Raw genomic sequence first — 144179 nt, 5'->3', positions numbered from 1 at the left:
TGAACGGTCCAGGTATCGGAAGCGCATCTTGAGAAGACCGATGTCTCTCTCTATCACAGCCCTTGAGGAGGCATGGCCCCTATTATGCTACTGCAGCACCTCTGACAGTATGGTGCTCCCTCGGTTTTGCACCAAGTGCTATCCTGGATTATGTGCTCAAGTCTCTGGGAGTGAGACTTAAAAACAAGGTGCTTAGATGCTGGATTCTCTCTTAGACAGTCCTTTAGGATGGAGGATGATTTGCGTTCACTCTAGTTTGATGGTTTCTGAGGTAGCTGACAAGTCCAACGCGCCATCTGCAGACTTTGCCACGTGAGAAGTGGGTGCTTAAAGGGTCAGGCAATGAGATGTTTGGAGATTTGTGTGCTCCCTCTGACGCCTTGACTTAGCCTCTGCGTGCTCCCAATGAAGTCTCTCGTGCCTCCCTGAACAAAGCTTCTCCATTTTGCTTGGTCACAGGCTATGACTCCCATGAGCCAGTATGTCTGCCCTCTTCAGGGATGCTTTGAGAACACCCCTAAAATGTTTCCATTGTCCTCCTGTGAATCTCCTGCCTTGCCTGAGTTCCAAGTAGAACAGTTGCTTCATTCATCTAGCCTCAGGAATATAAATGATATACCCTGCCCAGCGGAGCAGGTTAGCACTTTGATGTTGGGCAAGTTGGCTTGGGAGAGGACATTGATGTTGGACCTCCTTTCTTGCCATCAGATTTCAAGGATCTTGTGAAGGCACTGCTGGTGGTACTTCTCGAATGCTTTGAGGTGCCTGCTGCAGGTTGTCCAAGTCTCCAAAGCATATAGGAGTGCAGGGAAAACAGCCACCTGCTAAATCATCACTTTAATCCTGGATTTAAGATCCTGGTCCTCAAATATGCTTTTCCTCAACTCTTTGCCTTAGAGGCTGGATTGCTAAACATTGAACCAAGGCTGACATCTAAGCCTATAATTACTGTAAATCTATTGTTTGTTTTTGCTATCATTTATTTATCTTCTTACTGTTCAATAAATCTCTGAGAGTTAATGGCATAATCCATTGCCTGACAGATTGTCTGTCAACCTTCCTCCTTTCAGTGTCAAGGAAAACACAAAACTGATCTATCCAGCAAACTGAACACACTGTTCAATTCCTTGATTCTCTTCATTGGCCTCAATATTAATTAAAGGCATACTCCACTTCATAGGGAATGGGGCCTGACTTATAGAAGTTGCTTGTGATGCTGAACTCCCACTGTGTAAAAAAGCATAGCCATTAAGCTATTTTCATGTGAGAAAATGTTAGGCCACATTTACTGATGAATCTGTTTTACTCTATCCCTATCCCTGAGAACAGTGAGTACATGAAAGCAAGAACTTAAATGCATAAAGCACTTTTCACATCGTGGGGACACTTCAAAGTTATTCATAGCCAATGAAGGACTTTTTGAAGTGTGGTCACTATTATAATGCTGGAAAAGCAGCAGCCAATTTGCACAGTGAGATCCCATGATCATCTATGAGAGAATGATCAGATAATCTGCTTCAGTGATACTGGTTGAGGGATAAATCTTGGTCAGGTCACAGGGGAGAACTGCCCTGTTCCTTTAATAGTGCTATGGGATCTTTTAAGTTCACCTAAGGCAAGAGACAGGGTCTCAATTTAATATCTCATCCAAAATATGCCACCTCATGCAATACTTCACTGGGGACTCAGCCTAGGTTATATGTACAATCCTGTAGTTAAAGAACATAAAATTCAACAGAAATAATGGCCTGAATTTTTGTTCCCAACTTGGGTAAATTCCCGACTCCATAAACCCGACTGGGGAGAAAAGGCACCAACTGGTCTTGATTCTCACTCCCAGGAGGTGGGGGACGGGTGTTAATGGGAATCGGGCCCACCAATGGCCCTTCATAACCCCCATACCAACTTAGAGCCAACTCAGGTCAACCCATGCCCCCCACACACCACCCTTTGCCCTTACACCCTTCATGGAAATGCCTGCAGTATCCAGCATGGATAGACCTCAGGTCTGAGATGAAAAGAAAATCCAAGTGCTTATTGAAGACCACTATTTTTTTAAAAAATTCTCGCTGATAAAAGCAAATTCATTACAGTTAAATTCCTTCAACTACTTAATCCTATAGAAAAACAAGCATTTGCATTCAAAGCCCTACATCAAAGGTTTTATAACCACTTGGAGTTGTCAATTAAACTGCGAACTGTCAGGCACCTCACTGTGATAATGATAGGCTGTGGAATCAGTCCTGCAGCACAAATCGCATAATGCAAGCCCTCCAACTTATGTCAACAGACATAGTGAAATAGTAAGCACTCTTTTTTTAAACTACAGACTTTAAAAAAGTTCTAAAGGTCAGGAGATTTAAATGCCTCGACAGCTTGACAGTTTCAATGAGTTTATCCACATTTTATGCACATTCATGTCAAATGTTAACAATCCTATAGGGCAACTGACCTCTTCCAAAGTTGTCCCTGGACCCAGACCTATCCAAAAGTGTACTCTACTTCTCCAAAGAACTCTGGTAAGTTTGGACCTTCTCCTAAAAAGTGTAAAGCCCACAAGTAATGTTTTGGCTATCTCACTAGCGAAAATCGGGTCTGTCTGAAGGCTGTTGCATTTTTACATGTGCAACTGCATCTTTGAACCATGGGTGTGCAAACTACAACTCACCCCTATTTCGCACCCGGCGAAAATGCTGGGTGCTGGGTTTGGGGGTGGGACTTGTAGAATTGGGATGCCAGCACCGTTTTGGCTAAGCAGGAGACCCTCTCCATCCCCACAGAAATTCAGGCCTATATCACTGTTACAGGCATAGAACAAATTGACCCATCTAGTAGTAATGCCAGGCTTGGTTCAGTCAGCCCCAATTTCTCGCCTTTGAGTCAGAAGGGTTGTTGAAGTCCTACCCCAGTGACTTGAGTACATAATTCAGGTTGATGCTCCCAGTGCAGTACTGAGGGAGTGCTGCATTTTCAGAGGGACCACCTTTCAGATGAAATGATAAAATAACATATATGCTCTCTCAGATATATATACATAATATATATAAAATATAAGGTTTTATTCCCACCCCCACCCCCACCACCAAAAAACTTTTCCACTTTGCTTGTGAAAATAATTTCCCTTTTCTGCATTGTTGATCAAGTCCTTTTTTTTAAATCAAGGGCTGGAAACATAGTTGCATTACTCAGGGGATTAAAGGTTAGCAATGATTAAATGCATTCATTACTCCTGGGAACATTGAAATTTGATCTGTAGAATTCAAGGCTAGGTAATTTAATTTTCTCTAATTTTGCATGCAGAGGTCCCTCAATACCAGTTGTTCAAGGAACACTGTCGTGCCACACCAATGAAGCACATTTATATTGCACAGCAGGACACCCAGAGCCAGGGCAGGCTCGAGTATTTCACCTCCTCACCTAAACAGGAACAGATACAGTCAAAACTGAAAGCAGACACATTGCTTTATCTGTTAAGGGTAAGAATATGGTAATTATATGAGACAGACGATCATTTAAATCTTGAAGGAAGGAAGGATTAAAAAATACTTGCTCTTTATCAGGGTTCTCAGACATTTCACATGCAATAATTACTTTGGATTTGCAGCAACGCTGCTATAAAGACAGACTGCACACCATGTCTAATGGCCTGTCATAGACTCTATCTGATGCACTTAATCTTCTCAGAGAGATGACTGGCAGAGACATTAACAAATGGTTAAAGCCCTATGAATTTTCTCCATGACTTCCCACCTCCACCCATGCCATCCCCCAACAAGATAATTAAGCCAATCTGCAAGAGATTGAGGTACATGTATTGTTCAACAACACTGAACCATCATGACCTCCAGTAATGCAACCCTCAAAGATCTTTGCTTTCCTCCAATTCCAACCCTTTTTTGTGAATTTTCGCTCTGCTATTGGGGGCCGTGTCTTCAGCTGCCTGACTAAGCTTTATTTTTTATTCATTCACAGGATGTGGGTGTCGCTGGCTGGGCCAGCATTTACTGCCCATCCCTAGTTGCCCTTGAGAAGGTGGTGGTGAGCTGCTGTTAGGGAGGGAGGTCCAGGATTTGGACCCAATGACAGTGAAGCTCTGGAATTCCCTACTTGAACATTTTTACCTCTTTCTTCTCTTCTTTAAGACACTTCTGAACACTTACCTCTGACCAAGCTGTTGGTCTCCTGGCCCCTGTATCTCACGTGGTTCTGTTCTTAACGTTTGACCTTATATCTATGTTACATGTTTCTGAAACCCTCAATCACTAGAAACAGATTGTTACTCTCTACCCCATTCCATCCCTTCTTAATTTTAAACACCACTATCTAATCACCCCTTAATATTCCCAGCTCCAATTTTTCAATTTTTTTCCCCCATATTTTCTGTTTCTTCATATTAGGCACTATCTGTGTGAATCTGTGCTGTAATCACCCCATTGCCTCAGCATCTGTCCTACTGTGCGGAGCCTGAGATTGCGCCTGTTCTCCAGCTGTGGTCTTTTGCATAGATTCACCACAATATCCTGCTTTCCAAAGACCTTCTAGTTCGTCTCTTGCCCATCTTCAGAATTGCTTACTGCCAGAAACTAAAAGCCAGAATCAGAACAGCAGATATTTCTCCATTGGAACTGGTGCACTGCTCATGCTCCCTGTCTCTTTCACAGCACATGGTGGGATTGCATCAAGTACGATGAAGAGAACGCAAGATACACAGGATTTGTAGGCGCCAGACAGACAGATCAGTTCCTTCTAACCTTTCACAAGTACAGGAGCCGAGACTGAGACACAGCACAAGCCATATGGTGTCAGGCTGGAGAGAATTACGCCCGGCATGTAGCAGGTGCATACATGAAGACACAGTGGTTATTAACACCAGAGAATTATTCTAGGGCTAGATCCAACAACCAAACCTTTGAGGCTCAGGAACAAACCCTGTTTGCATTTAAGTGTTCGTTGGTTCAGTCTTCAGTATAAAAGGGCTTATTTTTTGAAAGTGCTGTTGCATCACCAGTGGATTCATTCTAAAACAGAACACCAAGATCTGGTACAATTAGCAACATTTTTTAATTTGTTCATGGGATGTGAGCATTGCTGGCAAAGTCAGCATTTGTTACCCATTCCTAATTGCCCTTGAAAAGGTGGTGGTGAGTCAGCCTTGAATGCTACAGTTCATGTGGTGATGTACATACACCCACAGTGATTTTAGGATGGAGGTTGCAGGTCTTTTGATCCTCCTACCAAATTGGACAACCTCACACTTTCCACATTATACTCCATCTGCCATTTTTCTGCCCACTCATTAAGTCTGTCCAAATCCTCTTGAAGCCACTTTGCATCTTCCTCACAACACACATTCTCACCTAGCTTTGTGTCTTCTGTGGAATGGATGATTGAATGGTTTCCATCACATGATTTTCCCCCACCCTGTAGTCAGCCAAACATCCTTCCCTGTGATAAGACCATAAGACATAGGAGCAGAAATTAGGCCATTCACCCCATCGAGTCTGCACCACCATTCAATCATGGCTGATAAATTTCTCAACCCCATTCTCCTGCCTTCTCCCCGTAACCTTTGATCCCCTTACCGATCAAGAACCTATTTATCTCAGTCTTAAATACACTCAATGACCTGGCCTCCACAGCCTTCTGTGGCAATGAATTCCATAGATTCACCACTCTCTGGCTTAAGAAGTTTCTCCTCATCTCTGTTCTAAAAGGTCTTCCCCTTACTCTGAGGCTGTGCCCTCGGGTCCTAGTCTCTCCTACTAATGGAAACATCTTCCCCATGTCCACTCTATCCAGGCCTTTCAGTACTCTGTAAGTTTCAATCAGATCCCCCCTCATCCTTCTAAACTCCATCAAGTATAGACCCAGAGTCCTCAAACGTTTCTCATATGTTAAGCCTTTCATTCCGGGGATCGTTCTCGTGAACCTCCTCTGGACCCTCTCCAGGGCCAGCACATACTTCCTGAGATACGGGGCCCAAAATTGCTCACAATATTCTAAATGAGATCTGACCAGAGCCTTATAAAGCCTCAGCAGCACATCCCTGCTTTTATATTCTAGTCCTCTCGAAATAAATGCCAACATTGCATTTGCCTTCCCAACTACCGACTCAACCTGCAAGTTAACCTTAAGAGAATTCTGGACTAGGACTCCCAAGTCCCTTTGCACTCCAGATTTCTGAATTCTCTCCCCATTTAGAAAATAGCCTATGCCTCTATTCTTCCTACCAAAGTGCATGACCTCACAATTCCCCACGTTGTATTCCATCTGCCACTTCTTTGCCCATTCTCCTAACCTGTCCAAATCCTTCTGCAGCCTCCCCGCCTCCTCAATACTACCTGTCCCTCCACCTGTCTTTGTATCATCTGCAAACTTAGCCAGGATGCCCTCAGTTCCTTCATCTAGATTATTAATGTATAAAGTGAAAAGCTGTGGTCCCAACACTGACCCCTGTGGAACACCACTAGTCACCGGTCGCCATCCTGAGAAGGGCCCCCTTATCCCCACTCTCTGCCTCCTGCCAGACAGCCAATCTTCTATCCATGCTAGTACCTTGCCTCTAACACCATGGGCTCTTATCTTACTGAGCAGCCTCCTGTGCGGCACCTTGTCAAACGCCTTCTGGAAGTCGAAGTAGATAACATCCATTGGCTCTCCTTTGTCTAACCTACTCGTTACCTCCTCAAAGAATTCTAACAGATTTTTCAGGCATGACTTCCCCTTGATGAAACCATACTGACTTTGCCCGATTTTACCATGCACTTCCAAGTATTCTGAAATCTCATCCTTAATAATGGACTCTAAAATCTTACCAATGACCGAGGTCAGGCTAATCGGCCTGTAATTTCCCATTTTTTGTCTCACTCCCTTCTTAAACAGGAGGGTTACATTAGTGATTTTCTGGGACTCTCCCTGACTCCAGTGATTCCTGAAAGATCGCCACTAACGCCTCCACTATCTCTTCAGCCAATTCCTTCAGAACTCTGGGGTGTAATCCATCTGGTCCAGGTGATTTATCCACCTTCAGACCTTTTAGTTTTCCTAGCACCTTCTCCTTGGTAATGCCCACCGTACTCACCTCTGCCCCTCGACTCTCTTGAACTTTGGGGATGTTACTCGTGTCTTCCACTGTGAAGACTGATGCAAAGTACCTATTCAGTTCCTCCGCCATTTCTTTGTTCCCCACTACTACTTCTCCAGCGTCATTTTCCAGCGGCCCAATGTCCTGCCTCCCTACACCATTTGGGAAGCAAAAAGACTCGTTACTTAATTGGGCGATGCCTGTCAGCCAAACAGCCTTTTTACCCCATTTTATACATTGTTATATCTGATAAAGAGAAAAGTTTAAAGAACATGACAAAAAGAGGATTTTTTTTAATGTTCCAATGATTTTTTTCTCCAGGGTTGCACATACAGTATTGACCTTGAGATTGATCTTCAATGTTGGGAGACCCCAGTCCAACCCTGGAGCATTGGAAACCCTAGGAACAGGCTCACGAGCAGATAATATTGATTCATTAAAATTTGATCAATTTGTTTCAGAAAATAGTATTTTTGGCTTCAGTATGTGAGTAATTTGAGACATGATATGTGGTGAGCGTAACATGCTAAGGAGTAACAGGGGAGTTTGGACCCATTGTTCCCAAAGCTCTCTCTCTGTCGTAGAATCATTGACAGAGGTTGATCACTGTAATTGGTCAACAATTCCATTATCATTGTTATCATATAACTAATGGAATAATAAGAAATGAATAATGCGAAAGGGCTTACATTTCCTTTGCTTCTTCTGCAACCTTAGTCCTAAAACACATCACGGCCACAATTAAGTAGCTTGGCTCTGGAGGTCTTGTAGTGCAGTGGGTAGTGTCCCTGTCTCTCAGCCACCAGCTGGAGGTTCACGTCCTATCCCAGGACTTAATGATCACAGGAGGTGTGTTTGTGCTGTGGCCAAGCAGTGTGATTGCCACCCTGTGAATCTTATTGATTACGGTAGGTGGTAAGAGTGGGAGAGTTTTCCTGGCCAGTCAGAACTCTGTGGTAGCTACAGGGTAACAGGCTCCCATTGTTAAAATACTCCACATGCTTCTGTGGCAGCTAGGCATCCTCCACACCTTGAGGGACTACTAGCAAGAGAGTTCGTTTTTTTAAAATCACCGTTGTAGTGTTGGGAAACGCAGCACAATTTATGCACAAGGTCCCTCAAACGGCAACAAGACAAGGACAGGATCATTTTTAGTGATGTCGGTTAAAGGATAAATATTGCAAAGGGCAATTGGGAGAACAGCCCTGACGTTCTTCCAAAAAGCGCCATGGGATCTGAGTGGACAGGCGAGGCCTCGATTTAATGCCTTATCAAAAAGATAGCAGCTCTGATAGTGAAGCATTCCCACAGGGTTGCACTGCGAAGGTCAGCCTAGATTATGTGCTCAAGACCCTGGTGTGGGGCATGAAGAAACAACCTTCTGACTTTTTTTTATTCCTTCATGGGATGCGGGCATCACTGGCAAGGCCAGCGTTTGTTGCCCATTCCTAATTGCTGTTGATCTGAGTGGCTTGCTAGGTCATTTCAGAGGACAGTTAAGAGTCAACCACATTGCTGCATATCTGGAGGCACATATAAGCCAGACCAGGCAAGGATGACAGATTTCCTTCCCTTAAGGATTTTAGTGAACCAGATGGGTTTTTGCAACAATCAATGATGGTTTCATGCTTACAATTACTGAGACTAGCTTTCAATTCCAGATTTTATTACTCCACCAGCTGCCATGATGGGATTTGAACCTATATTCCAAAAAGCATTAGCTTTGGTCTCTTGATTACCAATGCAGTGACATTACTACCATACACCATCGCCCCTATCAGACATTTTAGGACAAAGATGAAAGTGCTACTCAGTGAACCACAGTTGTAGGAGTTGTCAGTGAAATATGTGCAAGCCACAGAGTTCCATAATTGAAGAAAATGGGAAGTTTTTGCCCAGTACATACGATGAGTTCTTTGGCAAATATAAACTCAAACAAAATTGAAGTGAATCTTTGTGTGTCTAGAGACTAGGCAAAGATCAAATTTAATGCAATTGTAACATATTGCATTAAAGAACCGACTGAACCCCAAATTAACTCAAAATTCTTAACTGAAAATTTCCCTTAGAATTTTGCAACACAATTACTGGCCCATGAATAAATATCACAGCTGAATTTTGAGAGACTAGTTCGAACTTCTAAGTTAATAAAGTTGCCTGAGAGAATGGGAGAAAAAAATTTCAAAAGCAAATTGGAAATGAAGTGAATTAATCCCAACCCAGAGGACTGGAGTTGCTCCGATTCAAGAACCTTTTTGTCATTTATTAAGTTACGCATTTAAGGAATTGTTCAAAGCAATTCAAATTGAAAGGCTTCTTTGTAATAGTTTATTGCCTGCTGCAAATATTCATGCACAAGATAAATGTAGGAGGAAACAATTATTAAAAATCTAATGTTTTTGCCCCTCTGGGAGTGATCACAAGGCTATAAGCTTATTGTATAGTTCATACGGTGGTCTTAAGATACAACACAGTTCATCGAGCACTTTATAAACTGTCCCTTCATCTCAATCCCTGCATTATGGGCTTAAAATTGCGACAAGGTAGTAATTTTTTTTCCCGTCGCCCTATGCCATCAAGAGTTTCAGGGAAATGTGTTTCCTGAGCTGACTTGTTTTGATTGGTCTAATCAGCTCACAAATAATTATGCAAAATTATACAAGAACACTGCAGGCATGTTTGCACTTTTATCTCCCAATTGTAGCCAGATTATCTCCAGTAATGGTTTCTCTTCCCACCCTGCGTCGTTACCTCTGAAGCCATCAAGCATCTAATCTTGGCTCCTTCCACTTTCCCATCTACCTGTTCCTTCTTGGTGATATCATGCAAAGTCATGAGATCACTTCCACATGAAGACTGATGAAACCCAGCCTGATTTCTTCACTCAATGCCTCAGCCTCTCCAGTTATCCCTGTTACAGACTGCAATTTTGACAAGCAGTTTTCCCCTTTTTAAATTTTGGAAACTTAAGACTATGGTCCTTAGCCCCACCAAAAACCATACTCTTGCCATTGATTCCATTCCTGTCCTTGAACTATGCCTCATGTTCAACAATCTCAGCTTCCTATTTGATTTTAAGCTGTGCTTCCAATCCCAAATTGTCTCCATCACAAAGAATGCCTACTTCCACCTCCATAATTTCACCTCATCATCTCCAGACTCGACATTTCCAATGCTGTCATCACTGACCTTCCGTCCTTCTTAAATTGCAGCTTATTCAAAACTGCGCTGTCTGCTTCTTATGCTGCACCATGTTCTGCTGGCCCATCAGCCTTGCTCTTGCTGGCCTGTGCTGGTACCCACTTCCTCAGCACGTGAAACTTAACATTCTCATTCCCATGTTTAAATCCCTTCATTACCTATGTTCTTCCTCAGCCCTGTGACTGAGCTCTACTATTCTGCCCTGATCCTAGAATTCTGTCTTCCTCCAATTCTGCCCTCATGGATCTCCCAGTCCTTTAGCTTCACCTTCAGCCGACTTGGTTCTAGGCTTAGAATTCCCCTCCCTCCATGTCTCCACCACCATTTCTTCATTTAAAGTTTTTCTTAAAACCTCCCTCTTTGACCATGCCCTTATTTATCACTTTTAATATCTCTTTCTTTGTTTCAGTGACCATTTTTAAACGGTTATGCTTTTGGTAAACAGTTTCTTTTCTACATCAATGATGTTGCATGAATATAACTTGTTAAGTTGTATTAAAACTCATCAAAAATTATGAATCATTTAGTCACAGAAAGTTCAGCCTTAGTTCACCTGGTGTTCTGGCCAATACTTGCCCATCAATCATCAGCAAAAACTAAATTATGGAAGAAATATTTAATTTAATGCTTATCTGATCTTGCTAACCCCAAGGTGATGATTACCCTCTCTTTCCTATACACCAACAGCATCTCAACTCAACGAGACACAAAAAGAATAACTGCTTTGATTCTGCTTGCTCCCCTTTTCTCTTTTACCCCACTCCAAAGAACATAAGAAATAGCAACAGAAATATAACAGAATGGCAAAGAAATAAGCCATTTAGCCCTTTCAGTCAGCTCTGCCATTCAATAAAATAACGATTGATCTTCTACCCCAATTCCACTAGCCCACTCCGACTCCATATCTTCTGATTCCCTTAGCGTCTAAAAAAAAATTCAATATCTCTCTCTCTCTCTCTGTCTTTTTTCCCATTCAAGCATTCACTTTCTGTTCTTTCCGGCTCAGGCACTCTGTTCCGCATTTTGTTTTCTCTATACCTTATTTTAAAATGATTTATATCCAAGCTAATTGGCCCTTTTTAACCATATTTCCCTTAAAAATAAATGTAAAACCTTCTTCAAACTTGTCTGTTTCTTTCTCCCATTGCGATGAGCCCTGGGAACAAGCTTTTATTTTTTTTAAAAAAGGGTTTTCTGTGGCTGAAATTTGCCTTTAAAGTTAAGTAATCCAGCCAAGTGAAAGCCAGGACATGGAAGGCTGATCTTGTCACATCATTGGCACAATAATCTCAAAAGATGGGTGAGGGCTGCTAAATAATTGTTCTCATTAGCAGCCCCCAGAGCAATAAAATTATGAAAACATACATCATTGAAAGTGTGAGGCATTTTAAATCTCTGCTTTTGGCCCAGCTTAGCTCCTACTATAACCATACTGAATGCATTCCCTCCTGTTGGGTGCATGTGAATGATTCATGATCCTGATCCAATCATTGCATTATGGAGACATGATCTGACTTAGCCCTCCTAGAACTTAACTTCATGCAATGGGAGTGCATCATGGTCACAGTCAAAAATAAAGGCTTGCAATTTTATACATTTTGCAACCAATGAAGTCTTTTTTGAAGTGTTGAAGGCACTGTTGTACTGCAGGAAACATGATAGCCAATTTGTGCACAGCAAGCTCCCACATAGGTGAATGAAATAAGTAAGCAGATTATCTATCACTTTTATTGTCTGGTTGAGGGATAAATACTGGTCATGACACTGGGGAAGACTCCACTACTCTTCTTCAAAATAGTTCCAGTAGATCTTATATGTTCATTTGAGAGAGCAGACAGAGCCTCAGTTTAACACTTGCAACTTCCCCTCAAAGACACTCACCATCCTGACTTGGAACTATATTGCCATTTCTTCTGTGGCTGGGTCAAAATCCTGGTACTCCCTCCCTAACAGCACTGTGGGTGTACCTACACCACATGGACTGCAGTGGTTCAAGAAGGCAGCTCACCACCACCTTCTCAAGGCCAATTAGGGATGGGCAGTAAATGCTGGCCTAACCAGTGACATTCACATCCCTTGAAAGAATGGATAAAAGCACCTCATACGAAAGACACTCCCTTCAAAAGTGCAGCATTCCCTCAGTGCTTGAACATTGTTGAAAAGAGAGACATATTGCTGAAGCTTTTTATCTTTCACTCATCAGGACAAATGCAAGAATGCTACATCTCAAATGATCACAGGAGAAAAAGGGTGCTGATTGGTTGGGAAGTTGATTCTGATTGACATACATGTTGCCTATAGTTGGGGAGCTTTCGGCTTCACAAACTTCTGGGTAATTCAAAAAAGGTGCAAGGCTTGAACATATTCCTTTTGTTTGCAGAGAATGAGTCCCTGTGTATGAATGTATGTTGTTAGGAAGGAGAGATAGTTTAAGTAAGTTATAATGGTATTTGTAGGTGTTAGGAAATGAGATTTAGCTTTAATGATTAAGTTTGATTTGTATCTGTGTGTTCAGAAAAGGTCAAGTTGAGTTTTAGTTTCACTTTAAAAGGTGTCTGCATTTCTAATGAAAGTTTTATGACTGTTGCAGTTAAATTAAACTAAAGTAGGGAAACTGGGCTGTTGCCTAGAAACAAGGTTCAGAGAGGCAGAAACTAGAAACTAGAAACAGCAGTTTAATTTGGAAGCTGTTTGAGTTCAGTTAGTTTTGAAGACAGCTGCCAGTCAGAAGCAACCTAGAAGGGACAGATAGCCAGTTCCAAGCTAAAGTTGGTTGAAAGTAACAGGCAGAAACAGACTGGAGCAAAAGGGACAAATAGCCAGTCCCAAGCTAAAGAAGAAATTCCCCAAATCCAGGGGAATGGAACTGGAGAAAGTCCCAAGCAGACCTTCTGGTCAAAGGAAGGACAGGAACCTGGAAAAGGTCCTGTTAAGTGAAGTTAAGAGTGAAGGGCAGAGAAAGGCTCCAAGCTTCAAGCTTAAAGAGATAAAGACTTATGAGAAGCCAGAAGGTCCAGAGATGGCTGAAAGTCTGTAACTGGTTGCTATGGGCAGGTGATTCAGTGGTGTACTGTTGGTAGTTGAGACATTGAGAGAGAGAGTGCATAGAAGGAAGCTTGAATGCATGTGGTGACCCAGGGGAGAGGACCATCAGAAGGAAAATTCAAAAGGGTGAACCCTTGTGGAAGGCAGCTGAAAGAAAGCATTGGTTTTGGAAAAGATTCCAAAGCAAATTCTTGGAGAATGGAGATTGAAATCCCTCATTTGAAAGATGGAATTCAGTGAGACTGATCGGCTCATGGTGTGACAAGAGTCTGGTTGGGGTCAGAGGGGAAGTTGAGGAGCGATCCATAGCATCTGGTTGAGGTGGCATCTGTCACTTGGTTTCAAAGTGTGCTGTGCCTGACCACAGGTCGCCAATTGCTTTACATGGACGGTGTACTTACTGTGAACATTAAAGTATAAGATAAGTTTGTAACTTGTGTTATCCTTACAAATCTGTATATATCTGTAAAAAGTATAGCTATTGGTGAAGGACTATTGTAAGATAGCTCATCTTTTCTTGTTTATTAAATTATTCTTTTGTTAAAAGTTCATTAGCTGACCCCGATAACTCTGTTCAGTGGACACTCTCCACATACCTAAACAAACAAAAGTAAAAGTTAGAATCTAACAAGTTGGGTTCCACCCTGGGATTTGGTTTGTCCAGGAGTAACCTCAGATGGGATCATAACAACGTCACTTCTAGCAAGTGTAAATGAGCCATGTTACGAGTTTGACTGATTATCTTAAATTGGTTGTTAGTATAGCTATTAGCGCACTCAGGATTGTTCAGAGAATGCTGTCTAATCGCAACTTATCAACCAATCAGCCCCCCTTTTCTCCTATAGTCTAAATTGTTGTGATCATTTGAAATTTGGCATTGTGTTTGTCCTGATGAATGCAGAATGAAAAGTTTTGGCAACATGTCTCTCTTTTCAGCAATAATTAAATTCTTTATTACGCTCAACCTTCTTAATCTCAGGTGTGACTGCTACACACTGACTTACAGATGGCAGAAGGTGGAGAGGGCCCCAAATTGGGGCAACTGGCCTACATACACAAATTCTTACTTGAGTGAGTCTCAGCTCCAGGGTGAGCCTAGCCATAAAATGTATACCTGCAGTGCGTGTGAGTCAACAGCCATAGGAAATAAGCTAGTAAATGAAACAGAATTGTTCACAACAACAGATCAAAGGATTGAGGTGACATAATAAGCAATGAAAGTGAAGCTGCAGCAGTTAGAAACATTGCACAATATCTTCTCCTGTACAATAGCTATTTAAAAAGTATGAGTTAAAATCCTATTATGTAGTATTGGAGATGAATGCATTAATGAGTTCATTGTAAATCCCCTCATCTGTTTGCTTAGTGATGATCTATTGAGTCAACACTTCCATAAGATAGCAGGTGAAGAATTTAGGCACATTAGTGATGGATACCAGGTTTTAGTGATGTTCCATACAGTTGAACCAAAAGAACCCCAGTTTTTCTTAAGATTATTTTTCTAAACCAAGAAGAGCCAAGACCCATACTGGGATATGGAATAACCCAGGCAGATTCACAAATTCTTAAAGATAGGTAGGACAAGTTGATAAAGGCGGTTAATAAAACTTTATAAATATGGACAATGTAATAACGGCCAAAATCTGCTGAAGTAATGTTGGTTGAGGGATAAATATTGTCCAAGAGACAAATATTGTCCAAGAGGGTACCAGTGAGAACTCCCCTGCTCTGCTTCAAAATATTGCCATAGGATCTTTTAGGTCCACCTGAGATGGTAGGCAGGTCCTTGCCTTAATATGTCACCCAAAAGATGGCACCTCTACCAGTGCATTACCCCCTCAGCACTGCCCTGGAGTGTCAGCCTAGATTTCAGTGTTTGCAGCCGGGATTTTCCAGTCCTGCTTGTCCCGAGACTGGAAGTTCCTGCCCAAAGCCAACGGACCTTTGGCTGGTCCGTCAAATTTTCTGCCCTGCCCACGATGACTCCCATCCCGGCCAGGACTGGGAGATCCCAGCCCACATATCTCCAAGGGTTTTAAATCCACAGCTTGCTGACTGAGGGGCAGCTCAACCATAGCTGACCAGAGATTATTAGGATGCTGATATTATAGACAGTGAGAATATGGCTATTTCATATAAAGTTTGAAACATAGGAGGAATCTAAAAGAATAGACCTGTAATTGTGTAGCAGCTTTCATGACATCAGGGTGTTCCAAAGCTTATTATAGCCAATGAAGTATTTTTTGAAATGTAGTCACTGTTGTGACATAATTTGCTCACAAAGGTCCAACAAACAAAATCCATGACCAGATAATTTGTATGTCGGCCATTCAGCCTGTAGTCATGCAGTAGCTCTTTACTATAACAACCCAAAACTAATCGCATTTCCCACCTTCTCCCCAGAATCCTGTATCTTTCTCTTATTAACAATTTCTTCAATCTCCTGTTATAAGGATGGATCGCCTTTTGCTTCTACCATTCCATGCTCTGCAAATCTTTTTCAACAAATAAACTTTCCCTAATCTCTCTTGATGGTTATCCTTATATTAATGTCTCCTTATTGCTGACCCCACAACCAGAGGAAATGTTCACACTGCCGAAACTGCACATGGTTTGTTTAAAAAAAAACAATTGGATAATAGGTTTTTGGATGTATTAAACCATAGAATCATTTGGAAGGCACATTGTGACTAGGATGGGATAGACTTGTCATTGAAAAGCCATAAAAAACATATTTTAAAAGGAGATCATGTCTGATATGTTCAAAAATGAGAATCTTTCCAAATCGTTAGTCTGCTCTGTTGCTTTAAATACATCTTTAAATAGAAGGTATTATCCTTAAGGACTCTCGGCTATTCTATTGGAGAACCATGATCAAAACTGACTTGAGACAAGCTTGTCCTTTCAAAAAGTCACTCATTGAATCTTCTGGGTAAAGATTTGCTTTTATCTGTGTTCACTGTCTGTTGATTGGCAAGGCTGGTTGACTGGCATACTGTCCCTAATTAAAATCTTCTTTTCAATTCGATTTCATTTTAGACTTGCAAATGGCAGGTGTGGATGCCAGCTGTGTCCACAGAGTGCAGGCGGTGGTCAAGCCATCCAGGTCTCAAGGGAACCCATCCAGAACTGAGAAGTATCACTTGTGTTCCCCATGATGTTAAGCAAAGTTCCATTCGTCGCAACTTTGTCAATCACCTTCAATTAAATCAGATGGAAGACATTTAGTGGGTTTACTGTTGAGCATGTCAAGGGCTACATTGCACCCAGTCAGAGAATCTACATTGGATCCCACAACACTAAAACACAAGCCTTTTCTCGTCCTTTTCTGTTCAAATCCCACTATGGTCTCATTCTTCCCTATCTCTATAACCTACTGCAGCCCTACATCCTCCAAGACTTCTGCACTTCTTCAATCCTGGCATCCTTAGCATCGCCAATTTCAAACGCTCCACTATTGGCAGCCATTCCTTGAGCTGTTCAACCTAAGTTCTGGAATTCCTTTCCTAAGCCTCTCAGCCTCTCTCTCCTTCTTTAAACCCACCTCTTTGACTAACCTTTTGGTCATCCATCCTCAAATCTCTTGTGGCTCAGTATCAAATTTTATTTGACAATGTTGACATGAAGCATTTGGTTTCTTTGCCTGTGTAAAGGAAATTTATTTCTTTCCCCCCAATATTACTGTGGGATACTGAAACAGGGTTGTGGGGGCTGTGTGTGTGTGACTTATTTAATTAAACTGAAGACAGTCAGACTGCAAGGTTTAAATCATCAAAGAGATTAGGTGTAATAACAGGCATTTTGAAATGGAGATGGGAAGCTAAGATGAGATCTCAGTAGATACATTATGAACACGAATTTGCATTAGGAGATAAGTGAGGAGCGAATTGTTAGGTGTTTGAATTTCAAAAGTGACATAACAGGAAGTTTTACAACTGACAAAATTGTAAATAAATAAGGCAAAGTTATTAAGTTTATTTTTCCCCCAAGTGCTGGCCACAAGGACAGCATGGAAGATCTTTATATTCTCGGAAAGATAAGATCCCAAGAAAGTTTAGGACAATGAATTTAAAGAATCGAAGGGGGGAAATATATTTAAGGAATGATTGAAAGCTGTATGGTAAGTGAGTGTGGACTGTGCGAAGACAGACCTGTAAAAAGCAGCATCTGTCCATCCCAGAGATATGCTTGCTTGTTCCAGAAAGCAAGGTTTTTATTTAGCCTTGGATTTCCATTGTTGAGTGAAAAGGAGAGGGAAGCCCTGAGAAATATCCATTTATAGCCATGGTGGGTGCCTTGTGGTAATATTACAGGATGTTTTATAGATTAAGAGTCTATTTGGACTGTTGCCTGGAAACGTATATTTATTTAAGAATCTAGCTAAGTAGAAATCTTTTGGGAAATGTTGTAATACTAAATTTAACTGTGTAACTGTAATCTTGTGTGTTTAAGTTTTCTTTTCTTAATAAATATTTCAATTTAATATTCAAAATCTCCAAAAGATCCTTTACTTCTGAATTCACTGCACATACCTTCTCATAGTAAAATACAAATTGCAAATTATTGTGATAGTTTGGCCAAGTTTCCCTTTGTGATTTGGTCAGCCCGGCAATTACCACCTGCCATATCATAGCACATGAAAGGTGCTATACCAATGCAAGCTGTTGGTCAATACTATAATGTGTGTTTTACCGATCATTCAAAATCAACCTTATTCCTTGATGGTGTAAAAGCCCATCTCATATTTCCTCAACATCATCGTCCCCCACCCCTGGCTCCCCATCCCTTCCACTAACCCACTTCCCTGCCCATTTATTCCTTCTGTGGACTAGAGATGGAACAAATGGCAAAGAGGAGTGATAATGATCAGGACACTGGATATATTCAAGGAATAGGTAAAGACTGTAATGTGATAGCAATATTCTGGAGAAATGAGATGGAATGGGATGAACAGCACCCTTCACCTAAGCTGATTTTGTCATGTCGAAATAAATCATAACATTCACTTCAATTCGGGCAATTCAGTGTACACAAAGCAATTTGAGAAAATGTGAAGGGACATGATAAGCTGCTACCCAAATGGAAGACTTTCTTTTTGAGGCAAAAAGTAACCAAAATAGGAGCCAAAATATTTAAAGGGGTGCCAGAATTTTAATTTGAAATAATTTTTTTAGCGCCTGGAAGTGGTGCAGAAGTTATGGGCAAATAGTGTGCATAAATCTTAATCTTATTATCCTACCCTGGGGTGAGTATAGTTCAGTAATGCCTCCCCAATTTGGCCTGTAGTTTTCCATAAATCATCAGGCATAATAAATTCAGTATACCCTCTATTTCAGCCTAGGATCAGTGGGTAATACACGCACCTCCTCAGGTGGTGAGTTCAAGTCCCACTCCAGAAACTTGAGCACAAAAATCTAGGCTGGCACCGCAATGCAGTTCTGAGGGAGTGCTGCACTGTTGGAGGTGCTGCCTTTCTGGGGTGATGTTGGCTGGGGTTTTCTGGCCCCATCGATGGCGGGACACGCCATGGGGGATTTGACAGGCCAGCCAAAAGTCCATTGACTTTTGGGGGGATCGAATGATCCCAGCAGTGGGTGGGGACGGAAATTTCCACCTGTTAAACCAAGTGCCTGTCTGGCCACTCAGGTGGATGTGGAAGAACCTACAGCCACTGAGCATGGGGGTAATCTGTAGTGACCTGACCAATCAACATTGCTACAAGCTGATTTTTATTTTTAGTGGTTGTGCAACATGAACGATAGCAAATTTTGTCACCCCTACCCCACTATGAAAAACTAGATGGCATTGAGGCCACAAAAACAACCTGGGCACTGGCACAGAGGTATTCCTGCACTGTGGAGCTGGTCTCTCTTTCATTCCTTTCTTAATTCTCCTACCCTTTCGGACTTAGAACAAAGAACAAAGAAAAGTACAGCACAGAAACAGGCCCTTCGGCCCTCCAAGCCTGCGCCGATCATTATTGCCCACCAAACTAAAACATTTTGCACTTCTGAGATCTGTATCCCTCTATTCCCATCCTATACATGTATTTGTCAAGCTGCCTCTTAAACACCACTATCGTACCTGCTTCCACCACCTCCTCCAGCAGCAAATGCCCAGACACTTACTACCATCTGCATAAAAAACTTGCCCTGCAAATCTCCTCTATAGTTTTCTCCTCTCACCTTAAATCTATATCCCTTAGTAATTGACTCTTCCACCCTGGGACAAAGCTTCTGACTATCTACTCTGTCCATGCCACTCATAATTTTGTAAACTTCAATTAAGTCACCTCTCAATCTCTGTCGCTCTAGTGAGAACAATCCGAGTTTCTCCAAGCTCTCCTCATAGCCAATAACCTCCAGACCAGGCAGCATCCTGGTAAACCTCTTCTGCACCCTTTCTAATGCCTTCATATCCTTCTGGTAATGTGGTGACCAGAATTGCACGCAATATTCCAAGTGTGGCCTAACCAAGGTAGCAACTTAGCGAAGATTGTTTATGGGTTGAGGCAACCTTTGAAGGTTTTTACAATTTTTGTCACCCAGGACCTATCTCCAAACTTGCTGGAATAATCACATCACAGAAGAAAATCCAGGCTTTGATGTCTGATTTAGGTCAAAGAAATTGATAATAAACATATGGGATTAAATTAGACAGCACAAAACTGTCGAGAAAAGAAAGATCAGCATTTATATAGCTCTTTATATGATCACCAGAGATCTCAAAATGCTTGAAGGGTCATGAGGACTCGAAACGTCAACTCTTTTCTTCTCCACCGATGCTGCCAGAACTGCTGAGTTTTTCCAGGTAATTCTGTTTTTGTTTTGGATTTCCAGCATCCGCAGTTTTTTTGTTCTTATCTCAAAATGCTTTACAGCCAATGAAGTACCTTTGACAAAAACAGAATTACCTGGAAAAACTCAGCAGGTCTGGCAGCATCAGCGGAGAAGAAAAGAGTTGACGCTTCGAGTCCTCATGACCCTTCAGCAGAACTGGGTGAATCCAAGAAGAGGGGTGAAATATAAGCTGGTTTAAGGTGGGGGTGGGGGGGTGGGGAGAGAAGTGGAGGGAGGTGGTGTGGTTGTAGGGACAAGTAAGCAGTGGTAGGAGCAGATAATCAAAAGATGTCACAGATAAAAGAACAAAAGAACATAGAGGTGTTGAAGTTGGTGATATTATCTAAACAAATGTGCTAATTAAGAATGGATGGCAGGGCACTCAAGGTATAGCTCTAGTGGGGGTGGGGGGGCACAAAAGATTTAAAAATAATGGAAATAGGTGGGAAAAGAAAAATCTATATAAATTATTGGAAAAAAACAAAAGGAAGGGGGAAGAAACAGAAAGGGGGTGGGGATGGAGGAGGGAGTTCAAGATCTAAAGTTGTTGAATTCAATATTCAGTCCGGAAGGCTGTAAAGTGCCTAGTTGGAAGATGAGGTGCTGTTCTTCCAGTTTGCGTTGGGCTTCACTGGAACAATGCAGCAAGCCAAGGACGGACATGTGGGCAAGAGAGCAGGGTGGAGTGTTAAAATGGCAAGCGACAGGGAGGTTTGGGTCATTCTTGCGGACAGACTGCAGGTGTTCTACAAAGCGGTCGCCCAGTTTATGTTTAGTCTCTCCAATGTAGAGGAGACTGCATTGGGAGCAACGAATGCAGTAGACTAAGTTGGAGGAAATGCAAGTGAAATGCTACTTCACTTGAAAGGAGTGTTTGGGCCCTTGGGCGGTGAGGAGAGAGGAAGTGAAGGGGCAGGAGTTGCATCTTTTGCGTGGGCTTGGGGAGGTGCCATAGGTGGGGTTTGAGGAGTAGGGGGTGATGGAGGAGTGGACCAGGGTGTCCCAGAGGGAATGATCCCTACGGAATGCCGCCGGGAGGGTGAATGGAAGATGTGTTTGTTCCAGTGAAGCCCAATGCAAACTGGAGTAACAGCACCTCATCTTCCGACTAGGCACTTTACAGCCTTCCAGACTGAATATTGAAATCAACAACTTTAGAACTCCCTCCTCCATCTCCACCCCCTTTCTGTTTCTTCCCCCTTCCTTTTGTTTTTTCCAATAATTTATATAGATTTTTCTTTTCCCACCTATTTCCATTATTTTTAAACCTTTTGTGCCCCCCCACCCCCACTAGAGCTATACCTTGAGTGTCTGACCATCCATTCTTAATTAACACATTCGTTTAGATAATTTCACCAACTTCAACACCTCTGTGTTCTTTTGTTCTTTTGTCTGTGACATCTTTTGATTATCTGCTCCTATCAATGCTTGCTTGTCCCTACAACCACACCACCCTCCTCCACTTCTCTCCTCCTTTTGAAGTTTAGTCACTGTTGTAATGTAGGAAACACAGCTGCCATTTTGCACACAGCAAGCTCCCACAAACAGCAATGTGATAATGACATTTTGGGTGATGCTAATTGAGGGATAAATATTGGTCAGGACATCAGAGCTAACTCCCCCGCCCTACTTCAGAATAGTGCCATGGGGTCATTTAAATCCAACCAAAAGAGGAGACAGGGTCTCAGTTTAATGTTTCATCCAAAAGACCTTTGGCAGTGCAGCACTTCCTTAGTTCTGCACTGGAGTGTTAGCCTGGATTTTTTGCACACACCCTCATGTGGGATTTGGACCCAGAATCTTGTGGAATGTTACCAACTGAGTTACAACTGATAGAAAATGAAAAGGTGTGAAATAGGTTGTACTGGTGCTAAACCATGGACTTGTACTCCCAACAGATTTTTTTTATTCATTGGATGTGGGGGAATCACTGGCTTAGCCAACATTTATTGCCCTGATTACCCTTGTTCAGAGGGCATTTAAGAGTCAACCAACATTGCTGTGGTTTTGGAATCACATGTAGGCCAGACAAGATAAGGACAGCAGATTTCCTTCTCTAAAGGGGATTAGTGAAACAGATGGGTTTTTGTAACAACCAGCCAGCAATGGTTTCATGGTCACCATCAGTCTTTTAATTCCAGATATTTTATTGACATGGTGGGATTTGAACCCAGGTCCCCAGAGCATTGTCCTGGGTCTCTGAAATAATAGTCAGTGACAACACCACTATGCCACCATCACGTCCCTGACACTTAAAATGGAAACAGGGCGAAAGATAGGATTACAACATTCAGCCCCTAATCTCCTGCATTCACATTTCCCAGCCGGGAGGTTGGGATCACCCAATTCAGACACCCAGACCAGCATCAAGACATTTGAGTAAAAGCCAGAGAAACGATCAGGGATTTTAGTCAAAATCTAGAACCATGACAGAATGGTACAATGCTAATGAGCAGATGGAAGAATCCATCCCCTAGTCCCCATCTATGAGTATGAGATTAACATTTCCCAGTCTTATTATCCTGACTGACATTTCACAGCGTGAGTCTGAAATTGGTGCCTAATTGTGCTGTGAACCTTTTCACAGAGAACGAGATGGGAAGATTCAGTCACAAGCTCACTTCAGACCAAACCTTGAAAAGCAGCTGGTGGAAGACAATGACAGAGAAAGAGAGAAAAAGAGAGAGCGAGAGAGAGAGAAAGAGACAGAGGGGAGGGAGGGGGTTAAGCCCTTTACACATTTCCTTAAATTGAATTTGAAGCAGGTCTTTGAATTAAAAGGAGAACAAATGACTGGAATCTACAAATCCAGCTTCTTAAAAGCACTTTCGAAAATTCAACTTTTAAATTCATAGGGGACACAGGACTTAGGAGCAGGAATAGGCCATTCGATAAGGTCACAGCTGATCTGGCTGTGGTCTCAACTCCACTTCCCTGTCTGCCCCCACCCATAACCCTTGACTCCCTCGTCTGACAAAAATGTATCTAACTCAGACTTGAAATGTTCAATGATCCAGTCTCCAATGTTGTCTGTGGAAAACAAGTGCGTGGGCTAGCAGCACGCTGAAAGAAAACATTTCTCTTCATCGCCAGCAAATTACAGTTTACGAATCTTTCAGATACTCATGTTTTTTTTAGATTGACATAGAATTTATAACCACATAAATGGTTTATGAGGACCATTCATCTATGCCTGTGTCTAACCTACTCCATCTGTTACTATGTCCTTCTATTTGCTTTTCTCCTCACATAATTTACCTCGCTTTGCCTAAAATATCTCCACACCATTTGCTTCAACCACTCCATGTTCCACATTCTAACGCTTTGATCTGGAGTTTCCGTTCGTTTGTGTTGTTTTACCAGCGCAATTTGCCCGAAATCAGCCAAATCAACATAACAGGTGAAGAATTGCAAGCACAAGTTGGGTTGAGCATAAATCAAGTTTCTGGAATAGTTGGGAGAGGTTTAAAAACCTCACACTGGCAGACTTCACCCACCAAACTGGCCAGCTCTTCAGGTCAAATTAACCGCCAATAATGTCCATTTGAGGACGTGTTGAGCTCGTGCCTTTTTTGTGTGCACAGGCACTAATAGGCATGTTTTAAAAGTTTCTAAATCATACAAGAAAGTTTAATTGGCTAAAAAAAAATCTGCCTCGCGTCCACCAATTAGGCTGGGAAATGGTTCAGGTTAGTTTTTAAAGTCGTTTTCCGAGATTACCCACTTGGTGGTTGAGTAGACGCACTTTCAAAATGCTGATTATTTTTTTGTGCTGAGCCCATTATATTAATAAAACTGCATCAGGTTACTTCTCTTAAAAACATCGAGGAAGAGTATATGTTTGTGATTACGCTAAAGAACTTAGCTGAAATTGGCCTTGGCATCATTTCGGCAAACCAGCGAAATTTCAAATGCAATTTATGCCCAAATTGTCAATTGCGCCCAAAGTGGAACCTCCACTGCATTGTAGCCAACGTGTAGCAGTGATGGTTTGATGGCTCCAAACTTTAATTTTCATGCTTAAATATACGATGCGAGCTCCCGGCTTTCCCCAAGCGCCGATTGTTTAGGTCAGTTTTCACTCACTCGCACCAAATATTTGTTATTCCTCTGTAATGCTAATAAGGTTGCCGGACAGCTGCAGCGCAAGTCAATCTTGGCAAAAAAAAAAGGGCGAATGGATGGGTGCAATTCCAGGTGCAAATTCCACTCCCCAAAATTTTCTGAACGGAAATAAAGGAGACGCATTTTAAATTTGAGTTTCCATCTTCTTCAGTAAGAAATAATCATAACCCGAAACTAATAGGCTGCAAAAGTCCCAGTACTGTTCATTTATTATAATAACGATCACTCATTATGTTTCTAAGCACCACAAATTTAAAAGAATCAATAGCGTTTCGCTTTCTCTACGAACAAGCCTGTAATAGCCTAAGGAATTAAAACTCAGCACTGTAGTTTGGGCTCGATTTCTGCTTGCATTGAAACATTAACAAAAATTGTTGATAGGTTCATGTTTTCTCATTTGTTTTACATGAGTTGTTTTATCAATATTTATTTTGTTTTGAGCGAAGGTTTGTGAAGTTGTTTGGAAGTTTTATTCCGCTGTGTGTACTAAACTGCCCCAGGTCATTAATACCATCAGTGAAACATGAAGCAAAGTTCCCTCTGCACCGTCCATTCATAATTTCCAACACGGGTTTGAAATAAGGTAAAGAGCTCTCCTCACTGCCCATTCTGAAACCACAGATTGAGATGCCAGGCAGTGTTAAAAACAACTCCCGCTCCTCCATTCATGGCGCCCAACATAGGTTAAACGTAAGGTAAATTATATCAGGGCTTAAAGGGTTAAATTACAAAATTACATTTTACATGCCCCCACTGGGCATATTTTAACTGGGGGATGGGAGGGCATATAATGTAAAATGGGGCGGATGCGCCACTCCACTACCTTTCCCCCACCCCTGAGTTCACCCCCCCCCCCATAATACTGGCGGGTGGGCGGGTGCCGAAATCAGCAGCCCACCCATCATATTTAAATAGATAATTAACGATCCTTTAAGCTTGGAACCAATCCAATTGACCCTGACAATATGCTGCCCACTCCAAACCATGTTTGGCATGGGCAATCAGGTGGGAGTGGGCAGCCCCTGATTTTTTAAATGAACTTTTCAACGGGCAGGAAGGAAAGGGGTGTTCTATCTTTGGGGGATGCCCTTTGTCAATCGGGGGAGGGGAGGTGGGCCCCTCTAAGGTAGAACCCCCCTACCCTTTCTTCCTATCCACCCTCAGCCTGAAACATACAAACCCGCCAACCTTCCTCCCCCCCCTCCCTGACCCCCCCTCCCCCGCCCAAGACCCCAGAATTACCAGTCTCTGGGGATCCATGGGCCTTCTTCCTCCTCCTCTTGCAGTCCGGGCAGTGCCCTCTAACACACTTTTGGTGGTGGGTGTCTGATGGAGCTGCCGCCCAATCGGATTGGCTGGCAGCTCCTGAGGGCGGGACTCCCCCCTCCCAGTGAGAATTGCTCCACATCAACTTTGCTTCCAGTAATATTCAGCCCTTGATGAGTTTGTAAGTTTGAGGCTTGGCTTAATAAAATCCTTAAAATGATAAAGGGTTTCTTTAGGGTAGATACAGAAAAACCTTTTCCACTGGGAAGCGCAGTTCACAACAAGGGGGCATAATCTTAAAATTAGAGTCAAGAACTTTCAGGAGTGAAATTAGGGTCATGCAAAGGGTGGTGACAATCTGAAACTCTCTCAGCTAGGTGAATCAAATTTGAAGCCATTGGGATTTTGTTGAAGGGTGTCAAGGAACCTGGATAATATGTTGGGAAATGGAGTTCAGGTACAGATCACCATGATCTGTTTGAATGGTGCAACAGGTTCAGGGAGCAGCTCCTGGTTCAAAGCAAATATGCCTCTAACAGTTGAGGTTTTTTTCTGTTCGTTCTTGGGATGTGAGCATCGCTGGCAAGGCCAGCATTTGTTGCCCATCCCTAAATGCCCTGGAGAAGTTGGCGGTGAGCTGCCTTCTTGAATCACAGTAGTCCATGTGGTGCAGGTACACCCACAGTGCTGGGGGGGGTGGAATTCCAGGATTTTGATCCAGCAACAGTGAAGATACAGCATCCAAATCAGGGTGGTAAGTGATTTGAAGGCAAACATGAATGTGGTGGCTTTTCCATGCATCTGCTGTTCTTGTCCTTTAGGTGGTAGAGGTCACGGGTTTGGGAGGTGCTGTCGAAGAAGACTTGGTGAGTTGCTGCAGTGCATGTTGAAGTTGGTACATACTGCTGCTAATGCGCAGTGGTGGTGGAGGAAGTGAATGTTTAAGGTGGTGGACTGGGTGCCGATCAAGCGGACTGCTTTGTCTTGGATGGTGTCAAGCTTCTTGAGTGTTGTTGGAGATGGTGGACAGAATTCCCAAACTCTGACTTAAGTATTTCTTAATCAGGCACAGTGTGCTTTAGTTCAGAGCAAAGCTTCCTCTATACCATAACCCTACAACTGAACATCAAGCCATTGTTTCCAGGACTGTTACTGACCTCATCTCCTCTGGAGATCTTCCTTCCACAGCTTCCAACCTCACAGTCTCCCAACCTCGGACGGCCCACTTCTACCTCTTACCCAAATCCACAAACAGGATTGTCTCGGCAGACCGATCATGTCAGCCTGTTCCTGCCCCATGGAACTCATTTATTGCTATCCTGACTCCATTCTCTCTCCCCTTGTTCAGTCCCTTTCGCCCCTACATCCGTGATTCCTCTGACACCCTACATCACATCAACAATTTCCAGTTCCCTGGCCCCAACCGCCTCCTCTTCACCATGGACGTCCAATCCCTCTACACCTCCATCCCCCACCGGGATGGTCTGAGGGCTCTCAGCTTCTTCCTCGAACAGAGGCCCAAACAATCCCCATCCACCACTACTCTCCTCCGTCTGGCTGAACTTGTTCTCTCACTGAACAATTTCTCCTTAAACTCCTCTCACTTCCTCCGAATAAAAGGTATGGTTAAGGGTACCCGCATGGGCCCCAGTTATGCCTGCCTCTTTATGGGGTATGTGGAACATTCCTTGTTCAATTCCTACTCCGGCCCCCTCCCACAACTCTCTCTCCGGTACATCGATGATTGCTTCGGTGCTGTTTCATGCTCTCATTTGGACCTGGAAAAATTTATTAATTTTGCTTCCAATTTCCACCCCTCCATAATTTTCACATGGTCCATCTCTGACACTTCCCTTCCCTTCCTTGACCTCTCTGTCTCAATTTCTGGTGATAGACTGTCCACCAATATTCAATACAAGCCTACTGATTCCCACAGCTACCTTGACTATAGCTCCTCACACCCCGCTTCCTGTAAGGACTCCATCCCATTCTCTCAGTTCCTTCACCTCCGTCGCATCTTTTCTGATGATGCCATTTTCAAAAACAGTTCCTCTGACACGTCTTCCTTCTTCCTTAACCAAGGTTTTCCACCCACAGTGGTTGACAGGGCCCTCACCCATGTCCGGCCCATCTCCCACGCATCCGCCCTCACACCTACCTCTCCCTCCCAGAACCATGATAGAGTCCCCCTCGTCCTCACTTATCACCCCACCAGCCTCTGCATTCAAAGGATCATCCTCCGCCATTTCCGCCAACTCCAGCATGATGCCACCACTAAACACATCTTCCCTTCACACCCCCCCTCCCCCGGTGGCATTCCGCAGGGATCGTTCCCTCTGGAACACCCTGGTCCACTCCTCCATCACCCCCTACACCTCAGCCCCCTCCCACGGCACCTTCCCATGCAACCACAGAAGGTGCAACACCTGCCCCTTTACTTCCCCTCTCTTTACCATCCAAGGGCCCAAACACTCCTTTCAAGTGAAGCAGCATTTCACTTGCATTTCTCGCAACTTAGTCTACTGCATTCGCTGCTCCCAATGCGGTTTCCTCTACATTGGGGAGACCAAACGCAGACTGGGTGACCGCTTTGCGGAACACCTTCGGTCTGTCCGCAAGCATGACCCAGACCTCCCTGTCGCTTGCCATTTCAACACTCCACCCTGCTCTCTTGCCCACATGTCCGTCCTTGGCTTGCAGCATTGTTCCAATGAAGCTCAACGCAAACTGGAGGAACAGCACCTCATCTTCCGATTAGGCACTTTACAGCCTTCCGGACTGAATACTGAGTTCAACAATTTTAGATCATGAACTCTCTCCTCCATCCCCACCCCCTTTCCAATCACCCTTTTTTCCAATAATTTATATAGATTTTTCTTTTCCCACCTATTTCATTATTTTTAAATGTATTTCCATCCATTGTTTTATCTCTACTTTTTAGCCTATTTCGATTCCTTCACCCCACCCCACCCCCACTAGGGCTATCTGTAGCTTGCTCGTCCTGCTTTCTACCCTTAATTAGCACATTCCTTAGAAAAAATCACCACCTTCAACACCTCTTTGTCCTTTTCTCTCTGATACCTTTTGGTTATCTCCACCTATCACTGGTCCTTTATCCAGCTCTACCTGTCCTAACCACACCCCCACCCACCCACCCCCCCCCCCCCCCCCCCCCACACACACACACACACACACACACACACACTTAAACCTCTTTCCTATTTTTCCTTAGTTCTGTTGAAGAATTATATGGACTCGAAACGTTAACTGTGTTCCTCTCCGCAGATGCTGCCAGACCTGTTGAGTTTTTCCAGGTATTTTTGTTTTTCTTTTGGATTTCCAGCGTCCACAGGTTTCTTGCTTTTATCTTTCCTCTATACCACCCTGACAGCGTGCACTCACCTCACCATGGGGAAATAGTGGCTCACGTTGCATCGTCAGAACATTTCCGTTCCTCACAACATCAATTTTGTGGCCTGAGCAAAACCAAAGAAAAAAAGAACAAAAAAAGTTAGGTTGGAAAAAATTAAGAATGGGTCCTAACTGTTTAATAAATTTGATGAAAACTGATTCTGACTCTGATATTTAAATGTAAATCATTTGGCTACTTAAAGTTGCACTGCCCCAGTGTGTTCATATTTCAATCAGAGACCACTAATTATTCTGCCGCTGGTGTTCTGTTTGGAGAAAAAGTTATTACTGTTCTGTTAACTTTGGCTTTAGAATCTTTCCTTCCAGCATTTTTCACTCAGCTCATAAATAATAAAGCTCAACAGTGCACAGTTCGTAAATCAGCCTGTCTCTCGATCTAGGCCCATAAGAACATATTTTTTTAAAAAAAAATCAATAATTTCTGCAAGTTTGACAGTAACATTGCTTTGATTCTGCAAACTTTTTACCTATTTGCTCATGGGGCTTATTTGATATCGTTGCCACACATCGCACCAGCTCACACCAGGTCCCGCCACTCCGTAGCCTCGGTCCTTTTATGAATCCTTTACGTGTGAATGCAAATGGAAAGTATTGCTGTCAGAATGTGGAAGGCATCACGGGTGAGTCAGTTCCTGTTCTGACAGATATGTGCTTTCCAGCAAACACTCGTAGAAGGAAATACACCTTCCGTAGAAAGGCCTGTGTGTGGTGCACTTCTAGACACAGAGGCCTGTTACACAGCAGGCCCCCCATTGCCTTTGTGCTGGGGCACATACCTGGTTTCAATGATCAGGCAAGCCTGTGTCATTGAATCCAAGGCCTTGCTGCAACCTTTCGTCCACCTGTGCAGCCATCAGCTGATCCACTGTGGAAGGATTTTGCTTTGGTAGGACTGCCCTTGCTCTTCATGTCACAGGGTGCTGTGAAGGGGGGTTCTAAATGATAAAGAGACAACACCCTCTGACTCGCTCCTCCCTAAATATCTGCCACTGCGGTCGGCAACTGCTTATTCATCAGGAGTGGTCCTGCTTATTTTGCCCCTAACCTTCATGTCTGGAGATAGTCCTGCCTTTCCTTCACCCGCTTTGGTAGCGGCAGTTCACTCCAACAGAAAACGCCACTGGATAGTGTCAGCCTTGGCTCAGTGGGTAGCATCTCGAAAAGTTGTGGTTCGCAGCCTCACTCCAGTCTCTTCGCCACATAATTCAGACTGACAGCCCAGTGCAGTGCTGAGGGAGTGCCACACTGTCAAATGTGCTGCGTTTCAGGTTAGACATTAAACTGAGGCCCTATCCTCCCTCATGGGAAGAGCAGCAGAGGTCTTCCTGGTGCTCTTGCTAATATTTATCCTTTAACCAAAATGAGAAAGAACAGATTGGATCTTGCTGTGTAAAAATTACCTGCTGTGTTTCTTACATTATAATAGCGACTACACTTCAAATGCACTTGAACAGCTGCAAGCCACCTTGGGCTGTCCCAAGGTCATGAAAGGTGCTATATAAATGCAAAAACTTTCTATTGCAGGGTTTCAATCAGTGTCTACTCAGCATCATTGCCGCAAACCCAGACTTTGCTCTGCATGACAATTGTTTTCTTGTGGTGCCAAGAAGTTTGGGTCATTCTCCTTGGGACAGAGAAGTTTGACAGGAGATTTGGTGGAGGTGTTCAAAATCATGGCGGGGTTTGATAGGACAGGATTTTGTGTACCGCGGGTGGGCGCAGGCCTGACCCAATTGGGCATGAAATAGCGCACGATGATGTCATGCAAGTGTCCTGGCATCACCGCGTATTTGCGTGAAATTTTAGCCGGCAGGGGCACGAGAGTTGGCAGCGCGCCCGCCGACCATTAAGAGGCCTATTCAGGCCCTTAATCAAGTAATTAAATGCAATTCCTCGTGGGTGGGATGAGGTTTCCACAATTAAATAAATATAGATTTTTTTGGGCAGGGTTTTTATCCTGTTAATGTTATTGTGAGTGAGTCCCGTGTTGGGATATTTTTCTCAGATTTTAACTCTTCATTTTTGAATTTAAAATTCTTCACAGCTCCCTGAGGCAGCCCCCCCTGCCTTCAGGGAACTTTCAGTGCACCCTCCCCCCACCTCCGCACATGCGCAGGCCTCTGAGCTCGCCCTCCTCCTGCTCTCCCCACAACAGCGAGTTGTCGTGATCTGGAATGTGCTGCAGTAGAGCGCAGTGGAAGCAGATTCAACAGTTACTTTCAAAAGGCATTTGGATATTTGACTCTAGACCCAATGAAGTCTCAGGTATGTCCTGTACACAAAAAGCAGGACAAATCCAACCAGGCCAATCATTGCCCCATCAGCCTACTCTCCATCATCAGTAACGTAATGGAAGGGGTCATCAACAGTGTTATCAAGCAGCACTTGCTTAGCAATAACCTGTGCGCTGATGTCCAGGTCAAACATGGGCAAGGAAACTTCCTGCCAATTACCACATCTCGCTCCCCCTCAGCTGATGACTCAGTGATCCTCCATGTTGAATACCACTTGGAGGAAGCACTGAGGATGGCAAGGACACAAATGTACTCTGGGTGGGGGACTTCAACGTCCATCACCAAGAGTGGCTCGGTAGCACCACCACTGACTGAGCTGGCTGAGTCCTAAATGACACAGCTGCTAGACTAGGTCTGCAGAAGGTGGTGAGGGAACCAACAAGAGGGAAAAACATCTTCACCAACCTGCCTGCCGCAGATGCATCTGTCCATGACAGTGTCAGTAGGAGTGACCACCACACAGTCATTATGGAGATGAAGTCCCACCTTCACATTGAGGATACTCTCCATGGTGTTGTGTGGCACTACCACCGTGCTAAATGGAATACATTTCGAACAGATCTAGCAACTCAGGACCGGGCAACCATGAGGTGCTGTGGGCCATCAGCAGCAGCAGAATTGTACTCAAACACAATCTGTAACCTAATAGCCCAGCATATCCCACACTTTACTATTGCCATCAAGCCATGGGGTCAACCCTGGTTCAATGAAGAGTGCAGGAGGGCATACCAGGAGCAGTACCAGGCATACCTTAAAATCAGGTGTCAACCTGGTGAAGCTGTAAAACAGGACTACTTGCATGCCAGACAGCATAAGCAGAAAGTGATAGACAGAACCAAGCGATCCCACAACCAACGGATCAGATTCAAGCTCTGCAGTTCTTCCACATCCAGTCGTGAATGATGGTGGGCAAGTAAACAACTCACTGGAGGAGGAGGTTCTACAAATATTCCCATCCTCAATGATGAAGGAGTCAAGCACATCAGTGCAAAAGATAAGGCTGAAGCATTGCAACAATCTTCAGCCAGAAGTGCCATGTGGATGACCTATCTCGGCCTCCTCTGGAGGTCCCCAGTATCACAGATGGCAGTCTTCAGCCAATTTGATTCACTCTATGTGATATCAAGAAACGGCTGAAGGCACTGGATACTGCAAAGGCTATGGGCCCTGACAATATTCTGGCAAAGTACTGAAGACTTGTGATCCAGAACTTGCTGTGCCCCTGGCCAAGCTGTTCCAGTAAAGTTACAACACTGGCATCTACCCGGCTATGTGGAAAATTGCCCAGGTATGTCCTGTACACAAAAAGTAGGACAAATCCAACCCGGCCAATCATTGCCCCATTAGCCTACTCTCCATCATCAGTAAGGTAATGGAAGGGGTCGTCAACAGTGCTATCAAGCAGCACTTGCTTAGCAATAACCTGTGCGCTGATGTCCAGTTCCGCCAGGGCCATTCAGCTCCTGACCTCATTACAGCCTTTGTTGAAACATGCACAAAAGAGCTGAACTCCCGAGGTGAGGTGAGAGTGACTGCCCTTGACACCAGGGCCGCATTTGACTGAGTGTGACATCAAGGAGCCCTGGAAAAACTGGAGTCAATGGGAATCAGGGGGAAAACTCTCCACTGGTTGGTGCCATACTTAGCACAAAGGAAGATGGTTGTGGTTGTTGGAGGCCAGTCATCTCAGCTCCAGGACATCACTGCAGGAGTTCCTCAGGGTAGTGTCCTCGGCTCAACCATCTACAGCTGCTTCATTAATGACCTTCCTTCCATCATAAGGTCAGAAGTGGGGATGTTCGCTGATGATTGCACAATATTCAGCACCATTCGTGACTCCTCAGATACTGAAGCAGTCCATGTCCAAATGCAGCAAGACCTGGACAATATCCAGGCTTGGATTGACAAGCGGCAAGTAACATTTGCGTCACACAAGTGACAGGCAATGACCATCTTCAATGAGAGAGAATCCAACCATCGTCCCTTGCTGTTCAATGGCATTACCATCACTGAATCCCCCACTATCAACATCCTGGGTTGCCATTGGCCACAAACTGAACTGAATTAGCCATATGAATACTGTGGCTACAAGAGCAGGTCAGAGGCTAGGAATCATGCGACGAGTAACCCACCTCCTGACTCCCCAAAGCCTGTCCACCATCCACAAGGCACAAATCAAGAATGTGATGGAACACTCCCCACTCGCCTGGATGAGTGCAGCTCCTACAACACTCAAGAAGCTTGACACCATTCAGGATAATGCAGTCCGATTTATTGTCACCACATTCATAAACATTCACTCCCTCCACCACCGACGCACAGTAGCAGCAGTGTGTACCATCTACAAGATGCACTACAGGAATTCACCAAGGCTCCTTTGACAGCACCTTCCAAACCCACGACCACTACCACCTAGAAGTACAAGGGCAGCAGATAGATGGGAACACCACCAGCTGGAAGTTCCCCTCCAAGTCACTCACCATCCTGACTTGGAGATATATCGCTGGGTCAAAATCCTGGAACTCCCTTCCTAACAGCACTGTGGGTGTACCTACACCCCATGGACTGCAGCAGTTCAAGAAGGCAGCTCACCACCACCTTCTGAAGGGCAATAAGGGATGGGCAATAAATGGTGGCCCAGCCAGCGAAGCCCATATCCCACGAATGAATAAATAAATAAATAAATAAACAAACAAATACTTGAAGGGAAAACTTTTACAGTATTATGGGGACAGAGCAGGATTGCACAGTATTCCAGGGTGTGCAGCACAGAAATATGCTATTTGACCCAACCAGTTCATACTGGCAAAATCATGCCTAAACCTAACAATGTTCTTCTCCCCCTAATGCTTGTCTAGCCTCCCTTTAAATGCATCTATACTTTTTGCTTCAACCATCCCTGTGGTGCTGAGTTCCACATACCACTCTTTGAGTAAAAAAAGCTTCTCCTAAATTCCCTCTTTCTTGGTGACTATCTTATATCTTGGTGACTATCTTATATCTATGACTATCTTGGTGACTAACTTATATTGATGGCTCCAGTTATGCTTTTCCCCACAAGAGGAAACATTTTTTCTGTATCCACTCTATCAAAACATTTCTTGGTTCTAAAGACCTCTGTTAGGTCACCACCACCACACCCCCCCAACAACCACCCCCGCACACCACCCCCCCACCTCCCCCTCAGCCTTCTTATTTAGAAGGAAAGAGACCCAGCCTATCAATCCTTTCCTGATATGTATACCCTCACCTTTCTGGTGCCATCTTTGGAAATCTTCTCTGTAATCTCTCCCGTGCCCCTATATCTTTTTTAACAATATGGCGAGTGGGACTAATTAAATAGTTCTACCTCAGAGCCGGCATAGATGTGATGGGCCGAATGACCGCCTTCTGTGCTGTATCATTCAATGCGACTACAAATTATGAACGGTTAATTCACTGGAAATATCCGATTGCTAGTGCCTCAAGACAAAAGTCTAGCCTGAGTAAGCACTTTTGGATTAATTGCTTTTGTTCCTGGATGCCTGGTGAAATTATTCTCTAATATTCAGTATAATCGCTTATTTAGTCCTCAGATGGCTCAATGAATTTAACCAGTCAGTAACTGAGCCGGACAGACTAGAAGGTCTGAGGGATTAAATTCTCGGTTAGTGTTGAATTACCTCGATCAGAGTGGTGGTAAGAGGGGCTCTACTCGGCTAAGGAGGGCTAAGCTGATCTTGATTTGAGGATGAATTGATTTGTCATTGCGCGGTAGTTGGGGTCCGAGAGGAGAAGCTCTATCAGGTCCCTTGCGAACTAGAGAAGACCTAACTTCAATTAAGGCAGTAAAAAGCGCGAGGTAAACTGAGCTTAGAATGCAAAATCTCGAGTGCTTGTTCGTGGGGAAAGTGAACTCCCTTGGAAACAAATGATTGAGGCCGTTCAGTATGTAGGCCAGAAGAGGGACAGCGGACCGAAACAGGAATCCCTCGGAAATGGGGAAAAGCACTCTCGGCCTGGCGGGATCAATCTGCCCAAGCGGGAAGACTGCCCAGCCGGTGGGGGGTGGGGGGGGGGTGGGGGGGGGGGGGGGGGTGGGGTGCGTGGCAGAGGGCCACAACCGTGGGCAGAAATGTTCACTCATCAGGCGGGTGCGCGCGCCCAAGCCGAGCGAGTGTCAAATGATGCGCGATGACATCGGGCGAGCGTCTCAACATCATTGTGCGCTCGTGCGATATTTCAGTCGGTGGGCCTGCGCCAGAGCCGCAGCCACGCCCGCCCTTAATTAAGAGGCCGAGTTAAGGCCCCCGACAACCCAACTGACGGCCACTTGACATTGCCTGTACGATTTTTCTGCTGGTCGCACACTGGCAGGCGGGCAGCCCACAGTTTGCATCTATGGGCGGGATAGAAAGGGTCAGCAGCATTGTCGATGTGACTAGTGAGGAGTTTGGGGGATAATTTGCTGCTGGTTGTTTGTTGGTGCTCGTCAGCTTCATCTCTGACCGGGGCTTCATTCACTGATAGTGGTTGCATGCTGCGCTCTCCACAATCTGGCACTGGAAAGGGGGGATCCCACTGGAGGAAAAGGATCTTGACGCAGTCGCACAGGCCACAGAGGATGAGTCCAGCAGTGAGTCAGAAGAGGAGCACAGTGAGGAGAACACTGAGGGTGTGGAGCCAGACCTCGGTAACCTCCAGGGAGGCAGGTACACCAGGAATGCCTTGATCCAACACTCCTTCAGCTAGGCTGCCAAATAATAACTACCACCTCATGCCAGGGCTGCTGCCTCCATCCTGGATCTCAGAAATGACCCTTTCCTTTGCCCCCAAGATACACTCAGTGCCTGTGTAATAAAGTTTCGAGCCATCTACGTCCAGCACTACATAATGGTGTACCCTGCACCCACAAAACAAATGAAGCAAACTCAGGCCAATAACACAAAAGCAAATGTAATTTAATGTTGGAACTCACAGAACAATGACCGGCATTGTTGGTCACACCAATGAAAAGAAAACAAAATGGGGGAACAAAAAAATCACCCATGACCAGTCCCTCTTGTGTTTAAGGTGCTTTAAACTTACGTTAGCTGGTGCTCCCCCCTCGCTGGCACTGACGTTGGAGACAGCCTGCTGACTCTGCTGTCTTGTTGGCATTGATCGCCTTGGCGGTCGTCCTCTGGCTAGTGCGGCCTGTAATGACCGCACTTGGGAGGGAGCGGCCAGTTCCACAGCTGGCATCTCACCAGTCGCCGCAGGCTCATCAGGTGCCACGGTCACTGGCAGAGGGGCAGAGGAGCTGCTGCCGTCTTCCAGAGCGTCCTGAGAGGAGCCCGCAGAGATAACAAGCAGCTCGTGTGCCAACGTGAGGTCTCTGTGGACCTCCCTGCTCGCCATTGATGGATGGGCACCTAGCTGGAAATCTGGGTGCCTCATCTATCTCACACACGGACACTGACCACCTGAGGTCAGTGCCTGTGTGAGGGTTTGCAGGTCCGAGCGCAACCCCAGGAACCCCTCACTCTGTTCCTGAAGCTGCCTCTCCATGAGAGCCGCCAATCTCTCAATGGAGGAGGCAGTGCACTTGGCCATGAGGTCAACGCGGTGCTCACACTCCATAGGGACTCCTCCACAACAGGGACCATGGCACACATACCTTCTTGGATCTCAGGCAGATCCTCCTGCACATCCCGCTGGACATCCAGCAACTATCACCTAATGGACCATTCCAGAGGCTCATCATCAGCCTTCAACTGAGTATTGTCCTGGTCTCCAGCTATCCTCCAACTGCTGGCGTCCTGGGCACTCTCTGCCTCCATCTGCACCTCAAGCGAGTGTGAAGTGCCCTCACCAATGTGCACCGAGATACTAGCCGCTAATCTAATGCTCAGCAAGGTGCTGGCATCTGCTCTGGTACCTGCTTCAGACAGAAGGTGTGATGCAGGTGCTTCTGGAGCATGGTGGTCCATTGGTATCAGGGGTAGCTCCTGGAGGTCCTGAGATTGGCTGCTTGGTAGCAGATCTAAGGAAGAAGGAGGACATGTCTTGAGTTTAAGTCATCACACGGTCACTGTGCATACCAGGCACCCTGGTGAGACAATGGAGTTCTGCATCATCGTGCCCTCATCTTTCAATGATCAATGAGGAATCCAGTCTGGAGGCTCCCAGCAATGATGAGACTACACAAGATTGTTTGCAGCATCCAAAACTCTCACCTCTGTGCGCTGCACTGTTACCTTCATCTGACACCCCAGCCTCTCCGCGGCCAGTTGACCGAGATGCATGGCACCTCTCAAGCTCCAAGGCCGCCTGCCCATACCCGGAGAGGATGAGGAGGCGTGGGGGTCCTCCGCCAGTCCACGACCTCTCAATATTGTTATGGGATGTCTTCTCCCGAAAGGACGGAGGAGCATGGGGATTAGTCCCCTCTCTACCTGCAGCACCATTGCAGCCTGGCCAACTCCACCTGGGAGCACCTGGCAGGGCACATCCGAGTCGTGGCCCTCGAGCCGCACTCAGTCAAAGCAGCCAGGGCTCACCCCCTTGGTCAGCTCCAGTATCACTGACGGTTGGCACTCAGACTCGAGCACCCCTGATTTCCACAGGGGGGACGGCCAGCCCTTAACAATTCAACACACTGACTCATGCCAACACAGTACCCACCCTTCCTGCGCGCAGCAGGCCTTTGAAGCGCTTCCGGCACTGCACCCAGGTGTGCCGCACCATATCGTGGCTGCTCCCCCACCCCTCCCTCCCATGCCCTCTTTGTGAGGATGTCCCTCCTGGCAGCCACCTCGTCCAGGAGGGCAGCAAGGCTCTCATCGGAAAAACGGGTCTCAGAGTGCCAGCTGACCTCAGCTCCCGCCTGGCGCCATGTTGCTGCCGCAGCTCTGGTGGGGGGCGTCCCCTGGGGCAGCCTGCGCTGTTTATCAACCAGCCGCCGAGTTGCCATTGGACCCCACCCACCGCCGACAAGTTCTCGGGCGTTCTGCAGCCGGCGCTCACACTGGGCAGGCCTTAATTGGCACGAAATTGCAGTCGCAGCCCGGTCGCGGGCAGTGGTCAGCTTCTCGACCGCTCCCACTCACCCCCGCTGAGCCCGCCCGACAAGGGCAAAATCCAGCCCTGGCTGACGTTCGGGCATTAGTCTGCCAACCTAAAACACAGATAGCCTGTGAACAAAGGAAAGCATATTAAGGCCAAACCACATACAGGAAGTGGAAGAAACACATAAAAAGGAAATGACATTCCTCAGAGAAGTGCATGAAACAGAGAATAAATACTGGAGTCTTAACCTTGGAGTGCATGGACAACCCACAGAGTTTAAAATTAGAAACTGGGGCAGATGGTTCAGTCTTATCTGATGAAGTAGAGCGGCTTATGCACATTACACTGCAGCCTTCATCCGTCCAGTTACAAGTCTAGTTGGCACTATACTGAAAGTCATAGGATAACACCCGGCAGGATTAAAATACAAGCTATAGATATCATTGAACCTCTGTACATCACACAGAACCAAGTATCATTGTAATTAAGCAGGAAGGCATGCTTACAGCTGAAGCTGATCTACAAAATTGATGCTGATGAGCAGCACATTCAGGAATTAATTCCCATGATTATTTACAGGCTTGGGAAAACTGACGACTGAGAAGCATGCTACCCTGACAGCTGATGCTAAACCAATTTACCTCTTCACACCGAAAAGGTCCTTCACTTGTCAAGGGTGAAATTGAGCACATGCTACAGCAGGAGGTTACCTCCCCAGTAACCACGCCGACAATGTGGTGCTCTGGAGTGGTCATGCTCTCAAAGCCAAACGGCTCAGTTAGAATCTGTGGGGAATTGATTCACATAAACAAAACAGTGGGACGTGAGTGAGATCCACCTGATGGCATCAGTGGATGAGATTCTTGCCAAACTAGCTAAGAGTACCCTATTCATCAAATTGGATGCAAACAGCGGACTTTTGCAGTTGGCTCTGGACAAAGAATCCAGGTTACTGACCACTTTTATAATGCCATTCGGTCATTATTGCATTAATGGGTTACCATTTGGGATTGCTTCTGTGCCAGAAATATTCTGGAGAACAATGTCTTTTCGGGGACTTTGTGCTTGCCTCTGGAATAATGGCCGACCCACAGAAAACAAAAGTGATTAGAGAGTTTCCACAACCTAGGAACATTACAGAGCTACAGGGAATCCTAGGAACGGTCAACCAAGTAGGCAAATTCCTACCAAATTTGGCAGGAACCAATGAGACATCGGGACAGCTGTTGAGACAAGGTTAACAGTGGTGCTGGATTGTGGAGCAGCAAAATGTTTTTGAGAAGATCAAAAGTCTTCTCATTTTTCCTGAACTTTTAGTATACAATGGTTTAGGACTGCTAACCATGTTAGCAGTGGATGCATCGTCTACAGGGCTGGGTGCAGTTTTATTCCAAGTACAGAGAGATGGTAAATATAGACCAGTTTATTATGCCTGCAGGTCACTCATTACTGGCTACAGCAAAGAAGCTGCAGGAGAGGAACAAGCACAGCAGCAAGATGATGAATGTGTCCAGATAAAGGAATACTGTCCAGGAGAATGGGCAGGCCGTACTCCTAACAGCTGTACTTCGAACAGAGAAAGCACCTCACAATCACTGGTGATTTCCTAGTTTTTAAGGACAGAATAGGCATTCTGAGAACTCTTCAGCTTGATGTTGTCCGAAATATTCATCAAGGTCACTTAGGGATAGAAAAATGTTGAGCAAGAGCCCAGCAATCAGTCTGCTGGCCAGGCATTAATTGTTCCACTGAAGAACTCATTTCGAATTGTCTTATGTGTGCAGTGAACAGCCAAGAGCAAAGAGAGCCACTGTCACCCTCCACTTTTCCATTAAGGCTGGGGGAGAGCCTGGGAATGGAATTGTTTGATTTTAAAGGCAAGGTATTCCTTATCTTCAATGATTATTAGTTCACATGGATTGAAGTGAACAAATTGCACAACATCATGGTGGAAGCGATCATTCAATCACTGAATAGAATCTATGCAACACATGGCATTCTGGATATTGTGGTGTCAGGCAATGGTCTAAAATTTGTTAATGGTTTATTCCACAACTTTGTGAAGAAATTTGGATTCATTCACATGACTATCTCACCTCAATATCGTCAAGAGGTGGTCGAACCATCAAAAACTTGATGAAGAAGAATCAGGATCTCAACTTAGCTGTTGTTAGTTATCGAACCTCACCGAACTGTCACCTACAAAGTTGCTAATGGGAAGATGACCGAGAACACAACTTCCAGTTCTGCAACAGAAACCAGAACCAATATCACCTCAAATGACCACGCGAGAGTTAAAAAGTGTGCTGAGGAACTGAGACACAAACAGGCTCATAACTTCAACTACAGGCACAAAGTGCAAGATTTGTCAGTGCTGCAGCCTAGGGTGGGAGATTGGATACAAGACCAACAGATAAAAGGCATAATAATAGAAAGAGCTCAACAACCAATATCGCACAGGATTGAGACGGACCAGGAAAATATAAGGAGAAACTGCAGTGTCAAAATATTCTTAGAAAGAAAGCCAATGGAAACTTGGGCTTACTACTCAGATCCGGACGGAGATGAGGAGCAAGAAACAGGACAAAGCTTTACAGCCACCCAGGAAAGGACACTCATATCAAACAAAGAGAGGGTGCAGAATGTCCTCAACCTCAGGAATAGATCAGAACAAGATCAGCACAGAAGAAAAGAGTTGACGTTTTGAGTCCTCATGACCCTTCGACAGAACTTGAGTGAATCCAGGAAAGGGGTGAAATATAAGCTGGTTTAAGGTGTGTGTGTGTGTGGGGGGAGGGGGGTGTTTGGGTGGGGGGAGAGAAGTGGAGGGGGTTGGTGTGGTTGTAGGGACAAACAAGCAGTAGTAGAAGCAGATCATCAAAAGATGTCACAGACAACAGAACAAAAGAACACATAGGTGTTGAAGTTGGTGACATTATCTAAACGAATGTGCTAATTAAGAATGGATGGTAGGGCACTCAAGGTATAGCTCTAGTGGGGGTGGGGGGAGCATAAAAGATTTAAAAATATTTAAAAATAATGGAAATAGGTGGGAAAAGAAAAATCTATATAATTTATTGGAAAAAACAAGAGGAAGGGGGAAGAAACAGAAAGGAGGTGGGGATGGAGGAGGGAGCTCAAGACCTAAAGTTGTTGAATTCAATATTCAGTCCGGAAGGCTGTAAAGTGCCTAGTCAGAAGATGAGGTGTTGTTCCTCCAGTTTGCATTGGGCTTCACTGGAACAATGCAGCAAGCCAAGGACAGACGTGGGCAAGAGAGCAGGGTGGAGTGTTAAAATGGCAAGTGACAGGGAGGTTTGGGTCATTCTTGCGGACAGACCGCAGGTGTTCTGCAAAGCGGTCGCCCAGTTTATGTTTGGTCTCTGCAATGTAGAGGAGACCACATTGGGAGCAACGAATGCAGTAGACTAAGTTGGGGGAAATGCAAGTTAAATGCTGCTTCATTTGAAAGGAGTGTTTGGGCCCTTGGACGGTGAGGAGAGAGGAAGTGAAGTGGCAGGTGTTAAATCTTTTGCGTGGGCATGGGGTGGTGCCATAGGAGGGGGTTGAGGAGTAGGGGGTGATGGACGAATGGACCAGGATGTCCCGGAGGGAACGATCCCTATGGAATGCCGATAGGGGGGTTGAAGGGAAGATGTGTTTGGTGGTGGCATCATGCTGGAGTTGGCGGAAATGGCGGAGGATGATCCTTTGAATGCGGAGGCTGGTGGAGTGATAGTGAGGACAAAGGGGACCCTATCATGTTTCTGGGAGGGAGGAGAAGGCATGAGGGCGGATGTGCGGGAGATGGGCTGGACACGGTTGAGGGCCCTGTCAACGACCGTGGGTGGAAAACCTCGGTTAAGGAAGAAGGAGGATGTGTCAGAGGAACTGTTTTTGAAGGTAGCATCATCAGAACAGATGTGACGGAGGCAAAGGAACTGAGAGAATGGGATGGAGTCCTTACAGGAAGCGGGGTGTGAGGAGCTGTAGTCGAGGTAGCTGTGGGAGTCGGTAGGTTTGTAATGGATATTGTTGGACAGTCTATCATCAGAGATTGAGATAGAGAGGTCAAGGAAGGGAAGGGAAGTGTCAAAGATGGACCATGTGAAAATGATGGAGGGGTGAAGATTGGAAGCAAAATTAATAAATTTTTCCAAGTACCGACAAGAGCATGAAGCGGCACCGAAGTAATCATCGATGTATCGGCGAAAAAGTTGTGGAAGGGGGCCGGAGTAGGACTGGAACAAGGAATGTTCCACATACCCCATAAAGAGACAGGCATAGCTGGGGCCCATGCGGGTACTCATAGCCACACCTTTTATGTGGAGGAAGTGAGAGGAGTTGAAGGAGAAATTTTTCAGTGTGAGAACAAGTTCAGCCAGACGGAGGACAGTAGTGGTGGATGGGGATTGTTCGGGCCTCTGTTCGAGGAAGAAGCTAAGGGCCCTCAGACCATCCTGGTGCGGGATGGAGGTGTAGAGGGATCGGACATCCATGGTGAAGAGGAAGCAGTTGGGGCCAGGGAACTGGAAATTGTTGATGTGACATAAGGTGTCAGAGGAATCACGGATGTAGGTGGGAAGGGACTGGACAAGGGGAGACAGAAGGGAGTCAAGATAACGAGAAATGAGTTCTGTGGGGCAGCAGCAAGCTGAGACGATCGGTCTACCAGGACAGTTCTGTTTGTGGATTTTGGGTAGGAGGTAGAAGCTGGCCGTCCGAGGTTGGGCGACTATCAGGTTGGAAGCTGTGGGAGGAAGATCCCCAGAGGAGATGAGGTCAGTGATAGTCCTGGAAACAATGGCTTGATGTTCAGTGGTGGGGTCATGGTCCAGGGAGAGGTAGGAGGAAGTGTCTGCGAGTTGACGCTCAGCCTCCGCGAGGTAGAGGTCAGTGCGCCAGACAACAACAGCACCACCCTTGTCAGCGGGTTTGATGACAATGTCAGGGTTGGACCTGAGAGGATGGAGTGCAGTAAGTTCAGAGAGAGAGAAATTAGAATGGGTGAGAGGAGCAGAGAAATTGAGATGACTAATGTCGCACCGACAGTTCTCAATGAAAAGATCAAGAGAAGGTAAGAATCCAGAGGGAGGGGTCCAGGTGGAGGGAGAATATTGGAGGTGGGTGAAAGGATCCGTTGAACGGGGAGAGGACTCCTGCCCAAAGAAGTGAGCCCGGAGACGAAGACAGCAGAAGTAGAGTTCAGCATCATGCCGAGCCCGAAAGTCATTGAGGTGAGGGCGTAAGGGTATGCAACTAAGTCCTTTGCTAAGCACTGAACGTTCAGCATCGGAGAGGGGAAGGTCAGGGGGTATAGTGAATACACGGCTGGGGCTGGGATTGGAAGATGGGGTGGGGACGGAGGGACAGACAGGGGTGGAGGGTCCTAGATGGGTGTTGGTGTCGATGAGTTGTTGGAGCTTGCGTTCCTTAGCACTTGAGAGAAAGAGAAAAAGTTTCTTGTTGAGGGGTCGGATGAGGCGAGGAATAAAATGAAACTGGGGGCACGCGCAGTTTTGAAAAAGGGTACGGTGGTGCTGCTGGAGGGAGAGGTCGAGTGCGTTCATATGGCGGCGCATGGCACTGAGTGTGGATCTCAGAATGTGATGGGAACAGCAGTCAGAGAAACGTTTTATGTCCCGGAGATACCTGTAATCCTGGGTGGGCTTGAAACATGAGGGGTGGAATTTCAGTTGAAATCCACGTGGGGTAAGTCGGAGACGGAGACAGTCACTGAGAAAGGAGATATGGCTGTGAAAGCGGGTTTTAGTAAACACCTTGTCAAACGCGAGGAGAGAAATGGAAAGCAATGAAGGTGAGCAAGGCAAAAGAGAGATACGGAAATCTTGTCACAGAGACGAACAGAACCTCTTCAAGGAGGTAGGCATTTCTTGAAGAGCATTCAAGTTCACTCAAGTTCTGTCGAAGGGTCATGAGGACTCGAAATCTCAACTCTTTTCTTCTCCGCCGATGCTGCCAGACCTGCTGAGTTTTTCCAGGTAATTCTGTTTTTGTTTTGGATTTCCAGCATCCGCAGTTTTTTTGTTTTTATCTCTGTGTTTAATTGACTGCCACTGCTCTTCAAGAAATGCCAACCTCCTTGAAGAAGTTCTGTTCATCTCAGCGACAAGATTTCCATATCTCTCTTTTGCCTTGCTCACCTTCATTGCTTTCCATTTCTTTCCTGGTATTTGACAGGGTATTTACTAAAACCCGCTTTCACAGCCATATCTCCTTCCTCAGTGACTGTCTCCGTCTCCGACTTACCCCACGTGGATTTCAACTGAAATTCCACCCCTCATGTTTCGAACCCACCCAGGATTATAGGTACCTCCAGGACATAAATCGTTTCTCGGACTGCTGCTCCCGTCACATTCTGAGATCCACACTCAGTGCCATGCGCTGCCTTATGAACACATCCGACCTCTCCCTCCAGCAGCACTGCTGGACCCTTTTTCAAAGCTGTGCGTGCCCCCAGTTTCATTTTATTCTTCGTCTCATCTGACGCCTCAACAAGAAACTTTTTCTCTTTCTCTCAAGTGCTAAGGAACGCAAGCTCCAACAACTCATTGACACCAACACCCATCTAGGACCCTCCACCCCTGTCTGTCCCTCCGTCCCCACCCCTTCTTCCAATCCCAACCCCAGCCGTGTATTCACTATACCCCCTGACCTTCCCCTCTCCAATGCTGAACGTTCAATGCTTAGCAAAGGACTTAGTTTCATACCCTTACACCCTCACCTCAATGAATTTCGGGCTCGGCATGATGCTGAACTCTACTTCTGCTGTCTTCGTCTCCGGGCTCACTTCTTTGGGCAGGAGTCCTCTCCCTGTTCAACGGATCCTTTCACCCGCCTCCAAAATTCCCCCTCCACCTGGACCCCTCCCTCTGGATTCTTACCTTCTCTTGATCTTTTCATTGAGAACTGTCGGTGCGACATTAGTCGTCTCAATTTCTCTGCTCCTCTCACCCATTCTAATCTCTCTCTCTCTGAACTTACTGCACTCCATTCTCTCAGGTCCAACCCTGACATTGTCATCAAACCCGCTGACAAGGGTGGTGCTGTTGTTGTCTGGCGCACTGACCTCTACCTCGCGGAGGCTGAGCGTCAACTCGCAGACACTTCCTCCTACCTCTCCCTGGACCATGACCCCACCACTGAACATCAAGCCATTGTTTCCATGACTGTCACTGACCTCATCTCCTCTGGGGATCTTCCTCCCACAGCTTCCAACCTGATAGTCGCCCAACCTCGAACAGCCCTCCTACCCAAAATCCACAAACAGAACTGTCCTGGTAGACCGATCGTCTCAGCTTGCTCTTGCCCCACAGAACACATATCTCGTTATCTTGACTCCCTTCTCTCTCCCCTTGTCCAGTCCCTTCCCACCTACATCCGTGATTCCTCTGACACCTTACGTCACATCAACAATTTCCAGTTCCCTGGCCCCAACCGCTTCCTCTTCACCATGGACGTCCGATCCCTCTACACCTCCATCCCCCACCAGGATGGTCTGAGGGTCCTTAGCTTCTTCCTCGAACAGAGGCCCGAACAATCCCCATCCACCACTACTGTCCTCCGTCTGGCTGAACTTGTTCTCACACTGAACAATTTCTCCTTCAACTCCTCTCACTTCCTCCACATAAAAGGTGTGGCTATGGGTACCCGCATGGGCCCCAGCTATGCCTGTCTCTTTATGGGGTATGTGGAACATTCCTTGTTGCAGTCCTACTCCGGCCCCCTTCCACAACTCTTTCTCCAATATATCGATGATTACTTCGGTGCTGCTTCGTGCTCTTGTCGGTACTTGGAAAAATTTATTAATTTTGCTTCCAATCTCCACCCCTCCATCATTTTCACGTGGTTCATCTCTGACACTTCCCTTCCCTTCCTGGACCTCTCTATCTCAATCTCTGATGATAGACTATCCAACAATATCCATTACAAACCTACCGACTCCCACAGCTACCTCGACTACAGCTCCTCACACCCCGCTTCCTGTAAGGACTCCATCCCATTCTCTCAGTTCCTTCGCCTCCGTCGCATCTGTTCCGATGATGCTACCTTCAAAAACAGTTCCTCTGACATGTCCTCCTTTTTCCTTAACCGAGGTTTTCCACCCACGGTCGTTGACAGGGCCCTCAACCGTGTCCGGCCCATCTCCCGCGCATCCGCCCTCACGCCTTCTCCTCCCTCCCAGAAACATGATAGGGACCCCCTTGTCCTCACTTATCACCGCACCAGCCTCCACATTCAAAGGATTATCCTCCGCCATTTCCGCCAACTCCAGCATGATGCCACCACCAAACACATCTTCCCTTCAACCCCCCTATCGGCATTCCATAGGGATCGTTCCCTCCGGGACATCCTGGTCCACTCCTCCATCACCCCCTACTCCTCAACCCCCTCCTATGGCACCAACCCACGCAAAAGATTTAACACCTGCCCCTTCACTTCCTCTCTCCTCACCATCCAAGGGCCCAAACACTCCTTTCAAGTGAAGCAGCATTTAAATTACATTTCCCCCAACTTAGTCTACTGCATTCGTTGCTCCCAATGTGGTCTCCTCTACATTGGAGAGACTAAACGTAAACTGGGCGATCGCTTTGCAGAACACCTGTGGTCTGTCCGCAAGAATGACCCAAACCTTCCTATCGCTTGCCATTTTAACACTCCACCCTGCTCTCTTGCCCACATGTCTGTCCTTGGCTTGCTGCATTGTTCCAGTGAAGCCCAATGCAAACTGGAGGAACAACACCTCATCTTCCGACTAGGCACTTTACAGCCTTCCGGACTGAATATTGAATTCAACAACTTTAGGTCTTGAGCTCCCTCCTCCATCCCCACCTTCTTTCTATTTCTTCCCCCTTCCTCTTGTTTTTTCCAATAAATTGTATAGATTTTTCTTTTCCCACCTATTTCCATTATTTTTAAATATTTTTAAATCTTTTATGCTCCCCCCACCCCCACTAGAGCTATACCTTGAGTGCCCTACCATCCATTCTTAATTAGCACATTCGTTTAGATAATATCACCAACTTTAACACCTATGTGTTCTTTTGTTCTGTTGTCTGTGACATCTTTTGATGATCTGCTTCTACTCCTGCTTGTTTGTCCCTACAACCACACCAACCCCCTCCACTTCTCTCCCCCCACCCAAACACCCCCCTCCCCCCACACACACCTTAAACCAGCTTATATTTCACCCCTTTCCTGGATTCACTCAAGTTCTGTCGAAGGGTCATGAGGACTCGAAACGTCAACTCTTTTCTTCTCCGCCGATGCTGCCAGACCTGCTGAGTTTTTCCAGGTAATTCTGTTTTTGTTTTGGATTTCCAGCATCTGCAGTTTTTTTGTTTTTATCAGAACAAGATCAGGTAGATTGGTCAAGACACCTCAGAGAATAACCCTGTGCAACCTGAGACTTTGGGGAAGATAGAGGAGGATGCATGTGGTTGGGATAAAGACTTGGGGGGGAGACTTGTTGATGCAACTATGATGTATTGACACATGAACAAGTAACAAAGATCTGGAGTGAGGAGAAGTCCAACCTCTTGGAGAGTTCCTAAGATGTACATAGAACTGTAAATAAATGGTCCGAAGAAGATTCATATTGAACTTGAAACATTAACTTTGTTTCTCTCTCCACAGATGCTGACAGATCTCCAGCATTCACAGTATTTTACTTCTATATAAATAAATGATAATGGTTTTAACAAACTACAGTCTTTAGTAGCTTAATTAAGGAAAAGAGACAAACTCTGAAGGATCCCATCTAGCTCCTGAGCACATGATGATACAAATATGAAATCAATCTTCTCCACCCAGGCACTTAACTCACCTTCCACATTTAGGCGTTAATCTAAGCTGATTTGCTCTTGCAGAGAACCAGCAGAGCCACAATGGGCCAAATGGTCTCCTCCTTCACTGAAACCCGTTCTATGAATCTAGAATCTAAGTTTTCTTCTGCCTCTTCTGGCAGCTCTGGAGGAGGCTGAAAATCCCATGGCACCTCTGAAGATGAGCAGGGAATTGTCTGCACCCCACCCCCACCCTCCAGTCCCCTATTCAAAAAAATCACCAGACACATTAAGCATTCTGTTGGTGTTTGAGGAATCATACTGTGCAGAGAAATGGCTGCCATGTTTAGCTGTCACTTGCAGTTCAAAGTAATTCAATGTCTGTGAACCTTGTGCTCAAAGGCTCCTGAGAGATGCGATCAGGCGCTATATAAATAAAAGGCTTGTTCTTTTTCCGCTTTAAAGCTCAAATCAACCAGAGCCTACTCCAGTGGCATAAATCTCTGGAGAAAAACCATTCAGAGAAGCACAAAGAAGTGTATAATTTATCAGTCAGATTGATCTGCTGAAGCCTTTGCTCGTTTGCCTTTGGGATTCAAGGAAAAATATCAACATTTCTTGTTCTTCAAGGTGTTGTTCCTTGAAGAATTTATCTCAGTCTTTCCATTGTGATCAGATAATTAAATAAGTTGAGAGTTGTAATATTTAGCATCCTGGCAAAGCTGCTTTCAACAATGTTCTGGCATCTTTACATCCCATCTAGTTCTTCGCTTGGTAAACTTATTTTCTTTTTATTTATAACTGACAGAGTTTAAGTTAAAACCTGTTCCAGTGAGAGCAGAAAAGCAGAGATTGAAAAGTATAGGTTTAAAAACATTTTTTTTAGACTTGCCTAACCCTCGGATCTAGGAGTTTACATATATTAGCTGCCCGAAGTATGCCAGCCACCATTTTGATGTAGGCAAAAGTTTAGGTGTCCAGTGTACATCATAGGGTGGCTACAGCACAGAAGGAGGTCATCTGGCCCATTATGTCCAGGAAATCCTGCAAATCCTTTCTCTTCAGATAGAGATTAGCAAAATACTGCGGGTGCTGGTAACCAGGAATGACAACAGAAACTCAGCAGGTCTGGCAGCATCCGTGGAGAGAAAAACAGAGGTGACGTTTCAGGTCGATGAAATGTCATCGAAGCTCCTAATGAAAGGTCACAGGCCTGAAACGTTATCAGGTTTTAGTCCCTTTGCCTATGGAAATAAGGGACCAATTGTCTGTTAGAGGTACTCATGACAAAGTTGAAAACCAGATCTCCTTACAATTTCACAGATGGTCCTTAAAAGGATTCATTCGGGCCACAATTAGTAAAGTAAGGCCTCTCAACTCTATATTCAAACCACATGGGCTGCTGCAGCCTCCCATCTCCCCCCGGGTTAACAGCCCCCTCCTCAATCGCTGCTGCAATCCTCTCCAGTTAGAACGAGTTACCCTAAGGGCATTTCTGCAGGCCACTCGCTGAGTCCTTTTCTCCTGTGAGCTATCTGGGGGACAACCATTAACTCTGCAGCTCACCCATTCAAAGGCAATGAGACCTATTGCTGTATATGGCTTGGATCTATTCCTAGGCATGAGAGAATTCTGCTTGAATGCCTGCCTTTGGGAATATTAGAATCTCTAGGCTCCAGAATTCACAATTTGCAGCCACTGTATAGTTTAGTAGTAACATATTATTATATTTCTACAACGCTATCAGGACAGCTCTTTCAAATTTTAATTGGACACTGACAATTGGAATGAATTGTTCGGATGGTCTTTTCTTGTTTTCAATAGTCTTGTTCAGATCCTGCCTCCAGGAATTATCACCAATGTTCCTATACAATGTCCAAAAAATTAGAAAATATGCAATCTCAATTAAAAACCACATTGAGCTGTGAATTTCAAGTCCAGTGATTTGCTAAGGATCTGACAGTGCAATTACTAACAAAGTGTTTTTATTGCTCATGAGAAGATGACTTGTCAAACAACAAAAGGAAGAATCATTTTCGAATCTTACAGCACATTTGCCTTTAAGCAAACATAAGGCATTGCTGTCACTGAGCTGCTTTAAATAATGTGATATTTCCATGAAATGAATGGAAGTTTCAGAGAAAATGTTCCAAAGGATTTATTTGTATTCAATTTCTGTGTTAAAGTAGTCTTAACATTTGCTTCATTTTTACAGTTCGGTTGTCAAGCTGATGAATAGGAATTTTCTGTTGTAATAAATCATTAAGGCACCAAGAGACAGTGATGAATTTGCTTTAAATGTTCACATTTAATGTTGGACAAACTGAAATGATTGCAGAGGATTTTATATATCTAATATGCAAAACACATCCTCCATAAACTTGAGCTCATCCAATACTTGGCTGCTGGTGTCCTAACTGGCACCAAATCCCTTTCTCTGTCCTGTGCTGTCTGGCTTACACTGAGTTCCAGTCAGAAAATGCCTCAACTTTAAAATCCTTTTCCTTGTTTTCAGATCTTCCTGATAGCCCCTCCCTTTTTCTGTCATTTCTGGCCCCTCCCTCGAGATCTCTGCGCTCCTCCAATTTTGGCTCCTTGCACATCCCCTATTTTAATCACTCCACAATTGGCACCATTGCCTTCAGTTATGTGGGTCTTAAGCTCTTGAATTCCCTCCATTAAACCTCTCCTCCTCCCTACCTCTTTCTCCTCTGAGACACTCCTTAAAACCCACTTCTTTAACCAAACTTTGAATCCATTCTTTTTATATAACTCCTTTGTGAAGCACCTTGGGACACTTTACCATGTTAAAGTTGGTCTATAAAAGCAAGTTGTTTTTATTACCATCACATAGTCTTCAAGCTTGTGAGTTGCCCCAGTGAACAGCTAATTGCCTTGCAGTTTCTCGAAATTGATGCCTAGTAGAACATCCGAGCCTGGTCAGTTTTTAAAATGCCATCATGCCCCCTTGTTGAAGCCTTTTACACACAGTCCACTGATGGATTGAGAAAATGACGAGTGGCCTGTTAGTTACTCGAGAAGTAACCAGGAGTAACCTACAGGAGCAGACCAATAAGAGGTTTCTCTGCATTGCCCACACCCCACTGCACTGGGCGTGGGAGGGGGGGGGCGGGCAAAGGTCAGGCGTGAAGGACTGACGCGCAACCAGAAATAGAGAAGCATCCCCTTCAATCAATGCAAAGCCTCTCACACTCCAGTTATGGATGAATCGCGGGCTCACCCAAGCCCAGCATTAACAGGCATTCTAGGACTCCGGGAATTGGCTTAAAACATGCCTGATTGGACTGCTCCTCTCCATGCCAGATTCTCAAAGGTGCAAGCTGGAGTTTGGAAGCAGAAGTTGAGCTGATAAATGCCAAATGGTTTAAATAAATGATAAGGTAACTACAGTTAAGGAAGCCAACTGCAGGATCAGGCAGGATGTCTTTGAGGAGACCTAACCGCCTGTCACTCTGCTGTAGCTATGTCCATGCCAGGCTTACCCTGGAGAGGGTGCATGAGATGTTCATCAACATGCTTGAGGCTTTCTCCAACCAATGGGCATCAGAAGGACTGGAGTGTGCAGTGGATAATTGTGGTAAAGTGAAGTAGCTTGTCCCTTTAAGAGAATGCAAGTGTGCTGATCATGTGACAGCACTGACAAGTCACTGTACAGCACGGGCAACTGTGAACTGTGAGTCTAGTTCTGGAGGTTTCTGAGTGAGCACATATGATCTGGTGCTGCACCCTATGTCTCAATAAACTTTCACTGCTTATTCTTACCCATTATTGATTGCAAGCAGCAATTGATAAGAACCTAGGAAGGCGTGCAGTTAAAGTTCGGTTGGCCAACAAACTCACTTAGAAATAAAAGGTGCAACAAGGATAAAAACATTACAAGGCCCTGAGTGAGAGTCCACAAGATGGGTGAGCAAAGCATTGGAAAAAGCATCTGTACTTTCTTGTAAAATAGGTGACAGCTGACAATCGGAGCAGAAAGCAGTGCTGAGGTTTAAATTCTTTTTAAAAACACTGTACAATTGCGATTGTGCAGATCCCACCAAAACTCAAAAAGAGCACAAAATCCAGCGGAGAAAAGCCGACAGCTGCAGAGACAGAGTTAAGTAAAAAAAAGTTATTGCTCTTAAAGTGGCAATACATTTAAAAGGGTAAATACATGAAAAAATTGCTATGGATAGAAAATTATGAGAGGCCCTAGAGAGAGGGTAAGCCAAACATCTAAATCCATCATTACCTGGAAAGTCTATCGGAAACGCGGTCCCCTTGCAGTAGTTCACAATGCCGCAGTTCGGGCGTGTCGATCCGTCCGACCCCATTTCAGATGACTGGTCTCAGTGTGTCGAATGCCTAGCATTCCCTCTTACAGCTAACGACATCATGGGAGAGGAGAAGAAGAGGGTGATTCTTTTGTCCTCATGTGGGAGCAAAACGTACGGGCTGACCCGCAGCCTCACGTCACCTAGCGCTCTAGACTCGAAGACTTTTGACGAGTTAATAAAAATTGTACAGAGCCACCTGAGACCAAAGCCCTCAGTTTCTATACAGCGCTTCAAGTTCAATTCAAGGAACAGGCATCTGGGGGAGACAATAGCTGACTATGTGGCCATTTTGAAGGCATTAACTGAGCATTGTGAATTCGGAACATCTATTAGTGATAAGTTGAGAGACTGGCTGATATGTGGGATTGGAGATGATATTATCCAAAGGCGTTTGCTAGCCAAACCTAGCCCAGACTTCAATAAGGCATTAGATAGCTACTGGGATGGAGAGTGCTGTTAGAAATTCTGAAGTTATAAAAGAGACACAAAATGGCGCCATCCATCTGGTCGAGTGGGACAATCCGGCAACAAAAGGCGCAAAAACTTCAGACTCCATGGAAAGGCAGGAAACGGTCTCCAGCTCCAGATGATTGAAAAACAACAGTACTGCAGTGAAAGCCCACCAAATGAATAAGTGAAATACATCCAGGCCTCCAGTGAGCGAACGAAAACTCAAACAAGTCGAGTGCTTTTTCTGCCACCACTATGGCCCCATAATGTGGCACTGCAGAGAAAGGCTAAAACAACATTATAAAGGCAGAAGGAAAAATCGTGAAATATGCTTCATGGAAGAGCCCGAAGAAATAGAATCAGACATCCATCCATTATATAACCTTAAAGCGGGTAGAACTGAGCCAATCCAAGTAGTCATTACATTTAACAGACAACTAATTAAGATGGAAGTTGATACGGGAGCATCAATGTCTGTCATTGGAGAGCATACATTTAGATATCTGAGTAAAGGAGCCTATCCTTTGAAGTTCGGGCACAAAGCTGAGGGCATGCACGGGTGAAGAAATAAATGTGAAAGGGGTATGTCAAGTCAAGGTGCAGTACAAGGAAACGTCTGCAAAATTACCCCTATTTGTAATGTCAGGCAGGGGACTGAGTCTCCTCAGAAGGAACTGTCTGGGAGAGATGAATCGTGAGGGCCCACTAAGATCCCAATTCAAAACCAGAACTGTTGTTGCAGAAAAAATGAGTGTGTGAAGACACAACGAGAGATGCCTATAGAAGTGTTACACCAGGACAGAGTTCAAGCTGAAATCAGCATCCCTCAAAAAGAAAGGGAAAAACTATTAAAGTCCTTTTGTGCACTACTAAATTCAATCAGCTCCCAATTTGTGCCGCGATAAACACATGAAGACGAAAAGGAAGAGTTAAGCCTGTCTCTGGCCAAGTTAAGGAACAAATTAGCTGAGAAGATGTAACAATATGTGATTCTCCAGGGAACTGTTAACGAGAATAGGAAAGAATTGGTAGAGCTGAAGCAGCAGCTGTGTAAAAGCCCTGAAGTTTTAAAACTAGAAGGCCCTGAATTCTTATTAGTGCTGTTGGAAAACCCAGCTACTGAGTTCATTCACGTTCAGCTCATGCCTGAGTCTAGCCCAGCCAACAGCAAAATTAAAGAGAAAACAGAGATACAGGTCAATGCTACCAAGAAAAGGACATGCAAGAAGAAAGAGAGAAATTATTGACAGTCCTCAGAAAGAAAAACAAAAAGATATTTTTTCCCTTTTCCTCTTTCTCCTCACACATCATGTAGCTCATTGTTGTATTGCTTTATGCTTGTTGCACTTTATCTGTTTCAGCTTGGAGGGAGGGGAGGGGGCAGCAGAATGTGTCTGCACCCGGAAGATAGTGAAATCATCCACTGAAAAGGAGGTCTCGGAGACACCAGACAAGGTTGTTGGGCTACGACGCTCAACTCGTCAAAGATGGCCTCCTGAGAGACTTGACCAGTAAATAGTTTTTGTGTAAATAGCTAATGTGTTTTAAGATTGTTAGCCATATTTTTAGGTAAAGGGAGAGGGATGTGGTAAAGTGAGGTACCCTGTCCCTTTAAGAGAATGCAAGTGTACTAATCATGTGACAGCACTGACAAATCACTGTACAGAGCGGGCAACTGGGAACTGTAAGTCTAGTTCTGGAGGTTTCTGAGTGAGCACATATGATCTGGTGCTCTGCCCTATATCTCAATGAACCATCACTGTTTATTCTTACATCAGTCTCTCCCCAGTACTGATTGCAAGCAGCAATTGATGAGAACATAGGGGGGCATGCAGTTAGAGTTCGGTTGGCCAATGAACTCATTTACCCATGACATAAAAATAATCTTGGAACAACAGAATGGATACAAGATAGAAAAAAAAACATTTGGCTTGTCGAGTCCGCTCCAGCTCTCTAAAAGAGCAATTTAGCTAGTCCCACTCCCCGGTCTGTTTCATCTTGAATTTATGGTTTAGATGGGGTTTCTCTGGGGTTTTCCTGTGACCCTGAGAATGTTACCATAGACTGTTATTCATAAAAACTATTCTCATTTATTTACAGATCTATGTTCATCTCAGTACTCTACACGAGGTTGTACTTTAGTGTCTAATGTACTCTAATGTCCTTTAGGGAAGGAAATCTGCCATTCTTACCTGGTCTGGCCTACATGTGACTCCAGACCCACAACAATGTGGTTGACTCTTAACTTCCCACTGACATGACCTAGCAAGCTGGTTCAAGGGCAATTAGGGATGAGAAATAAATGCTGGTGACTGGGAAGGCAAATGAAATATTGTCATTTATTGCAAGGGGAATGGAGGGTCTCCCTATTTAAGAAAGGATATAAATGCATTAGAAATGTGACATCCACATCCCATGAAAGAATACATTTAAAAAATCTTCTGCTTCCCAGCAGATCTCTGTCTCTTAGCCATGTGGCATTTCATCATAGTTCCATCAGCATCAGGTACTCTAGATGTTAACCCTTTACTCCACATCTCCCCCCAAAATCTCAGACTTCACAGTGTCAATCTCTGTGGAGCCTTGACCAATCTCCCTGATCTGATTCTGATTTCATTTTAAGGTTGAGGACGAACTTCACTGCCTCGTCGTTCGATAGGAGTGTCTTACACCTGGGTGGCTGTAGAGTTTCTACTTGTTCCTGTTTCCTTGTCTCCATCCGGATCCAAGCTATGTCCAAGGTTCCATTGGTTTCCTTCCCAATGATATCTAAGAAACTAGAAAGTTGTGGGGGAGGGAAGGGTAAAACTCCAAGAAGTATGACTAATGGGAAACAAAGTAGCAGGTTAGAGTGTGGGGGGTTGGATTCAATTTCATGGAAAATTATGAAAAAACTGAAAAGAATGGAGAGCCCAGGAGAGGCTATTAAAGTCTCCAGAACACAAAATAGGACAGATTGTTTGGAAAGGGCTAGGAATCTAACTTCAAGCACATCTGATAAAGGGACGATAATGAGAAAGGAAATACAGGAATGAAGGTGTTGTATCTGAATGTACGCAATATACGAAATAAGGTAAATGAGCTTGTGGTGCAGATTGAAATTGGCTGGTATGATGTGGTGGGCATCACGGAGACATGGCTGCAAGGGGATCAGGACTGGGAGCTAAATATCCAAGGATGTACATCCTATCGAAAAGATAGGCAGGTTGGCAGAGGGGGTGGGGTTGCTTTGTAGTAAGAAATTAAATTAAATCGATAGCAAGAAATGATGTAGGATCAGATCATGTAGAATCTGAGTGGGTAGATTTGAGGAAGCGCAAAGGTAAAAAAACCATAATGGGAGTTATGTACAGGCCTCCGAACAGTAGTCAGGATGTGGGGTACAAGATACACCAGGAGATAGAAAAGGCGTGTAAAAAAGGCAAGGTTACAGTGATCATGGGGGATTTCAATATGCAGGTAGACTGGGAAAATCAGGTTGGTAGTGGATCCCAAGAAAAGGAATGTGTGGAATATCTACGAGATGGCTTTTTGGAGCAGCTTGTGGTGGAGCCCACTAGGGAACAGGCAATTCTAGATTTAGTGATGTGTAACGAGGCAGATTTGATAAGGAAGCTTAAGGTGAAGGAACCCTTAGGAGGAAGTGACCATAATATGATAGAATTTACCCTGCAATTTGAGAGGAAAAAGCTGGAATCAGATGTAACGGTATTACAGTTGAGTAAAGGCAACTACAGAGGCATGAGGGAGGAGCTGGCCAGAATTGACTGGGAGATGAGCCTAGCAGGAAAGACAGTGGAACAGCATTGGCAGGAGGTTCTGGGAGTAATTTGGGAGACACAGCAAAAATTCATCCCTAGGAAGAAGAAGCATACTAAAGGGAGGACGAGGCAACCATGGCTGACAAGGGAAGTCAGGGACAACATAAAAGCTAAAGAGAAAGCATACAATGCGGCGAAGAGCAGTGGGAAACCAGGGGATTGGGAAGCCTACACAGACCAACAGAGGACAACTAAAAAAGAAATAAGGAGGGAGAAGATTAAATCTGAGGGTAAACGAGCCAGAAATATAGAAGAAGATTGCAAGAGTTTTTTTTAGATATATAAAGGGTAAGAGAGAGACAAAAGTGGACATTGGGCCGCTGGATAATGACGCTGGAGAAGTAGTAGTGGGGAACAAAGAAATGACGGAGGAACTGAATAGGTGCTTTGCGCCAGTCTTCATAGTGGAAGACACAAATAACACCCCCAAAGTTCAAGAGAGTCGGGAGGGCAGAGGTGAGTATGGTGGCCATTATCAAGGAGAAGGTGCTAGGAAAACTGAAAGGACTGAAGGAGGATAAATCACCTAGACCAGATGGATTACACTCCAGAGTTCTGAAGGAGATAGCTGAAGAGATAGTGGAGGCGTTAGTGGTGATCTTTCAGGAATCATTCGAGTTAGGGAGAGTCCCAGAGGACTGGAAAATTGCTAATGTAAACCCCCCTGTTTAAGAAGGGAGTGAGTCAAAAGACGGGAAATTACAGGCCAATTAGCCTGACTTCAGTCGTTGGTAATATTTTAGAGTCCATTATTAAGGATGAGATTTCAGAATACTCGGAAGTGCATGGTAAAATAGGGCAAAGTCAGCATGGTTTCATCAAGGGGAGGTCATTCCTGACAAATCTGTTAGAATTCTTTGAGGAAGTAACAAATATGTTAGACAAAGGAGAGTTATCTATTTGGACTTCCAGAAGGCCTTTGACAAGGTGCCGCACAGGAGGCTGCTCAGTAAGATAAGAGCCCATGGTGTTAGAGGCAAGGTACTAGCATGAATAGAAGATTGGCTGTCTGGCAGGAGACAGAGAGTAGGGATAAGGGGGTCCTTCTCAGGATGACAGCTGGTGACTAGTGGAGTTCCTCAGGGGTCAGTGTTGGGACCACAACTTTTCACTTTATACATTAATGATCTAGATGAAGGAACTGAGGGCATCCTGGCTAAGTTTGCAGATGATACAAAGATAGGTGGAGGGACAGGTACTATTGAGGAGGTGGGGAAGCTGCAGAAGGATTTGGACAGGTTAGGAGAATGGGCAAAGAGGTGGCAGATGGAATACAATGTGGGGAAGTGTGAGGTCATGCACTTTGGTAGGAAGAATAGAGGCATAGGCTATTTTCTAAATGGGAAGAGAATTCAGAAATCTGGAGTGCAAAGGGACTTGGGAGTCCTAGTCCGGAATTCTCTTAAGGTTAACTTGCAGGTTGAGTCAGTAGTTAGGAAGGCAAATGCAATGTTGGCGTTTATTTCGAGAGGACTAGAATATAAAAGCAGGGATGTGCTGCTGAGACTTTATAAAGCTCTGGTCAGACCACATTTAGAATATTGTGAGCAATTTTGGGCCCCGTATCTCAGGAAAGAAGTTCTGGCTCTGGAGAGGGTCCAGAGGAGGTTCACGAGAACGATCCCAGGAATCATATGAGGAACATTTGAGGACTCTGGGTCTATAGTCGATGGAGTTTAGAAGGATGAGGGGGGATCTGATTGAAACTTACAGAATACTGAAAGGCCTGGATAGAGTGGACATGGGGAAGATGTTTCCATTAGTAAGAAAGACTAGGACCCGAGGGCACAGCCTCAGAGTAAAAGGAAGACCCTTTAGAACAGAGATGAGGAGAAACTTCTTTAGCCAGAGAGTGGTGAATCTATGGAATTCATTGCCACAGAAGGCTGTGGAGGCCAGCTCATTGAGTGTATTTAAGACCAAGATAGATAAGTTCTTGATTGGTAAGGGAATCAAAGGTTATGGGGAGAAGGCAAGAGAATGGGGTTGAGAAACTTATCAGCCATGATTGAATGGCGGAGCAAACTCAATGGGCTGAATGGCCTAATTTCTGCTCCTATGTCTTATGGTCTTATGGTCTTCAGTTTGTTCTGATATTTCCCTGCTCCTTCTCAATTCTATAAGGTCTCGGTTGTGGAGCTCTTTCTATGACAATGCCTTCTTTCTGTTGGTCTCGTATCCACACTCTCTCTCGAGCTGTAGCACTTTCCAGTCTCGTGCTCTTTGCCTGAAGTTGAAATATGAGCTTGACAGTCTCTTTATTGCTCCTCACACTTGCTAACTCTCTCATGATCAAAATTGAAGATTAAATATTTACAATTTATATCAATGGCTTGGATGAAGGTACAGACTGTGTAGCTGCTGAATTTGTTGATGACACAAGATAGGTAGGAAAGTACATTGTGAAAGAGGACATAAGGAGTCTGCAAAGGGACATGGATAGGTTAAGTGAGTGGGCAAAAATTTGGCAGATGGAGGATAATGTGGGAAAATATGAACTCGCCCACTTTTGCAGGGAGAATAGAAAAACAGCATATTATTTAAATGGAGAGATATTGCAGAACTCTGAGGTACAGAGGGACCTGGGTGTCCTGGTACATGAATCACAAAAGTTAGTATGCAGGTACAGCAAGTGATTAGGAAGGTAAATGGAATGTTGTCATTTATTGCAAGGGAAATGGAGGGTCTCCCTATTTAAGAAAGGACATAAATGCGTCAGAAATAGTTCAGAGAAGGTTCACTGGACTGAAACCTGGGGCATTCACGGGAAGTACCAGATGATAGCAGATCCATTATCAAGAGTATCAGTGGAAGGGGTCAAACTAGAAGATTTAAATTTTATTCAGGAAGTGGAAGAACATACCTTATGAGGAAAGGTTGGACTGGTTGGGTCTGCATCCACTGGAGTTTAGAAGATTGAGGTGATCTTATTGAAGCGTATAAGATCCTGGGAGGACTTGACAGAGTGGATGCTGAAAGAATGTCTCCTCTTTCAGGACAGACTAGAACTAAGGGACACAGTTTAAAAATAAGGGGTGGCCCATTTAAGACGGAGATGAGAAGAATTTTTTCTCTCTGAGAGTTGTGAATCTTTGGAACTCTCTTCTCCAGAGAGTGATAGAGGCAGGGTCAGTGAATAACTTTAAGGCAGAGATAGATAGATTCTTGACTAACAAGCGAGTTAAATGGTATCGGGGATGGGAAGAATGGGGAGTTGAGGCCACAATCATGATCACCCATGATCTTATTGAATGGAGGAGCAGACTTGAGGGGCTGAATAGTCTACTCCTGCTCCTAATTCGTATGTTCATATGTACATATTTCTGTTGTTAGGAGTATAACCCAACCATCCATTTTGCTAATACTCTTTTATTTGGATGATTTCACCATTCTGTTGTTGTGCTTGCTTAGCCTCTTGTAATCTCTTTTCTGTGGTTGGTAAGTGTTTAGTAATGAGCAAATTATGTTCTTCCACTTCCTGAATAAAATTTAAATCTTCCAGTTTGACTCCTTCCACTGATATTCTTGATAATGCATCTGCTATCATCTGGTACTTCCCGTGAATGTACTCAGGAACTGCTCAGCTCCCCCTGCTGGGAATTCTTCCCACTCGTACAGGGTTTTCTCACCACACCGAGAGCGTCTTAAGGTGGTGGTTGCCACGCTATTTCCTGATCTCGCGGGCTTTTGCTTCACTGCACTTCCTCCCTCCTGTCGGACATATTTAATGGCTTCATGCGTTGGCCAGGATTTTCTACTCTGGGCCTAAGTCCCGTGGTGGGGGTAGGAAGTCAGAGGGACGCCCGCCGCAGCGCCTGGCGGGTAAACCCACCGAATCGCGCAATGTTGGGCTCATTAATCATGCAGCTGGGAGTTTCCTGGCAAATCCTGTGGCAGGGCGGGCAGGAAGTCCTGCCACCATACGCGGGCGCCATATTTAAAATGTGCATGATGGTCGTTTCATTCATGAATAGCACAAGGGCTCTGCAAGACAGAATGGCCTCCAGGAAGCAGCAGGCACCCAGCCCCACGCTTCAGTGACGCCTCACTGGAGACTCTCCTCCAGGCTGTGGAGGGCAGGAGCGACATCATCTTTCCCAGGGATGGGAGAAGGAGGCCCACCTATCTCACCACATCTGCATGGGAGGCCAGGGTGGTCAATATCACATCTGTATAGAGGAGGACCGCCCTGCAGTGCAGGAAAAGAATGAATGACCTAATCCACACTGCCAGGACAAGCGAACCCTGTACTCCCCATACTCGCCTCACTGAATGATCCTGGGATGCGGCCATCAATGCCAAGGCCACCATTTGTGCTGCCCATGCATAAAAGCCCTTCACAAGATGCTGGGCTGCTACCTCATCACCGCACTGCAGTCCATGTAGTCTGCTGGTAGGGAGGCAACTGCGGGTTCCTTACCCAGTCACACTGAAGGCACAACCATTGCGGGAGGCCAAGGGGTGGAGGTTGGCATTGAGGGCAACTCACAGATGCTGCTGATGCCTGGCTCTGTCACTCTTGTCCTTGCAGCTGTCAGAGCTCGTGGGTCTGGAAGGCGCTGCCAAAGTGCCCTTGGGGGGCTAGCGGCAGCACATGTTTCATATGGTGCACACAGCTGCCAATGGGTCAATGCTGGAGGGAGTCAATGGTGAGGGTGCTGGATGGGGTTGTGGGGGGGGCGTGGGGCGGTGGGGGGGGGGGTGAATCCAGCTTCCGGAGCGCTTTTGGAGCTACACTTATCCCGACTAGAGGACAGTATTCCCTCAAACCCGGTTTGCGCCTCGCACATGGTGATCAGGCCTTGGGGGTTCATGAGGTCACTCATTAGCAGCATGTGACCCACGGCTGCATCGAAAGTGCTCACCATCCTCTACCTTTACGCAGGAGAAGACAGCACGCAACAGGCGTGGGGTGGATGGTGGGGCGGGGGTACTCCAGAAAGTCGCCCCCTCACGGAGTTCGAACAGCCGGCTACAGAGCTGGCAGGGGAGGACTATGGCCCTGGCATGTGCTGATGGCCTTTTCCAGCCACGCAGTGAGGGAGCATTCTTAATCTCTGCCGATTGGGACCGGCGGGTGAGGCTCTGTGCTATGCAGGAGGTAGGCTGTGCAGTCACTCATTCTCTCCTCTTTCCATTACGGGTGCCAGCAGGAAGAGGGTGAGACCAGACCCCGTGCCTGAAATCAGCCCCCGCCCGCGCAAGATCTCTGAAGAGAATGAGGACGGCAAATGTAGAGTCATCACAAGATTCACCTGCATCCTCCACCAGCCCAGAGACTCTCAGCTCAGTGGCTGATAGAGCTAGTTTAGGCTGGACCTCGCGCTCTGTCACCTCACGGAAAGGTGTCCGTAGGAGGTGGTAGTGAAAGCTAAGATCCCTGGCACTTGGGGGACTGCTGGAGAAGGGGCCTCTGGTAAGTCTAAGTCTGATGGTGAGCCTCCGGATGGGTCATGGAGAAGATGCTGGAGATGCAGAAAGACATGGGGGAACATCAGGCAGAGGCCCTCAACAGAGTAGCACGCGAGGCAGATCACTCCATCCACCTGCTCTCTAATGTGGTAGCTCCGACATGTGAGCACATTGAGGCCTCCATGAGACAGAAGGTGGACGCCATGGAGCCCCTAGTTCACCAGTTTCTGCCGGAGATGGGCTCAGACCTGCACATCATTGCTGTAGCCGAGGGTGACCTTTTGCAGAGGCTACACGAGACGGGGATGAGGCACCTCGACCTCCCTCCAGGTGTCCCTTCTCCTTAAGGATTCAGGGAGGGCCTCTTGGGCAACCAAGGGGAGCGTCAGGCAGACACTCCTGGGACCTCCACCCAGGATACTCCAAGGGTGTCCTGGCATTCCGAGTCCCCTCTGTCTGTCGCCCCATCAGCTCCAACCTCTGGGACCGCTGAGGGTGCACCTGCCCTAGAGCAGGGGTCACAAGGAAGACCGGGGCCCTCCAGGCCTCAGGCCTCCAGAGCACACCCACCAAGGTCATCGGAGACAAGAGGGCAAACTGGTCAGCAGGCCGCCTCCAACTCTGCTGCAGATGTCAGGGAAGCGTCTAGTAGTAGGGGAAGGAAAATTAAGAAGTTCTAAGTTCACTCTGATAGCGCAGGTATAGAACCATTCTAAGTACCTGCTGCACTTTTGTAAATAGATGATCCATTGCACTTTACTGAGATCTGCGGGTTTTACTTGCTGCTGCTGCTTGTGCTAGTGCATGTCTACAACCTCCCCACTACTACCCCCCTTCAATGTGCCGGCACAGGCTGGGGCTGTCCCTCTGAATCATGCGTGTTCATGAAGGTCAAAGCCCTTGATGGAGCCTCTAAAGCACATTGTCCCCTTTCCCTCCACTGTCCCTCTGATTCTATAGAAAGACGTTTTCCTCATTGGGATGGCTTGCTAAGGTCCCCCTTCAGTTGCCCCATTGAGCTGAGCTTCAGCTCCACCCACACACTTCCCCTCCCCCTGGGGAGTACAGGGTTCACTTGTCCTGGCAGTGTGGATTAGGTCATTCATTCTTTTCCTGCACTGCAGGGCGGTCCTCCTTTATACAGATGTGATGTTGACCACCCTGGCCTCCCATGCAGGTGTGGTGAGAGAGGTGGGCCTCCTCCTCCTATCCCTGGGGAAGATGATGTCGCTTCCACCCCCTCACTGTCCCCTGTTTCCCCAGGGCCCGTGCACTGTACCCACTCCCTTAACCCCCACAGCCCCCGCAAGGCTCCCTGGTTTCGAGGCCCTGCCCCAGCCTTTCCACCCCACTGTCTATCCTCTCACCCTCTTGTGTTCTAGCACAACCCTCCTCAATCGCCACACACCTTTCACCAAGCGGAGCAGCTTGCACCTTCCCGGTAAGTGAAGGCCACATTGTTTCGGACTGGTGCAGACTTCCACTGGCAGGGTGGATGACTTGCCAGTGGAAGGAGAATTCTAGTTGGATGCTCATTTAAAGGAGATTACTTCTATGCCAATCAGGTTCTCGATGGCCTATGGCAGGAATGGCGACCTGCCTTTATCTCACCATGATGATCGGGACCGTAAGTTTCCATTGGCATTTCCCATGTTGGGGACCCAATTCTTTTCATCCCGACATATGTTCCACCCATTCCCCCCAACGAACCCTGCCGCTGGGGAGGGTGGAACATTCTGGCCATTTATTTTCTAAGGGACATCATTTTTCCCACGAACAACCACTTTGTTTTGTTTCCTAATCTTGGTCTGTCATGCATTTGTGCTGCCTTTGTGAGAGTTAAGTTTTCCTTTATCTGAAAGGGTTTCATTAAAGGCCCCAACCGCTATATGATTGCATATTAATTCACCTCTGAGGGTCCCATTGTCATAATTCTCCGTGTGTCTGTTCGGGTCATTTATAAATGCACCCATGAATTCACGTTGTTTTTGTTTCCACTTATTAAATTTTGTTCGCTCATTGATCAAACGTTTTCAAATATTGAAGTACACATTGAATGCCTGCAGGACATCATATTCCTTCATTCATGGGAGCTTGAAGCCTCATCAACTCCCTGTCTTACTATTATATCATCTGCAATAGCTCATACTGCATAGAGTAAAGTAGTGACCTGATCCCTTTGTTTTTATGAGTCTTTATGCTTTGCCCACTGCCACCATGTTTTATCTTGCATTCAGAGACCAGATAGGGTTTCTTTAGGGTTTGCCTGTCACCCTAAGAGTGCTACCAGAGACTGTTATGTGTCAAAACCATTCTTGCTTATTTACAGATCTAGGTACATCTCAGTACTCTACATGGGTTGTACTTCTGCTTCCCACCGATCTCAGTTATTAATCAGGTGACATTGCAACATAGTTACCTCAGTATCAGATACTCTTGATGTTAACCCTTTACGCCCTCCTATTCTCCATAGCCCAGCAATTTTTTTTCCCTTTCAGGTGTTTATCCAATTCCCTATTGAAAGCCAAAATTAAATCTGCTTCCACTACCCTCTCAGGCAGTGCATTCCAGGTTATAGTCACTCACCTTTCTCATATGCTGTATTATCATTTGAAAAACATTTTTTGAGTTTGGAATTCATAGTTTGTGCTACTTTAATAAAGTAGGAAATTAAGATTTAAGGGTTTAAGTACTGTCATTTAATCTGAACTGGTTAACTAAAAGAGTTGCAGACTCAAAAATTCTCAAAGCTTTTTAACTGGCTACTTAAATGCAATGTTTACTGGTGTTAAAGAAAGACCCCACCTTCTCACACTGATACTTTATTATAGCTGACAAACAGATGTTGACTGATGCAGCCCAGGGTCAGTTTAGCTATCTTAGCAGGGAGCAGAATTGACCCTGGGACCTCCCTGATCAATAAGTTACGGCAGAAACTCACTGGTTCTCCTTAAGCAGCACCTTCCAAACCCACGACTGCTACCAGCTAGAAGGACGAGGGCAGCAGACACATGGGAACACCACCATCGGGAAGTTCCTCTCCAAGTCACTCATGGTCCTGACTTGGAAATCAACCATTATTCGTTCACTGTTGCTGGGTCAAACTCCAGGAACTCCCTCCCTAACAACACTGTAGGTGCACCTGCACCACAGGGACTGCAGTGGTTCAGGAAGGCAGCACACCACCACCTTCTCAAAGGCAATTAGACATGGGCAATAAATGCTGGCCTTGCCAGTGATGTCCGCATCCCATGAATGAATAAGAAAAAATAAAGCTCAGCACAACACTGGTAGATATGCTATATTTCCAGCCTAGAAATTTCTGCTATTTATTAATGTTAAAACAGGACAGATCTGGAATTTGGAAATGTCTATTTGTTGTCAACTCCTGGGAATATTAGACAGCTCAGTCACCTTGGGAGGTTCGGAAGAGCAAAGTGATTTGGGAGTCCCTGTATACGGATCATTAAAAATTGGTGTAAATGTGCAAAAGCTAATTAAAAAGGCTGAAGGAATGTTGGCATTTATCTCAAAGGAGCTGAAGTACAAAGGGGAGGAAGTTATGCTTCAATTGTATATATCCTTGATTAGATCCCACCTGGATCATTGCTTTCCGGACACCACACCTCAGGAAAGATATATTACTCTTGCAGCACAAATTCACCGGAATGATATCAGGGCTTAAAGGGTTATATTATGAAGATAGGTTACATAAGCTTGGGTTGTATTCTAGTGCATTCACTATAGGCAATCCAGGAGTGACCTGATCGAAGTGTTTAAAGCATTCCATGTCCAAATGCAACAAGACCTGGACAATATCCAGGCTTGGGCTGACAAGTGGCAAGTAACATTCATACCACACAAGTGTCAGGCAATGGCCATCTCCAACAAGATAGAATCTAACCATCTCCCCTTGACATTCAATGGCATTACCATTGCTGAATCCCCCCCTATAATGCTATTGACCAGAAACTGAACTGTACTAACCATATAAATACTGTGGCTACAAGAGCAGGTCAGAGGCTAGGAATCCTGTTGCGAGTAACTCACCTCCTGACTCCCCAAAGCCTGTCCACCATCTACAAGGCACAGATCAGGAGTGTGATGGAATACTCTCCACTTGCCTGGATGAGTGCAGCTCCAGCAACACTCAAGGAGCTTGACACCATCCAGGACAAAGCGCTCCATTCAATTGGCACCCATTCCACAAACATTCACTCCCTCCACCACCAACATACAGTAACAGCAGTGTATACCATCTGCAAGATGCACTGCAGAAACTCACCAAGGCTCCTTAGACAACAACTTCCAAACTCACAACTCACCTAGGAAGACAGATTCATGGGAACACCACCATCTGGAGGTTTTCCTCCAAGCCACTCACCATCCTGACTTGGAAATATATCACAGTTCCTTCACTGTCGCTGGGTCAAAACCCTGGTATTCCCTCCCTAACAGCACTGTGGCTGTACCTGCACCACATGGACTGCAGCGGTTCAAGAAGGCAGCTCACCACCACCTTCTCAAGGGCAGTTAGGGCTGGATAATAAATACTGGCCCAGCCAGTGACACCCACATGCCATGAATGAATAAAAAAATATATTAGTGTGTCAAAATGTTGCTAGTCTGAAAATGCCCATTGTTCTTTCCTCTCCGAAGCTAAGGAGAAACAATGCTGGTTAGTTCTTAGATAGTTGACTGCCTGGGAATGAATACTGTATTCAGCAGGATTTTAGAGATTGATGGATTTTTGGATACTAAGGGAATCAAGGGATTATGTGCAATGGTACAGCTGAGTTGGAAGATCAGCCATGGTCTTAGTGAATGGCAGAGCAGGCTCAAAGGGCCAAAATTCCTATTCCTGCTGCTAATTCTTATGCCTATTTATCATAATGCACTAGAGTACATCCAGAAAAAGCATTTCCTCTCGTTGGGGAATAAAGAACGAGCAAGTTGATGATTCAGGAGGGAATTCATATGGCACTTTCAAACAATAGTGAAGTGAGTGCCATGAGATTCTCATGCGCCACTGACTTTATCTTGAAGGTAGCACTTTATTGAAAACTGTTTCACATTAATGTGTATTTATGGCATGCAAATGCATTACAAGTATGAACCCACCACAGGGTGGTGTATTGCTCGACATACTGCAAGCACTCCGCTGACTTTATCTCTGCATCTCAACACACTATCGGGAAATCAAAATTTCACATCCTGCCAAATTAAGCCTCCCTGCACCCCATGTTTCCCACTTATGTGGGCTCCATAAAATCCCCCCTCCCCCCGCACTTAATGTTTATTAACTCCCCTGAAAAGCCAGTCATACAAATTTAAACATAATGTTTGCAAGGTGTGCCAATCCCCTATAATGTATACGATGAGTTTTCTCAATCCTTAAATCTTGTTGGTTAAGGAGATAGACTATTGATCCTGCACCAAGGTCCCAGATGCTGCATTGCCCTCGCCATTATCAGATCACACTTCCAACTTGTCAGACTGCAAAACATTTTGAGATGAAGAGTGCAAGATAAAGTCTAACTAATGCCATACACCAGGAGCTGGCCCACTCCAGCAAGTTCTGTTGAGCCTTGATTTATTATTATATTGACAGCCTGTAATGACTGTGATATTCAGATTGGAAATACAGAATAAAGATTAAAGGAATGTAGAGACTATGGGGCTAAACCCAGGAACATGGCACTTGTCTCAAGACAAGATTCATTATAAAGATTGGGCCATAAAAACTAATCCTAATGCAAATCTCCATGGTGTACTCTGTTTTATTGTGCTCATGCATGCTGCATCCTTATATATGCATTCCTTGCCTACTGAACAGGAATAAATAGCAGCCTTAAGATACTAATTAAATCAAAGTAGTTTAATTAAGAAAAATAAGGTGCCATATCGCAACAACTATTAAAAGTTGCATTTGTCTACAGAAAGGGTGCTTTGGGAGGCAGTAAACAACATATAACCGCATTGCGCAGAGAGTCTGCTTTAAAACAGCAACAGAATTACAAGTGTGGGAGAATTTCCTCCTTGAAACGATGAAGCATTGGACCCTAAAGCACACAAGTGAGTTGTGAGCCCTTGTGACTTCTGTTTATTGTGTAAAAAGCTCATTAAGTGTTTGAACATCAGTGACTGAAGAGCTTTGGCTGCCTCACTCCCAGGAGGAGACTTTGCCAGGCAGCTAACTACAGATCCCTTTTAAAGTTTTATTCCAACAGTGCAGCCCTGTTGAGATGCAAAGAGGAGGGAAATAAAAAAAAAACCCTCTGGGTTGTTATTCACTTTTGTCTCTTGTGTGACAAAGCACATGAGAGGAGTTAGTAATTTCAGGAAGGACCCGGTCAAAACTGCCCAAAATTGATCAGTGAATCACCCTGTTTCAAACCTGTAAAGGGTCAACATGGCCCACAAATTAGTCAGGAAATTATTGAGCCATTGGCTAGATTTTTCCAGCCACTCAAACTGGTGGGATCTTGCGGTCCCGCCGATGTGAACAGAGATTTCAATAGCTCACTGGCCATCCCATGGGGGAACCTGCTGGAAACTTCCAGCCATTGACCTGAAACGTTAACTCCACACCACACCTCAGGAAAGATGTATTACTCTTGCAGCACAAATGAAGACAGCTTGTCTCTCCACAGACGCTGCCAGATGTACTACATGTTTCCAGAAATTTTTTGTTCTTATTTTAAGTCAAGAAATGACCTTATTTCATGCTGGCAGTGGATCAGCTTTCCCACAATTAGCCGGAAAATACCTAGTGTGAACAATATTGTGCAAATATAGTTCCAGTACAGAAGCGACAATGGGGCTGAAAGAGTTAAACTATGACCGCTGGTTGTAAGGACTAAGCTTGTAGTCTCTTGAGGTGTGATGATAAAGAGGTAAGCTAATTGCGGTACTTAAGAGGAGGTGATGGTGTAGTGGTAATGTGACTGGACTAGCAATTTAAAGGCCCAGTTGGTTCTCTGGAGACACAGGTTCTAATCTCACCATGTTAGTTGGTAGAATTTAAATTAAAGCTAGTCTTAGCAATGGTGCTCATGAAACCGTTGTTATAAAAACCTATATAGTTGACCTTAGCTGGTCTGGCCTACAGCAATATACTTGGCTCTTAATAGTTCAAGGGCAGTTAGGGATGGACAAGCTGGCCGGATCCAATGAAAGAATAAGGAGAAAGGGGATTAAGGAGTTAATGGGGAGAAGCCGTTTCTCTGTAATTCAGAGGGCAGGATATTCGCCCCTTCAGGCAGGCTCAGTGGGCAAGCCCGGGAGCGGCAGCGATACCGGCCGCCACCTGCGATTGGGCCCTGACCGCAATTTCACCGTGAATCGCACACCGAAATGCTCATAGCTGCCTGGGTAGGGTGGGGGTGGGGGTGGGGGGGAGTGTAGGAGGTGGGGGTGAGGGTGGGGGTGGGGGGGAGTGTAGGAGGTGAGTGTGGGGGTGAGTGTGGGGGTGAGGGTGGGGGTGGGGGGGAGTGTAGGAGGTGAGGGTGGGGGTGAGTGTGGGGGTGAGGGTGGGGGCGGGGGTGGGGGGGAGTGTAGGAGGTGAGGGTGGGGGTGGGGGTGGGGGCGGGGGTGGGGGGGAGTGTAGGAGGTGAGTGTGGGGGTGGTGGTGAGTGTGGGGGTGAGTGTGGGGGTGAGGGTGGGGGTGAGGGTGAGGGTGAGGGCGATGGTGGGGGGGAGTGTAGGAGGTGAGTGTGGATGTTAGCACATACATGTGGGTGCACTCACAGAAAGCTCCCTGAGGGCGCAGAGCTGCCTCAGGGAGCTGAAGATTTCTAACGTTCAAAGGAAAGACTTTAAGATTGAGGTAAACACATTCCCTTATGCGACTCCGTCAGATGAGCAGGGACCTGTTAAAAATGAGATGGAAACATTTTTACTTTATTTTTAATTAACATCGGGAATTAACATTGGAAATGTCATCCCACCCACGGATGAGGTTTCCTCAAAAATCAAAAGTTCAAAGGCCACTTGGCCTTTTCCAGGGGACAGTTCGGTTTAATTCATTTATTAATGGGCTTAACAGCCTCTCTTGACTGTTGGCGGGCGCACTCCCGACTCACGTGCACCCGCCGACCGAAATATCGCGGGCAATTTCATGCTCGTGTGAGTCGGGCACAAGCCCCCATGCTGAGCTGAAAACCCTGCCCAGAGGGGTCCACAACAATGCAGCAAAATCTTAAAATTAGAGCTGTAGAGTGGAAGTCTGAAATTCTCTGCCCCGCCCCCACCAAGTAAGTTGGTGAGGCTGGAGGTCAACTGAGATTGGTGGATTTTTGTTAGGCAAGGGTATTAAGGGTTAAGGAGCCAAGGCAGGAGGATGGGATTCAGGTTGTGAAGCACTTGCAATACAGCACTGCTAAAGAGCAGCTCGGATGTCACAGTATTACTGTGTCAAATCCTGAATAAAACTGACTGTCAGAAATGGCAGCAGCACTCGTTTTCCAACAACACATCGTTGCTCTTCACCTCTCACACTCTGAGCTGCAGCAGGATTTAAGGTCAAAAACTGCAACCGATTGGAAATTCATTTTTCTGCTCTTCAAAGGGAAGAGACCCTATTGCTGAGGAATGGAATGCTTCCACGCCCTGCAGTCATCATCTACTGAAATCACTCACATGCAGAGTACATTTCCCTTCAAGTTGCCTAAACACAACCTCAGAACAACAGCACAAGCTACACGATGCACAAAGATGGAATAAAAATGACATGGTGTAAGTGGAGTAGGTGCAAAAAAATGATTCACCACAATAACGCCAAAACCATGAAGTTACACCTATCAGGAAAAACTGAGCAGGCTCTTTACTCTTCAAAAGAGAGGCTGAGCGATGACCTAATAAGGATCTTTAAAAACATGAAAAGTTCCGATTGGGTGGACACAGAGCAGCTGTTTCCACTTGTCGGGGAGGCTGCAGGATCTCCACTCTGACATTGCAGTCCCTGCTGTCTTTTCTGCAGAGGAAGACGATTGGCTGAGAACGTGCATGATTCGCTAACCTCTGTTTTCTCTGGGTCTTCCTCTCGACCAGCTGAGCTTTTCATTTCTGTTCTCCTCTTCCAGTTGCCCTTCCAAGCAGTCAGCCTCCAGAGGCCATGGCTGTCAGTGACTTCTCTCCATTGTCAGTTTCAATGTCCACCATCTTCATATTTCCCTTGCAGGTGCCCTTGTAGTGGAGGCATGGATGCCCAGGAAGTTATGACCCGGTGCTCAGTTCACTGTATAGAAGGTATTCGGCCATCATTCATCAATGAATGTGGCTGAGCCAGGGCAGACGTCATTGGTTTAGCAATGAGTGTATAGCTGATGGAATTAGCACGGTCTCGGACCTCTGAGTTGGTAACCTTGTCCTACCAAGAGAGCTGAGGATGCATCTGAAGCAGTGAAGGTGGAAACAGTTTAGCCTTTTCTCCTGCCTTTGTTATCCAGGCCTCACTGCTGTAGAGGAGTGCACTGAGGATTCAGGCTTGGACGCTTGCAGGTTGGTGATCTCTGTCAGGCTGCTGTTGTTCCACACCCTCTTACTTAGCCTGGACATAACAGCTGCAGCTTTTGTGACTGTGTACAATACAAGATTTGTACTGTGAACCAGGACCAAGTAGAAACTCATTACACGGACAAAAAAAAATAGGAAATTCTTTCTTTCATTATAATGGACCTGGATTTGAGCCCAGAAGTGAAGAGATAGTTGGGTAGAAATTATGAGGTCCTATTGCCAGTGATATGTCTGGCAGTATGCCATCACATAAGTCAACAACAACAACTTGTATTTATATAGTGCCTTTAACATCATAAAAGAAATAATAAACATAATAACGGCGCTTCACAGGAACATTGCTAAACAAAAGCTTGATCAAATAGGTAAGTTTTAAGGAACATCCTAAAGGAGGAAAGAGAGGCAGAGAGGTGGACAGGTTTAGGGAGAGAATTGCAGATCTTCGGGTCCAGCCAGCTGAAGGGATAACCACCAATGCTGGAGCGATTAAAATCAGGGATGCTCAATAGGTCAGAATTGGAGGAACGCAGATAAGTCAGAGTGTTGTGAGGTTGGAGGAGGCTACAGGGATAGGGAGGGGCAAGGTCATGGAGGGATTTGAAAATAAGGATGAGTATCTTAAAAGATTGAGATCAGCCTTACAACACTGTTGTCCTAATTCTGCACTCACATCCAACAAGGCTCCCAGCAGCAGAACCTCATCATGTCTGTCTGAATGTTAAGCCAACGCACCGCTGAGGTGATGGGATTTTATTTAAAGCACCACATAAAAGTTTCTGCAGGCTCAGACAATGCTCATTATTGCTGAATATTTTTTTATTCTACGAACTCTTACTAAATTGGAACCAGATCAAGGACAAGCCTATTTAACATCTGTTCAGGTTCTTTTCAAATAGCAGCTACTGAGCTCAGTATTATTCCATTATTATTCATTGATGGAGCAAATTGAAAAGCTTTTTAATAAAGTCATTTTATTAAATATGATTGTTGTAAATAAAAAATGTTTATTGACACTACAAACCATATTATGCGGAAGTTCAATCAAATCATTTTGTTGGCCTGTGCTTCAAAGACAGAGATTTTTCTGGAAAATATAAGCTATATTGTACTCAAGTTCATAAATTTTTATTGTGCTACAATTGCTTTTCTCTTTGAGAGACTTCAGAGTTGCAGAAATAGGGATTGGAACCGATCACAAACACTGGAGTCAGTTAATATCTTGAAAAGGCAGAACCATTGCAAAGGATCAGTATCTTGACCTCCAGAGTTGGGATCCTGTGGACTGCCCCACAAGCTGGAACATCTTCTCTGTGTCTGCTCTATCAAAACTTTTCATAATTTTAAAGGTCCCTATTAGGTCATCCCTCAGCCTCTCTTTTGAAGAGTAAAGAACCTGTTCAATTTTTCCTGACAGGTATAACCTCATGGTTCTGCGACCTCTTGCGGCCCTACAATACTGAAGTCTCTGCCTTCCTCTAACTCTGGCCTCTCGTATACCCCCCACTTTGATCCACCATTGGCTGCTGCGTCTTCAGTTACCTAGGCCCTAAACTCTGGAATTCCTTTCCAACACCCCTCTCCTGCTTTAAGACGCTCCTTATTAAAACTTACTTCTTTGACCAAGCCTTTGTCATCTGTCCTAATATCTCATATGGCTTTGTGTTGAGATTTTTCTGATAATGCTGGTGTGAAATGCCGTGGGATGTTTGACTAGGTTAAAGGGTCTGTGCAAAAACAAGCTCTTGTCACTTAATCAGAAGGGAAATTCTGCTAGCAACACCAGAAGCTACCTGTTTCAGCTCCTCACAGACTTGTACAAATGATTGCTGGTTTTCCTGACTTCTTTTCATTGTAAATGTAAGAAAGTTAAAGGGGAAGGAAGTGTAGTAACTATATGTATTGTCCGTCCCTCCTGTCAATTACTCATCATGTGATGCAATTACAGGGGCAATCACTCCAACGTTGGTGGTTATCCTTTCAGCTGGCTAGACCCTAACCTCTCGAATTCTGTCCCTAAACCTGTCCACCTCTCTTTAGCCTTTAGGATGCTCCTTTAAACCTACCTATTTGATCAAGCTTTTGGTTGGTGTCATATTTTGTTTTATAACAGCAATGAGGACTAGATAATGAAGAAGTGAAGAGAAGCTGGGAATGCTTCAGTTATTCTGGGTTTGTGACCTACCTCCGCATGTTGATACGATGATAGGTGTATGATGCTCTGAGTAATCTCTTCCCCGACATCAAACATTTCCCCTCCCCCCCCACGAAGGCACTGCCTTCCATTGGGATATAGAACTCTGTTCATCCAATTCTTGATCTATTCGGCACATACATGTAATGAATCCAAAAAATTTAGCAATAACACCAACCCTTGTAGAACGGGTGTATTGACAAGACTACCCGGTAACAGAAGATAACTAAGTGCATCTGCATTGGCTATATACGAACCGGGGCGGTACATGAATGTGTGCTTGTAAGCTGATAGTGTCAAAGCCCAGCGTCAAAGCATTGGATTCTCGCTAAAGTTATGGGCAGAATAGCTTTGTCTTCGCTGAACAAGCCTGTCACCAGCTCCTGGTCAGACACAATTGTAAAATGTCGTCCATGTAGGAATTGGTGAAATTTCTTGACACCAAATACAACCAACAATCCTTCTTTTTCCAACTGAGAGTAGCCCTTTTCAGCTAAGGAAAGTGTTCTTGAAATGTAGCCAATGGGTCTTTCTGATCTGTTCTCCATTTGATGCGACAGAATGGTTCCTACACCGTAAGGAGAAGCATTACACGTCAACACCAGCTCTTTATGACCCATCTAATGTGCCAACAAGCATGATGAATGAAACAGTCTTTTCGCTGTTACAAAGGCTTCTTGCTGTGAACCCCATGACCAGCGGTGGCTCTTCCTCAGCACAAGTGAAGTGCTGCCGGTACAGTGGATAGATTAGTGAAAAAACAACGATAGTAATTAATCATACCTAGGAAAGGCTTAAGCTCTGTTGCATTAAAAGGTGATGGTGCATCTTTAATTGCTTGGACCTTGTCTTCCACAGGATGCAACCCCACTGCGCCCACTCTGTGATCCAGGCAGGTTACTTCTGATGCTTGAAATGTGCATTTTTCTCGCTTCAAATGCACGCCTGTTTCCATAAATCTTCTCAGCGCTTCCTCAAGGTTGGCTTAATGTTCAGCTGTGCTCAGTCCGGTGATGAGAATGTCATCCAAGTACACAAGAACACATGGAAGTCCCTGCAGGAGACTCTTCATGGTTCGCTGAAAAATAGCACATGCTGATGAAACTCCAAAAGCTAACTGGGTGTACTGGTGGGGGTCCTTATGGGTATTAATTGTCACAGATTCTCTTGACGTGCTATCTAAGTCCAATTGTTGATGGGCATGACTCATGTCTAGTTTTGTATATGACTTGCCTCCTGCTAACTTGGCATACAAGTCATTGATTCTGGGAATGGGGTATTTGTCTAACTCCGCTGCTTTGTTGACTGTTATTTTGTAGTCACCGCACGCGCATATAGTCTGGTCGGGCTTGACAACTGAAACTATGGGAGCAGCACACTCAAAAACCTGGACAGGCTGCATTATTCCCAGGTTTTCCAACCTGCACACCCTTGCTTCCATTTTTTCTTTTAGCGAGTAAGGCACTGATCTGGCCTTGATGAAGTATGGTGTTGCCTAGGGATCGACATACGTTTTAGCTTGCGTGCCCTTCAGTTTACCCAATTTGTCTTGAAAAACAGTGTCATATTTCATCAAGAGCTTTGGAATTCCGTCGGACTTCAAATGGAATATTTCTGACCAGTCAAGTTTTATTTTCTGCAGCCAATCACGACCCAAAAGACTGGGTCCTTCCCCCTTTATGATGAACACAGGCAGTTATGGAAGACTGGGACAGCAGCAATGCCTTTGGCCTGAACGGATTCTCCAGTGTAAGCTCACAGCTTGGTGGTTGGCCGCTCCAATGTCAATGGCTGCCTCCCTTCACTGAGGTACTTGAATGTGTGCTACCCGACAACAGTAGTTGAAGCAGCAGTATCCACCTTCATCTGCAGTCGCTGCCATTCACTTGCACTGTCACTGTAATGGGCTAAGATTGAACAGCAGTCACATGATACAGAGAGTAGACATCAGGAGTAGCAGCTTCAGCCTTCGGAGTTGGATTTGTTTGTTGTTTTGCTGTTTGCCTCTCTGTTCTGTGCTGCCTAATCAGGTGGACTTTCCAGTGGCAATAATTGCATTCTGCCTCTACGAATTTACAAATGTCTGCTCCATGACTTACTCCACATCTGTACCAAATGTGTATCTTATTAGCTGGCGTGTTACCGTTAGGTTTCCTAAATCTTCATGTCGTGGACATAGGATCGTGTTTAAAATCTGCTGTTCTGTTTTACGCACCACGCTTGGTGGCAGGTTCCCACCCAACATGGGCTATGATAGCCACATGCTGCAGAGCCTGCCAGTCTTCTGTGGGCACTTTCCAGAGAGATAGAAAGTTCCAGGGCGCGCTTGAAATCGATATCGGATTCGGCACAAACTCTCAAATCTTGCTGGGGTTTGGTGGGGGGGGTGGGGTGGGGGGGCGGTGGTGGGGGGTTCAAGTGCCGCCCTGCCTCGGAAGTGACGTTTGAAGGTGAGGGAGAGGCGGAGGTAAAGTGCAGCCTTGCTGTTGAGGCAACTGGTGGCGGGGCAGGGTGGGGGAGGGCAAGGGCAGGCCTATCGTTGAAGATAATGCACAAGCATTCATAGTGTGGGGTGGGGGGGGGGGTTTGCGGGGTAGTGTGGGCGAGAGAAGTGGCCACACATTGAGGAAACCTGTAGAAAGTGACCATTCCTCTGCAACTGAGGCAGTTCAGGGGCAGCCACATTGACATGATTGGGGTCCTGGCTTATCTGCCCACTTGTGGTAAAGTTGGGTGCCCTGTCCCTTTAAAAGAATGCAAGTTTACTGATCATGTTACAGCACTGATGAATCACTGTACAGGGCAGCAACTGGGAACTGTAAGTCTGGTTCTGGAGGTTTCTGAGTGAGCATGTATGATCTGGTGCTCTGCCCTATGACTCAATAAACCATAACTGTTTATTCTTACATCAGTCTGGCCCCATTATTGATTGCAAGCAGCAATTGATGAGAACAGCGGAAGGCATGTAGTCAGAGATCGGCTGACAAGTAAACTCATGGACCCAAGACATAAAAGTGGTGAAGAGGATAAAAACATTGCAAGACCCCTGAGTGAGAGTCCACAAGATGGGTGAGCAAAGCAGTGGAAAGAGCATTTGTACTTACCTTGTAGGAGCAGAAAGCAGTGCTGCAGTTTAAAATTTTTAAAAACCCTGCACAATTGTGATCACGAGGATCCTACCCAAACTCGAAAAGAGCGTGAAACCCAGCAGAGAAAAGCTGACAGCTGCAGAGACAGAGTTTAAAAAAAACGGTTATTGCTCTTAAAGCGGCAATACATTTAAATGGGTAAATGCATGAAAAATGGCTATGGACAGAAAATTATAAGAGATCCCAGAGAGAGCACGGCTCCGCAGTAAGTCAAACATCTAAATTCATCATTACCTGGCAAGTCTATCGGAAACGCAGTCCCCTTGCAGTCGTTCACAATGCCGCAGTTCGGGCGCGTCGATGGGGTCCGACCCCATTTCAGATGACTGGTCTCAGTGTGTCGAACACCTAACATTCTTTTTTACTGCTAACAACATCATGGGAGAGGAGAAGAAGAGGGCGATTCTTTTGTCCTCATGCGGGAGCAAAACATACGGGCTGACCCGCAGCCTTACGTCACCTAGTGCTCCAGACTCGAGGACTTTCGATGAGTTAATAAAAATTGTACAGAGCCACCTGAGACCAAAGCCCTCAGTTTCTACGCAGCGCTTCAAGTTCAATTCAAGGAACAGGCATCCGGGGGAGACAATAGCTGATTGGCCAAATGTGGCCATTTTAAAGGCATTAACTGAGCATTGTGAATTCAGAACGTCCATTAGTGATAAGTTGAGAGACTGGCTGATAGGTGGGATTGGAGATGATACTATCCAAAGGCATTTGCTAGCTAAACCTAGCCCAGACTTCAATAAGGCATTAGAATTAGCTAATGCGATGGAGGCTGCTGTTAGAGATTCTGAAGTTATAAAAGAGACACAAAATGGCGCCATCTATCTGACTGAGCGGGACAATCTGGCAACAAAAGGCGCAAAAACTTCGGACTCCATGGAAAGGTGGGAAATGGCCTCTAGCGAAGAAATAAGACTGAAAGGGTTATGTCAAGTCTCGGTGAAGTACAGAGATCAATCTGAAAGGTTGCCCTTGTTAGTGGGAACTGGAGAGGGCCCCAACTTAATAGGCCGCAACTGGCTTGAAAAGATTAAATTGAAGTAGGCCGAAAGTTTTCAAATTACAATGAAAGGCTTGCAGGAATTGTTGTAAAAGTTTGCTTCTGTTTTCAACGATGTGTTAGGAAGCCTTTCAGGGCTACAGGCCGAGATCCAAGTAGACCCAAACACAACCCTCAGATTTATAAGAGCCAGATTAGTCCCTCATGCTCTATGGGACATAGTTGAACCCAAACTGGACAGACTGGAAAAATCGGGCATCCTACAAACAGTGCAATTTTCTGAGTGGGCAGCACCCATCGTACCTGTACTGAAGTCGGACCAAAGCGGGTGTTTATGCGGTGACTATAAGCTAAATGTCAATAAAGTGGCCAAACTTGATAGACGCCCAATACTCAAGATTGAGGAATTGTATTCGAAGTTGGCAGGGGGCACCACATATTCGAAATTAGACATGAGCCATGCCAACCGGCAGGTAGAGTTGGAAATGGACTGGAGGGAATTCGTCACCATTAATACGCACCGAGGATTGTATCAATATACACGCCTACCCTTTGGTGTCTCCTCAGCGTGTGCTATTTTCCAAAGAACAATGGAAAACTTGCTCCAAGGATTGCCCCATGTTACTTGGATGACGTATTGGTCATGGGACTGACCGACGATGAACACTTAGCAATTCTGGAAGAGGTGCTCAAACACTTTGCACAAGCAGGGGTATGTTTAAAACGACAGAAGCGTCTGTTCCAAGCTAAGGAGATAGTTTACTTCAACCACAAGATCGATGTGCAGGGCCTACATCCTGTGGAAGAAAAAGTCCAGGCCATTTGTGAGGCACTTGCCATGAGAAATAGCACAGAGCTTAAGGCCTTCTTTGTCATGATAACTACTACTACTCCCAAACCTCTCGACTGTGCTGGCCCCCTTGTACGGCCTGCTTAAAAAGAACCAGGAATGGATTGGCAAGCCCCGCACCAGGATACCTTCCTGAAAGTGAAGCGATTGTTAAGATCGTCGGCTTGTTGATCCCCTTTGACCCCAAGAAGGAATTAATTTTAACATGTGACCCATCCCTTTACGGAATAGGGGCTGTCCTTTCACATTGGATGGTGGATGTTCAGAATGAACCATAGGTTATACATCTCAAGCACTCATTGCTGGAGAGTGACGATATTCCCAGATTGAAAAGGTGGGCTTATCTATTGTGTTTGTCGTCCTGAAGTTGCATCAATATCTCTATGGTTGCCATTTCCATTTTATAACCGACCACAAGCCCCTGCTGGGATTATTTGGAGAAGATAAAGCAATACCACCTATCGCCTCGGCTGACATCCAGAGATGGACACAAATATAAGTTGCCTTGAATACACTTTGGTTCACTGTTCAGGAACTTAAATCGCACATGCCGACGCACTAAGCCGTCTTCCCCTGCCAGCCAATAATGGGGAGGCTCCGATTCTCCAGGAACTGGTCTTAGTGCTAAATTTTTTGGATTCCTCCCCTGTTCAGACCAGACAAATCCGGGAGTGGGCAAGTTGGAACCCACTATTGTCTAAGGTCCAGGAGCAGGTCTTGAATGGTTGGTCAGGTGGATCTAAATCGGAGGAGATGAAGCCCTATTCTAACTCTCCTGCCAGGACAGCATATTACTCTGGGGAGCAAGGGTTATTGTGCCCCTGAGGGGGCAAAGGCCGTTATTAGCCGAGCTACATAGCGCTCACCTGGGCATTAGCAGAATGAAGATGCTCGCAAAAAGCTATTTGTGGTGGCCAGGTATGGACTTAGGTATAGAAACCCTGATCAAAAGCTGTCCTCAATGCCAGCAGGTGCAAAAGCTCCTCCCACTCTTAGCTCCATCGCACCCATGGGAATGGCTGGGGTGGTCATGGGTGCTCCTCCACGTCAATTATGTGGGACCCTTCTTGGGCATAATGTTCCTTTTATTGGTATTCTTTTATTTATTAACAGGGTGCGGGCATCGCTAGCTAGTCCAGCATTTGTTGCCCATCCCTAGTTGCCCTTGAGAAGGTGGTGGTGAGCTGCCTTCTTGAACAGGTGCAGTCCATGTGGTGTAGCTACACCCACACCGCTGTTAGGGAGGGAGTTGGAGGATATTGACCCAGTGACTCCCACTCCAGATTGACGGACGGTCTATGAAGTCCAGTCTCCCATGTCGGCTGCCACCATAGACCGTTTGCGGCAGAGTTTTGCAGTGCATGGGTTGCCAGGGGTCCTCGTGTCCGACAACGGGACCGCTTTTACCAGTGGGGAGTTCCCCAGGTTCACAACTCTTAACAGCATTGCCCATACCAAAGCCTCACCCTACCACCCAGCATCGAACAGCATGGCTGAGCGGGCTGTCCAAACCTTTAAATCCAGGTGGACAAATATGGAAGGGGATTCCATCGGCATGAGATTGTCACAGTCCTTGTTCACACACCGGACCACGCTACACACTAGGGCCGGCATTGCCCCTGCCGAACTACTGATGAAGAGACGTCTCCGCACCCACCTGACCCTTATCCGGCCAAATTTAGAGGGGAGGGCAGAGATTAGCCAAGAGGCGCAGAAGACCAGGGACAATGGTCATTGTCGTGAAAGAACTTTCACAGTGGGAGATGTGGTCCTCACCAAGAACTTTGGAGATGAGTCCAATTGGCTGTTGGGCAAGTTGAGTACAGTAACTGGACCCCTTTCCTATAATGTATAAGTAAATGGCCGAATAATTGGATGACACGTGGATCATCTCCGCAAAATCTTGTCATGTGATCCTTTCAGTCAGTCGTTAGAAATTCCAATATCTTTTTTTGAAAGTTAGTAGTCTCTATGGGAGTAGTAATAAGCAATAGTAATAAGCAATAAGCAGGGTTTGGCACCACAGGGACATGGAGGGCATCCACTGCCAGTGGCTGTGAAAGTGACCGTGGTGCTCAGTTTCTAGGCCAGTGGCTCCTTTCAGGGCTCCACAGGTGACCTCTGTGGGATCTCACAAGTCTCCACCCACAAATGCATCCATGAGGTCACGGATGCCATCTTCATGAGGGCACAAAACTTCACCAGGACCAGGACAGCCAGGATGCAGGAGCGATTGATTTCGCCTAAATCTCAGGTTTCCCATCGGTGCAGGGTGCGATCGACTGCACTCATGTGGTGCTTAGATCTCCACTGCAACACTCGGTGGACTATATCAACCGCAAGGGGTTCCATTCGCTGAATGTGCAGCTGGTGTGTGACCACCACAAACACATCCTGCAGGTCTACGCACGGTTTCCAGGGAGTGTCCATGACTCCTACATTCTCAGTCAGTCACAGATCCCTGACATCTTCCAGGGTCCACAGAGGCTGCACGGATGGCTCCTCGGGGACAAGGGCTACCCACAGAGGCCGTGTCTGATGAGACCCATGCGGCAGCTTCAGACTGCAGCAGAGCGACGCTGTAATGAGGCTCATGCTGCAGTTTGCACCTTGGTGGAGCAGACCATCAGGATGCTGAAGATGAGGTTCCGATGCCTAGGCCGGTCTGGTGGAGCCCTGCAATACAGTCCGCAAAGGATTTTACGCATTATCGTCTTCTGCTGTGCCCTTTACAACCTGGCACTGCAACAGGGTGAGGAGCTGGCTGAGGAGGAGATGGAGGAGCTGCATGTCTCCTCCGATGTGGAGGATGCTGATGGGGATGAGGGTGAGGGGGTCCTTGGTGGGGACGATTACAGGGATTAGACCCTCGCACAGGCCAGACGAGGCAGGCACGCTCGGGAGGCCCTGTAGCTGCTAGATTTGTGGAGGATGATGACGACATGCAGTGAGGTGTCCCCATAGATCCTCACTTCGCAATTGTGAATGTTTGACTCCAATCTGGCTTATGGCAGTGCGAGTACCCCCTGTGAGAATGCTCCTGTCATGGAGACACAGTGGACGCCCTAATAGTTGCTCGATTGCAGGAGGATGATGATGATGATGTGCAGTGAAGACACTCCATAAATCTTCACACAGCTTCTGAGAATGTCTGATTCCTGTCTGGCCAAAGGCAACTCACATCCACTCTATGATCAGGGTCATATTATAGAGACACAGCCATGAAACTTTAAAAGCTTCTGATGCTTTGTCCATCTTCAGCACCTGAGCCCTTCAGGAGCACAGATCAGTGGTCACAGCTGCTGAAGAGATGGGGGCCGGCCCCACCTTAAAGGAGCTGAGACCACACAGAGAGAATGAGAGAACTCTGTGTCTCTTGCCCACCACATTCTGGCAGCAATGACCAGCACCACCGAGCTGCAGGCATCAGTAATGTTTCCAGGGAGTGTGAGGCTGGACCATCACTTTGGTCTGAAGGCTGCACAGAGCACAGGGAAGAGGCCCTGGACTGAGACACCTGCCTTTATCTTGTGCAGAAAGGTTTCACATCTGAGTGACAAGAACACTGCTCATCAGAACAAGGAGCCACAGGCAGGGAGACATCCTTGGGAGTTTATTGACGATAGTGAACAGTATGTACTGGCAATTAACACCCATGCCCAAACTAATTTTTCTTAACTGTCCTAACCCTGCTGCTACGTCTTGGTGTTCCCTGGACGTCCACAATGGAGGTGGAGGCAGCCTGCTGACTGATACGCCCTGTCTGTGATGACTTTGGTGGGCCTCTGGAGGGCCAAGACTTGGAGGGCCCCGGCCTGCTTTCAGAGTCCTGCTGTGTGTCAGTGGCACCCTCCTCGGTCTGAGGAGCTGGAGCTGCTGAGGTCACAGGGAGAGGGGAGTCAGATAGGCCGGTCACTCCCAGAGTCACCTGGGTGGATGGGCCCAGAGTGTGCACCTGCTGATCCTCCTCCCTATGGGTGCCCGGGGGCCCCAGGCTGACTCCTTGAGGAGCAGGGTTGGCTGGAGTGAGATTGAACTGCCCGGCACCCCTCTCGTTTATACATTGTTGGAGGCCAACTATGGCATGAGCAATGGAGTTGAGTCCACTCAGCAGTGCAGGTGCAAGGTCCTGGACCAAAGTCTCCATGATAGCCATCATCCTGCCAGTGTTGACCTCGGTGCATTGACATGCTGGCTATAACCTCACCCTGAAGGCGGACAGACTCCTCCATCATGCCCTGCAATCTGAGGAGTGCAGCAGACGTCCATTCCCAAGCTTGCCTTTGCAGCTCCAGAAACTGTGTCACGACTGAGTCCAGAGGCTCATCATCTGACTCTAATTCAGCAAATTTCTGGCCTCCAGCAGTCCTTCAAGTGCCAGACACCTGGGAAGTCCCTGCTACCGCCTGCTGTGGATCAGAAAGTAGGATGTGTTCACCAGATTGTGATCCCGAGGCTACTCTGAAGTTAGGTCCTACCGAGGTGTGTGTCTTTGCGCTGGTGGAGGTTGTGGGTGAGCGCTGTGATGGGACCTCAGGGACGGTGCCTCCAGATTCCTCTGTAGGCTGTTTGGCAGATGCATCTGTGAAATACATTGTGGTATACATAAATGATTAGGAGGAAAATGTAACTGGGCTAATTAGTAAGTTTGCAGACGACACTAAGGTTGGAGGAGTTGCAGATAGTGAAGAGGATTGTCAAAGGATACAACGGGATAGAGATCGGTTGGAGACTTGGGCGGAGAAATGGCAGATGGAGTTTAATTCAGACAAATGCGAGCTAATGCATTTTGGAAGGTCTAATACAGGCAGGAATTATACAGTAAATGGCAGAACCCTTAAGTGAATCGACGGGCAGAGGGATCTGAGTGTACAGGTCCACAGGTCACTGAAAGTGGCAACGCAGGTGGATAAGGTAGTCAGGAAGGCATATGGCATGCTTGCCTTCATTGGCAGGGGTATTGAGTATAAAAGCTGGGAAGTCACGCTGCAGCTGTATAGAACCTTGGTTAGGCCACACTTGGAATATTGTGTGCAATTCTGGTCACCACATTACCAGAAGGATATGAAGGCATTGGAGAGGGTGCAGAGGAGGTTTACCAGGATGCTGCCTGGTCTAGAGGTTATTAGCTATGAGGAGAGGTTGGAGAAACTCGAATTGTTCTCGCTAGAGCAACGGAGATTGAGGGGTGACTTGATAGAAGTTTACAAAATTATGAGTGGCATGGACAGAGTAGATAGTCAGAAGTTTTTTCCCAGAGTGGAAGAGTCAATTACTAGGGGACATAGATTTAAGGTGAGAGGAGAAAACTATAAAGTAGATGTGCGGGGCAAGTTTTTTACACAGAGCGTAGTGAGTGTCTGGAATTCTCTACTAGAGGAGATGGTAGAAGCAGGTACAATAGTGGTGTTTAAGAGGCAGCTTGACAACGGCATGATTAGAATGGGAATTGAGGGATACGGATCCCGGAAGTGCAAAATGTTTTAGTTGACGGGCGATATGATCGGTGCAGGCTTGGAGGGCCAAAGGGCCTGTTCCTGTGCTGTACTTTTCTTTGTTCTTTGAAAGCATGGAGAGATAATTAGTGCATGGCAGTGGCCTGTGAAGCAGGACATGTCACTCACAGCATTGTTTGACGGACGCTGCATTTCTGGATCCTCATTTGGTAGAGCAGCGGCAACCTCACTGTCTGCACAGGACCGGTCTGGATCCTTTCCAGCCAGCTGGACAGCTCTGTTTTCAAAGTCCGTGAGGACCAGTTTCAGGCATTCCTCCACCGGTCTGCGACCTCTCCCTCTTGTTATGTGCCAGCTTGTCCTGCATGGATAGAGATGGAGAGAGTGTAAGCTGGACACCTGCCAGGCCAGATGATGTATGCCTGGCCTGTGTGGGTGTTGAGTGGTCCCACGGATAGGATGAGGACAATGATGGTGAGTGTGAGAGAGTGAATGGTGATGTCCCTTGAACTGGCAGTGAGTGAGGGCCCTGTGGATGTGTGATGGGTTTGTGAGTGTGTGAGTTGAGAGTGATGAGAAGAGTGACTTACCCTGGCAGTACGGAGGAGATCATTCATCCTCTTGTGGCACTGGGTGGCTGTCCTCTTTTGCAGGGCAGTGGTGTTGACCACCGCTGCCACCACCTCCCAAGCCAGATTGGTCCCATTGCTGCCCATCCTGCGGCCAGAGAGGGGGTAGAGGACATTCCAGCGGGCCTCCATGGCATCCAAGAATTGCTTGAAAGACCCCTCATTAAACCGGGTTGGGGGGGGGTTGGGTGGTTGCTGCCATCTTCATCAGTTTCAGGGCCATGTCTTCCGTGCAGCACTGGTGAGCTGGAAGCACTGAGATGTGCGCTTGTGGCTGGACTTTAAACATGGCGCCCGGCGTGATGCAGAAGCGAGGTGATGACAGGTGGGCAAATGAGAGCCCATGCACCATGGAAATGGCATGTTTCCTGGTAGTGCATAAATAATAAGGCTTGGGACAATACGGCGTGAAAACCTGGCATCCCGGCCAACGGGTAAAGCGTCGCCCTCTACCACACTTAATGAAAATTTGGGAAAAATCCGCCCTGAGTATCTGAAAACAAGGGACCCCCTCCTTGCCCCACTCACCCCTCCCCCCTCCCCACCAGGAGCCCACCAGCAAACTCAACAGGGTTTGCTTTCAGGGTCCCCTTGTGGTGACAGCCCACCCACTGCTGGCTGAATGCCAGCAACGGCAGAATAAGGCCCTTGGATTAAAAGCCCACTTAAGGTGGGCAAGAAGGCTGTCTGTGAACCCTCGTGCCCCGGACTTAATCAGGATAGAGGTGGGAAGGCAGCAGACCCCCACTCCGCACTCTCTAACCAATTAAATGCCCATCCCACTTCCTTGCTCACCTCAGGATAGGGCATTAAATTCTGCCCTATTATAACTGGGAAAGTTCTACAGGTCTTCTGCATGTGTGGGTGGCGGGTGGATAGATGATTGAAGGTGATGCTTGTTGGCCAGTAAGTTGGTGATCTAACTGAGTTAAGTTGCTTTGAATTCCTTCACCTCTGATCTCTGTGTTCACTGGCCTACATTGGCTCCCAGTCAAGCTACGTCTTGATTTTAAAATCTTCCTCCTTGTTTTCAAATCCATCGTGGCTTTGACCCTTTCTACCTCCATAACCTCCAGCCCAACAACCCTCTGATCTGAAACAAAAACAGAAACTGCTGGAAAAGCTCAGCAGGTCTAGCAGCATTCCTGGAGAGTGAAACAGTTACCGTTTCGAGTCCGTATTACCCTCCTTCAGAGCTCTAAGGAAGAGTCATACGGCCTCGAAACATTAACTCTGTTTCTCTCTCCACAGATGCTGCCAGACCTGCTGAGTTTTTCCAGCATTTCCTGTTTTGGTTTCAGATTTCCAGCATCTGCAGCATTTTGCTTTTAACCCTCTGATCTCCTCTTACTCCGGCCTCTTTGAGCTTCCCTGCTTTTAATCGCTCCACCATTGATGGCCACATCTTCAGGTGTCTAGGCCCCAAGCTCTGGAGCTCCCTTCCTAAACTTCTCCACCTTTTCACCCCACTTTCCTGCTTTAAAATGCTCCTTAATACCTACCTCTTTTGACCAAGCTTTTCATCACCTGTCCTTAATATCACCTTATGTGGCTCGGTGTCATATTTTGTTTTATAATGTTCCTGTGAAGGACTTCAGGACATTTTACTACACTAAAGGTGCTATATAAATACAAGCTGTTGTCGATTAAAGGATTTGATAGGGTGAATACAGAGAAACTGTTTCCTCTGCTGGAGCCAGAGCAAAGGTCTATAGCTTTTATTTTTAGAGCTAAGCCATTCAGAGGTGGTATCAGGGAGCACGTCTTCACCCAGGGGGTAATGGAATTCTGAACCTCTCGCCCCCAAAAACATATTGAAGCTGTTGGGGGGGCGGTGGGGGGGGGGGTTAATTGAAAAATTTTCAAAACTGAGATTTTTGTTAATGATGGTTTGGAAAGTAGTTGGAGTTGCGATAAAGGTGAGATGTGATCTAACTGAATAACAGAATGAGCTCAAGGGGCTGAATGGCTTCCCCCTGTTCCCCTGTTGGCTGAGATTACTGGACAATTTGCCGACTTTTTTCCCCAGCAAACGCAACACCTCCAGAAGATGAAAATAACGCACAGAGAGGAGGGCGAGAGGGAAAACTGATCATTTCTACAGGCTGCGTTTCTTAACCCATTTCACAGCACATACTTGTTACTGCAGCTTTAACAAAGTCTTCAGATTATAGACTTTAAGGAATCAAATTTAAGAGCAAGCCATCACTAAGAAGTATTTAGGTGAGCACTTGAATCACTATCCCATACAGGGCTACGGGCCAAGTGCTGGAAAATGGGATGAGAATAGGTAGGTGATTGATGGCCGGCACAGACACGATGGGCCGAAGGGCCTGTTTCTGTGCTGAGTAACTCTATGACTCTATGATTCATTGACTATGGGGAAGGGATTTACCATTAAAAAGAAACCAATTTCAGGAGCATCAAAATTCTGTTATCAGATCATGCTGACAGGTTCAGCTGGAGGTAATGATTGGAAAACCTTGAACCCATGTAACAGGTTAGCTGAGTTCAGTTTACAGCTGGGTTGATGGTGCAACAATTTGCTATCACATTTACCGCTGAACCTGGTGGCTGTAAGCATCTGCTTCTCATTACTTTTTTTTTAGGTTATTTGGTTTCTCAGCAATATTCTACGTTTTGTTTCAAGGTGTGTTTTTCTGTTGGGCTGGTAGGAACATATAGCACAGAAAGAGGCCATCCAGCCCATCACACTTGCGCTACTCTTTGAAAGAGCCATCCACTTCCCTCCCCCTGCTCTTTCCCCGCAGTCTTACAGATATTTCCTTTGTAAGCATTTACCCAATCCCCTTTTGAAAGTTACTGCCCTGGATTTTCACCCCTGTGCCTGGGGCGCAGAGACGAGGCCATTTCCCGGCTCCACAAACCCGATCTGGGACAAAGAGGCTCAGAAGTTGGGATTTTCGCTCCGGGCAGTTGGAGGAGCGGTGGGGGTGGGGGGGCTGGGTTAGATGTCAGGCCCGTCACCCCCAGGAATGAGTGAAGAGGCTGCTGGGCACAGAGGCAAGCTGGGTGGGAGGCCGACCTCAGTGCTTCGGCACTTTGTTGAATTTATTTTTATAAATGAACAAAACACAAACAGCCCTCCAGACCTCACCCCTCAACCCCCTCACCACACACCACCCCCCCCCCACACAACCCACATGCCCCATCCATTCTATCTCATGCCCCCACACCCCCACCCCCCGTGTCCTCCATGCCTCCCTACCCAACCCCTATGGTCCCTCATGTCCCCAGTGCCAATCCATGCCTCCACTCACCCCCACGGCTCTTTATAGCCCCAACTGCAACTTGGTGCCAACACATGCCAACCCTTCACCCTTTGCCCTTACCCCTTCCATGCCAACTCACCTAGTATCCACTGTGCATAGCCATCAGGGGCCATGCTGACATAAAACAAAGTTATGATGATGTTAATATTTTTTTAAAAATACCCTGATTGATTAAAAAACATTCAATATATTGACATTCCTTTAAGAAATCTCTATGAACATAAATATTTCCATTCTATAACCACTTGAATCTGTCAGTCAACCGCTCACTTAACAAGCACCCCACTATGATAATGTTAGGTTGTAAAATCAGTCATGCAGCACATAATCCTATAATTATAACCCTCAGGCTAATGTCAACAGACAAAATGAAAGAGCAAACACTTTTTGTTTAAACTCCACACTTTTCTTTTAATTTAAAGCCCAGCAGAGTTAAATCCCTTGACACCTTTGACAGTTTCAATGATCTTTGCCAGTTCCAATGAGTTTTGACTGTTCCTAGATAGCTTTGACAGTTTGTTGGCAGCTTGGACAGTTCTTTAACAGTCTGGACTGTTCCAATATGTTTATGCACTTTTTACAAACAATCATGCCTACTTTTAACAATCCCAAAGGGCACTTGGCACCTGACCTATCCCAAATGGTGCCTTACCTCTCCCCAAGGTATCCTGAACCATACATAAAGGGGTACCTTATCTCTCCAAAAGGGTGCCCTGGCTATTCAAATGAACACACAAGATTCAGACCTTCTTTCACTAATTTTCACACTTTGGGTTTCAGTCATCTATCCTAATAAAATCACATGAGTGGAGGTAGCTGCAGATTTCTATGGGCAGCCGTTTCCATGAAATGTGCTATTTAGAACCCGCCCCCTTTCACCCCCAACCATTCCTCCCCCGCCCCCCCCCCCCCCCCCCCCCCCCCCCCCCCACCCCGCCACAAAAATGGCAGAGGCGGGTCCAGTGTGGTGCTTCTGGATTCACACCTCTGGCTGCATTTCCATAGGGTGCAGAAAATTCAGGTCACTATTACATCTGCTTCCACCATTCATTCAGGCAGAGCATTCCAGATCTTACCAATTCACTGTGTTAAGACATTTCTCTTTATCTTGCCTCCCTGATTTTTTTACTTTATAGTTTTGTGGATTTTTTGTTTCATTTTTTCCTCTTCCAATCTTTCTGTCCTTCCTTATTGCTGTTGACACATTCGGGTGCAGTGTTTTTTTTGGGTTCAGTTGCTGGCATAAAGTTGATAGGGAACATAGGAACATGGGAATATGAGGAGACCATTCAGCCCCTTGAGCCTGTACTGCCATTAAATAAAATCACAGCTGATCTCTGACTGAGCTCCATATATGCGCACAAAATGTTGAAGGTGACAGAGTAGGTTGAGGAAGCAGTTAATAAGGTATACAAGTTTCTGGGCTTTATATTTGCATTGATGTACTGGTAGTGCTTGTGGTTCCTGGATCTCTCCCTATTGACATAGAGGACTCGCAGAGCCACGAACCTGCTGTTAATAGCTCCCAGGACCCTTGGGAATCCGACTATCCTGACAAAGCCATATGCCCACTCATCCTGCAACTGTCTGCTTAGAGTCAAAACAATTAAAATGCTTCACCGCTTGTGCAGAGCCTTCATCACTTCCCAGATGCAGCAATGGACAGTATATTGGGAAATATTCAATATTTCACTTGCCCTCAACTGGTTTGATCCAATAGAAGTCTTAAGTGACAGTGACCTTGTTGGAGACAGAGGAAACAATGGTGTACTGGTAATGTGACTGGACTAGTAATCCAGATGTTCGGGCTAATGCTCTGGGGACATGGGTTCAAATCTTACCACAGCAGCTGGTGGAACATGAATTCAATTAATAAAAATCTGGAATTGAGATTGTAATTGTGTCCATGAAACTATGAATTGATCACCTGGTTCACTATTGCCTTTTAAGGAAGGAAACCTGCCATCCTTACCCAGGCTGACCTCCATGCAACTTCAGGTCCACAGTAATGTGATTGACTCTTAACTGCCCTCTGAAATGGCCCAGCAAGCCATTGAGTTCAAGGGCAATTAAGGATGGGCAACAAATTCCATCCAACCAACATCCCCATCAAAGAATAAATAAATAGGTAAAAAGTACTGGCATTGACTTCATCACACTAGCATGGTGTAATGTTGTAGGTTCTGTTGAAGGAAGTGGCACAGCTCTGTAACCACCTCCTTGGTGCATCTGGAGTGCCTAGGGCATTGCTTCTGGGTGGGGGGAGGAGAAGACTGAAAACCCATAGTGGGCAGAACCTCATGTGGATGACCCTCCTCCTCCTTCCTCTATACAAAGCTCCCCATCCTCTGCTCCATTTCATGGTTATGCTGGGGTCCCACATATCTCTTGCAACCTTTGCTAGGGCAAATCACCAGACCCTCTACCCTCCCTGTGAGGATGCACCAACTCACCACGATACCTCCAAATGTACCACGCTACTTCCACAAATTTTGCTGTGGCAGAAATCAAGAGTGCCCCACTTGAAAGCTGGATGACTGGCCCTTTAAATAGCACCAGCATAGATGGTGGGTGGAGTTGGTGGGGGGGGGTGCATGGGGTTAGTGCATGGTGGTGGGGAAGTCCCTTGTGCAGCTGAACACATCTTCAGCTGTGAGTGATTAGCAGAGGCATTCACTGGACCTGCATGGCCTAAATGTCAAAACAATACACTAAATCAGCCCGAATGACTGATTGATGTCGCAATCTGAGTGCTTTTGATGCTTCCAGCATACGCACAGCATGCTGCCCTTCCCAGAATAGAGAACTGTGTAAGGAGAGGCTGCAAGCACTGCTCTCACCATTTACTGACCTGAAGTTTCCATAGTGCCAGTACCATTGACACTAGAGTCCAATTTTGCAGACATAGATTCTATTCAATGATTGGCTTGAATACTGTCAGTTGGTCAGCTTTCTAAGGCTGGTCACAGCTGTAAAATGGCCTTTGTAAAGTTGGATTCAGCAAACAGTAAATACTGCTTTACCATGGTGTCACCAAATTACCATTGTAATCTGTTATTCATCTTACTAATTAACCTTTTAATCATTAAAGGCATTGTTTAAGAGATGCTAATTGTGATTCAAATGATCACAAAAAAAAGGTTAGTTCATGAATTTTGCTGACGCTTTCGGTAATTAGTCAGGAAGGGTTGCACATTGACTCACTATCTTGTTAGATGAGAGGCTGGTGCTGTAAATGTTAAACAGAATGATGTAAGGTAGTGTAATGAGACATCATTAACTTCTGGGCTTAAACTGGGAGGTAAATACCCAGGCAGGCTCTTCACAAGTAATTAAGGTGAAGAGTCGAAGATGACCTGGTGTTCTTGATAAATATGTTCATCAGGGTTTCGGTACCAGTGTTCTAACAGCATAAAGGACCCTCTGGTGAAGGAAACTCAGCACGTAGGGTGGGGTGTGTGGGCAAAGAGGTGGCAATGCCAGATTCATGCCCGGAAATTATCTTGCCTTGTGGCTAGGAAGCATTTTCCACTATATTTCTCCCAATTCCAGCTTTCCTTTCAGCTAGGAATCCGGACCCAAGAGAAAGCAAATGCTCATATTGTGTAGAGGTACGGGTGCGATGCAGGGTTGGGTGGTGGTGTTGGGTGGGGGTGGGTCTGCAGTCTGGCCTCATAGCCTGGATGACTTCAGTGTTTTTTTTTGTTACATTGGCTTTTTCTCATGGGAGGGATGAATCCATCTAGAGCTGCATTGTTTTATGGAGTGGTTTGGGGGATATGTCGCCAGTTTCCCCCCCACCACTCCTCACTCCCCCAACCCCCCCCTCAAAACAACCTGGGCCTGCTAACGTTGATTCATCCTGGTGCCCCAGCATCCCCTGTCAAACGTTGTCCAGGGTTACCATTGAAAACAGATCACGCCAGTGGGCGCAAGGAGGAGGAATCAGAACAGAGCAGAGTGAGGGGCCCTCATTATCGAACTTTACATGAGGAGTGAGCTTGAAGATGGGATACTAGAGAGCTCATTCAGCTCCTGAAACTAGAAACTATTTATCTGAACAAGAAAATCTGGGCGGGTGTGGAGAACAGCCAGGTCATTTTTCCTTGAGATAAACTATCTTAAGGCAGACATGGAGTTCTATAATTAGTTAATGAAACGACCAAAAATAGAAAGTGGCCATCTCAGAAGTGGCTTTAATATTGATTACTTGACAACTTACTTACATTGTAAAGCACAGAATCCAACTGATTAGTTTCCAGGCTGTGCTTAAAGTGACTACTTTCAAAGAAATGCTACAGAGAATGTTTTTTTCATGTAGATCATTTTTCTGGAGACGGCTCGCACAAATTGGACTCTTTGATAAGATTGTCTCTTGCCCTACTTTGTAGTTATTTGCTGCTGTTTACTGTGGGATCTAAATAAAGGATTACTTTCACAGTTTTAATAACTGAATTTCTTCGTAAAAGCAAATTGTGTGTGTTTCATCCACTTATGTGAGAATGCAGCACAGTGTAAACGTTATCTACATTCTGTCCCTCAGCAATATCAGTCAGAAACACAACATCTGGATCACAAAGCTCTCCTGGTCGGCCTCCCATTATCCACCTTACATAATCTTGAGCTCATTCAAAACAATGCTGCCCATATTCTAACTCGCACAATTCCATATGTCTCTATATGCAGCAAGACTTGGACAATATCCAGGCTCGGGCTGACGAGTGGCAAGTAACGTTCAAGCTACACAAGTGCCAGACAATGACCATCTCCAACAACAAGAGAGAATCTAACCATCGCCCCTCGACATTCAATGGCATTACCATTGCTGAATCCCCCACTATCAGCATCCTGGGGGTTACCGTCGACCAAAAACTGAACTGGACTAGCCATATAAACATTGTGGCTACAAGAGCAGATGTCATTCGAAGATTCGTTCACTGACCTTGTCCATGGTGGATACTAGGTGAGTTGGCAGGGAGGTGGTAAGGGCAAAGGTTGGTGGGTGTGGCTATTGAACCATTTTCAGCATGGCAGCTAGGGGTCACCAGGGGTCAGGTTCCAGGAAATGACGTCTATGGCCGCCTTGAGCACTTCCCAGCCTCCTGTGGAAATATCACCCCTCTCCTCCTCTTGACTTCCTACATTTGGCTTCCAGGACATCATCAGGAAACCTGGATGCTCTCTTTCTCGCCTGTTTCTCCATTTGCAGTCTCCTTCTTTCCCTCAGCCAACTTGCTGGCACAGCCTGTTGCACGAGCTCGCCAATTTGAAGAGGGGAAACAGGTTAGCTGTACGTAGTGCCAGTTATTCAGCTCCCGGGATTCCTACTGACCATGCAGCCAGTTAATAGTATGTCTTGTGCTGGACTGCATACCTCAAAATGAGCAGGCAGTACCAAGTTTGTATGTTACCTGCCTTAACTCAACTGGGCACGCGTTAATCGCACACCACGATCCCCAAGGAGCCTTATCTAGTTTTTAGTCCAGCGTCTAAATCCCAGCCTTTCTCAGCGGCGTCACATGACAGGCCAGCATGCACCTGATACAAGAATAGGTGAGTGTGCCACAAATGGGCTTGAGTGTTTCACTGTGACCTGCAAAGGTTTAGACATCTCACACGGGGCAAAGTTGCAGTGCTGCACGTAGCAATCAGCACACAAGATTATAAAGATGCAAATTGTACTATCTTTAGGCTAAGCTTGCAGGCATAATCCTGTGTTAAAAAGTAACTGAGGGTTAAAAAGGAGTTTAATTCAATTTTTGGATTGCAGATGAATTCAATCAAAAGGTTGCTCATCTGCAGCTGCTGACACTATAATACGAGAGCGAGAAAGTCTGATCATGCATTTGGATGGATAAATTTGCATTCTCAATCAGATACTCAATCAGGAACCTAGTTGAATGATGAGTGTTTCAGAAATGTGGAATAACGTTTGCCTTAAAATATGCCCTTTTGTGAAAACACTGGTATGGAATTCTTCAACCACGCAAAGCTCGAAATCAAGGGCCCTGATTTTCTCTCACGAGTCGAGAGCGCAGAGATGGGGGAATCCCTGGCTCTGCAAACCCAGCTTTTAAACACCGTGGCCCACGGTTCCAATTTTCTTTCTGGGGACCAGGCTGGATTAGAAGTCAGGCCCACCACCCCGCCCTGAAAGGGGTGCAGAGGCTGGTGGTTGTGGATACAGGCGAAGTGGAAGGCCCTCCGCTGTGCTCCGACCTTTGTAGAATTATATTTTTTAAAAGTTTAGAGCAAAAAACATCCCTCCAGCCCTCACCCCTTCACCACCACCCCAACCCTACACACACTCCCGATGGCCCATCCATGCCAGTCTATGACATCTCATGCCCCCCCATTCCCCATGTCATCATATGCCCCTATACCCATTCCCGTGGTCCCTCGAACCTCAATGCCATTGCATGTCTCTCTCCCACCCCCCAACAGGCCCTCACACCCCAATGCCTTCCACATCCCCATGGCACTTTATATCCCCTAAGCCAACTTAGTGCCAACTCATGCCAACCTATGCACCCCCACACATGACCCTTTGCCCTTACCTCCTCCTTGCCAGCTCACCTAACATCTACCATGGGCAAACCCAAGGAGCCATGTTGACATAGAATAAAGTTATGTGTCTATTGATACATCACTATTTCAAACAAAAAACATTCATTAATAAAAAACATTCAATACATAGAAATTTCTCTAATTAATCTCTTACGAAAACAAACATCTCTATTTTATAACCACTTGGAGCTGTCAATCAAACTGCTCACTTACCAGGCACCCACCTGTGATAATGTGAGTTTTTCAAATCAGTCATTGCAGCACAAATCCAGTAATAATAATCCTCAGGCTTATGTCAAGAGGCAGAATGAAATATCAAGCGCTATTTTTTTTTGAACTCCAGCCTTTTTAAAAAAATTTAAAGCCCAGAAGAGTTAAATGAATTGACAGCTTTGACAGTTCCAATGAGTTTTGACAGTTCTTGTCAGTTTTGACAGTTCTTTGACTGCTTTTCGACAGCTTGACAGTTTTGTGACAGCTTTGACAGTTCTAGGAACAAAGGAACATAGGATCTAGGAGCAGGAATAGGCTGTTCAGCCCTTTGAACCTGCTCCGTCATTCAGTAAGGTCATGGCTGATCTAGTTGTAGTCTCAAATCCACTTTGCCATCTGTCTCCCATAACCCTTGATTCCCTGTCTATCAAAAATCTGTCTAACTCTGCCTTCAATAAATTCAATAAATTCTTTGACAGCTTGACAGTTCTTTAACAGTTTTGACAGTTCTTTGATAGTTTGACAGTTCTTTGACAGATTTGGCAGTTCCAATGAGTTTATGCACTTTTTATGCACAATCATGCTTACTTTTAACAATCCAGAAGGGTCGCTTACCTTTCCCAAAGGTGTCCCGGGACCTTTTCCAAAGGGATACCTTACCTCTCCAAAGGGTATCCAAAACAAATCCACCAAGTTCAGACCAGCTCTTATCTGGTCTAATCTGCAGATTCTGGGTTTCACACACCTGGCCTACCAAAATCCCACTCCAAGGAAGGCAGCTGATGAGTTAACTGATGAGCTGCCTCCATAAAAGGCACATAGGTGAATCCTGGCCTGAGACCAGTCCCCCTACCCCCATTAAAGGCGAGGAGCTCATAATCCAGGATCTCGCTAAGATCAAGAAGAGAAGACAACAACAACAGCAACTTATATTTATATAGCACCTTAAATGTAATGAAACATTCCATGGCGCTTCACGGTAGCCTTAGAAAACAAAGTAGGGCACTGAAGCAGCTCAAGCGATATTAGATCAGGTGACTAAAAGCTTAGTCAAACAAATAGGTTTTAAGGAGTCTCTCAAATGGGGAAAAATGAGATAGGGTGGATATTCCAGAGCCCGGGGCCTGTGAAACTGAAAACATAGTCACCAATGGTGGACCAATTAAAATAGGGAATGTCCATGAGCCAGAATTAGCGGAATGCAGACATCTTAGAGGGTTGTGGGGCTGGAAGAGATTACTGAGATGGAGTGGGGTGAGGCATGGAGGGATTTGAAAACAAGAAAAAAAATGCTAAAATCAAGACATTGCTTGACTGTCCACCAATATAGATCAGCGAGCACAGGTGTTATGGGGAATGGCACTTACTGCGAGTTAAAATGTGGGTTTACAGCAGGATTTACAATGATCTCAAGTTAACAGAGGGTAGAATGTGAGAGCACCTTGTTATTGGAATAGTTGAGTCTACAGGTAACAAAGGTATGAACGAGTGTTTCAGCAGCAGGTGAGCTAAGACAGGGCAAAGTTGGGCAGTGTTACGGAGGTAGAAATGGCAGTCTTAGGATGGCATGAATATGAGATCAGAAGCTTATCTCAGGATCAAATGTGACACCAAAGTTATGAACAGAACTTTGGGTTCTTGCCAGGGAGAAAGATGGAGTCAGTAGCTAGGGAGTGGAGTTTGGAATGGGGACCAAAAATAATGTCTTCTGCCTTCCCAATGTTTAATTGGAGGAAATATCTGCTCATCCAGTGCTGAATGTCAGATAAGTTAATAGTTTGGCCTCAGCTAAAGTATTGTGTCCAGTTCTGGGCCCCACACTTCAGGAAGGATGTGAAGGCATTAGAGATGGTAGAGAAAAAGTTCACGAGAATGGTTCCAGAGATGAGGATCTTAAGTTACGAAGATAAATTAGAGAAGTTAGGACTGTTTTCCGTAGAGAAAAGAAGGCTGAGAGGAGATTTGATAGGGGCATTCAAAATCACGAGGGCCCTGGACAGAGAAGATAGGGAGAAACTGTTCCCACCCATGAAAGGATCGAGCACAAGAGGGCAGAGATTTAAAGTAATTGGTAGAAGAAACAAAGATGATATGAGGGAAGGCTTTTTCACACAGCGAGCGGTTAAGGTCTGAAATGCACTGCCTGAGAGTGTGTTGGAGGCAGATTCAATCGAGGCATGTTATCTGAAATGGAAGAATGTGCAGGGTTATGAGGAGAAGTCGGGGGAATTCCAACAGGTAAGTTGTTTATTTGGAGAGCTGGTGCAAACACGATGGGCCGAATGGCCTCCTTCTACACCACAACACTTTTGAGATACTGTAATCAGTCTGATAGTTAGCAACATTGTAGAAGTTGAGAGAGGTCGTGGTGAGGAAAAGCTGTGTGTTGGTAGTGGATGTGAAAATTAATGCTGTGCCTTTGGATGATGTCACCGAGGGGCAGCATGTAGATGACAAATCAGAGGGTGTCAAGGATAGATCACTGGGGGACATCAGAGGTTTTGTATTTTTGGTTATCAGGTTCACCTTGTCCAACGAATGTGAGCTGCTTCCTTGATATTAACACATTAGTTGGTGCTTGAAACAATATAGGCAGAGAAACTGATTACTGAACAAACACTGGTGGTTTATTGGAACTAAGAACAGAGTGCTAACACCATGTGTGCTTCTTCAATCACCTCCCACTCTAGATTTACAGTTACCCAAGAAGCCCGCGCTGTATAGCGATTGGTCAATACAATCACATGGTCAACTAACTCCATTCTCTTAAAGGTACATGGCACTCCACTTTACCACATCCCTCCCCCTTTACCTGAAAGTACAACTGACAAGCATCACAACATCCCAATTATTTACATGTATAACTATTTACAAGTCAAGTCTCTCAGGAGGCTTCCTCAGACGTGTCGCGTGTCATAGCTCAACGGCCTTGGCTGGTTTTTCTGAGGCCCCCTTCTCAGAGGTCAACTGTCCACCAGGTGGAAGTGAGCAAGCTTGTCTCTGTGGCCGTCTTGGGTCCAACAGGCCCCGCCGGGACTTCCAAATCATGTGACATTTCTTCCACGGGTGGTGCAGACTCAAACGCAAGTGATGACTGCAATCCTTCTCGTGGGGCTGTGTCTCTTCTCTGGAAATGATCCATGTGTCATCTAATTATTTGGCCGTTTACTGACACATTATAGGAGAGAGGTCCTGGCACTCACTTTGCCTAAAAGCCAATTGGGCCCATCCCCAAAGTTCTTTGTGAGAACCATGTCTCCCACCGTGAAATTTCTTTCATGATTATGATCATCATGTCCAGCCTTCTGAGTCTCTTGACTTCTCTCCACCCTCCCCACTAAATTCAGCCTGATAAGACTTAGATGGGTGTGGAGACGTCTCTCCATTAGTAATTCAGCAGGAACAATACCGGTGTGTGACGTCATCTGGTATGTGAACAGGAACCACGACAATCTGGTGCCGTCCAGTTTTTTCATCCCGGACTTAAAAGTTTGGACCGCTCGCTCAGCCGAGCCGTTAGAGGTGGGATGGTAAGCCGAGGTCGTGATATGAGTTATTCCATTGAGGGTTGTAAACCTGTGGAGCTCCCCACTGGTAAATACAGTCCTGTTGTCTGACACGAGCACCTCTGGTAACCCATGCGCCGCAAAACTGTTGCAAACGGTCTATGGTGGCAGCACATGTGGGTAACCGGACTTCATAGACATCCATCCACCTTGAGCGGGCGTCTATTAGTAAAAGGAACATCGTGCCCAAGGAGGGCCCTGTGTAGTCGAGGTGGAGGTGAAAGGCCACCCAGGCCATTCCCAGGGGTGCAATGGAGCTAAGCGGGGGTGGCTTTTGTACCTGCTGGCAGCGAAGACAACTTTTGATGAGGGTTTCGATGTCCATGTCCATCCCTGGCCACCACAAGCAGCTGCGTGCGAGCATCTTCATCCTACTAATGCCAGGGTGAGCATTAAGTAATTCGGCCAGTAATAGCCTTCACCCTCTTGGGGACACGATAACCCTGGCTCCCCAGAGCAATATGCTGTCCTGGCAGGCGAGCTCATATCTATGATTGAAATAAGGCTTCACGTCATCAGACTTTGGCTCTCCTGACCATGCATTTAAGACCTGCTCCCGGATGTGAGATAAAAGTGGACCTCAGCTTGTCCACTCATGGGTTTGTTTGGCCTGGACAGGGGAGGAATCCAAAAATTTAGGACTAAGACAAGTTCCTGGGGAATTTCATGTTGTTATCTGGCAGGGGGAGGAGGCTCAGCGCGTCAGCATGTGTGATCCGGCTTCCTGATCGGTGAATAAAAGTAAAGAGCCAATATCAGTCCCCACGTCTGGAGCAGATGCGCTGGGTTGTGGGGGGGAGGGTGGTATCGCTTTATCCCCTCCAAATAATCCCAGCAAAGGCTTGTGGTTGATATAGTGTGAAAATGGCGACCGTGAAGGCATTGATGGAACACCAAACGCAGCAGATAAGCCTCCTTCTCAGTTTCAGAATATCGTCGCTCTGCAACACTGAGCGTGCGAGATGTATAACTAATGGGTGGTTCCGAGCCATCCACCATCCGATGTGAAAGTACAGCACCTACTCCATAAGGGGATGCATCATAAGTTAAAATGAATTCTTTCTTTGGGTCAAAGTGGGCTGATGATCTTAACAATTGCTTTATCTTCAGAAACGCCTCCTGGTGCAGAGCTTGCAAATCCATTTATGGTTTCTCTTAAGCAATGCGTATAACGGAGTTAGTATGGTTTATTTTTTGGGAGAAATCGGCCATAGTAGTTTATCATACCTAAGAAGGCCTTTAATTCTGTAGTGTTTCTCAGTGTAGGTGCGCCTCATGAACAGCTTGACCTTTTCTTCCATGGGATGCAAGCCCTGCACGTCGACCCTGTGGCCCAAGTAAACTACCTCTTTGGCTTAGAAAAAACATTTTTCTTGCGCCTAGAGCACCCCCGGCTTGTGAGAAGAGTTTTAGCACCTCCTCTAAATTAGCTAAGCGTTCTTCATCAGTGCGCCCAGTGACTGAGGCATCATCTGGATAGACAAAGACATGGGGCAGTCCCTGAAGCAGATTTTCCATGGTACGTTGGAAAATAGCACACGCCGATGAGACCCCAAAGGGTAGTCGAGTATATTGATACAATCCTTGATGTGTATTGATGGTCACTAATTACCTAGAGGCTTCTACCAACTCTTCCTGCTGTCGAGTTTTGAATATGTGATGCCCCCTGCCAATTTCAGATATAATTAGTCAATCTTCGGTATCGGGTGTCTTATCAAGTTTGACCACTCTGTTTACAGTTAACTTATAGTCACCGCATAAGCGAACACTTTGTTCTGGCTTCAGTATGGATACTATGGTTTCTTGTCCTAATTTGAAAAATCTCAGCCCATCGCAATTTAATCTTTTTGAGCCAGTTGCGAGCAATTAAACTGGGGTCCGCCCCAGCTACTACTATAATGGGTAAATTTGCAGTCAGATCCCCATACTGCACCAGGACTTGGCATATCCCTATCATTCTTATTTCTTCGCTTTTGCATCTGATTATTCCAATCTTAAAGGAGGGACTCCTTTATTCAAGTGCCAGAACATATGTTCCCCTATGACAGACATGGATGTCCCAGTATCGATCTCCATCTTGATGGGGTGTTCATTGACTCTAATGACTACCTGGACTGGCTCAGTTCTACCCATTTTCAGGTTGTATAATGAATGGATGTCAGATTCTACTTCCTCTGGTTCTTCAACGAGACAGATTTCACGATTTCTACCTTTGTTTTTAAAACGCTGTCTCAGCCAATCTTGACAGTGCCAGGTTATGTGACCATTCTGGTGACAGAAAAAGCATTCGAAATTTCTGAATTGTCGATTGCATTTTGTTACCAGTCCTTCCTGCCCTGCAAGATGAGCAGCGCCATTTTGTGTATCTTTTACTGCCTCCGAGTCTCTAACTGCGCTCTCCATGACTGTTGCCAATTCTAATGCCTTACTGAAGTCTAGATTAGTCTCAGATTAGTCTTCAAATAGCATCGTGCCCGATTACACTTATCAATCGATCTCTCAACGTGTCATTAGTTGAAGTTCTGAACTCATAATATTCCGTTAATTCCTTTAAAGCAACTACAAAGCCAGTGATTGTTTCTCCTGGAAGCCTATTCCTGAAATTGAATTTGAAATGCTGCACAGTGACTGAGGGCTTTGGATTCAGGTGGCTTTTTACAATGTGTACTAACTCATCGAAAGTCTTTGTATCGGGGATGTTAGGTGACATGAGGCTGCGGATCAGCCCATACGTTTTGCTCCCACATGAAGACAAAAGAATCGCCCTCTTCTTGTCCTCCTCCATGATGTCGTTAGCAGCAAAGAAGAACGCTAGGCGTTCAACATAACGAGACCAGTCATCGGAAACAGAGTCGAATGGTTCAAGATGCCCAGACTGCAGCATACTCGATGACTAAGGAGACTGCGCTTTCAAACAGCTTCAACGTAGTGGTGAAGTCACGTGTCTGGCTCACCGTGGCTTTCTTGATTGCCGGCAATTGATCCAGTTTATCCTCATCGGCAGTTTTATGTTTTTGGTTATCAGGGTTGCTTTGTCCAGCAAACGCTGGTTGCGCCCTTGATATTAACACATTAGTTGGTGCTTGAAACAATATAGGCAGAGAGACCGATTAACTGAACAAACACTGGTGGTTTATTGGAACTAAGAACAGGTCACTAACACCACGTGTGCTTCTTCAGTCGCCTCCAGCTCTAGATTTACAGTTACCCAAGAAGGCAGTGCTGTGTAGTGATTGGTCAATGTAGTCACATGGTCAACTAACTCCATTCTCTTAAAGGTCCAAAACACTCTACTTTACCACAGGAGATAATGCTGTAGGTGCAGGAAGAGAAACCAGTGCAGCTGATTTTCTGGTTATGATTAGGTTGGTAAGAACGGAACCAGGTGAGAGCAGCCCCACCCAAATGGACGGCTGTGGAGAGGCCTTGGAGGAGGATAGTGAGGTCAACCACGTCAGCAGAGAGATGAAGAAGGACGAGGAGGGAAAGTTTACCTTTGTCACAGTCATACGGGATGTCATTTGTGATTTTGATTAGAGCCACTTTGGTACAGTGGCAGGGTGGGTTCCCGGTTGGAGGGATTCAACCATGGAATTCTGGGAAAGGTAGGAATGGATTTGGGAGGCAGCAGCACATTCAAAGGCTTTAGTGAAGGGGAAAGGGAGGTTAAAGATGGGACAGCAGTTTGCAAGGACAGTGAGCTGACAGGATGATTGAAGACAAAATGAATACGTGCTGACAAACTGGGCTCGAGAAAAAGTGAAGAAGGGAAAGAACACAACGGAGTGGGGGATGGAGTAAGACACGTCTGCTTTCAACACAGGAAAGATGGAATAATATTTAGGATGGAGCACATGGAGCTTTCAAAGGAAAAAGGCAGTAAAAGTTTACAGTCAATGATATATAGCAGCAGCGGCAAAGTAGAGACAAGGGCTGGGTTCTTCCGGCCCCAGTGCAGTGGGTCCCACCACTTCTTTCATTTCAGTGGGACTGGAAGATCCCGGCGAAGATGGAAAGAAAGAGTGAGAGAGGCCTGACAAGTTTTTTTTTGCATTCTAAGAACCAAAATAGATCCCCTTTAAGCCCCTTTATTTAATAAAGGTCTTGGGGTTAATTTGAGTTATCTAACGATAATTGACGACAGGGGGATTGGCGGGTGGAGAGTGAGGAAGGGAATGTACTGAATCTTACCATGTGAGAAATTAAAAAGGATGCCAAGCTAATTCTTTGCAATTGATTTTAATACAGAACTTGGCGGCGACAGTAGTTTTTTGAACAGCACATAACGTTCCCAAGTCACAGCAGTACAAACGTTACACTCCATCACACAGAATATGGATTTCAAAGGCAATGTATTATTCATGCACATCCCCAACACTGTATCACAATTATCTGCGTTTCTATCTAACTCACTTGGCAATGGAAATAACATTTTTCTTGCCGTGCAGTTGAGAGACAGTTTACCCACATTGTCAGTCCCAATTTGGCAGGAAGTGCCTGTTGGCTGTGCTGATTAGTTCCCCATTTCCATTGTCAACCAGCCATTGGAATACTGCGTCAATTTGAAAAGAGCTAATCTCCTGTATTCTCCCGACACCCCAGAACCTGTGGAGGAGCAGGTAAATTTTTTGAAGTTTGTGTACAAAAATAACGAAAATCTAGTGGGCATGGAGTGTTGTCCTTCATCAAGGGCCATTTTTAAAATTCTTTTCACTGGGTGTGGGCTTCGCTGGCTGGGCCAGCATTTGCCCATCCCTAATTGCCCTTGAGAAGGCGGTGGTGAGCTGCCTTCTTGAACTGCCGCAGTCCATGTGGTGTAGGTACACCCACAGTGCTGTTAGGGAGGGAGTTCCAGGATTTTGACCCAGCGACAGTGAAGGAACGGCGATATATTTCCAAGTCAGGATGGTGAGTAACTTGGAGGGGAACTTCAAGGCAGTGGTTTTCCCATCTATCTGCTGCCCTTGTCTTTCTATGTGGTATAGAAGTTGTGGGTTTGGAAGGTGCTGTCAATGGAGCCTTGGTGAGTCGCTGCAGTGCATCTTGTAGATGGTACACACTGCTGCTACTGTGCGTCGGTGGTGGAGCAAGTAGATGTTCAAATTGATGAATGGAGTGCCAATCAAGTGGGCTGCTTTGTCCTGGATGTCTTTGAGCTTCTTGAGTGCTATTGGAGCTGCACTCATCCAGGCAAATGGAGAGTATCCCATCACACTCCTGACTTGTATCTTGTAGATGGTGGACAGGCTTTGGGGAGTCAGGAGGTGAGTTAGTCATCGCAGAATTCCTAGGCTCGGACCTGCTCTTGTAGCCACAGTGTTATATGTGCCATATAATGTCTATATGGCTAGTCCAGTTCTGTTTCGGGTGAATGGAAACCCCCAGGATGTTGATAGTAGGGGATTCAGCGATGGTAATGTCATTGAATGTCAAGGGAGATGGTTGGATTATCTCTTGTTGGAGATGGTCATTGCCTGGCACTTATGTGGTGCGAATGTTACTTGGCACTTATCAGCCCAAGCCTCAATATTGTCAAGGGGCAGAATTTTGCCCTTGGTGGGCAGGCTCGGCAGGGACGGGCAGGGGCGGTTGGAAAGCCGACTGCCCCCCACCGATCGGCACTGCACCGGGATTTCACCCTGCCGGGCCAATTAAGGAAGCTCCGAGAAGGGGCGGGCAGATGATGTCCGGCGGGTCCAATGGCGATTCAAACGTGGCCCAGGCCGCCCCTGGAAGGCTGCCACGGAAAGACACTGAAGTCTCGATGGATTCCAGTGCGGTTGGACATGGCAGGTGGGAGGGTAGGTCAATGGGGCAGTTGGCTCCGCATTTCTCCAATGAGTGCCTCGCTGCCCGCACCACCTCCACCCCCCCTCCTACCTCCTGGAGCAGGTGGCAGCCAGGGGGAAACCCTTGTCCCCAGAGATGGGAGTAGGAGGCCCCTGCATCTCAAAAAAAGGCCAGGGAGGAGGTGGCATCCAGGGTCAGCAGCCACGACGTGGTGACGCGTACGTGGGTGCAGCGCATTAAGCTGCAATCGGGAAGGGTGAGTGAGTACCATGTTGGCATGGATCAGTGTGCAGAACAATTATGGGCTGGCCATCCCTCTGTGGACCTGAGGGGTTTTAGAGTGTAAGTGGCAACTGTCAATGACACCGGAGCTGACCAAGGGGGTGAGCCCTGGCTGCTTGGACTGAGTGCCTTGTGGCTCCAGGGCCACAAATCGGCTGAGCCCTGCCAGGTCTTCCTGAGCTGCAATGGGGCTGCAGGTAGAGAGTGGACTAATCAATGCTCCTCTAACCTTTCAGGAGAAGACATCCCATAACAATATTGAGAGGCCACAGACTGGCGGGGGACCCCCGCGCCTCGTAATCCTGACATGCTATGAGCAGGAAACACTGGAGCTCGAGAGGCAGAACACAACTTGGTCAACAGGCCATGGTGAGGTTGGGTTGCCAGATGAAGGTAAGAGTGCAGTGCACTGAGGTGAGAATGTCAGCTATTGCAGCCATTGCAGTGTAGCCTCTATATTGATGTGAGCCTCGAAACTGGAGTCCACATTGATAATGGAAAGAGTGGGCACCATGATGCAGATCTCTGTTGTCTCACCAGGGTCATGACTTAAACTAATGACATGACCTTCTTCATCCTTTCAGGTTCATCAGCAGGCAGCCGCTATGAGGAGCCTGAAAGCCCACCTCTGACCCCGGAGGACCACCATGCTGAGCATCATACCCTCTATGTCAAGCAGGCACCAGCGCAGACACCAGCACCTCGGTGGGCATAAGATCGGCGTCTAGTATCTCGGTATACATTGGTGAGGGAACTTCACACTCGCTTGAGGTGCAGGTGGAGGCAGAGAGTGCCCAGAGCACCGGCAGTTGGAGGACTGCTGGGGACCAGGACAATGCTCAGTAGGTGGCTGATGATGGACATCTGAAGTTGTTCCTGAGGCAGCAGATGCTGGAAGTCCAGTGGGGTGTGTGGGAGGGTCTGGCGGAGATACATGAGGGAATGCATGCCATGGTCTCCGTTTGGGAGGAGTCCCTGTGGAGCATGACCACTGAGTTGACCCTCATAGCCGAGCGCAATGATTCATCCATGGAGAGAGTGGCGACTCTCATGGAGAGGCTACACCAGGGGCACCATAAGGGGTCCCAGGGGATGCACTTGGACCTGCAAGCCCTCACACCAGCAATGACCTCAACTGGTCAGTGTCCATGTGTGAAATAGATGGGGCACCCAGTATCCCAGCTAGGCGCCCATCCGTCAGTGGTGAGCAGGGAGGTCCAAAGTGACCTCACGTTGGAGCACGAGCTGCCTGTCACCTCTGCAGGTTCCTCTGAGGCTGCTCCGGATGATGACAGCCGCTCCTCCGCCCGTCTGCCAACAACCGTGGCATCTGATGAGTCTGCGGTGACTGGGGAGATGCCAGCCATTGCACTGGCCGATCCCCACCCCTCACCCCAAGGTGGGGCCAGCACAGGCTTCACTAGCCAGAGGATGCCCACCAAGGTCATCAAGGCCAACAAGACAGCAGAGTGAGCAGGCTGTCTCCAATGCCGGTGCCAGCGAGGGGGGAGCACCTAGACGCAGCACCTGCAAATATAAATGTGAAGCACCTTACGCTCAAGACGGCCTTATCATGGGTGATATTTTGTTCCCCCATTTTGCTTTAATTTTTTTAATAGTGTGATTAACAACACCGGTTTATGTTCATTTCAGCTATGTTTCATGATTAAATGAGATTTTATTTTGTCCACTTGGTCTCTGGATGCTCTCATTTGTTCTGTAGATGCAGAATAGGCCATGATGTAATGATCGATGAGTGTCTCCTGAAACTTTATTACACAGGCACAGAGTGTATGTTGGTGGCCAAGGAACTGGTCCTGTCAGGGATCGAGTATGGAGCTTGCAGCCCTGGCATGTGGTTATGGTTCTTTTCGGTAGGCTAGCTGAAGGAGTGTTAGATCAAAGTGTCCCGGGTGTCCCTGCCTCCCTGGAGGTTACCCAGGTCAGCGTCCATGTCCTCAGTATTCTCTTGAGCATGCTCCTCTTCTGACTCACTTCTGGGCTCATCCTCTGTGGCCTTCGCAGCTGCATCAACATCCCCTTCCTTCACTGCGTCACCCCTTTCCAACGCCAGATTGTAGAGAGCACAGCATGCAACCACTATCAGTGACATCCGCTCTGGGGGGTATTGCAGTCTGCCCCCCGAACAGTCCAGGCATCAGAAACGCATCTTGAGAAGACCAGTGGTTCTCTCTACCACTGCCCTTGTGGAGCCGTGGCTCCCATTACAGCGCTGCTCAGCCTCTGTTCTTGGATGGCGGAGAGGCGTCATGAGCCATCTTTCCGGGGATAGCCCTTGTCACCCAGCAGCCATCCATCCAGCTGGGCTGGAGCACTGAAGAGCCCCGGCACCTGGCAGTGTCTGAGGATGTCAGCATCATGGGAGCTGCCTGGGTACCTTGCACAGACTTGTAGAATCTGCAACCTGTGATCACACACAATCTGCACGTTCATGGAATGGAAGCCCTTCCTGTTGATGAAGGCTCCCAGCTCACCCGCTGGCACCTTGATGGCCCCATGTGTGCAGTCTATAGCACCCTGGACATGGGGAAACCCAACAATTGGTGCAAAGCCTCTGGCTCACTCTGTCTGGCTGGCCTTGTCCATATGGTAGTGAATGAAAGTCAATGCATGCCTGAAAAGAGCGACCATCACCAGCTTGACACATCTGTGGACAGCTGATTGGGAGACTCCATAAAGATCCCCCACTGAGCCCTGGAAAGATCCAGAGGCATAGAATTTGAGGGCCACTGTGACCTTCATCGCAACTGGCATGGGGTGTCCACCCATACAGTCGGATCTGATCTCAGGCCCAATCATTGACAAATGGAGGTCACGGTCTCCCTTGAGAGGTGGAGCCTCCTTCAGCATTGCACCTCGGACATGTTGAGGTAGCTGTTTTGCCGCCTGTAAACCCTGGCAGCAGGATAGTGGCGTCTTCTGCGGCCCCTTCCGCCTTGGACTTCCTGCTGGCCCTGCGCCCCTTGTGCCTGCGCCTCCCCTCCCACAGGTCCCTCCCCTGGAAGCTGCACTGGGACGCCCGGCCTCCTCTCCCTTCTGCCCCTCTCTTCCTCCTCAGAGGAGGTGCCCTCCAGCGGAGACCACAACCCCCATCACCAGGGTAACAGAAGGCTGCCTGATACCCGGAAGGGTCCACACGTTCTGAATCCTCCTGGGGACTGGAAGACACCAATGAGTCCTGAAAGGAAGCCTAGAAATGCTCAGAATGCAGCTCTGAAGCGAGATGAAGCTGTCCAGTTCACAAAATCAAGCAGCAGCACATGAGCTCCAAACCTCCACACAACTCACATTGACAATGCTGCTGACCCTTCTTATCCCGCCCGTGGATGAGCCTTTGCAAATTGCGGCCTGTCAGAATGCCCCTTTTGCCTGTGCGACAGCCCAAAATTCGCATGGGCTACGTCAACTCGGAGACAGTTGGTGTGTCAAGGGCCTTGACTGGCCTCTTAATTAACGGCCTCTGTCTCCCTCGTGTGCCCGTCCAGCGAAATATCGTGAGAGTGTGTATTGACCTCGGGACGCTCGGCCGACATCAACGCACGTCAGTTCACACTCAAGCGCCCGCCTTCCAAGTGAAAAACCCTGCCCCCGGTCTTGCTGCATATGGACACAGACTGGTTCAGGAGCTGAGGAGTCATGAATGGTGCTGAACATTGTGCAATCATCAGCGAACATCCCCAGTCCTGACCTTATGTTGGAAGGAAGGTCATTGATGAAGCAGCTGAAAATGGTTGGGCCGAGGACACTATCCTGAGGAACTCCGGCAGTGTTGTCCTAAAACTAAGATGATTGACCTTCAGCAATCACAATTATCTTCCTTTGTGTTAGGTATGATTCCAACCAGTGGAGAGTTCGCCCCCGCTTCCCAATGACTCCAGTTTTGCTAGGGTTCCTTGATGCCACACTCAGTCAAATGCTGCATTGATGTCAAGGGCAGTCACGCTCACCTCGCCTCTGGAGTTCAGCTCTTTTGTCCATGTTTGGACAAAGGCTGTAATGAAGTCAGAAGCTGAGTGGCCCTGGTGGAATCCAAACTGGGCATCAGTGAGCAGGTTATTGCTAAGCAAGTGCCGCTTGATAGCACTGTTGATGACCCCTCCCATCACTTTGCTGATGATCGAGAGGGGCTGTAATTGGGTTGGGTTTGTCCGGCTTTTTGGGAACAGGACCTACCTGGGCAATTTTCCACATTGCTGGGTAGATGCCAATATTGCAGATGTACGGGAATAGCTTACTGGAATATAAGGGCACAAATAGTCCTGGAGCACAAATCTTCAGTACTATTGCCAGAATATTGCCAGGGCCCATAACCTTTGTAATATCCAGTGCCTTCAGCTGTTTCTTGATATCATGTGGAGTGAATCGAATTGGCTGAAGACTGACACCTATGATGTTGGGAACCCCCGGAGGAGGCCGAGATGGATCATCCAATCAGCACTTCTGGCTGAGGATTGTCGCAAATGCTCCAGCCTTATCTTTTTCACTGATGTGCTGGGCTCCCCCAGCATTGAGACTAGGGATATTTGTGGACCCTCCTTCTTCAGTGAGTTGTTTAATTGTCCATTACCATCCACAACTGGATGTGGCAGGGCTGTGGAGCTTAGGCCTGATCCGTTGGCTGTGGGTTTGCTTAGTTCTGCCTATCGCTTGCTGCACCTGCTAGTTAGCACACAAGTAATCCTGTGTTATAGCTTCACCAGGCTGACACCTCATTTTTAGGTATGCCTGGTGCTGCTCCTGGTATGCCCTCCTGCACTCTTCGTTAAAGTAGGCTTGATCCCCCAGCTTGATGGTAAAGGTAGAGTGGGGGATATGCTGGGCAATGAGGGTTGTATACAATTCAATTGCTGCTGATGGCCCAGAGAACCTCATGGATGCCCAGTCTTGAGCTGTTAGATCTATTCAAAATATATCAAATTTATCCCGGTTATTGTGCTGCACAACACAATGGAGGATTTCCTCAATGTGAAGACAGGACTTCGTCTCCACAAGGACTGTGTGGTGGTTAGCCCTACTGATACTGTCATGGATAAATGTACCTGTGTCAGGTAGATTAGTGAGGATGAGGTCAAGTCTGTTTTTCGATCTTGTTGGTTCTCTTACCACCTGCCGCAGACCCAATCTAGCAGTTATGTCCTTTAGGACTTGGCCAGCTCAGTCAGTAGTGGCGCTATTGATGGACATTGAAGTCCCCTATTCAGAGTACATTCTGTGCCCTTGCCACCCTCAGTTCTTCCTCCAAGTGGTGTTCAACATGGAGGAGCACTGATTCATCAGCTGAGGGAGGGGAGTATATGGTAATCAGCAGGAGTTTTCCTTGCCCATCTTTGACCTGATGATATGAGACCTCATAGGATCCAGCGTTGATTTTGACAACTCCCAGGGCCAATCCCTCCCGGCTGTATACCACTGGTGCTTTGGCCCTGTCGGTAAGGCAGGAAATACCCAGGGATGGTGATAGTGGTGTCTGGGTCATTACCTGTAAGGCATGATTCCATGAGGATGACTATGTCAGGCTGTTGCTTGACTAGTTCTGTAAGACAGCTCTCCCAATTTTGGCACATGCCCCTAGATGTTAGTAAGGAGGACTTTGCAGGGTCAACAGGGCTGGTTTACCATTGTCGTTTCTGGTGCCTTGGTCCATGCCAGCGGTCCGTCCAGTTTCTATCCTATTTTTGTAGCTTTGTAGCGGTTTGATGCAACTGAGTGGCTAGCCCATTTCAGAGGGCATTTAAGAGTCAACCATATGATTGCGCCTGGAGTCACATGTAGGCCAGACCAGGTGAGGATTGCAAATTTCCCTTCCCTAAAAATGAACCAGATGGGTTTTCACAACAATTGACAATGGTTTCATTGTCACTATTACCAAGACCAGCTTTTTAATTCCAGAATTTTATTAACTGAGTTTAAATTCCACCAGCTACTGTGGTGGGATTCGGATTCATGTCCCCAGAGCATTAGCCTGGGCCTCTGGATTACTAGTCCAGTGATATTACCGTTATGCCACTGCCTCAAACTGCAAGGGTATTAGGTGCTCTGGGTGAATCTTGGGTCCCCCACTCTCTTCACAAATAACTTTTGAAAATGAATATTGTGCATTAGTCTTAATAAACTTTTTGCATTTATTATCGATTTATCTTACATGAAAAGAGGAGAATATTATGAAACCAATGGTACATTCTTATTGTTCTACACTTATCACAGGGTATGTACCAAAAGAATTGCACATTATAATGCGTAACTTGGCTCACATTATGTAATACTGTGTTCCTGCAACTGCTACTAGGTGATTTGATGCACAATTTATGCAATCAATAATCATGATGATAGAGTGGGCCAGCTTAAATTACATTTTTGATATTATTTACTTTCACAGTTTTGGAATAGTCATGCAGATGTACAAATTTGTAAACCTGTCACGTAAACAGAACGAGGAACATGGTAGAAATTTTGGGAAAGACTAAACACATGAAAATCTGTGGCCAGAATTGTTAGCTCAGCAGGCGGGGTGGGGGGGGTGGGGGGCCTGACCCAACCGAGCGTGAATGACGGGTGTTGACATCGGCCGAGCGTGCCAAGGTCAGTGCAAAGTCGTGTGACAGTTCAGTTGCTGGGCGCGCTGCCGGCTGTGCCCCACGCCTGCCATCAATTAATAGGCCTATTAAAGCCATTAAGTTATCAATTGTCCTTAATTTTTCACTGCCTGCTCAACCTAACGGTTGGCGGGCAGTTGACAAAGGCCAAGTGGCCTTTGCATTTTTTTGGAAACCTCATCCATGGGTGGGACGAGGTTTCCAAAAGCAAATACAAATGAAATCAAAACTTCAATTTTTAATTAAAAATATGTGTCTACTCGGACATGTTTAATTAAATTTTTCTGTTGTTTAATAAATTTTTCAATATATGCTTCATCTCCCTGAGGCAGCTCCGTGCCTCAGGGAGATTATTCAGTGCTCTTCTGCACACATCCGCCTGCTCACCCTCCCCCCCACCGCCAGCACAGGAACTGCTCAGCGCTGCCGCTCACGTATCACGCTGGGTGGGCCTTAATTGGCCTGCCAGCGTGAAAATGCAGTGCGCTGTCAATCGTTGGTGGTGGTCAGCTTCTCAACCACCCTGCCTACCCTCGCCAATCCCGCATGCCAACAGCAAAATTCTGCCCTATATGTATGTCAATATATAGAACCATAGAACCATTGAACCATACAAAAGTTACAGCACAGAAGGAGGCCATTTGGCCCATCTTGTCCATGCCATCCCGAGGACACCCAGGTGCCCTTTCTAATTCCACCTTCCTGCACCCAGCCCATAGCCCTGCAGCTTACAGCACTTTAGGTGCAGATCCAGGTACTTTTTAAAAGAGTTTAAAGTTTCTGCCTCTGCCACCAACTTGGGCAGTGAATTCCAGACACCTATGACCCTCTGCGTAAAAAAAGTTCTTCCTCATGTCTCTCCTACACCTTCTGCCACTTATCTTGAATCTATGTCCCCTGGTTCTAGAATTCTCCATCAAGATAAACAATTTTATCTTGTCCCCTCTATCTATTCTCCTCATAATTTTGTACCCCTCAATCAAGTCACCTCTCAACCTTCTTTGTTCCAGGGAAAATAACCCCAACCTATCCAATCTCTCCTCGTAGCTACACTTTTCTAACCCTGGCAATATTCTTGTAAACCTGTGGATGTCTATCAGCAGATCTAGACCTTTCACCCCCATGGCTGATATCTGTGTGCTTACCTATGTAGCTTCGGGAGTAGTTCATTCAGTTTTGTGCTGCCACCCAAATTTTGCCGCTCTAGGCGACAGCCTCATTTGCCTAGTTGCATCGGCCCTGCCTTTGGCTGGGATTTTTCCGTCTTGCCAGTGGTGAGCATCGTCTCAGGCAGGACAGGAGAATCTGGAGTTTGGCCACTCTCCGAACTTTCCCGTGATGCCCGTTGTTGACAGGAACGAAAAATCCCTCCCTTTTATCTCAAAAGGGGCTGGAACGCAAAGAGATAAAAAATGATCTTAATAATATACTGTGAAAGTAAAACACCACCAAGCTAAAAATTCGAAATAAGAGCAGAAAATGCTGGAGCCACTCAAGCAGGTTTGGCAGCATCTGTGGAGAGAGAAAAAGAGTTAACGTTTCAGGTCGATGGCCTTTCATATATTATATGCTACAATTATATAAAACTCTGGTTAGGCCACATCTAAAGTGCTGCACCTCGGGAAGGATATATTGGTCATGAAGGAGGTGCTGCACAGATTTACCAGAATTATATTGGGATTAAAAGGGTTAAATTATCAGACGAGGTAGCATAGATTATGTATCCCCTTGAGTATAGAAGATCAAGGGATGATCTAATTGAAGTATTTAAGACGATTAAAGAAGTTGAGAGGGCAGCTACAGAGACGCAGGGCTGTAGTTTTTGGCTCCGTCGTGGTGTGTATGAGGCTGTAAAATGTGACGAGCCAATCAAAAGTCTATTCATTTCTACGGGTCCGTAAAACCCCAGTTGCATAAAATGCTGCCCGTAATTTTCTTTTCTGGGTAAATCCAGAACAAGGGGGCTTAAACTTAAAATTCGAGCCAGGCTGTTCAGGGGTGATAGCAGGAACCACTGCTTCGCACAAAGGGTAGAGCAAACTTGGAACTCCCTCCCACAAAAAAAGCTGCCTAGGGCCCAACTGAAAATTTCAAAACTGGGTAAATTTGTGTCAGGTAAGGTTATTAAGGGTTATGGAACCAAAGTGGGTTAAGATACAGAGGAGCCATAATCCCACTCACAACGGAACAGGCTCGAGGAATTGAATGGCCTGTTCCTGTTCCTACGTTCTTCCCTATGTTCCACCCTAAGGCATGATACCTTATGTCCTGATTCATTAGGATGAAAGGCTGAGTGCTCCCTGCTCGGGTTCAAACACAACGTGTCATAAAGCCCCATGCTCAAATTTCTGACCTATAATGATAAAGGGATGCAATGCTTTTGTATGTCTGATGTGAGAAGTGAGCATTCCACCTGAGGCCTCAAGAGGCAAAATAAGTTGAAAGAGGATCCCAGTGCACAGTGATGGACCTCCACTGATGGAGCAGAAAACTAATAGCAATCCACAATGAGGAGTAGAACACACGGGTGGAAGAGGACGGCTAGAGAAGGTCACTTAAGTAGAATGGATTGACAAAATGGAGCAGTTTGAAGAGGAGACTGAATTGAAATCAACTTGAGTAGAGCTGGATAGCGACAGGAGGTAATGGGAATATGAGACTCTGTGCAGGAGAGGACATGGCTGGAGATTTCTACATTAGCTGACGATTACAAATGTGAAAGCATTGAAGAAGTCAAATCATTCAGGTGGCAAAGGTGTGGGTTGAGGTTCAACAGTGGTGGGAGAGAGGTGGGATGATAATGAGCAGAGTTGGAAGAGCGTATTTTTCTGGACCCACTAGGTGTGGAGTAAACAGGAACAAATACTGTGGCAACTAAGTGAATTATATATAAGAGCACAGCAGGTAAGTTGATGGGAGTTGAAGCCAGAGGCATGAGACAGGAGCTAAAGTGAATAACTCCAGCTTTGCTGATATTAAGCTAAAGGAAATTTTGAATCATCCAGGATTTGATGTTGGAAAGGCATTCAGAAAGCTAGCATCAACTTTGGACGCTATGATGATGGACTTGTGTGCTGTTGGAAGATATGTAGAAGCTGATTTCATGCATGTGGATAATATTGCTGTGGAGTAATATTTACATCAGAATCAAGAGTGGAGCTTTGAAGCACACCAAAAGTCCATGGACATGAGAACATGGGAAGAGATACCATTTGAGGAAGCATTGATGCTGTTTACAATGTTCCTCATGGTTTTTTAATGGGAATGGATTTCATCACTTCTCTGTATCCTGAGAACAATGGCTGCAGAGAACTGCAACTCCTTCTCACATTCATAGAACCTGTGTCAATCTTTAAAGCTAAAAAGTAGCAAAGACTTCCATTTCATCAGCTCTCAGTTAAGAAGCAAGATTCCAGAGGTGATTACATTGTATGGCTTAGCCCCTTGATGGTGACACTATATTAACCCCATGTATAGATATGCAAATAGATCACTTATTTCCCCTGTAAGCCACTCAAGTCCAGTAGGCATCTTCTCTATCAGCCACAGCACCTATGGAGTAACCAGTGAGAACATTATCAGAGTATCACTGAATATCTTTCACCTTCCTGATTGCATAGTCTATACATTCACTCCCACCATCACTGGCATATCATGACTGTACCCTCAACAAGATGCACAGTTATAACTCACCAAGGCTTCTTCGGCAGCACCACCTAAATCCACAACATTCATCACTTAGAAGGATAAGGGTGCCAAGCACGTGGAACACCACACCGCTTAAGCTTCCTTCCAATTTGTGCATACATTGGCTGTTCCTTCATTGTCGATAGGTCAAAGTCCTGGAACACCCTACCTAACAGCATTGTGGGAGCACCTTCACCACATAGACTGAAGTGGTTCAAGAAGGTTCAGCACAACATTCTCAAGGGCAATGAAAGATGGGCAATAAATGTTCATCTTGATAGCAATCTCCATATCCCAAAAAATGTTTTTTAAAATAAAGTTTTCTTTGGGCTCACCAAATGTTATTTGATAAAGCTCCTGGAATGAAGCACAGTTTATTAAAACAAACATGATCAGGATCATATTGGATGCAACTTGTCAAGGAACTATCATATATTTCCTAACTTTACTGTGGGATATTTTAAAGCAGGCTTATATTTGTGTGTGTGTGTGTGTGTGTGTGTATGGTTCTGTGTGTGTTAATGAAACTAGAAACAATTAGACTTCAAGGTTTAAATTACCAAGGTGTAAAACAAGCATTTGAAATGGAGATGAGTAAACTAAGGTGAAGTCTCAGCAGAGGCTGTGTGAATGAAATTTGCATTTTTAGGTAAATGAGAGAGCTGTTTGATTTTCAAAGGGACATGCAAAATGTTTACAACTGACAAGATAAATAAAGCAAAGTTATTATGTTGATGTTCCACAAAAGTGCTGGCCATAATGATAAAATGAAAGATTTTTATATTCTGGGAAAAGAAACTTCTAAAGACAAGTTGAAATAATGGGATTTACAGAATAAGAAGGGAGAAAGACATTTAAAGAAGGATGAAGGCTGTGCGAGGTCTTGAAAGGTGTCTGTGTATAAGACGTGGGGAAAAAGCCTCTAGCCACCATGCAGAAGTTTGCTTTCCAGTAGTCAAAATTGTGTTAAAAGCTTTTGGAAGTTCATTGTCTAGTGGGAGATTGTGGTAAAATTTCTGGATGACTTTATAATTTGGAATCTATTTGGACTGTTGCCTTAAAGAGGGTGTGTAGATGGGTGTCTGCTTAAGTTGAAATTTTGGGAACTCTTATAAATGTGTAACTGTAATCTTGTGTGTATTTAAGTTTGTTCTTCTTTTGTTAATAAATGTTTCAATTTAATCTTTAAAGTCTCTGGTACTACACTCATTACTTCTGACTTCATAATAAATGCAAATTGCAAAATCATTGTGATAGCGCGGCCAAGTTTCCCTTGTGGATTTGGTCAGCCTGGCAAATACCACCTGCCATATCATAACAAAATTGGGGTCATCCAGGATTTTTGAAATTCTTTGATTGGCTTGGAGCTGGTGAAACTTAAGGCTACAAGTACAAGAAGAATGTTGAATACAAGAGTTGGTGTTGAGGTAATTTAAGTGGTTGGACTGCAAGAATGGCTTTAACAATCATTAAGACTTTTCTGGGAGTAGAAGGTGTAACCCTGATAGGTTTACAAAAAGTAACTAAGGCACAGTTAACAGAATTGGTGGATAAGTTGCAATTAGGATTAACCACAGAGCAAAGAAAGCAGACATGATTGAAATAATAGCACAGCATTTGACATTAGAAGGGATAACAGATAGTTCACGTTCTCTTGGGGGGAGACCGTTGAATTGGCTAAGATTCAGTTGCAAAGGAAAAGACTTGAATTAGAGGCAAAAGGAAAAGAAAATGTAAGAGAAAGGGAATTGAAATCCCAAAGGCTGAAGGCTGGAGGCAGGAGAAAGGAAAAGGTACAAGGGAGAGCATTTCAAAGAGAACTGGAAATGAAAAAGCTTCACCTCCAGAGGGAGAGGTTAGCAATGAAAGAAAGAGAAAAGGGAAGGGAAAGAGAATATCAGCTTAAAAGGCTGGAAGTTAAAAAAGAGGCTTCGGTGGCCAAGAAAGGTTCTGATGTGGAAACAACCACTTTTGGCCCAAACCCAGTAGGGAAATGTTTACATTTGTACAGGCTCTTCCAAAATTTGAGGAAAGGGATGTGGCGGCATTCTGTATTTCATTTGAGAAGATAGCTAAGGAAATGAAATGGCTACAAGAAATCTGGATATTGCTTTTACAGTCTAGGTTATATGCATCACTGTCAGAAGTATTGGTGGATTATGAGGCTATTTTGAGTGCACCTGAGTTGGTTCCTAAGACTTACATGCAGAGATTTTGGAATGTGAGGAAACAGCATGGTCAGGCTTATATTGAGTGTGAGAGACTAAAACAAAATAATTTTGATCCGTGGATACAGGCATTAAAGGTAAAGACAACATTTGTAGTTGAGGTCATGGTGTAGTGGTATTGTCATTGGATCAATAATTCAGAGACCCAGGGTAATGCTCTGTGGACCTGGCCGATTGAGGAATTTAACTTCAATAAAAATCTAGAATTTAAAGGTCTAATGATGGCCATGAAACCATTGTCGATTGTTGTAAAAACCCATCTGGTTCACTAATGTCCTTTAGGGGAGGAAATCTGCCATCCTTACCCGTGACTGCAGACCCACAGCAACGTGGTTGACTCTTAAATGCCCTCTGTTGCATCAAACCACTGCAAAGTCTCAAAAGAGTCATGAACCCGCCCGGCATCGATGAACAATGCAGGAGGGCATGTCAGGAGCAGCACCAGGCATATCCAAAAATGAGGTGTCAACCTGGTGAAGCTATAACACAGGACAACTTGCTGCCAAACAGCATAAGCAGCAAGTGATAAACAGAGCTAAGCAATCCCACAACCTAGGGATCAGATCTAAGCTCTGCAGTCCTGCCACATTCGGTCGCGAATTGTATTGAACAATTAAACAACTCACTAGAGGAGGAGGCTCCACAAATATTCCCATATTCACTGATGTGAGAGTCCAGCACAGCAGTGCATTTGCTATAATCTTCAGCCAGAAGTGCCGAGTAGATGATCTATTTCAGCCTCCTCCGGAGCATCATAGATGCCAGTCTTCAGCCAATTCAATTCACTCCTCATGATATCAAGAAACGGCTGAAGGCACAGGATGCTGCAAAGGCTATAGGCCCTGACAATATTCCGGCAATAGTACTGAAGACTTGTGCTCCAGAACTTGCCAAGCTGTTCCAGTACAGCTACAACTCTGGCATCTACCCGGCTATGTGGAAAATTGCCCAGGTATGTCCTGTACGCAAAAAGCAGGACAAATCCAACGCAGCCAATTACCGCCTCATCAGTCTAATCTCCATCATCAGTAAAGTAACGGAAGGGGTCATCAACTTGCTTAGCAATAACCTGCTCTCTGACGCCCAGTTTGGGTTCTGCCAGGGCCACACAGCTCCTGACCGCATTACAGCCTTGGTTCAAACATGGACCAAAGAGCTGAACCCCCGAGGTGAGGTGAGAGTGACTGCCCTTGACATCAAGGCCGCATTTGACCGAGTGTGGCATTAAGGAGCCCTAGCAAAACTGGAGTCAATGGGAATCAGGTGGAAATTTCTCCACTGGTTGGAGTCATACCTAGAACAAAGGAAGATGGTTGTGGTTCTTGGAGGTCAGTCATCTCAGCTCCAGGATATCATTGCAGGAGTTCCTTAGGATATTGTCCTCAGCCCAATCATTTTCAGCTACTTCATCAATGACCTTCCTTCCATCATAACGTCAGAAGTGGGGATGTTCGCTGATGATTGCACAATGTTCAGCATTAATCGCGACTCCTCAGATGCTGAAGCAGTCCATGTCCAAATGCAGCAGTATCTGGACAACATCCAGACTTGGGCTGACAAGTGGCAAGTGACATTTGCACCGCACAAGTGCCAGGCAATGACCATCTCCAACAAGAGAGAATCTAACCATCGCCCCTTGACATTCAATGGCATTACCATCACTGAATCCCCCACTATCAACAGCCTGGGGGTTACCATTGACCAGAAACTGAACTGGACTAGCCATATAAATACTGAGGCTACAGGAGCAGATCAGAGGCTAGGAATTCTGCAATGAGTAACTCACCTCCTGACTCCCCAAAGCCTGTCCACTATCTACAAGGCACAAGTCAGGAGTGTGATGGAATACTCTCCACTTGCCTGGATGAGTGCAGCTCCAACAACACTCAAGAAGCTCAACACCATCCAGGACAAAGCAGCCCACTTGTTTGGCACCACATCAGCAAACATTTACTTCCTCCACCACCGATGCACAGTAGCAGCAGTGTGTACGATCAACAAGGTGCACCAAGGCTCCTTAGACAGCACCTTCCAAACTCATGGCTGCTACAATCTAGAAGGACAAGGGCAGCAGATAGGTGGGAACACCGCCGCCTAGAAATTCCCCTCCAAATCACTCACCATCCCGACTTGGTAATATATCGTCGTTCCTTCACTGTCGCTGGGTCAAAATCCTGGAGCTCCCTCCCTAACAGCACTGTGGGTGCACCTACATCACATGGACTGCAGTGGTTCAAGAAGGCAGCTCACCACCACCTTCTCAAGGGCAAGTAGGGGTGGGCAATAAATGCTGGCCTCACCAGCAAAGCCCACATCTCAAGAATGAATGAAAAAAAAAAGCTCTCAGAGATGTTATTCTTTTGGAAGTATTTAAAAGTTCAACTCCTTTGGTCGTTAGAACTCATGTGAAAGAACAGAGGGGTAAAATGGTAAGACAAGCAGCAGATGGTTCTGAGCTAGTCCATAGATCCATTTCTTTTTTCTGTCACCCTGTTAAATCTGAGAAGAATAGAAAGTGGGAAGGTGAAAGGAAGGCGGTTAAGTCAGGGGAGAGAAGAGGTAGTTGGAAATTTTCAGGAAGTTTCTCCTTAGACCAGAAAGGAAGGTGCTGAGGGTAGAAATGACACTGAAAGACTTAAAAGCTTTTAATATAATAAGGTGGACCTCACGAAGTCAAGGTGTTGGAGGTTACAGGGAAAACCTATTGCAGTAGTTGGAATGCAAAAAAGTTCTGGAATAAAGAATACTGTGCATTCTGAGATCCAGGGGCAAAAAAAAAACAATGGTTTGTGTACACATGGAGCAGGGAGGATCAGTGGGTGGTAAAGAAGTGGGAATTTGTTCACAATTTACCCAAGGGAGTTTAGATGGGCAGGTTACAGAAATGCTTAAAGATCTTTTATGTGAAGGGAAAGTCTTAGCATGTGTGCAGGGTGGAACAGGCAAAGGTATTAAAAATTTAAGGGATACAGGGGCTAGTCTGTCCTTAATGCTATGTGATGGTGCTATTTGTTGTCCAGGGGGACCATTGCAGGAAAGAGTGTTAATAAGTGGAATTCATGGAGATGCTAAACCTATTCCATTGTGTAAGGTAAATTTAAAGAGTAAGTTGAAATCAGGTGAGGTGATTGTTGGAGTAGTGGAAAAATTGCCCAATGCAGGAATTCAACTTATCTTAGGTAATGATATAGGTGGGTCTTAGATGTTGGTGATGCCTACTGTAGTCAAGCAGCCTGTTGCATTCAACAGAGATGTTTCAGAAAGAGTTTCCTGGATTGTTTCCAGATTGTGCAGTAACAAGATCACAAACTCACAGGTTGAAGCAGGAAAAGGAGGAATTTAAAAGGCAAGAGATGGATACTGACATCCAATTAGCTGGATCTGTCCTTGAAAAAGATGTTGAGGGAGGGAAGGTTGAAGAGAATGAGGCAGAATTGTTTAGTTCAGTGAAATTGGTAGAATTACATCAGAAGGATCCACAAATAAAGAAGTTATATCAGACAGCTTTTTGGAAACAGAGGCAGAATGTATTCCCGAATGTTATTACTTTAAAGGGAATACATTAATGAAGAAATGGAGACCATTTCATATTCCGGCAGATGAGAAATGTACATAATACATCAAATAATTATACCATCTGGATACAGAAATGAAGTATTGAGGATAGCTCATTGTGATAATTTGATGTGTAATATACCTTTAAGAAGAATGTTATCGCAGAAAATCACATGATATTAGTATCCAATAGCAGAGTAGCGCAGGCTACCTGAGTAGTCAGTAGTCATAGTGAGTAGTCTAGGGTCTGTAATGTAGAGACAGGGTTTGAGTTGCAAGTGCACAAATGTAGCTGCTGATTCCTAAATAATTAGAATATGTTCTACATAAGAACCGTCCGCTGATCTACTCCATACCAACTCGGCCATCCCGAAACATGCGTGCAACTCGGACCCGTTAGTCCAACTAAACCAGTAACCAGGATCCAACAAACTGGCGATGAGGAAAAGGCAAGAAAGGATGAGAAAAAAAGCAAGAAAAACGAGAAAGGATTTCAAGTGAAAGGAAATTGGGGCCTACCTCGCACGATAATTGTAAGTAGAACTTCCATCCTAATGGCTGAAGCAGTCCCCTCAAGGCAGGACGCAGTTTGAAAGAGCTGATTCTTTCGGCCCAACTGCGGACGTTTAGTCTGATTATGTTGAATGTTCTTTTTCCAAGCCAGCGGCATTGCAGGGGAGGAGAAGCAGTGAGCGAGCTCCTTATCCATGTGTGGGAGTAAGGCCTATGAATGGATTCAAAGTTTGCCGGCACCCAGTGCCCCAGGTTCGAAAAGTTTTGATGACTTAGTGAACCTTAGTGAAGAGTGATTACCAGCCCAAGACCTTGGGAACGATGCAGCGGTTCAAATTTAACTCAAGAAATAGAGCCCCAGGGGAGACAGTTGCTTGTTATGTGGCAAGTCTGAAACAGTTAACAGAATATCACGAGTTTGGTGCATCTATCGATGATATGCTTAGAGATCGTTTGGTGTGCGGTATAAATGAAAATACGATTCAGAAGAGATTACAGTCTGAAGCAAATTTGGATTTTCAGAAGGCGTTAGAAATAGCATTGGCCATGGAAAAGGCAGCGAGGGACATGAAAGCCATACAGGGGAGTGCAAAATGGCAACGCCCTCCACATTTGGGAAGCTCCAGCCAAAAAGGGTGCAAAAAATGCACAGCCCTGATGAAGCAGCCATTGCTTGCAGACAAATAAAAGAATTGACTTAGCAGTGAAAACATGGAATAATGGTAACAGAAGTGGAAGCAGACACCCTTGTAAAGAATGGAAGTTTTTTAAAAATCGAATGTTTTCACTGTCATAGACACCTCATGAGACATTGCAAGGATAGAATCGGGCAGATTTTCAATCAAGAGAAATGTAGAAGAGTCTGAAGTAACAGATTCAGATGTTTATTTGTTGTATAATTTAAAGGTAGGAAGAACAGAACCAATCTATGTAACAGTGAGGATGAATGATAGACCTATCAGAATAGAGGTGGACACAGGAGCATCCACTAAGGTGAGCACACCTTCAAGTACCTGAATTATGGAGAATGTAAATTAAATTTGGAAGAAACAGATGCCAAATTGGAAACTTACACTGGGGAAGACATCAAAATCAAAGGCATAAGCAGGGTTACTGTACAGTACAGAAGTCAATCATTAAAATTACCCTTGATGGTGGTAGCAGGTGAGGGGCCAAGCCTCCTGGGATGAAACTGGTTGAAAGAAATTGAATTGGATTGGACTGAGATCTTCCAACTGAGAGCCAGTGGACTACCTGAGCTACTACAAAAATACGCCTCAGTTTTCCAAAACTAACTCGGGAAGTTCCAGGGGCTACAAACGAAAATTCATGTGGATCCAGGCGCTAGCCCCCGATTTATGAAGGCAAGGCCAGTACCTTATGCACTTTGGGAAAAGGTTGACCCTGAATTGGATAGATTAAGAAACTGGGAGGTATACAACCTGTGCAGTTCTCGGGATGGGCAGTGCCAGTAGTCCCCATATTTAAACCTGACCAGAGAATTCAAATTTGCGGAGACTACAAATTGACTGTTAATAAAGTGGCTAAATTGGACAGACACCCTATACCAAAAACTGAAGGCCTTTATGCTAAACTAGCAGGTGGAACCTCCTAAACGAAGCTTGATATGAGTCATGCTTATCAACAACTGGAGTTAGAGAAGGCCTCCCAGAAATTTGTCACAATTAGTACATACAAAAGGTTGTACCAATATACCCGTTTGCCTTTTGGGGTATCCTCATTTTGTGCAATATTCCAGAGTACAATGGAAAGTTTACTGCAGGGATGGGCATTGATCCTGGTAGCGATTGAGTATACTTTCATCCAAAAGTCTGGAAGCCAGATTGCAAATGCTGATGCACTTAGTCATTTGCCTTTGAAAGAAAATGATGAGGATGTTCCAGCTCCTTGAGAACTTAGTTTATTATTGAACTTCTTAGATTCATCTCCGGTATGTGCTGTACAGATCAGAGATTGGACAAGTCGAGACCCAGTCTTATCCAAAGTACGAGAGCAAGTTCTTCATGGTTGGTCGCAAGAATAGGAATGTAACGAAATCAAACTGTATTTTCACAGAAGGTATGAGATAACCAGTCAGGCTGGTATCTTATTGTGAGGAGCTCAAATGATTGTCCCTCCAAAGGGACGAAAGCCATTGTTAACTGAACTAAATTGTGCACATCCAGGTATTCTCCAAATGAAGACCATAACACACAGCTACCTATGGTGGTCTGGAATGGATGGAGAAATAGAGAGCTTAGTGAGAAGTTCTAAGCAGTGTCAGCAAGTGCAAATGTTACCTCCAACAATGCCATGAAGGCCATGGGTGCGATTACATATTGACTAGATGGGACCTTTTATAGGAACAATGTTTCTCCTTATTGTTGATGCTCACTCAAAATGGATGGACATATATGAGGTGAAGTCACAAACATCTGCTACAATTGACAAGCTACTTCAAAGTTTCGCCATCAACGGACTACCAGAAGTGGTTATATCAGATAACAGCAACGAGCCCTGAGTTTCAATGGTTTATCAGCCTCAAAGGTGTCACTCATGTACAAGTTTCACCTTACCATCCTTCATTGAATGGACTGGCCAAGAGAGTACTTTAAACATTGAAAACTGGCATGAGGAAATTAACTGGAGACTCCATAGTGACCAAGTTAGCATGTTTTCTTTTGCATTATGGGACACAACATCAAATGTCACACCTGCGAAATTGTTGATGAAATGCCATCTCAGAACAAGATTGAGCTTTAATAACACCAAATTTAGGGGGTAAGGTGGAAAGTAGTCAAGAAACCAGACATGACTGGCATAGTCATGACAGATAGTTTACCGTAGGCGAGACGTTATATGTGAAAAATTTTGGAGAAGGACACAAGTGGTTATCAGGTGAAGTAAATGCAGTGACTGGACCTCTTTCTTACCATGTGAAAGTGGAAGCTGAGTCATACGAAGACATATAGATCATATAAGGAGCGAAACTTCACAGCTGTGTTAATATCTCCTGTTGAAAGGACTCAATTGAGTACAGATATGTCTGAAGGATCGGCTGTACCTGCAAGAGTTGAGGAAACAGATTTGCAGGTGCCCACCGCAGAATCTGATGTTTGGGCAACACCAGAAAAATACCTTTACGAAATATTACAGAGGTTCCTGACGAAGCATCTGAAGCTGTAGAGCTGAGACATTCTACACACATAAGGAAAGCCCTTAGAAAGACTGAATTTGTAAATTATTTATCTGTGTTAATAATTCGGTATTTTGAAAAAATTGTAATTGTAAAATGTATTTCTGAGTAAAGGAGGGGGGGGGGGAATGAGGCAATCTGATGTGCAATTTATCTTTAAGAAGAATGTTATAATGGAAGATCACACGATCTTAGTATCCAATAGCACAGTAGTGCGGGCTACCTGAGTAGTCAGTAATCAGTAGTCAGTAGTGAGTAGTCTAGAGCTAGAGTCTGAAGTGTAGAGACAGGGTTTGGGTTGTAAGCACGCAAGTGTAACTGCTGAGTTCCTTTGTAAATAAATAGAATGTGTTCTACATAAGAATCGGCTGCTGGTCTCCTCTGTCTATGGTACCAACTCGGCTATCCTAAAACAAATGTGCAACCCGGATCCATTAATCCAACTAAACTAGTGACCAGGGGCCAACACTCATGAAATTCCATTAGCTGGATATTTAGGAATTAGGAAAACTCAGGCAAAAATACAAAAACATTTTTATTGGGCTGGACTGGCATAAAGGTGTAGTCAACTTCTGTAGAACATGTCACACATGTCAGGTGACCAGGAAATCCTCAAGCTGTGATTAAACCTGCAACTTTAATTCCGATTCCAGCATTTGAGGAATATTTTACCAGGGTACCGATTGATTATGTAGGGCCCCTTCCTGAGACCAAGAGTGGAAATCATTACTCGCTGACAATCATGGATGTGTCTACAAGATTTCCAGAAGCAATACCTTTACGAAATATTACAGTAAAGATATTTGTAGAAGAGTTGACCAAATTTTTTACAAGATATGGGTTATCAAAAGAAATACAGTCAGATCAGGGTTCGAATTTCATATCACAACTGTTGAAGGAAGTAATGAACAGCCTGGGGATAAAGCAGTTTAAGTCATCAGCTTATCAACATGACCTATAAGATGCTTTAGGGAGATGGCATCAAACTTTAAAAACTGTGATGAAGGCTCGTAGTCAAGACTACCCACAGGATCAAGGGATTCCATTCTTCTTATTTGCTATTACAGATGCCCCTAATGAATCGACAGTATTTAGTCTTTTTGAATTAATCTAATGCAATGAAGTAAGGGGATCACTTAAGTTGATTCAAGAGAAACTAATGGGTCAGAGGTCCGAAATTACTCTCCTGGATTATGTGACAAAATTCGGAGAAAGATTGAACTGAGCATGTGAGTTAGTTAAGGGACATTTAAAGATATCACAGCAGGTGATGAAGACAAATGCAGATAAGTGGGCAAAAGCGCATTGTTTTGGGGAAAAGGTGTGGTTTTTTTACCACTGTCAGATGAACCATTAAAGCGAAGGTTTAATGGGCCTTACAGGATTGAAAAGAGACTGAGTGAAGTAAATTATTTAATAAATATTCCAGATGGAAGAAAGAAGCAGAGGATGTGTTATGTAAAGATGCTTAAAAAGTACTTTGACAGGGAAGATTGATTAAGGAGGTATTAGTATTGGTAGATAAAGAGAAAGAGATAAAAATGAAGGATTCTGAAATTAATTTTCCTCTGATCAAAATGGACAATGAGGATACTTAAAAATTGAAATGTAATATTGAGTTACCTTCGATGCAAGTGTCAGTGATTTGGAAAAGCTATTGCAGTCACACAAAGCTAATTGTGGAAATAAGCTGTGGAAAACAAATTTAGCTACACATGATGTAGATGTGGCAGATTCTGTTTCAATAAGGCAACATCCTTATAGATTAAATCCAGTATAACTTGATCAAGTGCAAAAAGGAATCAAATTCATGCTTCAGAATGACGTCATAGAGCCTAGTTGCAGTAGCTGGAGTTCCCCAATTTAACGGTGCTGAAGCGGATGGAACAAAATGACTGTGTGTGGATTATCAAAAAGTAGACGCAGTGACAAAAGCCGATTCATATCCTATTACATGGTTGGAAGATTGTATTTAGAAAGTGAGACAAGCAGAGTTTATCACAAAGATTGACCTGCTGTGAGGATATTGGCAAATACCATTACCGGGGAGAGCAAAAGAAATATTGGCTTTTGTAATGCCAGATGGACTATATCAGTTTAAAGTTATGCCATTTGGTATGAAGAATGCACCAGCAACTTTTCAAAGACTGACAGCAGAGACCATGTGAATGAAATTCGCATTTTTAGATAAGTGGGACTGAGCAATTGTGCTGTTTATATTGATGACTTTGTAGTTTTCAGTGAAATGTATCATCTGAAGGAACTGTTTGATCAACTGCAAGAAGTTAATTTGGTTGTGAACTTGGCTAAGAGTGAATTTGCAAAAGCGCACGTTACATATCTAGGCCATACCGTTGGACATGGTCAGTTGGTTCCAAGCGATGTGAAAGTAAAAGACATCATGAATTTCCCAGGGCCTGCAACAAAACAGGAAGTTTTGAGATTTCTGGGCATGAGTGGATTTTATTGGAAGTTTGTACCAAATCTTAGCAGCATGTTTGCTCCATTGACTGAACTACTAAAAAACAACAAGAAGTTTTAATGGGCACAGAAGTGTTAGAATGCATTTGACAGTTTGAAAACTGTGTTGATTATTACACCAGTTTTGGCAGCACCTAATTATGCCAAGCAGTTTAAGTTGGCAACTGATGCAAGTGATTTTAGTATTGATGTTGTGTTGTTACAAGATGAAACAGGAATTGAAAAACCAGTAGGATATTTTTTCATGAAAGCTGAATGTACATCAGAAAAGATACTCATCCATCGAAAAAGAGACTATGTTGATACAAAGGATTTGTACATAATGTTATGTTAATGCATGTACCTGGTAGTGTACTAGCTTTGTGTACAAAGATCAGTATAGTAAATAATGTGAAATGGATTGAGAAAATGAAACTGTCTTTTAAAATTATGATGGTTCTTTTTTCTATAAGGATAGAGTTGTCAAGGAACTATCATATTTTTCCTAATATTACTGTGGGATACTTTAAAGCAGGCTTATGTTTGTGTGTGTGTATGGTTCTGTGTGTGTGGTTAATTTAATTAAACTAGAGGCAATTAGACTATGAAGTTTAAATTATCAGAGTAGTTAGTTGTAAAACAGGCATTTGAAATGGAGATGAGTAAACTAGAATGAGGTCTCAGCAGAGACCATGTGAATGAAATTCGCATTTTTAGATAAGTGGGAGAGGTGTTTGATTTTCAAAAGGACATGGAAAATGTTTACAGCTGACAAGATAAATAAGGCGAGGTTATTACGCTGATTTTCCCCATAATTGCTGGCCATAATGATAACAAGAAAGATTTTTATATTCAGGGAAAAGTAACTTCTAAAGACAAGTTGAAACAATGGGATTTACAGACTAAAAAGGGAAAAATATAGTTAAAGAGGGATTGAAGACTATGTGAGGTGTGGCCACATGAGATCTTGAAAGGTGACTGTATGAAACAGACTTGGGGAAAAGGCCTCTAGCCACCCTGCAGAAGTTTCCTTTCCAGTAGCCAGAGTTGCGTTAAAAGCCTTTGGAAGTCCATTGTCCAATGGGAGCTTGTGGTAAAATTGCTGGATGACTTTATAGATTTGGAATCTATTTGGACTGTTGCCTTAAAGGGGGTGTGCAGTTGGGAGTCTGGTTAAGTAGAAATTTTGGGAGCTGTTATAACTGTGTAACTGTAATCATGTGTGTGTTTACGTTTGTCCTTCTTTTGTTAATAAATGTTTCAATTTAATCTTTAAAATCTCTAAAGGTGGCTGTGAACTCATTACTCCTGACTTCAGTGCACAAATCTTCTATAATAAATACAAATTGCAAAACTATTGTGAAAGTGTGGCCAATTTTCCCTTGTGGATTTGGTCAGCCTGCCAAATACCACCTGCCATGTCATAACATTATTATTGCACCTGGATACTTAAGTAGCGCATTTGCGCCTTTAAAGTACCTTATTCTAATTAAGTTTGTAATGCAATTCCATCCCACCACCCTCAAAGGAAGGGCCAGGGCTCTGTCTCGGAACCTTCAACTAGTAATGAGGGGACAGTGAGCAGGTACTTTCTGCATGTCCTAAAAACCCAGGTTATACCTTCTCATAATCAGTCAGTAAAACTAATTCATTAGCTGTGAAGCACTTTAGATTGTCCCAAGAAGATGAAAGGCAACATCAAAAATGCAAGTTCTTTTTTCATTCCTTTCAAACAAGGAATAATTAACCATAACTGCTGCTGTATTGTCAGTTCAGTGGGATTGTGAAAGACCCAAAGAATGCTGACAGACTAGGAAGGATCAGCCTTCAATGCCTAGCTACTGCTGAGTTGGTGATGTCACTACTAGACTCAGTTTGTCCAGGCTAAGTAAGAAAGTGAACTACCAGTGTTCTGAGTCCTGCTTACTGTAGTGACTTTCTGGGAGCAGGGGAGAGGGGGAAAGTGGAGAAAAGGAGCGTGAAGAGAGGGAGGAGTGAGGGATGGGAGGGAGGAGAGGTGGAGAATGGAGATAGGGCAAGGGGAGAGCTGGAATGATAAGAGGGGAGGAGGAAGTGGAAGGGGAGGAGGGAAAAGCTGGAGGAGAGAGGGGAAGGAATGAGGAGAGAGAATGGAGGAAAGTAGAAGGGGAGAGGGAGATGGGAGAGAAGAAGGGGAGAGGGAGATGGGATAGAAGGGAAGGGAGAGGGGAGGGAGAGAGGAGGGGGAGGTGGAGGGGAAGATACAGAAGAGAAGGAGAGGGAAAATGGGTAGGGAATGAGGGGGAAAGGGGAGCGGGAAGAGGGATAGGGCAAGAGAGGGGCAAGTTGGGGAAGTAGTGAAGGGACAGAAGGAGGGACAGAGAGGGAGAGAGGGGGGAGGAGGATGGGTAGGAAATGGGAGACAGAGGGGGATTGAGAGGGAATGAGAGGGAGAGTGTATGTGAAGGGGAGTGAGAGGGTTTGGATGTCACAAGCAGATGAGATTGCAGCTTTGCATCAATAGCCCAATACCAAAAGGAATCCAGACCCACAAGTACATGACATTTGACCTTTTGGATGAAGCCATGATATTTCCCCCCACCATTCCACCATCTTCATGGAACTGTTGCCCAGAGCCCCTTCAGGAGAACAAATTGGGAATCAAAACTGAATGAAATGAAATAGTAACTGGAGTTTTGTTTTAGTGCAATACTAATCAGCATAATTTGCTGTCTCTGTTGAGTTGTTCCTTGTCCCATTTTCTGGCCATGGGGTATCCATTTCATAGCCTTTGGTCCTCAACTATGACTTGCTATATTGAACAAGATTCACAGCAGACAAACAACCATTGAACAGGTGTTAACTGGCTGCCCATAGAATTCAATGACTGGCCTTACATCTATCCTGTCACAAAGCAATGAGATGTCACTGAGCACCCGGCATTGTGCAGCATGCATTGTAAGAACATACATGTCAACAAACAATGCCCTTCGGTCATAGGCAGTCAGTGTTTGACTTAATGCTTGTCAAGATAATTTGTGTATAGAAAACGTGCTACAATAGCACACTGGAGTATATGTAGATCATTTAATTTGAAAAGAGGTGACACTCAGAAAATTCCAAACTGAATTTTTCTGCTGGCGTTTTTCCTATATACCATCTCCGAAAAGGAAAAAATATCCCCAGGCTATTGAAATGACGATTTGAATCTGCGCGTGTGATAGCAGAACAGGTTAACTCTCTGACCGGCTGATTTTCTCTCTCTTTCTCTCTCTCTCTCACCAGTCAATTCTTCACCAACTGAGGTTAAGGTACATCTGAGCCCCAAGCCATAACCAGACAGATTCTATCCCTTCTTTTCCTCTCTCTTCCACACCCTATCCTCTCCAAATGAAGGACCTTGTTATTAGGATCCTCCATTGATGGTGTGTTACAGATCGCTCGGAGAGTACAAGCTGCTGTGGCGATGCACACTTTTACCTGCATGTTGTAGTCTGGAGCTATGGATACTGATGGTAGAGGCTCCAACTTTCTTTCCATCTCATGGTTGACCAGGAATCTCTCCCACTCTTACTGCCTGCCATTGACGTATGTTGGAAGGATTTGATAATCAACCTGTTTGTCTGCATTATGAATGCACCTTCCTTGTAGGGTCCCCTGTACTTCGTGATTTTTTAATATTCATTTACAGGATGTGGGCTTCACTGGCAAGCCCGGCATTTATTGCCCATCCCTAGTGGCCTTTGATAAGGTGATGCTGAGCTGCCTTCTTGAACTGCTGCAGTCCCTGTGGTGTAAATACACAAACAGTGCTGTTAGGGAGGGAGTTCAAGCATTTTGACCCAGCGACAGTGAAGGAACCACAATATATTCCCAAGTCAGGATGATGTGTGGCTTGGAGGGGAATTTCCAGATGGTGGTGCTCCCATGTATCTGCTGCCCTTATCCTTCTAGATGGAAGCGGTCGTGGGTTTGGAATGTGCTGCTTAAGGAGCCTTTGTGAGTTTCTGCAGCGCATCTTGTAGATGGTACACACTGCTGCTACTGTGTGTCGATGGTGGAGGGAGTGAATGTATGTGGATAGGGTACCAATCAAGTGGGCTGCTTTGTCTTAGATGGTGTCAAGTTTCTTGAGTGTTGTAATTATATATAAACATATATACATATTATATGTTATATAAAATAGTATATTGATTGCGTGTTTAATTATATTCAGCTGATAGGCATTAATTGGGGATTCATCTGCATTCATATAAATAGGCGTGGGCTGAAAGTATAGTTATTGGATTGGAGATTCATGCATAGCTCAGTAAATAAAATTTCTAAATTGATAAATACTAGAGTCCATCTATTCGCCACCTGGATTTCTGAGTTCTAACACACAGCAGCCCGGCCTGGAGTTGTGACATCAGGACAAGACAATGCAATTATTTTATTAAAAATACATTGTTTTAACAAAAGAGAGGCTGGAATTTTACAGCCCCATCACGGCGGGGGGCAGGGCTGTGAAATGCAGCCAGCCATCCTAAACTCCACCGACTTCGGCAGGACCACAATATCCCACTGGCATAAAATCCCGCCCATTGTGTTATACAAACCTTCTTCTGTTTGATGGTAGGAGGTTGTCCACACAAATAGTGAACTATATCCATGTTCCTCCTCTTGTCATTTGTTTTTCCACAGAAAAGGACTTGTGGAAAGAAACAGTACTTCTAAATATTGAGGTTTTAAAGCAAAGTTTATGGGTGGAATTTATTTTCAGAAAGATTCATGATGAAAGCTGTTTAACAGGCTAGAAATTAAAATTGTATTTTTTAAAAGACTGCAATCGATCATCATTAGACAACTCACACTCAGGGTGCTGTGAAAACCTTGGTCGTGGGTACTCTGGTAGGATTGGCTGAGGACCTCTCTCTTGCCTTTGAACACAAGGAGATCAAAGGCCAGTTTAGGAAGGATGCCAAGGCCTTGGAGAGAGTACGGAGAATATTTACTAGAATGGTATCAGGGATGAGGGATTTCAGTTGTGTAGAAAGGCTGGAGGATTTGGGATTGTTCTCCATAGAGCAGAGAAGGTTAAGAGGAGATACATCTGAGGTGTTCAAAATCACAAAGCATTTTGCTGGTGGAAATTAGGGGAAACCAGTGATTGAAGGGTCAGTAACCAGAGGACATGGATTTAAAATGATTGGCAAAAGAATCAAAGGCAATGTGAGAACTTTTTTTACGCAGTGAGTTATTGTGATCTGGGATGTGCTGCCTGAAAGCGTGAAGGAAGCAAATTCAATTGTAACCTTCAAAAGGGAATTGGATGAATACTTGAAGGTAGAAAAAATACAGAGATATGGGGAAAGAGTAACATTATTGAAAAGCCCCACCAAAGAGCCAGCACAGGCACAAAGGGCCAAATGGCCTCCTTCTGGGCTATATTATTCCATAACTCACTATCAGAAACTCATCTAGATCAGGAAATCAGAAATATTCAGGCTCTAAGGAACTTAAGGTTCACACAGGAGAGTGATCTAAAATACTGAGGCATCTATGGGGTAAGACCAAAAATATAATACTGCTGAATAAAGAGAAACATGCTGTCAAAGCTTTTTGTCTTGCACTCATCGGACATATTCACAAGAACAACAAATTATATTGCAGGAGAACGACATATATTCACAAATAGGGTTATCTCCTTTGTGGCAGAAAGAACATGTGCACACATTCCACCTTTTTTAACTAAACAAAAACTTGGGGGGAACAGCCATTCCCTGGTTCGTTCCCTGTGGCAATGCCTTGACCAATCAGGTTTGAATTTAACCAAAAGCTTGGCAGTTAACTGTTCCCTGGTGAATTCTCCATGACAACACCTCAACGAATCGAGTCTACTTGCCAACCAATCGGCACCTTCTTCTCATGCAGGATAAATTGTTCCCTTTGAGATTTGGTATTCTTGTGAATCTGTCCTGATGAGTGCAAGACAAAAAGCTTCGACAGCATGTCTCTTTTTTCAGCAATACTCAAGTTCTGTCCTAACAAGCGACTATAAAAATATGATAGATGTAGCTTTGCAACAATTCCCTGCGCAGCTGCCTAGCCCATCAGATTATTTAAAGTAAAATGACCCTGCATTTATATAGCGACTTATCACAACTCTTAAGAAACATCCCCAAGAGCTTTAGAGAGGATGTTGTGTTTCCAAGCTGTCCAGTCAGAGGCTGGGATTTTCCAGCCCTGACATTATTGGGCATCATCGCAGGCAGGAAGGGAAAATTTGGAGAGCCGTTAAAAATCAATGGCTCTCCAAATTCTTCCGTCCCGTCCGCAATGATGACCCCCACCCCCCCCGGGTGGGGGCCGGAAAATCTGAACCATAGATTTTCTGCCAAATAAAATTAATTGGCTGGTGACGCATAAATCATCGAGCATTATGAATGACTTTGAAATGTGATGACTTACATGGGTGAACATGACAACCATTATGCAGGGTCACAATGTAGGAATGGGCTTATTGTGTTGAGACCCTTGATCAAAAGGACTACCTAAGAAAGTTCTTTCCAACTGCTGATGAGTGAAATTGGCAGTACTCCTGATAACTAGGGCACATATTCATTCTCTTGGCTAATAGCAAGCCGTATAAGGTAATGCACTATTTATCCATGTACACCTTCAGATAATCCCTGGGGAGTAAATTTGGGCGGAATTTTCCATGCCCACTAGCGTAGGATGTGCTTAGCGATGTAAGTGGCCAGAAATCAGTTTCACAACATTGTGAAACCAGTTTGCGATCATCCACTTAGCCTGTCAATGGTGAGCTGCATTCCCTGCCATTGGACCTTGGGAACGTCGTTGTAATACATCTGCATATCATTATAAGACCAGCCAGCCAGAATCATCTACGCCCTCTGCCCCACCCCCTCCCCCTCCGCTGAATCATCTGCCCACATCAGCATGATTGCACAACAGTGCAGAACACCTCTTGACAAGTGTGATGTGCGGAAATCGGGATGTACCGGCAGAGCCTTGCTCACATCGCGGACATCCGGGGGGAGGGGGGGGCGGGTGCAGAGGAAGGTCTAGGATCGACTGGGTGAGGAAGAGGTGTCAGGCTGGGGTGAGGTTGGGAGGTTGGGAGAGGGGGAACAAAGGTGGCCGGGGTGGGGGGTTGGGAGAGGTTGGGAGGGAATACGGGGAAAGGGCGAGTAATGGGAGAATTCAGCAACTGAGGAGGTCAGTGTAAGGTGGGTGTAAGGTGTAAGGGAAGGAGTTTGGTGGGGGGAAGGAGTGCGGAGAGGGGATGGAGTCTGGGGGAGGAAGGAGTGCAGAGTGGGGAGGGTTTAAGGCTCGAGGAAGAAGTAGATTTGCAGGAAGGAGACATGAAAGGGGAAGGGCTAAGGGTGGGGCAATAAGTAAGGATCTCTGAGGGAGTCAGGAAGGAGGAAGGGTAAAGCGAGGGTGGATTCCGGTGAGGGTGGGGGGTGGGGGTGGGAGGAGGACCAAGGCAGGGGTAGTCCGGTGGGGAGGGGAAGAAGTTCCAAGGTGTGAAGGGTTCCAAAGGGGGTGGATGTCCAGGTGAATGTGCAAGGGAGGGCTCTCATGAGTCCATGACTGCCTCCTGGGGAGTGAACTGAGGGTGGGTGTGGTAGGAGGAAATGATGAAAATGACTGAGGGCAGAGTGAAGCGGTAGAGTGGGAGGGTGAGGGTTCATCGGAAGGGACGGCGAGGGTGATTGGTGGGGCCTCAGAGGCAGGCATGGCCCCGGTGGGGGGGGTGGGAAGGAGGAGGTTGGGGTGGGGTGGTGGGGAGGTCGGTGAGTGTGGATGGGGGTGGGATTTTGAAGAAGGAAGGGAATGTGCATGTTCCCGAAGGAAAAGGGTTGTGGCTGGTAGGTCACGGAGGGGAGGTGGAAGGTGATACCAGGAGAGTCATCTGTGATGGGAGAAAGGAAATGGGTGACTGTGGGAGGGGAAAAGATAGGAGACTGCATGAAAAACTGAATCAAGACCATGCTGTCTGAATCGAAAGTGCAATGACAGTCTTGAGGGGGGCGAGTTCAGATGCTGCATGGGAGTGTGATCACTGGATGGGCGGAGATGCGGGTCAGCTCAGGTGGACAACTGAAAGTGAACCCCAGCAGGCAGCATTGAAAATGCTCAGGACAGTGAGGTGAGTGTGATGGATGGAGGCTCCTCATGCGCTGGGATAGTGCTCGCACAAGGCCCCAGAAAGCCCTGACACGCACACACTTCTCCCTCCAGAATCGGATGTTGGCCAACTTCTCCCTCTGCACTGGCAGAGGACGAGGTTGAGGGGTTCACAGGCAAAGGGGACTCGGAGGGAGCGGACAGCATCTGAGATTCCTGAGTGGATGACCCAGGGGTGTCCAGCTGCTGTTCCTCTTCTCTTCGGGTGCCTGGGGACCCGGGCCTGACTCCTTGAGGGGAAGGAGCACATGGAGGGATGTTGAGGTACATCATTTCCCTCTCGCGTTGCCACTGCAGGAACTTACTTATCGCCCCCGTGATGGAGTTCAGGTCCGCACACGTCTCCGTGTTCTGTTGGACCATGGTTTCCATGGCGTCCGCCATCCTCCCCATGAAGGCCTCCATAGGCGCACATGGGCACCACTTCATCAGAGAGCAGGCAGGTGTACTCATCTGTCTTGCATGGCACTCTGTTGAGGGCTTCCAACAGCTCTGCATGATGTTCCCCCACCTTCTGCTGACTGTCCAGGATGAGTTGAAAGGTCAAATCTGACTCAAACCTCACAGATGCCTCTTCCCCAGCAGTCTTCTGAGTGCCGGGGAGCTCAGCTGACCCTGCCTCCTCCTGCTGTGGACATGTGTCCATGCAGTGACCACCATTCTGTGAATCCGAGCCAGCTCTAGATCTAGGTCCCCCCGAGGTGTGTGTCTCTGCGCTGGTGAAGGGTGTGGGTAAGCGCTGTGACGAGTCTTCCAGGCTGCTTATTTCCAGCTCTTCAGTGGAGGAGGTGTCCTCTTGGATGTGGGTGAGAACCTGGATGGAGTTGAGGGGCTGGCTGGCTGGCTAAGGGTGTCAGTCGCTTGGCAGAACTCCCTGTGAACCAAAGTAGAGAGAGGGATGATGTGGTACAGGATCCTCACAAGGGTATTCTCCTCCAACCTCACTGTCACCACAGGCACAGTCCACGTCCTGACCTGTCAGTGTGATGGCACACTCCTCAAAGTGAGTGAGGGGCCTATTGTGAGTGAGGCCCCTGGTCTGGGACCTCTCCATGCTGATGTGAGCAGGCTTCTCCTACCTGAAAACAGATGGAGAGTGTGTGAGCAGGACACATGGAACTGCGTGGGATGTTTTTGTGGTGAGCAGAGCCATGTATAGGATGAGGATGTGAGTTTGAGAGGATATGAGCCTGGTGAAGATATGAGGGTGTCTGTGAGAGTTTGTGGTGTTGTCCTTCGAGGTGTGAGATCCCTGTGGATGTGTGATGGGTTTGGTGAGTGCGTGAGTTGGGAGTGATGAGAAGGGTGAGTTACCCTGGAGGAACGGAGGAGACCATTCATCCTCTTGCGGCACTGGGGGGCTGTCCTCTTTTGCAGGACATTGGCGCTGACCACCGCTGCCACCTCCTCCTAAGCCGGATTAGAGATGCAGCTGCCCATCCTGCAGCCAGAGTGGGGGCAGGGGACATCACAGCGGGACTCCATGGTGTTCAAAAGGCACGCGAGGGATGAGTGAGCGTGACACGGGAAGGATCCGCTGCAGTCTTTTTGACTTTTGGGGCCATCCTGTCTTCCGTCCAGAAGCACTGAGAGGTGGACACACGGCTGCACGTTAAATGTGGCACCTGGTGTGGTGAAGCAGCAAGGTGATAGGATGGAGGGCGAATGACAGCCTGGCTGCCATGGGAACGGCGTGTATCCCGGGAACGTATAATTGATGCGGCGAGTTTGGGACGATACGGTGTGAAAAGCTGCCATTGTGGCCGACGGGTAAAACATTGTTTTACCACACACGACGGCACTTAGTCCGAGTCTGGGATGATTCTGCTCTTTGTCTCTATGCTTCCCTCTCTCTGACTGCTCTGTATGTCTGCATCTCTAAGTGGGGGAAAGAATAGGCCTGAGGCTTCAGCCTACCCTGAAGCGTGTGTGTTATTGCTCTTTTTAAGCCATGTATTTATAATGTGTTGATTAACTTGCCCGATAAGGAACATATGGTGCATCGACTAAGAATGAATGTGAAACATTTGTTAAATCTTGTGCTTCTGAAGTCTTATTCCACACTTCAAACCATCAGGAAGGGAAAATGCTAAATACATGAAACAGAACATTATCAGCTTGCCAGAGTCACCGTGAGAATAGCCAGTACGTTTAAGCTTTTCATTCCTACGTTCCATCCTTTTCCTACTCTTTTCCTATAAACATCTGGAGAGCCAGTCAAACATCCAAGGAATTCTGCAAATGCATGTCTCCCGGACAGAAGCTCATCCATTTAACACCACCTTCCACTTTCTGCTGTCAAGCTAGCTAATTTCTCATTAATCTCATGGGTATTTGCTGAACAACCCGTATGCCTGGTGAAAATTCAAGTGAATTATTATATGAGATTGCTAATCACTAATCTCTGATTCAATTAGCTCCTCACAGAAGTCTAGAAGATTGGTTTTAGAAGCAACAGATCACACCTCAGCAATTAAACACCCTTCCACATGACATCCAATACTGTTTAGATAAACGTTGTAAGTAGCCTGTTTTTTTGACTACTTTCTTCACGCTCAGTGTCAGGCAAGAATTCTAGAAGATCCGTGTGGCGTGAACTTGTAAAATTAATCATGCTGCCCCTTGTGACATCCAGCATTCCTCCGAGAAAGATTGCAAAAAACATTTTGATCACTTCTGTCAGATCGAAACATCGGCAGAATTGTCTACCATTGCAAGCTTCTTTTCTCACTCCATTGTGAGCATTTAATTAATCTCCAGTTCAATACTGTATTGAACAATGTCTCGCCTACTTTCCCCACCTCATAATCCAAAACACATCCTTGTCTTGTCCAAGTAAGCTGGAAGGTTTTTGCATTTTCAAGGGTGTGGGTGTCGCTAGCAAACCTAGTGTCTATTGTCCATCCTCAATTACCCCTGAGTGGCTTGCTAGATCACTTCAGAGGGCATTTAGGAGTCAACCACATTGATGTGGGCCTGGAGACACATAAAGATCAGACTGGGTTAAGGGTGGCAGATTATCTTCCTTAAAGGACATTAGTGAACTGAATGTAATTTGATTTTAAAAAATCCATTAGTTACATGATCACTGTTGCTGATGCAGCTTTTTATTCCGGATTTATTGCCTTTAACTGAATTTAAATTCCCCAGGTGCTATGGTGGAATTTGAACTCATCCCCGGATCATTAGCCCAGGGAGTAGAGTTTATGATGGTTGACACCTTCTTAGTTTCAGGACTTCCCCAGGCAGGATTGTTCAGTGGGACTCTGCAACCACTAACTAAAGGCAAATTTCTTTTTTTTAATTAGAAAAACCTGTCAAGCAGGAATCCTCTGACAGAATCCTAGCTATCAATTCTTGGTCTCTCCCCTCCCCCCACTTGTACCTGCTCCATGCAACCTTCCAGAGCTCACCCATGGGGTGAGCAGCCTGTGGAGGCCTGACCTGTGCTAAGGATAATCATGTACAATCTTCAGGCCTCTTGACTCGGGTGCTAGTCATTGAGTCCAGGCCAAAAAGAGACCAGGCCCTGAGCAATTATCTTACCTTAAGTTGTTCAATTTTTTTTGCTTTTGTAAAATGTCGGGGTTGGGGGGGTGGGTGTGGAAAATGCAACCTATTGGGTTAGTTTCACTGTGTTGTGTTTTATGCCTCGGAGATATGCAGAGATGATACACCAGTTTGTGTGTGTGCAACAGGAGTTTAATTAATGCTTTAAAATGTCTGCTCTCGTGCTTATAGTGACTTGCCTTAGTTTAGTTTATTTTTCTAAGCGATCACACCCAGGCTTAACTAATCATACACAGTGGGCAGTCAACAGACACATACAATCAAATACCAAACAATTTAGCATTTGAACACTACATCCTATCCCCCTTGTAAAACTAAAAGACCTTGGGGTGGAATCAGAGTTGAGGTGGGTGACCAGGAAGTGGTGAGGGGTTGGAGGCAGGCACACCAGCCTCAGCTCTCTGGCCTGGAAGGACGTCACAGGGGATGTCAGGGTGGCTGGCACCTGCACCCAAATCACCATCTAGTGCAGGAAGGGGATCAATGACCTCGTCCGCTCTACCAGGGTAAGTCATCTTTCAACTCTCTCCAATATCAAACACTCGTCATGGCATCATGTATTCAACGGGCCGCTCCCTTTAGCAATCTCACACAACCATTGGCAGGGGACACATATCACCACTGATTGACCAGCAGAACCTTTCACACTGCCACTATCCCAACTTCCATGCTGCGCACTCTCTGTCCTCAGCTCCTCCTGGGGAGGGTTCACCACACACAGGGGGCATCTCACCCAACCTCTGCTTCATCCCTTCTCGTCTCATGCCTTTCTTTTATCTGCATCCAGGGAAACCTTGTCAGCAACAGGCGAGAAGGAGCACAAACTGGTGGCGGGGGTGGGGAGTGTCACGGCTGACATCGTTTGCCCTCAGTGAGTTCGAGGAGCCACAGCCGAGATCGCTGGGGAGGAGAGGGGTCGCTCCTGCGGGGAGGGGGAGATTGGATTGTCACAGCAAACTAGTATGGCTCACACCTCTATCAGTTCATCACACCCTGACAATCACAGTGAGTGACATGCAATCTTGTAATCCGCAAACGCATCCACTGAAACTCGATTCTCTACCTTATAGGCACCAGCAGATCGAGGCCCGCAAGGCAGCCCTCCAGAAGCCTCACTCCCCAGGCCATGTCTGAAGAGGAAGCTGAGGAAGAACCGCCAGAGCAGAGACACACACCTCGGTGGGGCTTAGCTCTAGATTAGGCTCAGGCTCACCTACATGTGAACACCTCACTGGCACGTCCCTGCAGCAGTCAGAGGCAGGAATAGCCCAGGTCTCCAGCATTCAGCAGGCCGCTGGAGACCAGCCACCTGTTCAGTCTGAGTCAGATAATGAGCCTCTGCGAGTGGCCGGCAACCGCTAATGCTGAAGATGCAACAACAGCGGCAGAACATCAAGCAGAGATTCAGCGGTCACTCACTAGAGCGAAGGATGGAGGAGTCCGTCTGCATTCTCTCTGCTGTCATGGCTCCGACACATCAGCGCCTTGAGGTCACCATGTTGGCGACTACCATCGGCACCTTGGTCCAGCAGGTTTTGCCAGATTTGCGCTCGGCCCTGGACTCTATGGCCACACACCCTGGTGGGCATAATCAAGGTGTAGGCGAGAGGGGGAATGAGACCATTTGACCTCCCTGCAAGTGTACCTTCTCCTCGAGGATTCAGGGTGCTTTGGCACCCACAGGGAGGATGAGCATCAGCCGAACACCCCGGGGGCCTCCTCGCAGGTCACTCTAAGGGTGTCCAGTCACTCAGAGTCCCCTCTGCCTGTGACCCCATCCACTCCAGCTGCTCAGGCCAAGGAGGGTGCAACCTCCCCTGAGCAAGAGGCCCTTAACAGATCAGGGCTTCTCCAGGTCTCGGACCACCAGAGGGGACGTCTGCCTAGATCATCACAGACATCAGGACAAAGCAGTCAGCAGGCTACCTCCACCTCTGCTGCAGATGTTGGGGGTGTAGTGGTAGGGTTAGGAAAGTTAAGAAATATTAAAACCACTTTTGGGTCATGTGTGCTACCATCGTAAAAGTCCTACAATTCTGTAGATACATTTGATTTTTATGGGAATGGCTTGGTCAACTGAAGGTGCTGTGATTATGTACATTTGAATCCTCTTATTTCAAGGTTTGTCCATCCTCTCACTCAGTGATGGTCTCCCTCTGTGAGATTCACATTCATGTGATCTGAACCTCACTGGAGATAGTCTCCTTACCCTTGTGTGATGCTAGGGATATGTGTAAAATTCTTTATTGGAAGTGTATGATTTAGGCGCTTCCAACACTCCTTCCTCTTGGAAGACCATTGTGTGAGGGCAGCACATCGCCTTGATTGATTAGTGGAACTTGTGTCCTAAGTGGTAGGGGGAAAGGGCAAGACATGGCTGGGAGGAGGAGATCCCTAACCATGTCCTTATCTCACCGTCTACTGTCGTTTCTTAATTATGTGGCGATGACTGCTTCAAGTCACTTCTCACATTGATCTCGTTGTTGAGTGCACTCCCACTTCCCAGAGCAATTCCACACAGAGGGCATGGCGGAACTTTGTGGAGATCATGGCCTGGGGCATCATGAGGCCAGAAGGTGCAAGTGGCAATGCTGGACTTGTTCTCAAATTGATTGGTTGGACATCTCTTGAGATGAAAGGGAATGGCATTGAGGGCCAGGAGGACTGCAGCCTTCTCCCCTTGCCTTCAATTTACTCCTCTAGGAATCTGGCAGCGGTTAAAGTGTCACAGGCACATCTTCCACATCTTGCCTCCTCTATGGCATCATCACCTTCAGACTGACCTTCACCACCCTCTTGAAGTTCCTGGACCTCCTGATCTTCATCCTCCGAAGAGCTCTCATCCTCCTCCATTTCAACCCCTGGCAAGGGAGCTCCTCTATGCAGTGCCATGTTGTGAAGGGTGCAACACACAGCGATGATGTGTGAAACCCTATCAGGAGTGTACTGTAAGGCGCTACCTAAGTGGGCTGAACACCTGAAGCACACCTTCAGAATCCCAATGGCTTGCTGTTTTAGGGTGCTTGTGGAGCTGTGAGCATCATTGCAGCAGAACAGCTCTAAGAGTGACGCACCAATGTCATCGGCCAGCGTTTCAGTAGGTATCCCTTATCCCCAAGCAACCAGCCCTGCAGACGTTCAGGTCCTTCAAAAATCTCAGGCACCTAGGAGTGACTCAGGATGTAGGAGTCATGGCAACTCCCGGGGTACTGTGCACAAATGTGCATTATGTGCTTCTGGTGATCACAGTCCAGTTGCACATTCATGGAATGTTAGCTTTTGTGGTTTATAAACATTAGGGGCTGCTGCCATGGAGCCCTTAAAGCCACATGAGTACAATCAATTGCACCTTGTACTCTTGGGGAGATTGAGATAGCCATGATGCCGGTGAATCTCGCAGCCTGGCTATCTTCATCCAGAGCAAACCTCACATAGTGATGTGCCTTGCTATAAAGTGCACCTGTGACCTTCTTTATGCATCTATGTGTTGCAGACTGCGAGATACAGCACAGGTCCCCTGTAGGCCCCTGGAACGACTCACAGGCAAAGAAATTGAGAGTGGCAGCCACCTTTAAAGCTACTGACAGGGGGTAGCCTCCCACTCCACAAGGCATTAGGTCTTCATGAAGAATGAGGCAGATGTGATCTACCAGAGCTCAGGACAAGTGCAGACGTGTCCAGCATTGCCTCTCATTCAATTGTAAATAAGAGAACCTTCGATATACCCTTGGTCTGATGATTCGCCTCCATTGTCTGGGTCTCTCCTCTTGTTCTTGCTCTTATTCCCCTTGACTCTAGGCATCAGATGGGGCCTCCTGGTGCAGTTGCGCTGTGCATCGCCTCTCCCTCCTTCATCTCCTCCATTGCATCGGACCCTCAAAAAGGCAGCACTGAACCCTGGATCCGGTTTTGTTTTGACCATCTCTTTGAAATGAAATATTGAAGACGTTAATAAGTAACTGGTCAAGATAGTGAAGCTCAAAACCTGTTGCCTTTAGCAACTGTATTGGTCTACAGTGGTTTATGCCCTACTTGCCTTGTCTTTGAGTCACTACCATCCGCACTGAGGTGACCAAGGTGCCATCCCTGAAATGTTACACCTGGATCCCTCATTGCTATGGGACGGTTTGAATGACAAGCACTGCCTATCCTGGCTCAGTGCTCCAATCTCTGATCTGGCATTCTTATGAACAGTAAGTTGCTGGTGATTAGTGACTGGATGCTCTTTGGCCTATTAGGAATGCCAGTTCTGGAGAGCATGTGACTGGCCTCCATCAATACAATACCATACGTGCTGCACTTGTGCCTTCTTAGCGATTTCCTGCAGTCCCAAATTTTACATTCCGATGTGTTAATGTTGAGATGCAGTGACTGTGATGTTAAGCCACTGATTTCTGAGCATCCCTGTTACAGTGCTGATAGAGATATTGGCTCCCAATGGCTTTCTTCGCTAGGAGGTCTTCCTCCTTCCCCTTTAATCAGACCCCAGTTCAATTTTGCAGCATCAACAATTTAGAGGGCACCCCCCGAAAGGATCCCTTACTCCAGCAGTGCGTTCCTCCCCCACAAGCTCAGACCCCTTCTGATCAGATTCGCTTCTACTTTCAATTTATAACTGCGCCATAATCCCGTATAGCAAGATGGTGATTCTGCACTACTGTTTCGAAATGAGATTCGATGTCCCCCCTGTCACCTTCCACATCCCAGAAATCTACCTGGAACCTCACAATGTGAAACTAGAGCTTCCTCCTATTTTTCTCCAGCCTCCCCTAATGATACTGGATCCCATAATTATTGCAGTGGACATTCCTATCCCTTGAACCCATCATGTCTTAAGCGCCCATGCCCAATGTGGACTTGTACCCTCCCCATCTGGAGGCTGTGTGCACAGTCACCTACCGAGGTATGATACCCCACCACCCACCCACCCCGCCCTAGGAAAGCTTCACATAGCTACCCCCACTTTATTATGTGTTCCCCAAATACAGGCTGCCGAATCCTCCCATTGCCATCACCACACCAACTGCAGCCCAGTGCAGAGAAAGACAAGCCCATGGACAGTGACTGTGAACCAGCCCTGCACACCAAGCTGAGCACTTGCCCCTCCCTTAAACTGGAGTACACCATGTTTCCAATGATTACCCCTGCAGCATGCCCGCTGCACCCCAGCACTGACTCCACTCTCTGACTGTTGACTATGAGGTTCACAGAGCCTCAGGAGTGTTTCTATTCCCTGACTGTTGACTGTAATTTCCACAGAACCCCAGGAGTGCCTCTATTCTCTGACTGTTGACTCTGAGGTTCATGCAGCCCAGGACTGTGTCCACTCTCCGAATGTTGACTGTAATTTCCACAGAGCCTCAGGAGTGTCTCTGCTCTGACCCCTGACTGCAAGCCCCAGACCAAAGACTTTGCCTTTAGCTGAGTTCTCCATTGCCCTCAGGAATGAAGACTAAACTAGCTCCCTTCCAAACCCACACCCCGTCATGAGTCTGTGTGCGACCCATCCCTCTTGTGGCACATTAACAG

This window comes from Carcharodon carcharias, chromosome 9 (genome assembly GCF_017639515.1).
Source record: "Carcharodon carcharias isolate sCarCar2 chromosome 9, sCarCar2.pri, whole genome shotgun sequence".
NCBI classification, from domain to species: Eukaryota; Metazoa; Chordata; class Chondrichthyes; order Lamniformes; family Lamnidae; genus Carcharodon; species Carcharodon carcharias.
This window is presented reverse-complemented; position numbering follows the sequence as displayed.